This window comes from Aulostomus chinensis, chromosome 22 (assembly GCF_037954235.1).
Source record: "Aulostomus chinensis isolate RoL2024-O1b breed Wild chromosome 22, RoL_Achi_v1.0, whole genome shotgun sequence".
In the NCBI taxonomy this organism is placed as follows: domain Eukaryota; kingdom Metazoa; phylum Chordata; class Actinopteri; order Syngnathiformes; family Aulostomidae; genus Aulostomus; species Aulostomus chinensis.
Genome location: NC_141341.1, coordinates 5,909,647 through 6,032,500, shown reverse-complemented (window position 1 = coordinate 6,032,500; position 122,854 = coordinate 5,909,647). Strand labels below are relative to the sequence as shown.

Sequence of the window (122,854 nt, the reverse complement as noted above, 5' to 3'; positions counted from 1 at the left end):
GTGTGTGTGTGTGTGTGTTGTGTGTGTGTGTGTGTGTGTGTGTGTGTGTGTGTGTGTGTGTGTGTGTGTGTGTGTCACTGGCGACGGGTTTAATTCCATGCAAGAAAGCAATCTTATGGACCCCCCACCCCCGAGCCCCCAGCCAGAGTTTTAATAAGGACAGTCAATCACACAACATGCTTTAAAGTGATAAACTGACTCCAGCTCATAGGATGATACAGCGAAACACATGAAAACACAGACACAGACACAAACACACAAACACACAGACACACAAACACACACACACAAACACACACACACACACACACACACACAGAGCTACATAACCAGCAGGAGTTCTAATCCAGGGGTCGTAAACGCACTCTTAACATTTTCTCCACAATCACTTTCAAGCAGTAACACACCTCATGACTCATTTTCAGCTTTTCTCCACCGCACATTTTGGGGAGCAGCGTGTCTGAGTGCACACAGTCACCCGTCAGCTCCCTTTGATTGGTCACCATAACAACATCACCATGGTAATCAGCACGCATTGATTTTGATTCTATTCTGATGATGATGTCATCTGAAGTGAAATCTCACATTTGCGTGCAATGACAAACGCAGGGTGCAGGAGAAATGTAGACGATGACAAACTGTTGGATTCGGACTTGATGATGTCCGCGCAGATGCAGGAATGAGCACACACATATGGCGGGGCTCCCAAATTAACCCAGTGGTAACAAATCGCATATGCAGCTGCCACTGACAGGTGCAAGTTCAAGTGATTTAACAAATTCTTTTCAAAGACACATAAAATAAAACCATGTTATGTGTGTGTGTGTGTGTGTGTGTGTGTGTGGGGGGGGGGTACTCTGGCTTTCTGTAAAGTCACACAGAAATGGATAAATAGTCACTTGAGTTTTCAGGCTCAGTCTCTGTTATTCACACGCATAAACAAACAAACAAGCTGGCAGAAATAAAAGGACGCAGATGTATGCTCATCTCTGAAGCTGAAGTTGGTACAAATCAGGAAAACAGCGGGATGAAATGTTCAGGACAAGAAGAGATGGACAGAAAGAAACAGATTCCATAGGTACGGTTGTCAGAGAAGATTCACACCACGTGAGGTCAAAGGTCACCAGAGCAGAAAAGTCACAATAAAACCTGTACAGATCTGATCTCGCGGCTGTAAATTCTCCAGAGACAAGACAAAAAGCTGTGGGACGAGGACTAAATGGTGGATAAATAACTCTGTGTTGGGTTCAAAGGTGCCGTAACAACTCATCACTTTAGCGCACATAAGTCCTGCTTTTAGACAAAGTTTTAACAGCCTACACATGTCTAGTAGCATGTTAATAGCCACCACATGGCTCTGCTAAATCAGCCCTCTCCAGCCAGCTTTGCCTTTGATAGGAGGTCAGAGAGTGGAATTTACAAAAATCTTGTCAGAGAAAATGTGGCCGCTCGGTCTTCCGGTAATAACAAACATCGTATAATTTCTTAATTCAGTGATTTTTAACCCTTTCCTCTAGGCGCCGAGGACAGATTTATAGATTTCATGACTGGCCTTTTAACTTGTGCAGCCTGCGTGGATTATTACGCCAGATGCTTTTGCTCTGCCTATAAAATAGTTTAATTCAAAGGAAATAATTAAACATTTACAGGCAACCGTTGGGGACTGTCCCTATCAAATTATCATCAGAGGAATGCATTAAAAGCATTTGTAGGCATTTCACTGTGGCAAAAATAATCTCCAACAGCGAAATTTTGCTCAGGGGACAGTAAAGGTTCCATATGCACATCTGTGAGCCAGAGATAGAGCACAATCTGTCAGGAGAATGTCATTAACTACCACTGCAGTGGATTTATACTCTCTGTGTCGTACCATGAGAATGTCCAATTATATCTACAGTCTTAGGATGAGCTGTATAAAAACACACACACACACACACACACACACACGCACACGCACGCATGCACTGTGACATGAAGCCATAAAGTCCGTGAATGAATTTACTATTTTCAGGGGAAAAGGGTACATTAATTCTTTCCCTCAGAGAAATGTTCATTTGCTTGTCCTGAAGGCATCAGAGGTTGTTACCATGGCGACACCGCTGCAGTGCCACATGAGCTTAATATGATCATTAATGGCAAGAAAAGCCAGCAGTGTGAAACATTCTTGAGTTATTAGAGAAATGAGAGAGGAAATAAATGCTCTACACACCAGCACTGACGCCACAAATTAGACTTTCAGCTGCAGCGCTGCCATCTACAGGCTGACAGGAGACCCAACGTTTCTGATTCATCACAGACTCTCAACAGCTCTGAGTATTGTGAAGGAATGTCCACAAACAATCCCCAAACATTGCATGTTTATTAGAGTTTTGGTCCACCCCCCCCCCCCCTTTGACATCAAAATCATTTTTTAGAAGGCAAATGAGGTAAAAATTGTATATTTCACAAGAACAAAAACAAACCAAAAACATAATACTGTGCACAGGAATTGTAGTTTTTTTTATCTCCTCCTCCCTCATGGTCCTTGTGACTTGAGTGTTTTCATTTCAAGCTTCCTTACACTTCAACTTCACTACATTTAAAATGCGAAATGGTAATTTTGACAGCTGAAGTTAAAGCATGGGTCCAAAATTTAGATCAGAACCAGCGTAGCTGTTAGTGACAGTTCCTCCAATCCAGTCCGGAAACACTGCTTATAGAGCATCAATAATGAAAGTTATAACGCCGTTGCTGAGTCAGGCTTTAGGAAGTTAAAATATTCTATAGGGACATTTTGCTCAATATGTTTTGTTGTCTGTTTTGTTTCTTGGTTTGGGCTGGCAGTCAACATGCCGACTCTGATCGTACTGCTTAGAACGTGATGTGTTATCTTGGTAGTTGTCCAGTTGGCGCTGATGAAAAGTTTGAAACATTCATGACAGGGATGTTCCTTTTCTTGAAATTGGCTGCTGTGAGAGTTGTTTCTCAAAAAAAGCACAAGAAAACCATTGAAAGTCCCCGTTTCAAAAGTCCTGAGCATCTCTCAATGAATTAATGCTTCAAACAAATACAGAAAAATACAGATGTGTCTGTGATAGGTCAATAAATTGATCTGACTCCGCTGAATTATATATTCATAATGAAATATCAAAGGGAATAATCTGAATTAGGAGCAGTTTTTACAACTAAAGTAAATTCCTCCGATAATACGACCCTGCATTTGCTTGAGTTTTGGAATTTCCAACAGGATATTCATCATCTAGTTTAGATAATCTGTCTGAATCAGACAAAATAATCCATGTCTTCCTGCTAATTACACAGAAACAGACTCATATAAATAGTTTATTTCAAGTTAAACCCAGTGCATTCCTTTTCATAAGCTATGATTTTACATTTCAGATTTAAAAACAAGATTAGAAAAAAAAAAGCAAAACTATTTTTTGATAGAAAACCCATTGGTCACCTAAACAAGAAGCATGAGAGAGATGGATTGCATCAATAATTGTCCTCCATCTTAAAGCAACATAACGCAAGAGATTTGATTTTTAAGAAGCAGAAAGGTTCCTCATTCATTCCTCCTCAGAGCTCTGTGCGCCTGTTTCTGCATCATGTGACTCGAGCTGACCGGGCGCACAACTCGGTAAGCTAGCTCAGAATTCTCAGGACAGAAATGATTTCAGGGGCAAAAAGAAGAGGAGGCAGATGTTTATGGAATAAGTTTAGAAGGGAAAATGAGACCCTTACTGCTGGTAGTCATTACGTCAGTGTAAGTGAATGAGTGTTAGCACCTGTGTTTCATCAGACGACTGCTGTGGGCCCAGACCGATGGTTGTGGAAATGAGATCAAACATGAGCATGACGGACGTCACAGTAGAACCAAAAATCGTATTATAGCATTTTAAATCATGTTTCCTTTCCTTGTCTCCTCCGGTCCTGTCAAAAAATGTCGTTTCCCTGCAATTCACAATGGTGCGGTACAAAATAAGAGATCACACCAGCGTCCATGGCATCAGCGAAGACTGCTGCTGCTCTGCAAGACTACGAAATGCTGGTTTATATTTGAGTTACATACTTTACAGCTTTTACACTTAAAGCGGTCCGAACATTTACTGCACAGGTGTCAAACCGCTAGCTCGCTCTTCAACTTGAGAGAGAACGAGTGACACCAGGTGAGATGGTGGCTCCGGGCCGAGCTGGACAGAGCCGATCTTGAAGAGGCAGCAGTCTCTTATGAGCTCTTGCAGCAGCTCCTGCGCTCTTCCTGCTTGTCAGCGGTGGGTCCGATTTGAGGGGTGAGGGTCACGGCACTGATGGAGCCCCGGGTCACCTCCCTGCTGGCCACCTTTCTATGAATCGCTGGAGGTAGCGGAGACAACAGTTTGCATCAGTTTTTCAGAGCTGAGGTGTGCGTGTGTTTGACGGCAGTGAGTAAAGTCTTGTACCTGTCAGAACTTCATTGAAAGCTTCCTCGACATTGGTGGAGTCAAATGCTGACGTCTCCATAAACATAAGACCCTTCTTGTCTGAATCAGCGAGAGGGAGGAGAAACATTTGAGGTAACTGAATCCAGAGGCACTACTACTACTACTACTACTACTACTACTACTACTACTACCACAGACCTGCGAAGTCCCTGGCTTCGTCTGTGGGCACAGTCCTGAGGCTCTCCAGGTCGCTCTTGTTTCCAACCAGCATGACCACAATGTGAGGGTCTGCATGGTCGTACAGCTCTTTCAACCATCGCTCCGCACTCTCGTAGGTGAGGTGCTTGCTAATGTCGTAGACCAGGAGGGCTCCCACGGCTCCCCTGTAATAGCTGAGACGCCAAGCAGACACCAATTAGCATGGCAACTTGGAAGCTGATAGTATAAAATGTGTAAATTAAGTGAGGCATTTAATTACATGTTCTGCATGTGTTAGTGAAACCGATATGAGCGTGAGAGTTTGTGATAATTCTCACCTTTTAATGGGGTGTCTGTGATTGTGTTGAATGTGTGTGTGTGTGTGTGTGTATACCCACGCTGAGGTAATGGCCCTGTAGCGCTCCAGTCCGGCTGTGTCCCAGATTTGAGCTTTGATGGTGAAGTTATCCAGCTGAATTGTCCGTGTGCTGAACTCAACCCCGATGGTGGTGCGACTGTCGTGGTTGAACTCATTCTTGGTGAAACGAGTCAAAAGGTTGCTCTTTCCAACACCGGACTCTCCTATTAGAACCACTGAGCACGAGAAGAATCCAAATTTAATAGCTATGAGTGACACATTAGTACTTTCTGAAATTTTATAATACTATCTCTTTGGGATATGAGTCACCAGACACGGTGACATCATAAAAATGCGGAGGACTTGCTCTGGAATGAAAAGAGTCCACAAGCAGTTTATTTTGATCAAGAAAATGAATATACTACCTTAACAAGTAAGCAGAGAAGCGGAAGCGAGGCTTTGATATCTATAGAATTAATACATAGTCGAGGTTTCAAATCTTCAATCACAGTCAGTAAACATGACTCACCTTTAAAGACAAAGTTGTACGACTCATCAGACCCCATGTTGCAGCTGTGAAGGATACTTGTCTCACTCCTACTCTTCTAAATTAGATCCCCAAAAGAGAAAAGCCACAAAAAAAAGATACGAGAACATTCCTCTTTCTCTCCAGTGCAGAGAGAGAGGGAGAGAGAGGAAAAAGGTGAAAATAAAAGAGAAAAAGAAAACAGGTTCAACTGCACCCATCCACTTCCTTCTTTATCAGCGTGAACGGGGGTAGCTCCTGGTAGAGGACGTACGGAGGGAAGGCAGGCAGGCAGCAGCGCTGTGGTCTGCCGATCCCTCCTCAGCTGACACCTGAGGGAGGGTTGATGGGGGAGGAGAGCAGGTGGAACAGGTATAACCACTCACAGGTGGAGCTCAGGAGCCAACTCCACCCTCATTGTATGACAGTAAGCCTCACCTAACAAGTGCATCAGTGCCCGACAACTACGTCGACATTTTGCCACTTGGCTTATGTATCCAGGACGTTGGGATTTCCCATGCATGTACTGATTTTAATGCTTAATAAGACTGAGTTTATAATGTAATGCTACCAGACAACTGAGGACAGCCTCACATGGCAGCAGTTGAGGTCCTCAGTTGCTCATATTGAGTCACGGTTAACATGTTCTCTCACTTTAACTTGATTTATGCTGTATTATGGAGGTTTACAATTCTTTAAAAAAAAAAAAAAATACTGGTCAATTGACAGATGTTTGTTAGAAATGTAAAACTTCGAATTTGTTTCATGTCCATGTCTGACTCTCTAGGTTACACTGGAAAATGACATGTTCGCTCTGGTTGATCCGTGCTCTTTTTTCTGAAAATAAGGGTTTTTGTGGGTGGAAATTGTTGTTTGAGTGAGTGTAAGAGATGTACATTCAGTGCAATGATTTGAATGATTTGTTTACATTTTTAATATTCAACAATATTTTTAAACAACGACATCAGAGCATAATTATCTTCAAGGCTTCTTAGTCGTTCCTTAGCTCCTCAAGAGGCAACAGCGACCAACTGTGGCGAGGGAACCTTGGGGAACCAGAGGTCTTCACCTGGTGGTACTGAGAGTTACTGAGGGACAGAAAAGAAGCACAGCCGTACCAGACGGCTGCTACGTTCATGCTACAGACATGTGACCCAAATCTGACTCCTTTTTTCCTCTCCTCAGACCTGTTTTTTATATGACAAGTGTGAACAGCTCAAATCACATGGAATCTGATCCCTCCCAATCAAATGTGGACCGCTTTCATATGTGGTCTCAAATCAGATGCAGAACTGATTTTTTTTAATTTTTTTTTTTACTTAACACTCAAATCAGAATTCATGCGATTGTGGCGTCACTGGATGAAAACAAAGCATGGAAGACAGCTACTATGAAGGAATTCAGCGGAGGGACAGTGAGGCGTTGGACTTCCTCTGTAGTTGGAGTAATACTTCAGTACGGGTAAAACTCGGGGGCTCATATCCCAACAGTTGGGATGAGACGTCTGCAAGACAGCGTGACTTCACTGTTACTGTTGGCCTGTGCGTGCGGGTCGGTTGACACAACCACCCATAAACAACCACCTGGCCATTACGAGCGTATGTTGCTGTGTGAGGATGCAGAGCGTCCAGACCTGCCACCCCCAGAGGAAACTCATCTCAGCAAACTCCTAATCTAAACCAGCGATTCTTTAATTACACCACAAAAGCTTGTGACCACCTGTGAATGTTGGAAATATAACGGCTATAAAATTGAAGTTCCACTTGTGCAAACGCTTCCTTCCCTCCATCTTTACACACAAGACTCTGCCCCCTGTTGGTTTGCAGTAGGAGGCACGAGCTTGTTCAGACGACCTACACATTTTCCCTTCAATGGATCTTCTTGCACCATCTCAACTTTACCATTACAAGCCTACAGTATAATCAACTGGCACATAGACAGTTTTTGACCATGTTTTATTTTTTTTTTAGTACAGTACTGTTAAAGTTAGTTCCAACATGTTCAATTGGGAGATGGATTTATTTTTCAGCTGAGGTCAACAGACAAAGCAAAGCTATAGAAGCAGTTGCCAAGGTTACCACAACTACAATGCTGAGATTTCCAAAGGGGGAAAAAAAATAATAAGACAACCTAGATCTAGATGGGAAAAACGTATGGTGCCACCATACCAGAATTATTTGTAAAGCCTTTCCATTTTTTTAAACTTATTGATTTCGATGTTTATTTCAATGCGAGACAAATCATAAGTCATCTCTAGGTACTAAATGCACCTCAAAAAATGAAGAAAAAAAAAAGAAAAGAAGAAAATGAAGAAAGAATCAGATAAAAATGAACGTAAAGTTTGTTTCATTCATATTCATACCGACAGCTCCCTCTGATTGGGAGCTGCTCCAAAGTGAGAGCTGATGATGGGTGAAGACTGAGATGTTGACATGTAGAATTTATTCCGGACCCCCTAATGGAGGTCTCTATAATTTGCTGACAATGCTGTTTGAGGGCAGGAGAGGACAGAAGGCACAGCAGTGGTGCCTCAGAATAAAAAGACACTGTGCACCCGAGAGTGGGTGCTTTTACCTGGAATGGCAAATTACAAGTTCAGGGAAGTGTGGAAGGTGTCATTTCATAAGCACTTGCAATCATTAGTGAAAGAAAGTTGTTGGGCAAAGAGAACTATAAATGTGGAATCTAGAGAATGGGGAAAGAGGGAGGAATGAGGTTGAGGTCGGCCATCTTTATGAGCAAAATCCCTCCCTGCTCCTGTCCTGCATTGACACCTGTAAGCAGATTTCTGCCCATCAGCTTGCTTGGATAAATACTAACAAATCACCTCCTGATGGGCACCTACGGAAGAGAGCCAACAGCCAATCACATCACATGGGTTTTAATCTGTTTTATGTATGCCTGTCTGCAACACTCAACTCCAGTTGTATACGAAGAACACAATAAATGAAGAAATGGTCAGGGATCCTTTTTCAGGAGAGGTTTTTGCTCCATCACTCTGCACCAGAATACCCCTCAAGATAAGAGTGGTTCAGTCCGGCTCTACAGCAGCACTCTGGGACAGAGATCTGGGTGGATGATGCCAAAAAGAGAAAGTAAGGGGACTAGGGAATGATCTGAGAACAAATGCAGAATGAAGGTCTTACAGATCCTGCCCAAGTTTCTTCTGTAGAGTTTTGGGACAATACACTTAGATTTCTCTTGGTTCTCTGTAGATGCTGGGTGTGTTTATGAATTATGTATGAATGCACATGACTGTGTGTCAGTATGTACTGTATGTCTTTACGAGGGCTGTGAGCCCAGCAGTCTCTCTATAGCGGCATTGATGTCTCCTCCAGTAGCGATGAGGGCCTGCAGGTTGGCCTCACGGTTGATGAAGCCCATGGCGTTCAGCTGGTCCAGCTGGGACTGGAACCGAACCTCTGGGGTCTGGCTCTACAATGACAAAAGGAATTCACCCTTTAAAAGGTAATCCAACAAGTGTGAAGGATGTTAATCCTTTGCATGTGAGTATGTGTGTACCGTTGCACTTCCTCCTCCACCTCCTCCAGCAAACATCTGGAGCATCTGTTGCATCAGCTGTTGCTGGGTGGAGCTTGCCGGTGTTCCCGCACTACTGGGCGAGGCAGCAGGATTCTCTGCTGTCACGCCCCCTCCTGTAGGGATGCCAGGAATACCACCTGACATCAAACTAGGTCAAAGAAAAAAACATGACATTAAAAAGAGCCAAATGCATGAAAGTGCAACTTAAGAGCGTATTTGTCTGTACCTGGGCATGAGGCCTGGCGCTTCTGTCTGCAGTGTCTGTAGGCCCTGTTGGATCTGCATTAGGGCTTGCATTGCCCGGGGGTTAGTCATCACTGACAGGGCCTCTGGGTTCTGCATCTGCAAACAGTCAGGGGAGCCATAAATTTACCAGCTGAACAATAAGCAGCCCAGCTAATGTTGCATAAACAGTGAATGGCGCAACACAGGCCCATCTGAGCTGCCGATAAACACTCATCTTTTTTATTATCGGTTATCGATTTGTTCTTTATTAGGTAAAAACACACAAATCTAGAGTTAATTTTAAAAAATGGGAGTAGGTGCGGTACCTGCTGAAGAAAGATGGGAAGTTGAGCTCTAAACTGTTCCTGCAGCTGTGGGTTTCCAGCAAACAAGGGGTTATTCATCATAACCTGGTGAAGAGAAAAAGAAACATATGTAAAATGCAAAGAAGGAATAAGGTCGTTTATTACTATTGTCCATATCGTAGCGTTTTTAGACCCCCATACATTCTAAACAACTACATTGTCATTAGACAGTGTGACTCGACCACCACCTACACCTGGGAGTAAGTCGTTGTGCTCAAGGTAAATAGATGAGCAGCACAGGCAGGAATTAAGACAGAGCCCCAAAGATGCTATCAGGAGAAGCAATGGACCACGAGCTCCGCTGCTAGGTTTGAACTGGGTGGTGTGCATGCAGTGGCACAGAGGAGGAGGGGGAGGGTAAAGATGGGCCCATCAGACACAAGTGGCTCAGTTGGTTGGGTTCTAAGCAGACATTTTATATACTAATCACAGCGTCATACTGCTCATCGCTAATGCACTACAAGTTGATTTGGTTTCAGTGGAACAGGTTGATGAAATGTGCTACTTCTTAATTTCCCAGGTTGTGTCATAAAAAATGCTGGTTCAGCCAGTTGGCATAAAATTAGCCCAGTTTAAACTTGGGTAGAACACAGTAGGAAAACTGCAAACTGACCAGATTTTATATTCCATAAGATTTCATATGAATAACTTGAATATTTTGTCACTGATCTTTCACCTCGTTTTCAGTGCACACTGCTGTAATTCCCTCTGGGATTAATACAGTGTCAGCTTTTTAAACTTGGGTATTAAAGAACATAGTAAAAATATTAAAACACAAATTTAAAAAAAAATGGAACTCGTAATCATTCATATCAAGTCTTGTGAATGCTTCCTGTACAGTCAGCACTGTTTGTCAAAACTAAACAAGCCAGAGCTGAGTTGTTTATTCTTTCTTGCAATCTGCAGCAAATTCATGAGAGCTTAGCCTCTTTGTTGAGTGTGCACTAAATAACTGGGCTTACTGGACTAATGCAAAACAGGCCTGGCTAGATTCCACTATTTACAATTCATTACAAGCAGGGGCTTGTAATGAATTGTAAATACATTCAATAGAATCAATCAATTCCATATGTGGTGCAGCATCAGAATAAGGGAGCTCTTGAGAAGTCCTGGTGTGGAATGTTTGGTTTTTTGCATTCTAATATGACTGAGTGTGTGTACTCTGTATGGTGATGTGTTTGTATAGATCTTTCTGTAACATACCTGAGAGGCCAACTCTGGGTTTTGAGCCAAAGACTGCATCATGCTGCGCATGTAGGGAGCAGACAGCATGTTCTGCATCAGCTGAGGGTTTTCAGAGATCTGTTGCAGTAGACTCTGCATGCCTGGACTGTTGAACATACCTGTAAAACAAAGACAAAGAGAGTTCACTCATAGGCAGAGATACAGGGTATGCACACATGTCACTTGGACTCAGTTGGAGAGAGTGGCACAACATGTTGAAATATGAGTGCCTTTAGTAGGGTGAACTACTAAGAGAGCAAACGACTACCTGCTTCAACAAGAGCAGCCAAAAACTGCAAACCTCCACCAAGACACACAAGATGTTCCATCAAGCTGAAAATCTAATTTTGTCCTCAAAAAACTGATTTTAGATCAGTGTTCATTTGAGGTTTGACTAATGCTCCTTTAATTATGTCTCATCTCACTGCACTCTCTTCTTCTGCAGTGGGAGACCAGAGAATTAACACGCACCTCCCGTTCATCTCCACAAACCAACTCCTCATAACTGCATAACAGTAGTGGGTGGAAATGCATATTTGTTTCTTCTTTTTCTTTTGCCAAATAATATAAAATTTGGTTAAAACTTGTATCACACTTGAATGTAAACCTAACAGCCAAACTAACACATCAAACCAATCACATGAACATCCTTGCTTATCTGCTTAATGTTGATAATTTAGTTATCAGATTTGGTCCAGAACACATTTACAGTCTGAAGAGCGTTTTGGTTTTTTGTCAGTTTGTTTGATTGGGGGGGGGGGGGGGTGTCAGCTTCAGCAGCATTTAAGCTAAATGCAAACATTACCTCTCAATAAGTTCCTACTGTGTGGTGCCATAACCTGATTTGTCTTACCATTTCCCAGACTGCTAGGATTGATGCCCAGAGGGTTGGACACACTGGGGTTGGTGCCCCCGGTGGTGCTACTGCTTCCTGCTGTACCCCCTCCACTCTCAGAGGGATTCGAAGAATTTGGAGGCCCCCATGGGTTAGGGAGGGGCTCTCGGTTCTCTGTCCGTGACGGCTGGGCGCCGCTATCAGAGCCACCACCTAGAGCTGAGAATGGGTTGCTACCAAACTAGAAGGAAAGAGATTGGCCAGATTTGAATACACCAACAAAAACACCCTATCAGTTCGTGAGACATTTCACATTAAAGCCCCTTAAGAATGGAATAAGTGCCCATTAATGTGATTTAGACAAATACAGATATATATAATAATTATACACAAATACAGACAAACATGGATTTGATCAGTAAATATCCTTCCCAGCTACCTGTTCCCTGGCAGCACTGAACATGGGTTCCTGGATGTCTGTGTACATCCTACGCAAGGCATTATAACCTCCGGGGATGCTCTCCAAATTGCTCAGAGCTCGGTCCTGGTTCCGCATCATTTCTTGCATCATTGCTGGGTTCCTGGCTAGCTCCATGGTCTGCAAAGTGTGAAAAGGGGAGATAAGACAAGTCAGGTAACGTTTATTCTACACAAATGTGGTAAAATTCTGAATACCACAATGTTGTTGAAGCCTTCGCTAGTCATGCCTGTGCTAATTACTGGTGCTTTACCTGTCTCATGAGCTCAGGGTTGTTTAGCATGTGCGAGATCTCAGGGTTGCGTTCCATCAGCTGTTGCATCTGAGGGTTAGCCATAATCATCTGCCTCATCAGGTCTGGGTTGGACATCATGTTCTGCACCAGCGGGTTCTCCATAATCTGAGAAAGCATTTCTGGGTTCGACATCAGTTGCCTCTGCATCTGCTGCTGCAGTTCCATGAAGTTTGCTGAGCCCATGCCAAGGCCAGCCAAACTGGACAGGTCACCAAAGCCAGCTGAAAGGGGGCAGAGATGTGGTGAGAGGTTACATATGCTTGCCATGCGGTTAGCAATTGAGACTGCATGAATGTCAAAAGGTACACATAGTGAACTCACTCAAGATGTTGGGCGTCTGTGTGGGAGGTGGGGCAGAACCGGTAGACCCTGCTGTGGGTGCAGGATTGGTGCTCGGACCAGAGGTGGAGGTACTGCCTGCTTGAGTGGAGGATGAGCTTGGGGTTGAGGTGCTTGCGCCATCTCCTGCCCTACTCAGAAGAAGTAAGCAATTCAGTGGAAAAAGTCATGGTGATTCTTAAAAGAAAAAAAAAAAGTTCTGGCAGAAAATGCCCTGTGAATACTGTGGGCTGAGAGTTGAAGCAACGCAAAAAATGGCTGGAAAAAAACAAACAGCTAAATTCAGAAATTCACTGAAAAGGTGAAGAAAGCAGACAACTTTATACAAACACAACTGCCTTGAAAAATTCTCCTTCAAATTAAACCGTAAGATATAATCTGAAGTTCAAAGGTAGATATTAAAAAAGGTATAATTCGGAAAAATACACCCATTATTTTTCTTAAGGAGCTTAACCCTTTAATACTCCGTTAGTTTCTGCAGCTTTAAGTATGAATGAGCTGAAAGCTTGCAAAATCCAACAGAAGAAAAAGTATCATTAAAAATTAGGGTACCATAACTATTCACATGAGTTGTGTGTGAAATTAAATGTGCAAAGGTATTTTAAAACAAAGAAAAAAGAATTAGCGAATGTAACTTGTAGACAAAACAGAGAGAAACGATCATTTTTTTTGAATAATTATGCGGCCTTACTTGTGTGCTGTCTTTATGACTAGGTGAACTGTCAGGCCATCCTTGATGCCATGTTGGCTGAGGCTGTCCCCATCCTTCAGGATCTTCCCTGCAAAAATCAGAACCAACTGGTCCTGTTTGGCTTTGAACCTCCGAGAAATTTCTTCTTTAAACTACAAGAGAATAAAAATGAGGTGCGAGATTAAAAAAAAAAAAATAGCGTAATGACACACAAATGAAACAGGGAAGCAACAGTAAAAGCTTGGGAATGGGATGGTTCTAGCTCACTAGTGTTGGTCCAACTCATTTTCAAAAGGTTCTGTTGCAACCCTCAGGTGTTAAACAATCAAATTTCCAAGAAAGTGTTCTGCTTATCCTATTAGCAATGCTCTAAACTCTCTAAATCTTACAAATCACTGCTACTATTACACTGAACATTACCCACACAAAGAAGACGGTCATCCTAAAGTGACCTTTAGTATGGGGCCAGCTGTCATTATTACATAATTAGGGGCCTACACCCTAACCCTGAACTCCATCCAGCTCCCTGAGGTGCAATTTTCTCTACCAATTTGCCTGCAATTGTGAGGATATGGATTTACAGAACAAGAGCAATGCATACTGAGTTAATGAGTAACACTGTGTTGTGTAAATCTACGGGTCAACTAATAGAGCCACTCAAATTAACTATTTTTTTCTTATCTATGCTTGATTTTTCCCTCCTTGTTCTATACGTACTGAGTGGATAACTGAAATATTGCTGTGGATCGCAACAAGGCGCGTTTTTTATGGTCATGAGCTTAAGTATGACAACACTTTGTAGAGAAGCTTACAAGTCAAAGATGGCATGTGCTCCCATTCATTTTTTTCCAAATGCAAAGCTGTGTGAGGATAAATACTTATGATTCGGGGTTAAAGACCCTATTCCAGAGTAAAAACATGATTATAACCAAAAAACAAACCAATGTGTATTCATACCAACTATTAAACTGACCTATGTGTGTACAGGGGTTCACCGAAAAGAAACAAAAATTCACCCTGATGTCATTCTTGCAACATGATGGCACTGCAACACGTCGCCAAGCCAACAGGAGCACAGAGAATACTATATATTCCCCTGAAAGCTGAATGACTCAGTGATAACAGTTAGAATGTTCTAGACTGAAAGCCACCGCTAGCATTTTAAAAAGCTGTTAAACTCCAAAGAGAAATGGAGCCGATCCGCCTTAGTCCATCCACAGCCACCTCAATATGTCTATCAGACTATGAAAGCTTGTAGCAATCGGTATAGTAATAGCGCAACCGTCAGCTGACACTTGTTTGGCTAGTATAGCAAGCTAAGGTTAGCTTTGCTCGCAGACTGAGTTGCTAACTAGCTAACTATAACCATTAGCTGGCTAACGGTGTAGCCATTTCATATATAAACGTGATAATATCTATCCATTTGACGTGAACAATGTTAATAAAGCCAAATAAATGTTAGCACAGATGGAAATACTTTGACTACACGCAGCCTTTTAATTTTCACGGACTCTCAGTTAGCCGGTAAGAGTGACGACAAATGCTAACACAGCTAGCTAGCTTCCTACGTGAAGTTGTGGGCAGGGGCATGACGTTAGAGCACGGCGGCACCAGCTAGCTCCCCACCTGCCAAACCAACAAACCTGAGTGACGGATGAATCTTCTGCGATGGCGATTTCTTCTTTGTCTTTAGGGGTTTTTACTGTGACCTTAATAATGGTTCCCTCCGAGGCGTCAGCTGTATTATTGTTATTATTACCAGGACCAGGATCTGCGGCGCCTTGGTCAGCCATCTTTACTCCACCGATGGAACAGCTCGGTCGGGTCCAACGTCAGCTTCCGGGTCATGAGGGGTCAAACCTCTTTCCAGAACGTATCTCAGGAGATCCCATTCAGTATAGATGGGACTTGAGTTATCTGATGAATATAATAAAGTTAATAAAAAGATAATATATTCATGTTAATTACAAAGCTTTTTTTTAAAGTAGAGCATTGAGCATTTAAACTTTCAACTACTTTCAAATGTTTCCAATTTATTTCATCAAGTTAGATGGATTAAAGTCTTTGTTTTGGCGGATCGATGGAAAAAAGTTAAAGAATATAAGTTCCTGGGAATGTGGCATAATGAAAGATGCATGGAAGATACAAGTTTAAAAAAAAGGATCAACAAAATATTAAAAAGTAATCTGATAAGAGAGAGATCAGGATTCATCTGAGAAGCTTGTTTGTTGACACCAACAGATGTGAGGAGTGGTGGAGGAAGAACACGGTTACCTTCACCAAATTAAAATGGAAAATACCAAGAGGAAATACGCAGCACGGTGGTGCAGTGGTTATCACAGTCACCTGACAGCAAGAAGGTTCTGGGTTCGAGCCCTGGCTCCATCACAGGATCTTTCTGTGTGGAATCTGCATGTTCTCCCTGTTCCTGCGTGGGTTCTCTCTGGTACTCCAGCTTCCTCCCACAGTCCAAAGACATCAAGAGGGGACGAGGCTGATTGATACTCTAAATTGACCGTTGGTGCGGCTGTGAGTGTGAATGGTTGTCTGTCTGTATGTGTTGACCCTGCGATGGACTGGTGACCCGTCCAGGGTGAACCCCGCCTCTCACCTGCAGCTGGGATAGGCTCCACCCTCCCTGTGATTCTTAACAGGATAAGCGGAAGAAACAGGACAGATGGATGGACCAAGATAAAATAGTACAACCAAAAGTCTCCATTATCAAAATTTATTTAAATTAAGGCTGCAGCTAATTAAGCAGTCTAGTAATTTTATTTGAGTGCGATCTGGCTGCTGCCCTGTTAACAAAACATCCATAAGCAAACAATCATCTCATCAGTGCCTTATACACAGTGGTCGGCATCATCATTACTTGATAATTGCAGTGTTGAGGAATCTGTACTTTATCAGAGTTTTTGCATTTCAGGTTTCTTTGTACATTTTACTTCATAACATTTCAAAGTAAATATACTTTATCCTCCACTGTATTTATCTGAACCCATAAGTCACATGAAGAAGAAGAAGAAGAAGAAGAAGAAGAAGAAGAAGAAGAAGAAGAAGAAGAAGTAGCTTTTTCATAGAACATGGTAAAGTCTGATGATGATGTATTTTCAAATCAGAAGCCAAGAAGGCAGAATCAGAGCAGCACATCCTTGAATACATATCACTTTAACATGACATTCAGAGGTCAGCGGATCTTTAATGGAACCTTCCCGAGCACTGGCATCCACAGAAGGTGCAATTTTACTTTTGGGTCATGAAATTAACCCAATACCAAATACTTTTCTTCTTTAAGGTTGGCGCAATGAGGTCAGTTTCAAGTGATGTCGTACTGGTATAATCGGGAGAGATCCCGCCAGAGTTCAGAGGGGACAAACCTGCATTAGCTTGCTGGATTCATTTAGAGATGAAAGGAAAACACCACCAAAAGCGGGACTGATGAACATTTGGAGTATACGGATTTAAATGAAATGGAAGATAGAAGAGAAATAAGTCCGATGCGCGTGACATTCGAGGAACAAGGTTAAAATCCCCTTCTCCAATAAGTGATGTTCCAATGTTGCTGTTTCCTTAGACTGAGTTCCTATTTTGTATCATGGAGCTGAATAAAGATTGACTGGAAAATGAGACGGGACGCTGTGCAAATCATTGTATAAAGAATCGTTTCGTAATCATGGGATGACAGATGAATCATTTTCTGAACAATTATTTCAAACTGGGAGTTGAGGACGGAAATACCTTCCCACCTCCCACCTACGCTGATGCATTTTCCCAACTACCTGCAGAGTCATGATCCCTGCCTTGTCTCCTGTTGTATTTTGAAGTCAGTGTCCTGTCTTCCTGTGGTCCTCCCTGTGATTCCCTCACCTGTCTGGTTTCACCACCTGTGTCTGGTTTGCCCAGTGTACTTAACCTCCGTGTTTCCCTTTGTCCGGGTTGGGTCGTTGTCAGGTGTCAGGTGTAAGTTGTCGCATGTCACACGTCTTGACCATTCAGTTTTGACCATTCAGTTTTGACCATTCAGTCTTGCCGTCGCCTCCAGTCACCCGTAAAATGGTAAATGGTAAATGGACTCAGTTTTATATAGCGCTTTTCTACCTTAGCGGTACTCAAAGCGCTTTACGGTGTCATCTCATTCACCCGTTCACACACACATTCACACACTGATGGTGGAGGCTGCCACGCAAGGCACCAACCTACTCATCAGGAGCAATTATGGGTTCAGTATCTTGCTCAAGGACACTTTGACATGGTCACCGGGGTGGGGGATCGAACCAGCGACCCTTTGGTTGCTAGACGGCCACTCTACCCCTGAGCCATGCCGCCCCCCGTCTCAAGCCCCCAGTCACTCATCTCAAGCTCCCAGTCACCCGTCTCAAGCCCCCAGTCACCCGCCTCAATCCCTCAGTCACCCGTCTCAAGCCCCAGTCACTCATCTCAAGCCCCCAGTCACCCGTCTCAAGCCCCCAGTCACCCGCCTCAAGCCCCCAGTGACCCGTCTAAAGCCTCAAGCCCCCAGTCACTCATCTCAAGCCCCCAGTCACCCGCCTCAAGCCCCCAGTCACCCGCCTCAAGCCCCCAGTCACCCGTCTAAAGCCTCAAGCCCCCAGTCATTCGTCTCAAGCCCCCAGTCACCCGCCTCAAGCCCCCAGTCACCCGTCTAAAGCCTCAAGCCCCCAGTCATTCGTCTCAAGCCCCCAGTCACCCGCCTCAGGCCCCAGTCACCCGTCTAAAGCCTCAAGCCCCCAGTCACCCGACTCAAGCCCCCAGTCACCCAACTCAAGCCCCCAGTCACTCATCTCAAGCCCCCAGTCACCCGTCTAAAGCCTCAAGCCCCCAGTCACCCGCCTCAAGCCCCCAGTCACTCGTCTCAAGCCCTCAGTCACCCGTCTCAAGCCCCCAATCACTCATCTCAAGCCCCCAGTCACTCATCTCAAGCCCTCAGTCACCCGTCTCAAGCCCCCAGTCACTCGTCTCAAGCCCCCAGTTCATTCGTCTCCTGTTTCCCCCTCCTGTACCTGTGTAAACGTTGCTAATAAATACCCCTTTTTGTCAACCCTCCTTGTCCCCATGTGCATCTGAGTCAATTCCTCGCTTCCACATGGAGACATACAGTAGGACAGGACAGCCCACTCATCCAACCTGACTTCTGTGTTTTTTGGATGTGTATGACTCAGATAGTCTTACATTGTTTTATGCATTTCGTTTCGTGGTGTCTTAGTATGTAGCCTGACGGACATTAATGCGTGTTTTATCTTTTAAAAAAGCAGTTGCTCTTTGCAGTTTTCTCACGCATTTTTTTGCAGTTACTTTTTCAGGTAATGAGTGAATGAGTTTGCATTGTCTCCAGTTCCTCGTATCTGATATTATTTTCAATTCTTCATGTTGATCTTCAAAAATCTTCAGGAATGAAAAGAAAGCACAGATAACATTTGATAGTCCAGACGATGCTTTAGTCGAGAGCGTCTCTCCGGAGTGCTCCCTCTATATGTGTCACTCCATGCCACCACAGTGAGATAGCGCTCAAAGAAAAACGTCTGTTTCAGCATGTTGCATTGACACAGACAGTCCTGCATACCGATGCATATCCCCAGTTCTAGAGCAGGCCATTTACAAACAAACAAAACCCCAAAAAGAAATTTGGATCACAGCCCCTTTAGGAAGGCCCCACAAACCCTACACAGACACGCACTCGAATGTACAGGGTCACATGCATCGTGGCCCCTGCGATGTCTCATTCTGGTGCATGTCCCATACAGGGATTTTGCTTTCATCAACAGAAAAAAAAAGGGGGGACAAGTTTGTGGTTGTAGTATTGTGTGCGACTCTGTCTCTCGCCCCCCCCCCCCCTCTCTCGCTCCCAACAGCTCTCTCTCTTTTCCCCTCCACCTGTCTCTATCTTTACCTCACAGAGGTGGGCAGCAGAGAGGGCGCATTTCCAGAAACAAGGTAAGGGATCGAATTTCAGTGGCTTTTTGTGTGCGCGCGTGTGTGTGTGCGCACGTGTGTGTGTGTGTGTGTGTGTGTGTGCGTGCGTGCACGTGTGACGGTGCATCCCAGAGCAATACAGTAACCGTTATGACGACTGTGACTGGGAAGAGGGAAATAAAACCTCACAGCTGAGGAAGCGCTGGTGTGACGTGGATTGGGAAGGGAAAACTGCAACTACATGATAGAGATTTACACTCAGTACAGTGATGTACCCACTAAAAAAGAGGTAACTTCGGGAAAAATGCTTTATTTTTATATATTAGTTACAAATAAATTGATTTAAAAGAGGGACATGATCACGGAAAGACCTGATGTCCAGCACAGATCAGTACTGTTTTCTCTCTTTTTGTGTAGGTTGGCTTCAGACTGGCTTGTATCGTATGTTTTTCAAACAGATGTCTAATTTCAAGATTAGGATTTTTGGGATTAGATTTGACTTCCACAGCTCAGCAGAATGTGTGTGATCCTCCTGTAAGTGCATTTATTGTGCCCATTTAAGTGCGCGATGTTCTGTTGTACCCGGGTGGGAGCTCGAGCTGCAACTGGCGATTTATTTTCACCGTCGATTAATCGGTCCTTTATTTATACAATTAATCGATGAAACGTGAGGAAATTTCTTGACCATTTGCAAAATGCTCATCCTCGTTCCCCAGAGCCTTGAGTAATGCGTTGAAATTTCTGTTTGTCCATCCAAAAAAATTCAAGGATGCTAAATTTGATGTCGTTAGTGACAAAACAGCAACAAATATTCATATTGAAGAGTCTGGAACCTGTGAGTGTACGACTTTTTTCTTGAAAACATCTGAAACAATCAACCAATGATTAAAAACAGCAGGTGATTAATTTTCTTCAGATCAGTTAATCATCAGCTTCATCAGGTTGCGATTAGTTTTAGCAGGAGGAACAAATTTGAATTCACCCATTTATTCGATTTGGTAGTTTACAAGCCTCTTTATCTGCTACTCTTGAACGTTCATGCTTCTGCAGCCGCTTGATCACTTAACACGTTTTTTTTCTCCTGAAATCAGTTCTCCCACTGACTTGTCCTTGCTGTAGTTGCTCCGCAGTGGCCCCGTTATCTCAGCTCAAGATGTACAGTTTCATGGGAGGGGGCCTGTTCTGCGCGATCGTGGGTAATATCCTGTTGGTGGTCTCTACTGCAACTGACTACTGGATGCAGTACCGTCTCTCCGGAAACTATGCTCATCAGGGTCTGTGGAGGTACTGCATGTCCAACAAGTGCTACATGCAGACTGACAGCATAGGTAAGGACGTCGTCTTGCATTCTGCCTGTGACACTGTCGCTGGGTGGAGAGTAAGCACGAAGAATTTGACCCCCCGACGAAACCATTTTCTTTTTACTTCTTGGAAACTTGATTTGAGCTTTTCCTGATAGTCAATCCTCCTGAGACTGTCAAGGACGATGAAGAACTTCATCTTTAATTGTCTGCACATGTTTACTGTTTACTCCCAGCTTACTGGAATGCAACCAGGGCCTTCATGATCCTTTCAGGGATGTCGTGCTTCGCAGGCATCATCGCCGGGATCATGTCCTTTGCGCACTTCTCCTCCTTTGAAAGGTTCAACCGTTCCTTCGCTGCAGGAATCATGTTTTTTGTTTCCAGTGAGTCTTGACTCTCCAGGTCTAACATATACCTCCACCTGCCACACTGAGAAGTGACATGTGCCTTCTTCTCCCTCTCTCAGCTTTCTTTGTTCTGCTGGGTATGGCCATCTATACTGGTGTGACAGTCAATTTCCTGGGAAGGCGCTTTGGGGACTGGCGCTTCTCCTGGTCCTACATCCTGGGCTGGGTTGCCATGCTCATGACCTTTTTTGCAGGTGAGTCAGGACCACAGACCAGTTTGGGTTCCAAACATGTCCAATGACACTCAAACTTTTCAGAAAAGCCATCACTGCAGGAGTCAGTGTCAAAAACTCAGGGCAATAACCTCAAAATCACATTTCACATGAGATACTACAACTGAGAAAGCGTGAATCTCTGCTGTGAAACCAACTCATAAAACAAAGTTAATTACTGATATCAAACCGTTATTTTTTGCATTACCGACTTTTTGACACCGAACTTTCCTCATGCGTACAATGATTATCCAATCAAATGTGCATAAGTCAAGTTGTTGACGTGCATCAGAGTCAAGTGGAGGAGGGTTTTAAAGGTATTTTCAATCAAGTTTAAATTCCACAAAGGGACTGTATCAGAAAAGCTTATGATCCCATCGATCATGGATATGTATCGTTTTCAAAAGCTTTTCATATTGCAATGAATTATCCCTTTATGACTGGACGAGGGCGTTAAAAAAGTCAGCATGAATACGGCCTTTCCCGGCTTCTGTACAATTAAAGACCCCCATTGTGTTGTTTAACATCACAAATCTTTTGCCTTGTTTTTAGAATAATGATATAATAACAAATTACATATATCTACGTTATAAAATATTAGTATTATCTGTTTGATGGGGTGTGTCTGTCTGTGTCTTTGGTTTAACTATGAGGACAGTCCTAACTAAACTTGATGGGGGGTTTCCAGTGCCGGCCAAAAACACAGAAATTTGGGGCAGATTAGTCATTCTGCTGAGCACTAACAAACACCAAAGTCTACAGCTCAGACTCTCTTTCAAAAGTGTCCCCCCCCCTCTTTATTTAGACTGTACACAGGACACGGTGTAACACAACACCAGCACTCCTTCCCCGTATTTGATAAAATGCTCTTTTCAACTGAGGTGTGGTCAGGTTGCAGTGAGGGTAGCTCCACCTCCCAGGCCTGCCTATGTGAGAGATGATACCATGTGTATTCATTTCATATGTGTTTTAAAACAGAGCAGAAAACTAGTCCTCTCCTCTGGAAGAAAATCCATCCATTTTCTACACATGGGGGGGGGGGGGTGTGCTGGTGCCCATCCCAGCTGACATTGGCGAAGGGTGGGGTTCACCCTGGACGGGTCACCAGTCCATTGCAGGGCCATCAGGAGCAATTAGGGGTTCCGTATCTTGCTCATGGAGACTTGGACCCGGTCACCAGGGGAAGTGAGGATTGAACCAGCGATCTTTCGGGTTCCGGACAGCCATTCCACCTCTGAGCCTTGCCGCCCCCCTCTGGAAGAAAATATAGAATAAAAATAACTCAAAAACTGATGAGTGCATGACAATGCTGTTGTTTCCCCAAGAAGATATCCTCTACAGTGATTGTCACGATGGGATCCTAAGTTATCCCAATCATTTATTACACCCTACAAAAGACAAAAAAAAAAAAAACTCTGTCCTTGTCTGTTGCAGGTATTTTCTACATATGTGCCTACAGAATGTGTGAGTGCCGGAGAGGAACAGGCCCACGCTAGAGGGACACAGACAGCTTGTTTGGAGACGAAAGCACTCTTTGAAGAGAGGACGAGCGGGGAGCATCAACGTAGCCGTGACTGATCTGCAGCAGAGACGGCGTCTGATGCTGCCACCGGAGGCTTATCAGGGTCTGCTTCACATAAATATGTCGTATTGAAGTCATGCTATTGCAATGTGGATTTTTCTAGGAACATAAATGATGATAAAGAAATAATAAAACTTTTATTGTGATACCCAGTCTTTGCAATGCTATATCATTTGAATTCCTTTATAGGAGAACAACAGGGAAAATGTCCATCCATCCATCCATTTTCTACCACTTATCCTGTTAGGGGTCGTGGGGCGGAGCCTATCCCAGCAGCCTTCAGGCGAGAGGCACGTCACCAGTCCATCACAGGGCCATCACATAGAGACAGACAACCATTCACACTCACAGTCACACCTACAGTCAATTTAGAGTATCAATCAGCCTCGTCCCCTCTTGATGTCTTTGGACTGTGGGAGGAAGCTGGAGTACCAGAGAGAACCCACGCAGGAACAGGGAGAACATGGAGACTCCACACAGAAAGACCCCATGCTGGAGCCGAGGCTTGAACCCGGAACCTTCTTGCTGTGAGGTGACAGTGCTGCACCACCGTGCGGCCCAGGGAAAATATTATGTACTGTATATTCGGTTGTCAAACCTGGTGTGATTGGTTTCTACTGAAGGCTGCCAGGAGATGGCAGCACTTGACAAACTGTGCTTGTCCGGCGAGACCTGATAAGACAGGTTGGCATAAATGACTTCGGCCAGGGGCTCAGATACCTGCAGACACTACAAAGCATTCATCTACACATGTTTGCAGCAAATTCAGTCATATACAACATTGTTTCCCTCAGGAAAGGCTTTACAATATGAAATGCATTGTAGGAATGTATGTAATGTGCAAATATTACAGTGGGGATACATCAAAGGTCAACAGTACATGTGTTCATCTCAGGATTCCCCCTCCAGCTATTTGAACTGGCCCTGCTTCAGTTCTTCTACGGAAGATTCCCCCCAAACCAAAAGTGAAATGTGTTCTCTCCATTGTGTTGTAGTTTGTGAGAAAGAGCTGCACCCCCGGCACCTGGCATTATCTAACACAACATGTTTGTTGACATCCCGGGAGAACACTCAAATAAGGGCAGCACATGGAAAAGTGGTGGGAGGCTGTTTGTGTTTGCTTGTGGAAAAGGACACAAAGTGGAACGGAGAAGACGATCATGTTCCTGGAGCGGGGGGATCTGGGTGGGGTCTCCAGCTACTGATTGTTCCACTGCCTCTGTCTTTAATAACAGCTTCCTCCATTTTTATATGTGTGTTGCGCACCATCAGCTGGGAGGAAAGGAGCAGTTGCTGCAGAGGTAATGAATGCTTTGGCTACTTGGCGACGCAGAAACAATGAGAGAAATGTAAACAGCCACTGGACAGATCTCTTGATCCAAGTTTCCATACTTGGGCCCAGAGGCTGCTGCGAAGAGATAAGCTGTGGAATATGATGTGTTTTCCCCCCAGATTTTTATCATAACCCCCTAAAGCTTTCACTGCGCACAGAGTCTCTAGCGGATAACTGCAATTTCTCACATTTCGTCCAACATCTCATTTAAAAGATCCATATTACACTGGGATATTTTATACCAGAGCATGGGAAATAATCCGTCCGCTCACAAACCCATTAATTAAATCGTGTTCATCTTTGTCGAGGACGATAGCAAACTATAGAAAAATAGCAATTTCCTGGGCGGTGTCCTGGGACTTTAATCAGCTCAGAAAAACACCGAGCAAAAAAATACCCTGAAAAATACAGGATTTAATATTGTAAGAAAATATTATTTCACCAGAAAAAAAAAAACGAAACAAAATCCGAATGGGGAATGAATGCGGTATATGAAGTATGACGTGCTTTATATTTAAAAAAAAAACAACAACAACAAAACTTTCTTGATATATCAAAGTAAAGCAGGAAATATCATATTATGTGTGATTTTTAAGGCACAACATTTTAAATGGAATGAACTTAAATTAACTCCTCGGCCTTCTTTCAAAAGTTCAAAGGACTGCAGAACTTAAATGATCCTGTTCCAGTGGTTCCACCACAAAAATACATTCGTTAACTCAGCTTCACGAAGCCAAAGTCATTTTATTGATTTGAGTTTTCAGAGGTTTTTGTTTTTTGTTTTTTTTTGGCAAAGTACAAATTAAAGAAAAGAGCACAACATCAGAGATGTGTTCTTCTACCGGCTCATGTTTGGAGGAGAAACCCAGCAGAGCAAATGTGTACTTTAAGTTGAAATTTAACCAAAATGGGGAAAACGCCCTTATTTCTCATTAAGGAGTTTCACAGGCGAGTGATCCTTTAACCGTCATTGTGGTGCAGGAATGCACGGTTAAGGTCATTCCTGTGAGGCATCCGTGCTGGACGCCGCAGGTCTGCTTGTCCTCCTGCTGCACAAGTGTTTGTGTGACTGTCTGTCAGCGAGGGAACCTGGTAGTTTTCTCTGACGGTCTGCTGATATATGAGACTATCCTCTAAATACGGCTAATTTGACAGACCTGCAATTTCTCTGTCTTCAAACGGGAGGGTGTCCTCTCTCCAGGTTAGAGGACTGTCCCTCTCTGGGGCAGCTGTTCGCCCAGATGTTTAGGGGAAACGTGGAAAAAGAAAATGTAAAGCTGCGTTAACATGGCGCAAGAGAAATGGAGGAAAATTCCAGTCTTTTTTCCTGTGTGTTTGGGTCAAAATGGCCAGAGAGGGGACCAGTTGAGCCATGCACAAAAGTCCATCCACTAAAAGTGTTGGATGTCTCCATTGACAGGTTGGGCGAGAGGCAGGGTTCCCCCTGGACGGGTCTCCAGTCTGTCACAGGGCCAGCAGGAGCAATTGGGGGCTCAGTGCCATGGTCACCGGGGGAAGTGAGGATTGAACCAGCGACTCTTGGGCTGCACGACGGCCACTCTACCTCCAAGCCACGCCGCCCAGTTCAGAGTATCAGTTTCAATATCTGACAAGATAATTTAAAAAAATCCTTCATTTACGTTTAACCTTCTGTGCTCTTGTTGTCTGTTTTGACAGAAGACATTCTTTCATGTAGCCAAAATAAACCGGAAGAGACGACCAAGACCAGAGGGACACATGGGAAACTCCAATGAGAGAGGATGGGAGATTTCAGAGAGACTGTCCAAGATACATCTCTCAGGATCTTTTCAATGGCCGTATCCAACACTGGTAACACCAATCTGAGCCAAAAAATGAGCTCTTTCAGGGGACAGACTTTCAAATGGATGGCTATGTACGCTAGTGGCATCCAGATGTGGATCATCTTGCTCAGCATTGGGATAACTTAATTCATTTAGGTCCCTATCAATCATTTTAACCCAAGATTGAAAGATACCGGGCGGCACGGTGGTGCAGTGGTCAGCACCGTCTCCTCACAGCAAGAAGGTTTCGGGTCTTTCTGTGTGGAGTCTCCATGTTCTCCCTGTGCCTGCGTGGGTTCTCTCTGGTACTGTCTATACGTGTTGGCCCTGTGATGGACTGGTGACCCGTCCACGGTGAACCCCGCCTCTCGTCCGAAGGCTGCTGGGATCAGCTCCACCCCCCCCCCCCACGTGACCCTTAACAGGATAAGCAGTAGAAAATGGATGGATGGATGAAAGATACCAGAATAATGAGGAGAAATTTGTGTGAAACTGTTTTTTTTTTTTGTCTGTTGAGACTCTCAGAGTCCAGGTCATTTCCCCTCCACCCCGACGGTGAGGAGATGGTTCCTAGAAGTGATTCAGAGACTCAGACCTGAAGAGGCCTCTTCTATGGGAGGTGAAACTTCTTCAAGACCCTCAGGCAAGTTTAGCTATTTTTGTAAAGCACTAACTAACTAACTAACTAACTAACACTTGTGCTAAGACCGGTCATTTCTGGGTTTTTCAAAGTCTGGGACAGTAGGCCTCCTCTAAAACAACACTGGACAGATTCTGAATGCACGCGGGATTAACTAATTTATCCTGATAGGCACCCGAATATCCAGCCGAAGGCCCTTTAATATATCCTTTCATATCACGATATGACAACTTCTGTCTTGAAGCATTTATTAGGTTTTGACCCTTTGAAAGTTGGGGGAATCAGTCAGGTTCCTTAAATCTACTGCACCTATGAATTAACCAAACTGGAGAACTCCTATAATGTCCTTTCACTTCCATTCGTTGAAGCTCCCCCTGAAACTTTTTGGAGACCAACCTCCCATTTTGTAAAGCCGTCGTAGAGAAGCTAATAATTTAACACTGGTGTGTGCTCTTTGGACTGGACTCCTCATCAGTGATGGAAAGAACGCTGACACAGCAGGACCTTCTAAAAACTGTCCTCATCCTTCCCGGCCACGTTCCACGCCGCATCACACATTTCTCGTCACATATCGCACACACATGTAGCAAACCTCAATAACAGAAATGCGATATGGAAGTGGACGCAGCGAGACGGCTCGGTTTTTGGAAAGACTTTATTGTGCCGCACAAGTGAACACTAATGTGATTTTACATTTAGTGTGCACCATACAATAGACAGAGAGATAATAAAACATTGCACAGGAAATAAAGAGTAATAAAGTATATAATTTACACATCTTGTCATAAATAATGTCTACACGTGAGTGAATATGGAGTGGTTCACTTTACATAAAATACACAACTTCTGAGTGGATTTCTGCTGCGGCCCCAGGGGAGTTGGTTGGCTGAAAGAGTTTGATTATGTTTCTCGAGTAGATTTGTTAAATGTGACCAATATAGAACAATAATTATACATCTAATAAGCTTCATACTGGTTCATGAGAGAACTCCTTGAGAGTCGCTTTTGTGTTTTGCATACGCAAGGTTGTCAGTGCCATTCTGGCCAAGTGAGCAGTGGAGTTCATGAACGTGTGAATCAAACAGGTGAAAAGGAACTTAAATGAGGATAAAAGGCCTGCAAGAAAAAAAAGACTAGGTTCCAGCTTTGGTCCGTCACTTCCTCCATGGTAAAACTCACATCTGTTACATTAAACTCCCATTCCCACTGGCCAAACAAGCGCGCCAACATCGCTAACATCTGGATTGTGTGTCGAATGAGAAATCATTCCTGCAGAAGACACAGGTATTTACCAGCTCCTGCTCCTGTCTGCACTAATGTAGAGCAAAACAAAAAACAAAAAGAACCCATTCCACCCAGATACGATGAGCGGTTGTGGCTCCACTATCGCTAATCTACACCATGGATGTGATAAAAGCCTGTTCACTGGTGACTACTGTGAATTTCTCATCTTTAATTCAACCTGTTCGACAGCGCGAAAAAAAAATAAAATCATTCACTCAGCATGGAGTAAAAAAAAAGAAAAAGGAGGAAGATCATGTTTAGTAACCAAAGAAACATTGCCACCGTCCTCCATGTTTCTTTCTACTTGATTATCATGTGCTACCCTTTTCTAAGGGGCGTTTGTGATGTTGACCCTGACGCAGCAGAAAAAAAAAAGAGAAACAAATGCAACTTGTCTACTGGCAGCGGGACCGATCAGCTGAATTTAGCAGGTTTACCTGGGTTTTAACACCCTCACATACTTGGGTATGTGCAGCGAGAGGGCTTATTACTTATATCCTTTGTAGGAGGGGTTTTCCTTTTGCCTGGTAAAGCAAACATAATCTCGGCTAATCATACACTTGCAGTGGGACTATGATCATTTTATGGAATGAGTACAGAACTTGTGCATGTCATGTAATACGTCAAATTAATGTATATGGATACATTACATTGAAACGAGTGAAGATAATTTACAGCCTGACGTCCACCGATAAAACGAGAAGTGAAGCATCTCTTTCTACCCAGAGAAGATTGGGCATCATCTCTTCTTGTTTCGGACACGAAGCTCAGTTTGTATATCTCATGCCGTCTGGTTGCTCTTGATCATTCACTACACTTGCTCATGAAGCGAAGATTCAGCACATGAGAAGCAACAACAGCTTATTTATCTTTAGCTCCTTCACCACATTGCACATTGCCAGTCCATCCGCACATTTCTCTTTTATGTCTGTCTGCCTGTGCGAGCCCCAAGAAGACGACAGAAGGACTTTTAAGATCATGAGACAAGACGATATAGAAACTGAAAGGTCTTTTGAAGTTACAGTTGAAGCACACCAGGATGTAATTTAAGGTAAGTGGTAATAATACCGTTCTTTAATTTTCAAGTGAGGTTGAAAAACATCTGAAAAAAATCCCTCAATCCGCCTGCAATCAGCTGAAATGAAGACAACATGAAGCAAAGCGAGGCTGATCATTTGGAACATGTGAAGTTTTCAAGGAGAACACAGTGAAAATCTAAATGAGAACATTTCATGCAGCTCTTCTACAACCTGGATGACTTGAGCTGGTGTTGACTGAGCCCACAGAGGAGGTTTTCACTCCCGCCTGGCAGCAGGACCATGAAAAAAAACGACCAGGATTTCATGACATTTGATGGAAGGGTGAAATGTGGATTCATTTACATCTCTCAGGAAATATTAGCCTGCGTGGACTTTTTAAGTCACATATGAAATGCATCAAGACTGTAGCACAATCTGAACTTTAGCAGCAGTAGCTCATCCTCCTCACGACGGCGGTCCAACTATGTAGAAGTACAAGCACAAAAAAAAACAAAACAAAAAAAAGCACCGCGTGTTGAGTGTGTTATGAAAATTAACTACATACAGTACGTCTTAAAACAAGTAGTAAAATAAAACTTTGAAATACAATGGCAACAAAAAATACCAACTTTATCTCAGACTGTAACAGTGTACATGGATATTAAGACTACTTTACACAAACGCTATCTTTTGCAGTGATCCGCACAGCTGTTGCTTTAAGGCATTTACAATCGTTTTAGTCCCAAAATGCATCAGCGTGTCATTTTCAAATGATGTCATGGGGTAATTTGTCCTCAACAATGTCATGCAGGAAAAGTTAAAACTAAGAACAAATGATATGTTTCACCGGTAAGGCTCCATAATATCAAATCTAATTTTCTCTCCTCTGTATATACACGTATTTCAAGGGCCAACATTTAATACGTTTCACTTTTTTACAAAAATTTAATTAGATTAAAGAGGTTTTTTTGTTTTTTGTTTTTTTTTAATTATCCAGATTCAAATTTTGTGTGCGTGGACGTGCTGCTCTCTTAAGCTGAGCTGTGCAATGCTGACAGGTACATGTCAATAAGGTCAACTATGGTGTATCATCAAGTTCCACTGTTGGTTCTGGGTGTGTCTTTGTGAAAGCCAAATGTCCCTGTCTCCTGTCTGATAATCCGGCTCTCAGATTTCATCTTTTTCCAAGCTGTCCCTCAGAAACTGGGTGAGTCTGGATTACATTTAGAGCTAGAAAAAGACTAAAGGTTGACAAGGAAGCACAAAGAGAATGAAAAGCTTTTCTTTCATTATCACCCAAGTTGACAGAATCACCAGATGAGGACTCTGGGAATTGTGGTCTTTGGAAACATAGGTACCTGAGGTGGCTTCTTAGTGCCAGGCAAGGCAACATAAAAGAGCTTTAGCTAAGTTGAGGTTTTTTTTTCTTTTTTTTTTTGGTGGCGTAGACTGTGAGTTACACTGGAAGTCGGGAGAGTTGTTCTAAGATGTAAAATGAGGGTTCTGTCCCAGCCAGCTTGGTGTACGAGGGAATGAAGTTCTGAAATTCCTGGTGAGGTTCCCTTCTGGGATAACAACCAACTCTAGGTGGGATCAAACAAATATCTTGGTGATTTTTTGACAACCGAAGCATCTCTAAATGTGTCGGCGACGATGGTGGTGATGGTGGTTGTGCATGTCCTCCATTGTGATGCGGCCCCACACACCAATCACAAATGTTTCAATCTCACACTCGTTACCCCCACGAGCAATACGGAAGTAACCGTTCTCTCCCCAGTTCTTTCCCCAGGAGTTGGCAGCAATCTGGAAAGGCACATTACACAGATTAGGGCTTAAATAAACAGAGGGTTTTTTTAAAAGAAGTTTTGCAGGGATGTCGGTGTGTTGAGATCTTACCCAATATTTTCTTGATGTTCCATCAAAGTTTCTCTCCTCTCCCCACCTGGAGCAGAAAGCAGAGAAGATGGTTAAGCATCGTCCATCACAGCGAGCAGCATGTCAAAGGCCATCCCATCATAATCAGCATTGGAGCTGCAAAGCTGCTTTTAAAATGTGGACAACTTCCAAAAGACATGTCTGACGTCAACGCTTGTTTACCTATGACACACTGGAGATTATTGACAGAGAAAAGCAGGAAGCAGTTGAAGTAGCATTCAAGTGGGCTAAAAAATGTTCATCTTGTTAACAACATCCTGAAAACAGAGTATTTATGGCTGGGCACCACCTAGTTGTACTCCTACATCATTCCAAGCAAAAAGAACACGGAATTCCCCTCTTCCTGTGCCGTTTCGGAGCTCCAGATATGAAACAGGAAGTGGAGGGTTGGGTATGAGGAAGTCAACGCCACCTTGATCTCGTCAGTGCACAGCAAGCGACAACTCTGAGAGCGAAACATTTCTAAAAACACACAAAAAACACATGAGCAACTCTGAACTTCACCCTTCTTCCTTGCCATGGCTTTGTTCTCAGGCAAGCTTGGCAACCGCCCATAAATTCCCATCATGTCTTGCACTTTTCTTTTAGCATCGCAGCTGCCAACTCTTTGACGTTTCTGCTCGTCGTGATCAAAACCTTCCCCCAAAGCCCATTCCCATCCTGTTTTTGCTCTTCAGCTTTTCGTTTCCCAAGAGACTCTCGGTGCCCAATCGGGTGTTATCTTTTATAAGGGAAAGGAATGCTGGGAAATAGAGAGGCTGGTTTCAGAGTCAACCAACTCAGGAGCCTGTCGCCACAACACTGGCAGATAGTGCCAGCCTCCTATCAGCAAGCGACTTTATTAGCTCAGTGTTTCATTGACTGGAGTCAGACATCACACTGACGAGGAGCAGACACGTCAAAAACAGCTGAATAAAAAAGAGATGACAACTACAATCTGAAACAGACCAGAGAGCTTGACTCGAAGGGGATTGGGATACTGTGTGTGTGTGTGTGTGTGTGTGTGTGTGTGTGTGTGTGTGTGTGTGTGTGTGTGTGTGTGCGCGTGTAATGGCACGTACACACCTGTACGTGTGCTTGTGTGCACACATATGCATGCCTGCCTGCCTGCATATTTATTGGTATAGACAGAGCCAGACAGAATCGGACCACTGCTGATCTCTTATCTGGCCTCCAATCAGTTCGCCTGCTCTCTCCGGGACAATGACAGGCATACCGCCTTGACCATGTGCCCCGCCCTTTCCCAACGCCCCTCAACACACCCCTGACCTTTTCTCCGGGGGACTGATCCCCCTCTCTCTGTCCGGTGCAGTCAGGATCAGCAACCCAGACAATGCCCTTTCCACCACAGTGGACCTCAATACTCTTTCCACAAACTTTCCCAGGCACTGGGCTTAAAGGAACGCACAGCTATGGGATTTGGTCTATGTAAACACACTGATGCCTGTGGCTGGCAGGTTGGTGCTCCAAACACGATGTTCCCCACCTCCCCCTTTCGCCTCATTCGTCCCTAAACCCGTGTCTCTGGTACATCCACTCGCCCAGAGCACTGAAGAACCATAAGGTCAGGAGAAGGAGCCAAAGAGGAATTCAGGCCTTTTTTGTACCCATGAAACCCAGGGCCAGCTTGGGACACCACAAATGCCTCCGTTTATACGTTCCTGAGAACAAGGTCTGTTTGTGTGCAGCCAATCAGGGTTTACGGTTTCAAACAATTTCTCCTGCATCCACACTCTAGATTTCATGAGTCACAGAGCAGAGCAGTCAGAACCATGTGGTCAAATCTGATGACTAATATGTTGGAGCAATTCAAACAGTAGCCTGCTGATTAGACAGCTTGCCTGATGACTGGGATGTTTGTGGGTTTAGATAATATCAATCAGATAAACGCATCTTCCACTGGGTGCTGAGTAATGCAGGAGTAGCCTGGTCTGAATCCTCCAGCATCTCTAATGACACGGTTGAGCTGACTGAAGCCAGATGAGGGCTACGAGTCCTGGTCGCTGCAGCAGCACCACCGCTGGTCAGTCGGGAGGGCCTGGTCAGGTTGAGGAGGTGTCAGCTGAAGAGAAGCAGCTGTTAACGTAATGAGGGAAGCATCTGGTAGTCCACGGCCCTCCTCAGATCACCTGAGAGGGTGGAGCAACGGCCAGGGAAGCTCGGGAATAGGACGACAGACCATTCCAGAAAAAGAACAAAAATTAAATAACAAGGTGCCATTGTGTGTAGGGCACAGACCCTCCATACAGACCATTTGATTACGTCATTGAGGGCTCCCCATGGATCATCACGGGCGCCCTCCACACTCATGGACACAAAACACACTAACTTCAGGAAAGTTGGGAATCATCTTTCTCCTCCTCAGCATATCTCCTTGTTTTATTAAACTCTAGCATTCCAGTCTGCAGTGTGAACCTGACACACATCATAAACACATTCAGTTTCTCTTGAACAGTGTGTGTTTCTGAAGCATGTGATTTAAACAAAGTGCAAGTTGGAGGGCTGGAGTGTTTACCATGCACATGCCTGCATATGCTGATGTCATAAAAAAGAAGAAGAAGAACACACACTTGACACACACACACTGGCCACGAAAAGCTACAGATTCTTTGCAAAATGAGCTGTTTTCTTGTCATATCCCCTACCTGGAGTTTTCTGAATTATAATTTATTGTTCAAGTCAGAGACAAGCTGAAATGCTGCGGTACAAAGATACAGCCAAGCGCTTGCAAAAACACATTCCTCTGCCCCCATTATGAGGTAGCTGCTTATTTGTCTAATTTTGAAAGTGAGACCAGCAACATATCATTGTCACGCTTTAAAAAAACAGATGGATGGGTCACACATAAGGCTGCTGTCGAATATTTACAAGTCAAAAAAAGGTTGTTTATGACTTTTTTGACTGACCCTGGCCTCTCATTGCCCTCCAAACAACACCTAATAAAACAGTGGCCAACACCTACCTGTCTGTCTGGGGAGAGTCTAAAAGATAAAAACAAAAAGTATTTTGGCTGGAGAAGGAGAAATAAAAGGGGAACTACGGTCAGCGGTAGGTAGCCGAGGAGTGATGCTGGAGAAACCACAGAGATGTGGCATTGAAGGCAGGCGATCAGGTAATCCAGGTGTGTTTGCCCTCCGCCTGCATATTTGTGGTCGCCAAAGTTACTAGATAGAGGAGGAAGGGGGAGGGAGACCTTGTCTGGGGCAGACGGGGGAGTGGAGCCAAGGTGTGTCTTCAAGAGACTGGGAGGGAATCTTATTCATGCATACACTCTCCGCTGCAGGTGAGGCTTTGATGAATTCATCGCTGATACGGGACAATTAAAGCCTGATTCATCCTCCACAAACACTGAAAAGGAGCCTGAAACAGGAGCTCAGGGAGGGCAGATGTGTATATCCATCCACTTAGCAGGCAAATGTAAAGTGCGTGATATCCTCAAAATGAAGAGAAGCTTTAATTATCCAGCGCAAAGGTGTAATCTGAAAGTCTAGCTTAGTGTTTGTGTTGAGTGAAGGACAAAACGCTACTCTCTGTGAATGATAGGCTGATGTTTTCACACAACAAGGCTCCATATTAAACAGACTGTGGTGTGAACTTACCCAGTGATCCTGACTGAGTGGGTGCCATGTTTGCGGTATTGTGGAGGTTTGGTAAAGCTGACATCCGTGTGTTTGTAGATCCCACTCTTGTAGACAAAGAAGTCCTCGTGGACCTCCATAATAGCTGCAAGAACAAACAAGCAGAAAGGATTTACTAAGCGGATATAACGCTCTCACACACACACACACACACACACACACACACACACACACACACACACACACACACACACACACACTCACATATGCTGCTGAAGCTGCTAATTTTCTAATTTCACCAAATTCTAATTTCCCCCTGAGTCACATCCACCGAGGCAGGCAAGCAGCTGTGTGTCCATGTGTGCATACCAGGCATTCCTATGTTGTGGGGACATAAATCTGTTTATACAGGGACCCTTATGGGGACAAAAAGCAAGTCCTCATAATGTAAATTCCGTGTGCGTGCATGTGTGCGTGCGTGTGTGTGTGTGTGTTAGTGTGTTTCATTCAGGACATCAGCTGCATCAAAACAAGCACTTAAACTCTCTCCTTTAGCAACATGTTACTCAACCATGGATGCGATGAATAACATCAATACAGACGGTTTTTAACTCATTTCCACATTTGGACACCTAGAGTCCAAAGTCTGCCAATATACTAAGAGCTCCTGCTCCTATTATTTTTTTGTTTAAGTATTTGCACAAAGTACATCTCTGGAGATTTTTGAATGGACTGAGGACGGTGGTAGTAAAGGTCTCTGAGGTGCTGTGCATGGATATCCCCCTCATCTAGTGGTCAAATAACCTTTTAAAGAATGTTGCCTCTCATGCCTCCAGGCCACCAGAAGACGTTTTCATCACCTTGAGGAGGAGAATTAAAAGTTTCTTCCAAATTACCTGTGTGTGTGTGTGTGTGCGCACGCGTGTGTGTGTGTATGTGCGTGCACCTGCGTGTATGCGTGACAGGGTGAAATGAACTGTGATTTTCTAATTCCAGGTAAAAGGGAATAATTCTCCAGATGTACAGTTTATAGACCTCTTGAGAAGGTCTTTCCTGGAACAGTAGTTGGACCTCCCATCTTATCATACTAACATATCACAGTGGTACACAATGTGTGATTACACACACACACACACACACACACACACATAGATATGTCTTTGTGTTAGAGAGAAATTCAAAGGTAAAAAGGAAACTTGACATGAAGCCAATAACTCTTCCTGCACTGTGAAACAATAAATGAGAGGCTGGAGCAGATTCATAGAGGACCCCCCCCCCCCCCCGCCACATAAACACACACACACACACACACACACACACACACACACACACACGCATGTGACGCCTCTATTCAAGTGTACTTGACAATGGTCCAGATGGGCACTAGACAGTGAGGCGGTCTAGTCAAGGAAGGTCAGCTGAATTCCTCTGACATGAAGCCCCATCATTTTTGACCAAACTGAGGTGAAAGTTGAAACCCGGGACAAAACCATCAGTGAGGTCAAACGTGACATCATGGGAGGTCAGAGACCCAGGGGGGCCTTCATGGCTTCAATGTGCACATGTTTGGAATAACTGGAGTGTTTTGCTGTGTGTCCCCCAGGAGTGCAGTGCTCTTCGGAATAAAAAGAAACACTCACTCGGGAGAAAATGTTGACAATGACAGATCAGCCACAAGAGTATTTAAGGCAGTCATCATTTTACCTTGCACAGGGCCATTATCCATAATCTCCTTCATAATCTCCTTTTCCTACGAGAGAATACAAATGGTATGATTTAGAGAGACGAACAGAAAGATCACTACATGAAACGGAGAGGATGAAAAACAACACCACCCCCCACCCCCCGAATGTTGAAAGTCACTTAAGAAGATTGAGTCCAGCAGGGCCCTCTGGTGTTATTGCCTGGCCTATTGACTCCGCAGGCCATCAGGAGAGCCGAACAACACGCCACAACGACTCTGAGAGGCATCAGAGAGAGCCGTCGTTTCGCTCTTGATGGATGCTGTCTGATCATCCACATGTTGGCTACAGCTCAGCGGGTGAGGAGTTATGAGAGGTAGCTGAACCCTGGAGCTGCCAAGTTTTTTTTTTGGGGGGGGGGGGGGGTTGAGGTCAAAGGACATAATGTTTTCCTTCAATCTCATTATTTTGCGGCCAAAAGGCATAACTTGTTCAAAAATGTTTGATGACTTTTGAGGGAACAAGTCATACCTCGTGGCCCTATGACGACACCTCAAAATAAAGAGTGTAGAGGTGGCAGCGGGACATGAGGGGGAGGTGACAGAAAGATTTTTCTCAAACATGGAAGTTGCCAAACATGCAGCGAAAAAAACCAACCCAAAAAACAACAACTTCTTTATGGCATGTGTGGGGCTGCTGTCCAGTGTTAAATCCTGCACATTCCCATGTTCATTCACAAGCAAGCATGTGCAAAAACACACACTGCAACAAGCACGTGAGAGAGATTACGGCCGACTGTAGCACGAGGAAGTCAGAAAAATGTCCAGTCACGCCATAAAAGCTCTGTGTTTACTGGAACCTACTGGCCAGTTGGGTGTTGAGGGTGTTGCTGTACTGTGTGAGACAAGTGTGTGTATTTATCTTCAATCTCGTTGTGTGTATTTCTTACATTGGACGAGAGCCTGTAGGGCGGCGTGGACTGGTAGATGTCGTTGTGGTAGTTGTGTGTGTTGGGGCAGCGCTGCGTAGCCTGCCTCTTCCCTCGACCTATGGAGCGACTCTGCATCATACAGCGGCCCACCTCCGCTGGTGCTTGCTGGGGGGGCTGGTATGGATAACAAGCTTCTGTCACCACACTGAGAGAGGAGATACAGGACCACACTTTTAGAGGGTGTTACCCACGCTTTTTAGTTTCTCTCTAGTGGATGTAAAGGAGAAGTCTTTACCCTCTGCGCCGCAGGTACCACCAGGCTCCATCGACACGTCCTCCAGCACAACCCCCCTGGTTTCGTGTGTCACAGGAAATGAGGTTCTGTGGGGACAGCTGAGGAGTCATATGACCCATTGACTGGATGGAGATTCGGTCTGATGCCACAGCTGGTGAAAACACAAATACACAATATTAAAAACAATTTATGGGTGGTTTGCTCAGTTATGTGAAAACCGATGTCATTCATCTGGAGGTAAACATTCTTTGAAGAGGCTGGTTGAAAAATGTACAATTTTTTCATACCGAATGAGCGCAACTATGCTTTAGCAAAACAAACCTGAAGACCACAACCCTCTCAAACCTATGGTATCTCTAGCCTACGTCTCTGACCGCCTACAACCTCCCACTCAGAGCTGCTGACCACTTGCTCGTGGTCGTGGTTTTGCAGAAGAGGCCAACAAGAACAAGTTCCCTCTGTATCCAATCATAAATAAATGTTACTTTGACTTGACTTTGTTGTTTTTGTCCTGTATTTCTCTCCATTTTTTATTTTTTTTGGTGCATTGTCTCAGTGCAGGCAGTTTAAGGACCTACCTGCAGTTGAGAAAGCCCAGGAGGCTGCACAGTTGCCCTGGTCCAGAGGTTCATGAATCTTCCCGGGCCACTTCTCCGCTGAGTTGAAATAGGAGGGCAAACGCTCACTCTGAGGGTCCATGTTCATCTATAAGAACAAGGGACAAACGGAGACAAATTTAGAGAAACGGCTTATGCTGCCCTGCTTCAGTGTCATGTATCATGTTTATTTGCATCATCCGTAATTCCATTTCGACAAGAAAATTAGTTGTCATGGCTTTGACTTCCTAACATACATGTCGTAGATGGCAGGGAAACTGGATCCAACCAAACTCCTCACAGACAGGACCTCCGACAGCAGGGGATCAAACCCTTCTTACTCTGAGACAACAACGCTAAACCCCCAGTCTTTTCAGCACCATCAGTATGAAAACTATTATATTTCTCTATTGAGAATAATCACAAGCAACAGCCTGAAATCTAAAACAGATGTAGGCTCAAGAGCAGTTAATTCCGTGTCAGGCAGTTCTGCCCGCTTGTTTATATATAAAATAACTAATTAACAACTGCAATTAAAATACTTGTGGAGGGCTTTGTATGACAAGTTTGGATCACTGGCATATTACATAAGTTTGCTAATCAAGCCTTTCGGGAGAAGGGACTTATTCAGAGATGATTAGGACCATTTGGCCCGGCGTCAATCTCTGACGCTGTAGAATAGATGGAAACCTTTGATCCTGGTCGTCTTCAAGTAACCATGAACCCGGTCGGTTACGTCAGTGAAAAATCTACTGCGTCATTCGGGCAGTCTGAGTCGTCAGGGATGCATCCATGTAGAATATCACAGTCACTGTGACAATGAAGTGCGAATACGGTCGAGGGAGTGCACTCACAGGTACTTCTCACGTGCAATGTTATCCAGGGGCCTCCTAAACTCTCCGTCATGTGTGATAATAGAGCACATGCCAAATGACAACCCCCCCCCCCGTAGCAAAACGCCTGGCTGCCTGCTCTGCATTCCTGTCATTAATAGTGATGAATTCAGAACACATATGACCACCTGATACATAACTAAGGAATGTGCTGCTGCTCACAGATTTGTGGCGGTGGAAGGTCAAAGTCCAAACACACCAACACCTTTGACAACTGATGGAAAAAAAAAAGTCCAATAAATGTTGGAGAAACGGCTGCAAGTGCGACAGAATTCATTCATTAATTCACAATTTTCCATCCCTTACACAGCAGTCTGTGGACAGACAGGAGAGGAGGGAGGGAGATTTATGAATGGGCTCAGATCTGGTTCCCGGTACAGGTAGAGACACGCTGCAGCGAAAAAAGAGGGGGGGTGTGTTTGAGCGGAAGAAGTCGTGGAATGCTGCGAGAGGAACGCAAGGGGGGGGTGTACGGATGGAGGAAGTGATGGATAGAGGGTGTAGACGGAGGAGGAGGTTGCTTTTTTTATCCTTCAGGCAGCCACCTTCCCCTCCATCTCGACTGTCTGATGTTTGGTTCCGTCTTATGTAATCTGTCTGGGGAAAATGGAAACAAAGATGTCGCAGACCAGAGTGGGCTGCAGATCCAGATGGAGACGCCGTCACATACTGACGAGCCACCACAATTAGGCGAAAAACGGTTTGACCAGCGTTCCCTTGTTGTAATACCTTTGGAACCTGCTTATCGCAAAATCTCAAGCTATAGAGCGGGAGGAAATGAAAACAAGCAACTGTAGCGAATTACATTCTCACACGCAGGTGTTTCTCAGGTAAGAGTAAGAGATTGGCCCAAAACATTTGTCGAGGCAACATGATGTCATCAGAGCCTGTTCAGGATCAACTCTAAAATCCAACCGCTTATTCCTTAACCGAACTTCTTTTATCTCTCCAAATCTCGTCAAAAACTGCCAACAGCTTTTGGAGTTCGACCCCATCATCGGGTGATCACATGACCTCCTTGGCAGACGTAAACAAACTGAGTGTAAACAGGATTCAAGCACTCTTTGGGTGGTGTAAGATCATTGGTCATCAACCTTTTCAAAATCTTCACCAACGATGTCAACAGAGTGCTGGAACATCTCAAGTAGCCTAAAAAACTGGAGCTACATCATGGGAAACTGATCGAATCCAAACTCCACTCCGGAAAGACGCAGCCTAAAAGCTGTTTGCTGGAAAGACGCGAAAGATGTGAAGACAAAACCTTAACTTGTGCTTTGGTATCACGATGCAGTTTGTTCAGCCTTATTTGGTCCAGTTTAAATTGATTTATTTTAACTTCCGCTGGGTGAAGAAGACGGGAGTATTTAGTTGATCTTTGAACACCTGGGAAACTGATTGCATAAATGAAGGTCATTTTTTTTTCTTTTACATTTTTTAACTTTTTATTTTGTGAGAGAGTTATTATACATTGCTTACTTTCAGACGAAATACAGTGGTACCTTTACCACTCGCAATTTAGGTTTTTATTTACAAAATTACAAACAAAATACAGAAAGTCAAGTGAAATATATTTGAGAACTTTGAACGAACTGGGAAAGATAGACATATATAAAAAAGCAAATAAAAAAGATCTACCAGGGAGTATTGAAATAAAATATAATACAAAAAACATACAAGGGTCTTCGCCTGAAGTACCTTCTGGCTCAGGCCCTAATTACTAATTAGGCCAAATGAAACAATCTACAGGGTCATATTTTCGAAAATGTTTTTTTTTTAATCAACTTGTTAAATTTCCACCTGCGCACTGAGGAATAGACTCATTTCTGCAGATCATTGTTGATGACATAAAGAAACAGAAACAATCATGTGTCCTCTATCTCTTCTTATCTATTCAGAATGATGGGGAGATCAACAGGCTGCTTAGTTGATCAGTGGCAAAATGGGTTTCCATTGAAGCTCAACATGTAAACAACATCCACTGATACGTTTCCTCTCCACTTCAAAAGAGGTGAAACTCCTAGTACAACCTCTGTCTGGTCCGCTCTTTGTGCGAACAGAACTTTGTTGCATTTCCATTTCTCGCTATCGACGCGCACAAAATCATGGCTGTTTGAGCGTCCGGCTGCTGACACAAGAAACATCTCAGGCTTGCAGCCGGAGCAAAATATTAAACACAGCAGAAACACTGACTGTTTGTGATGATCTTGGCATGCTTTTCTACTCTCCATGTTTCGAGAGCTTACACACACACACACACACACACACACACACACACACACACACACACACACACACGCACACAAGTAATGTGATATCACAGCAACCCTTGTAAGGATTTCTTCTCCCTCGCCCCCTTTTAAAACACGGCTGGAGGTCAGAGGTCATGTATAAAACAGTAGGAGCTGGCAAGAGTGCTTGAGCAACTCTGGTTTATTCCTTCTGTAATTTGACCGTTAAGCCACTAAAACTGTGTTTCCCTTTCAACTGGTATTTTTTTGTTCCCCTCATAATAATTCCTTTTTTTAATGAACATACCTGGATCTCATTCATGTTCATGATAGTCCTGGAGGGTCTCTGGGTGCCCAGGCGGTAGCGGATGCCCTCGTCCAGAGTCATGCCATAGAGCTGACTGTAGTTAGCTGCCTTCCACCTGAGAGCACAAAACAGGAGAAAACGCAGGAATAAGACATGAATAAGGAAGATCTAATTGAAAATGATCAAATGTGTGGTCACACGTCCAGCTTTGTACCCATAGTTTCCTCTGTTGATGGCCTGGATCACGTAGTTCTCCATCAGACAGGCGTTCTGCTCACACTCCCAGCGTCCAGTGGTCCCACACGTGCTGCAGGGCGGAGAAACAAATTAAATGCACATTACTCTTACAGCTCAGCTAACTTCTCGCCATGTTTATTATACCGTCAGTGAAATCACAGGTCATCTCTAGAGAGCAACTATGTGAAAGCTCTGTGGAATTCCCACATAAGAAATTAAATGAGACAAAACAGACCGTGGGAGGGTTAAAAGGAGCATAAGCCTTTTAAGGCTGCAGAATGTCGATCCTTTTTTAGTCCGAAGAAATCAGAGAGACGGAGGAAGCGAAGACGTCAAAGAGATGACAGAGCAGATAAGAGAGCAGGATATTAATGATGACGTTCAGATGTTTACTGGGAGGGGGTGATCAAAAATAGAAAACACTGGGTTGTCTTTGATGACTCGCTCAGAAGGATTGTGCGTATGTGTGTGTGCGTATGTGTGTGTGTGTGTGTCTATGCATGTTTAGCCTGCCCACAAATCTCATGAGCTTGCTAAACCTTTCACCATTTTCTTAATTTATCTTCCCTTAAATCAAATACTGTAAAACTCCAAACTAAACTAATGCCTTGTATGCTTATTAAGACACTTTGTCTCAACCAGAAAAACCATTCAGAGCTCAACTTGGTCTCAGAGAACTGCCATATTGCTCCGGTCGGATGCGTTTTGTTGCTGACATTGGAGGATAATCAGTTTTCAATATTCATCCTAAAGACGAAGAAAGCTTTGAAACAATCTCTCCCACAGTTTTGTGACTAAAATAGTCTCACTAACTTCAGTCATAAATCATCAATTAGAATTTTAGGGCTGGTTTTGGGATGATATGATGAGTCTTTTCAAGGAAATGCAAACAGGTCTCAGGAGAGATGAATTCATTCCCCTTTGGAGAGTTAAAGCTTTACTGAGGTTGATAAAATATTTTCTTGTTTACGTAAAATTCATGTTTACGCTCTAAGTTGACGATAAAAAGCCACCATAGACCACTGAGATTCGGAGGACAGAATGAATGTGATATACAATTCTGGATGATGTCACATGCTGGTGTCACTTCCTGCCAATCTGAGCCTTGTTGCCATTGTTTTCAAACTTTAACATAGTGAGATTTCCCCTTCGCATCAGGACGTGTCTACATCAACATGCTTGGCACTGCTACTTGGCGTGCTATGCCCTCTACAGAGTGCAGCACTCTGTTGAATGAGCTCAGACAAGAGGATGCTACATCAACAGAAGCATCCTGGCCGATAAAGACAGATGCTGTTTCTGCTCGCGGATTCATGACAGCGAGGATTGACCTGCAACATCTTAGACGCCGCCCAGCACTGGAGATCTCTATTACTGCCTGCCCAGCTTCACTGTTAACACTGCTGATGCCATCAGACCCAGCAGACTGAGACACAGACCAAACGTGACCCGTTTACCCATAACACGCACCAGTGTAGACCCAAATCCACACTTTCGCCTGAAAAAGGCAACGAATCCAAGGACAGAACTATATTCTCTTAGAGTCAGCCCACGCATTTCCCTCCTCTCTCTCTCTCTCTCTCACACACACACACACACACACACACACACAAAATCCTCCATGTGTGCCTTTGGTGTGTGAGTGCTCCGCTCCACGAGCTGGACTAAGGCTGCCTCAGATCATTTTGCAAACCTGCTCAGGCCCTGCGACAGGCAAAGGGGAAGCACTCTGTATTCATCTACTGCATCCTAAAGCAAACTTCACATATTTCCTGAGTGGGGACTAAATGAGGACTTGAATGAAACTGAAACGTTCACCAATGTTCTTCTTGCTTTAGACGTTACCATTTCATTATCAACAAATCTGAACTTTGGGACAAAAATGTCATTGTGTATTGTACATGAGAATTTGTGTTTACAGTGAACCGGACCAAGAGGGTCATAAAACAAACACACAATAATGAGGAGGCCAGATTCTCTCTGTCTCTTTTTTTCTAGTTAAAATGAAACTTACAGCTGTTGTATCACTCTTTAAAACTAAAAAACAAACAGAGAAAACATTCCAAAAAGGCTACGTGGACGACGAATAAGACTAAAATTTTGTAATTTTCTTCCCAGCCACAAAAATATGTCTTCCTGATAACCAGAGCACACCTCCAGGAGTTTACAGCTGTAATCGCTGAGTAAATTATGTCGCCTCAATGAATTTCATCAGATATCTGCCAATGTAGCAGAGATTCACAGATTCAGAATGTGATCTAGATGGTTTCTAGATGTCCAGGAAATATTGCTGATACTGTTGCCACATCCAGCCAACGGCCTGGAAGAGTCTTCAGCATCTATGATTAGACCCAGGTTGCCTCCACAACTCTATCACTCCTTCCTTGTAATTATATAATCACATTTTCAACAAAAATAAACTAAATCTGAGATTTTCTGATAATAAGTAAACAAACATGACGGCGGTAGTAACCCTTGTAATATCTAACACACGCTAGAAGAGTTGAGACGTCAGTCCAGTGTCCCACAGAGGAGTGCATGATTGGAGGACACACACACACACACACACACACACACACACACACACACACACACACACACACACACACACACACACACTGACCTGCCTCCTCTTCCTCAGTTAGCAGAAGCCTCTGAAAAAACAATAAATTCATAAAGCTACACAGTAACGTCAGCAACGCACAGGCTCAGAGATCAGAGTGCAACCGAATGAAATATGCTAGGCTATGTTTCACATTCTCTATCACAAACCCTATTGGAGACATACACACTCATACACACACAAGTTGTATTGTCTTGTCATATCTTGCCCCTGCTACTGCCCGTGGGAACACACTCGGCAGCACGAGCAGCCTGAGTTGAACTACAGCCAAAGCAAAGGGGTGATAGTTGCCGCTTTGGGCCGCAAGCGAGGCGAGCAGGAGGCGCCACGTTGCCGATCATTCAGAACAGATAAAGACTTATCAGGATGCCAACAGTTCAGGGTGGAAGAGGCCTCGGCTGGGGATCCCATTAACTCAACAAAAGGCTGCCCCACACTTCATCTTCACAAATATGTACACACACAATAATAAACATTACAGTTGTTTTAATACTTCATGCTCACATTTGCACGTGTTTGTCTACAGGAGTTACACAATCTGTTATTGCAAGCTGTAGTTCCAGATAACGTTTATCCTGATTGTGACACCGGAGACTTTTATGGGATGAAGCTGTGATATTTGGCTGTTTGACAAGGCTTCCCCTTTTGATTTCTGCCTCCGTGAATGATCAGTCAAGACATGGAGGAGAGTCCAGATAACTAACTGCTCAGCGGGAGAGCTGCCTGTCATCTTAGGCTCACCCTCTCCTCCACCCTGCCGAGGAAGTGGAGAGGATGCACATTTGGGAAAGAGTGGGAGTAAGAAAAGGGTGTGTTTGTGAGTGTGTGTGTGTGTCCCTGTGCGGCAAAGTTGTGGTGCAATTTTTAAAGTGTCCATGTGTATTGCATTAACACGCACGTGTGAGAGCGTACGTGTACAAGACTCTTTTGTTTGACGGCGAGAGGGGGAGTTAGCACATGAATGCTGCTGTTTTCTGGCAACTTGGTACACTGTGTGCTATTTTTACCACATAACTTGAATTTGCTCAACGCCCGTAACTCTTTCCTCATGAAGAACCTTCCACCTTAACATTCATCAGCGAGATTCTAGCCTGTCTGTGCACCCGTTAGAGATTAAATTGGCACAGAAGGAAATACAGATTTCAGCGGGGTCAGTGTAGTTTGGTTGAGTGAGATCTCTTCCTGTTGTATTAAAATAAATATAAACGTACAAATGGATGTTAAATCAACATTTGCTAACATGTTAGCATAAGAGCATGCTCAGGGACCTTGAGGAATGACACAGTTGTGAGAAACCACGGTGGCGAGCAGGTGAGGAATTCTTCTTCCTGCTCTGACTCATCTGACCTCCTCCCACGAAGGACTCCTGAACTGTTCAACATCAAACTTGACTGCTGTTCGTATTAAACAGAGAAATTACAACATTGCGTGGCACGCAGGCTGCAGCAGACAGTCGTGGAGACAAAAAACACTTAAGAGCTCATCTAAAATACTGTTTTTAGTAACTCTTAACGCCATGTCAGGGTCAGGAGGAGGGGAGCTTTACTAACTACTCTGACTGGAGTCAAAACAAGCAAACTCGAGCATCATTTTACAATTTCCAGGTTTTATCTATGTGTCGTTTGATTACAGGGGAACATTATGCTCATTTCCAGCTCTAAGAATTTAATCTTTGACAAGACTAGCTTTGTAAAACATGGTCATCTTGCGCTGGGATATCACGCATTGTGTGGACAGGCACCTTCCTGCTCTGGACTGGAAATTCATTCCACAACATGAACAAGGGACACACTGGCAGCGAGGCTAAATCGCCATATGCACACACCTGTAAATGCATCTGGGAGCGATGTTTTCTCTGAACTGCACGCTTCCAGCTCATCTCCTGTCTGAAACAATGCCTTTTACCCTAGGAGTCCACTATCTTGTGATTGGCCAACTTCTACAAGTCCACGAGGGGAAACCCGGAGCATCTCTTATTAGCTGATTCCAACGTGACGCAAGACCAGGACAAACTGTTGGACACTAAGTGTTCAGAGCAGTCTGAGCCTGATCTTCTTGCTCTCTGGGATTACTTTTATATGAACTTACCAAATTATATGAAACTTTGACAACATGTGAAAAGAACAAAAATTGTAACACATGACTCAAATCAAAGATGGGGGGAAAAAAATTTAGCTTTACGATTCGATTCTGGCAATGATTCTTGTAACTGTTTCATTCATTCCTTGCTTATTGAGATAAATGTGTTATTTCTGTGGCTGGTTGTGTCTTTTCTAGGGTTTTTTTTTTTTGGTGAATGTTGCGAGTCTCCAGATCTGGTGAAAAGGAGATCGTAATCTCAGCGATGAAGACGACACTATGAAGCTCTCCATCCCGATACCGAGACACGCCACCAAGTTTGTTCCTCACTCTGTCATGACGATGATTGTTCTAGAATAATTTACAGCCGTTATCAAGCAAAGCAATTCAAGAGCTTCAGTAAGTTCTTTGCAGCTCTGTTTCAAATATATAGACACAAAAACTTCTTGGACAAACTTTCACAGAGCAAACACCTTATCAGCTAATGCCCTCAAGGGTTCTATGGGCAGTTCTATCAAACACATTGTGACCTTTCAGTCCCTACATAAAGCCTGATGTTGTTTTTTTGTAGATGGAAAACATCAACGTTTCAGGTCAGATGCAAAATGATAAAAGCTGAATGAAGATGATTCCATGATTCCTTACAAATAGTTGTTGCACAGACAAACTAAACCCTCTGAACCCTATTTTAAATTCTATTGAAGGTTATTAAGGTTTAAACATCAGCATACGGTACAATTTGGAAACATATGATGCCCAAGTAAAATGCTTGTGTGTGTGTGTGTGTGTGTGTGTGTGTGTGTGTGTGTGTGTGTGTGTGTGTGAGAGAGACATGCTGCATCATGTGCTTGAGTATTTCATGTAATGACTTCAGTGGCATGTTCGTACATAAACAGAAGGATGAAACAGTCGTAGTGATGGGGAAATCTTTTTTGTTTCAACTGTTATGGAGACAGTACAGATTTTCAAGGTTTAAAAAAAAAAAAAGAGGATTTTTACATACCACAAATTGCAATTTTCTTTGTATGTTTGGCCCGAAAAGAATCTGTTTCCATTTCTCTCACAGGTGCCTGAAGGGAGACAAACAGACGCAACTTAACATACATGGATTTAAACATGAATACCTGCAATCTCAGAGGAAGCCATGACAGAGACAACCCCAACAACAACAAAACGTTAACAGTATCACATACAACATTGTGTATGCAGGTTGTGTGGTTCTGTGTTTGAGCGTACACACAGAATATGGGAGGTTTAAGGAGCTCTGAGCTTCAGTAATCCAGCGTAGGAATGTGGCGTTAGCTTCTTTCCTGCCTTCCCAGGCTGCCAGGACCCTTGTCATGATTAAACCAGATTAAACTCCAGTTCGCCACCTCCGGTCAGATCGAGGGAGTGAGCCACACAAGCAGCAGGTCTAAGTATATATTAACGTTTATTAGTAGAGGGGGAAATTTCACAACATCCTCACTGATTAATCTCATTTATTTTGTTCATGACAAATACTCAAACAAATGTTTTGGCCCGTTAGTTTTCATCACATCTGAAACAGCACGATTATCTTACATGGATAAAACACACTTCCTTGTCTGTCCTGAGGATCTGCGAGTGCTACTGGTTTACTTTTGGATTTAAATTTGAAGTTAATAGCTGGTTTAGCACCACAAACTGTTACTGAGGAGGTGCATCCTCTTTAATATTCAGGTTCCTTCATAGTCATGAACAGGTTTCAGTACTGGTATTACAGATAACCATAATACTGAAAAATAGAAATGTATATTATGTTCTACTCAAAAAATAGCGTACATAAAGTATCCAGTCGGAGGAAGTAGTGGTGTAACTTTCCTTTTTATCCACTTTTATTTTTGTATATGTACAGACTCGTCACCTCACTATATTCTTGAATTTCTTCGCCCAGAGAGACAAATTACACAATAAACAAATTCAGAAAAGATTTTATTTTGTTCAGGTTTTCCAGAGGTGATGCGATCACATCCTCATGGCCATAACACCAGCACGGTGAAAATTTCAACACTGTTCAAATAATCTGGTGGCATCACAGTCGCCATCTTCCCTTTGAACGCCTCCACCTGATTGCACTTGCAGCTTGAGAACAGACTGTATTGACTCGGTGACTGACGGGCCATGATGTTTATCTATGACTTGACAGAAAAGCGCAGTAACTTCTAAAGGAATTCAGTGCCGCCGGAGAGTTTCACACCGGCCTCTGTTGTGAGAACAGATCGTGTGATTTATGACCAGAGATTACGCAGCGTCCCCTCGGAGCTGCCTGACGGCCCATTTCTGCAGTGTGTGACAAGATACACACTGATGAGGAGTTTTATAGAGAGGGAGTTGACGGTATGTGATTCTACATAATGAGTGACTGAGGCCCGATACAGACAAGGACTGATTGTGAGTGAATATGAAAAAACTTTGACATGGAGAGCAAAGTCCAGACAAATAATGCACTGGCACTCAGTGATAAGAGAGAGGCGCGATTGTAAAAGTCTGTCACCATCATGTGTTAGAAGCGCCACATTTCCCTCCAGCCTGTGTGACTGTGTCATCAAATACGTGCAAACATTGTGACATCGTGAGTGAGCAGGCATGGCCACACCTTGTCACCGAGGGAACACAATGCCTGCGCGGACCTCCTCTAGCTCCTGTCTGTCTCTCCTTCCTTCCACATAGCCCACATTCTTTCTCCTGACCTCCATTCATCCCTCCATCCACCCCTCCACCCCCCTTACCCTCTGTCTGGGTTAATAAGTAGCCTTCTGTTCTGCTCTGCTCTCAGGTAGGCTTCTGCTGTGGCTCGCACATTTTAAAGACCTCCTCAAAGAGAGTGGGATTAAAGCTGTGTGAGGAGGCCAAACACAGTCAAGGAGAGAGTTAGAGAGTTGTAGAAAGTGAGATAAATCTTAACTTATCCACTCAGGGATCGAATGAAAATGATATGACGGAGTATGAGAGGAAGAGGAAAGAAAAAAGGGAAGTCCTTTTTAGCTTCACTGATGGGAGTATAATCTTTTTTTTTCCCTTTTTTTGGAGAACAGGAGGTTGGCTTCTGTTATTTATTTTTCTCTCACCAAATATTCATAGCTTATTTTGGCCTTCCCTCTGAGAAGAGCAGTAGCTGCGTTTTGAGAGACATAATACACGCAGAGCTTATCATTTACCGGCTAGGGTTCCATTCAAATATATTGCCAATTTCAACAGAATGTTAAGAAATTCTGCTGAAGAAAATGGGAATTTATGCACATTAGTGTTACAGAATGGGAATAAAAAGGATTGATCCTCAGAACAGCCGCAAGTTATCATTTTCATGCACATCCTTAAACAAGTTATTGGCCTCATATCCAAAGATAAAAAGCATAAACCCTCAGCTCAGAATAAAATCTTTGCATGTCCTTCTTGCACATTATTAATCATTTACAATTTTATATATATATTATTACTCATAGTAATATTTAAATGCTCACTACATTCTCCCCACATATTTTTATGACTAAGCAAAGTCAAAGAGAGGCATTTGGTAAACTAGTGTTTCCATCAACCTTTTCTAATGCGATATTTAAAAAAATGTGCACACAAATATATTAACAGGACGTGGCCTCTGAGTGTCCCCAGACATATCATGTTACTGCATCTTAACAAAAAACGTCATTTATTAAAAAATCAGTTACTGACTGAACCATTCAACACTTTGCTATAAAGCCGTATGGATATTATTTGGAGATTTTGGGGATCAGGTGTACGTATTTTTAGATGAATAAACTGAACAATTGTCAGACACTCCCTTATTCTTTCTTCCTGACAAGTCCAAAAAAAAAAAAAACAACAAAAAAAAAAACAGGTGAGTGAGTGGGATTCATTTTCAGGTCTCCTGCTGCTTTACATTGTGGTCCAGCACAGCACTTGTCAGTAGGACTCTGACCGAGCTGATCCTGACTTAAACGAACCATGACAGGGCCCACACACACACAGACACACAGACACACACACTCCTCCAAAACTCAGTGCTGCACCACTACATACCAATGAAAGGTGGCTCCACACCCAGACAATGACTCCAGAAGTCTGGGCAGCAGTCAGAGATGGTGCGGTTGCAGAACAGATCACAGTAGCAGATTGTGTCCAGGTATGGCACCGTGCACAGATCGTCTCTGCCAGGGCAGCAGCCTCCTCTCCTCTGGCAGTAGGAGCCAAACGGGTCCCTGATTCCACCTACATGGAGGGGACTCGCAAGCTCCCTCTTGGTCCTTCTTGACAGGATTCTGTCAGCAGTTCCTTCTGCAACCACTAGGAGCAGCACCGCCACAGTCAACAGGAAGAGCTTCATGATATAGCTGTGAAGGAAAAGGAAGAGGGGTGTAAAATGTCTACACAAATGTAAATTCTATTTCATATCAGCACACTTATCCCTTAATAAAACAAAAAAGGTAAAATTTTAAAATGTTAAAGACTGAATTTCACAAGCAGAGACACTCCAAATACTTCACACTCGACAGGAAGAGAGGTGAAAAGGTTACACAGTGAGCAGCATAATTGGGGTATGACGGCTGCCAACACACCATCCGCCTCCTGCTGTTTAACTCTCTCTCTTTCACACACACACACACACACACACACACACACACACACACACACACACACACACACACACACACACACACACACACACACACACACACGGTAAGTTTAAACAGTTGGCAGCGAATGGTCCAACCCACATGATCCTCAGAGATCATCTGCTTAGTTTGTCCAACTTTCCTCTCAAGCCGCCAAGACAAACAGCAGCTAAATAAGAAAACACACTCAACAAGAAAGTGATGGAAAACAAGTGCTTAATGATAGAAACGCGGTTCTTTAAATGTTGAATGATGCATGATGGGGTCATTTCAGGTCTGAGAGCAGAGGGTTGGTTCCCAGGGTCTGCAACATACTCTAATTTGGCATTGCTTTGACAGTCATGCAGCGCTCGTTGCATTGCTGTGACAGGTAGATCCTTAGATCCAGGTGTACCATGTCTGGATGACCTCACTAGTACTGTATGAGTGACATTATCATCTAAGTTCAGGATGCTATCACAAGTGCGGAAATAAAGTCATGTCCTGCTGTCAAATCTAATCAGTTGAGGAATTTTACCCTGCAAATGGAGACAAAACACAGCCGGTTTTAAAGGTACAAGTTGTAAGAATCCTAACAGGCGAGTGATAGTGATGCTGCCACCCTGTAATACCAATTTGTACCTCTAGAGACAATAGTGAGTCACTGTAACTCGAAGGAGCCAAGACTGCACATCAATCTCGAGGGCAGTGTTAGGAGGCGGTTCCACTGGGATTCAGATAATGAGGAAAAATAACTGTAGGTCCTTGTAATGGAATGATGGAGGTGAGTCAGCAAAGAAAGAGAAGATAAAAGCAAACAGAGAAAGGCAGGACAGGCTATGTACGATTTGAGCTAAAAACAATAACACTACCTTGAACTAGCATGGACGAGTGTGAACCAGATGTGTTATTGTCTGTTTTTACCACAAATGAAAGTGCTTGTAGATGTCAAACATACTCCTGGATATAGACGACGTGGATTATACCATCCGCCCATCTGCTCTTTGACTTTTTTTGGACAGTTTCCTGACTTCTGGAGCCACAAAGAGGAAATGCAGGAGGGTGAAATATAGCTTAAATGCTACACTATGAAGTGAGGATTTTTCTTTCTTTCTGCAGGACAGGATAAGACACAAAATTAATGGAATGCTCTCATTGTGCGAGCATGAAAGGTGATGTTGCTGGCGGGTGGGAGCAGTATTAATAAAGCAGCTGTACCCCTACCACCCTCTGAATGATCTGCTGCTAGAACTTGAAGAAACAGCAGCCTCGCCACCTTCTGAGGACACTCACTGTCATAGCTTATCCAGATGACTACAACCTGTAAAGACTCATACAATTGCGAATATTCACTCATCGCTGATAAATCAGACGTATAAACTCATTAATTCAATTCAATAGAGGAGTTTTGCACCTGAATTCCACCTTATCAAGATCATAATTGTTGCGTTTTTGTTGACACTGTCAGAGAAGAAATAATTGTACTTTACATTGACAGCTGAGGTGGTTGTGAGCGGTGGCGTTGTGCTAGAGGGCATCATATTGAAATATGTTTCTCATATTCTACCCTGGTCATGTACAGTAAATGGGATGGACAAAATATCAGAGCAACCATTCTTACTGAAATGTGACTGTCAATAAAAACTAAAAATCAGTGTAATATAAATCAAAATTTTTGGCAGAGCTCTTGGATCACATAACATTCCACAGGTGGAGCGAATGGATTAGCGTGAGTTTATGTCCATTAATAAGAAACTGAAGTGCATGAATGTCAAAGATATTCTTTGGAACAATGTCACCTTTCTATAGTCTGTCAGCGAGACAGTGGTGTTTATTTTCCTCATGTAAAACGCCTCGTGCCTCAAAATTCCTACATTGTTTATAGTGTCAGGTTACTGAATGGTGGCGTCTCTGCAGGAGCAGACAAAAATGAGAGGTTGGCCTGCTGCTTACATACGTAACATCATTAATTAGCCAATCAGATCTCAGAACACAATGGACACCCTGCACATAAAGGAGAGCTCCGGAAAAGATCTTTGCTGTGCTGTTTTCTGCATGACTGTGCCTTTAGTTGGCGCGCGCGCACACACACGCACGCGCACGCACACACACACGCACACACACACACACACACACACACACACACACACACACACACACACACAAATGGCAGGGGTGGGATGGGCCGGTCTCCTCTTTTACACAAATGTTTTGTTGTGGCAGACTCAGAGCAGCAGTGCAATAAAACACCCACCAGTCTTCTGAACTGCTGAGGCCTTAAGGTCAAACTGTCAGCCAGGAAAAATTCCACCAAGTATTTATCATAATGGCTGCTGAAGGGACAGTATCAGTATCTTCCTTATGCAGGATCTGTTGAGCATAATGCACCAAAAAAAAAAATAAATAAATAAAATCACAGCTTTCCAGATAGCTGTCAGGTTAAATATCCAATATTTTAATGTATAACTAATTTTTCCAAGACTATCTAACCCATAATTCCTAACATTTCAAGGAGATCACATGAGTCAAGTGAATAAGACACAACATTTGATGCTGAGCGACAAATGTCAAACCCTCCAGAGCATAATGAGGGTTAGTGAGTGTCACAGGAGCTGCCATATGGCCCATCATTGCTCCAGACAGCTGCAGCCAGCCTATTAACCCCCCACTGCAGACACAGGACAGTTACCTCTCTCTCTCTCTCTCTCTGTCTCACACACACACACACACACACACACACACACACACACACACACACACACAAATACAGTCATGAGGAAATAGTGTACACATCGCACAAGGAGCATTTGCTTCTCAGCCTCAGGACCAAGTTCAACACCTCCACTGGAGCGTCTCTCAATGCGAAGGAAGACTGATCCGACCAAACTCTGTAATCAACATTAAAATAAATGTCATCATTTCTCTCCGTCAGTGTAGTTTGTTACATTTATTTCAGGTAAACTCTTTGACATTCACCTAAAATGCAGCACTTCTCTCCAAAAAACAACAAAAAAAACAACAACAACAACAACCCTGTGTTCCAGCTAATCTGGACAAACCATCAATCATGGTGTGTGCAAACTACTCGCAAGGAAATACAAGATGTTGCTATTCTTAAAGACTTAAAGGCATCTGGTATTAAAATGAATCCACCTGCGTTCTAGTTAGGCCGACCCTTCAACACAATGAATGGACTGGTATGACGGCTCATCCTGATGTTTCTTGTATTCCCTCATTTCAAAGAAATCAAGTTACCTCCAGGGTTTTTTTTCTTCCCCTCTCATCATAATTAAGGGTTAGGGTTAATCCCGGGAGAGCACAGACACACTCCTGATGTTACTAGAGATGTGTGAAAACCTTGTGCCCTTTGACCCCACACTTCATGTTCCGTCTCACAGGTGAACTTTGAAATATCACAGCACCTCAGGCCTCCTGGCTCAGTATATTATTCAGGCGGGTGGGGAGTCCCTTAAAAGTGGGAGTCGAGGGTTTGGAGAACATTAATCTGAGGAATGGGTGTCTAATGAGGTCTGATGCCTAACAGGTGAGTGAAGGGGATTACCGCTTTTGGTGTGTGATCAGTTTTGTTGTTAGGTACAAAGAGAAGCAACCACACACCCACTGGACTCCGTAACCCTTTGAAAAAATAATCCTGACTCCCACTCTGTCTTAAATCTATTAATAACATTCTGATAATTGTGCGCTACAAGCCCACACCTTGAAAGTCAATAACACATTACTTCACTTTTCTCTACCTGACAGCAGAGGCGGAGGACTGGTTGTACAGGACAACCAGCAAACACACAAAATCAAAAGTTTCACTAAATCTGAGAGAGATTTAGAGAAAAGCCGGGCTGTGAGGTTCAGCCTGCACCTGCCGGGGATCTGGCACCGGAGGCTAGAAATAATGAAAACAAGTCTCTTTACCTTAAATTGATGGAAAAATCCAAGCGTTTTAATCCGACAGAAAACCGGAGAGATGTGTGGACGTGCTCCTCAGGAAGCCCTTCACAGGTAGACTGGGTTTGAGTTTTTAAAAAGTCCCTTTTCTCAGCTCTTCACTCTCTCTCACAGAATCTGCTCTGTCAGACTCTATATACAGGCAGGGATAACCACTCCCCCCCACGACCCCCCTTTGCTCAGCCCTGTCCCCTGCTTCACTGCCTCCAGTTTGCTCTCTCCCTCTCCCTATCTCTCTCTCATTCACTCACACACTCTTTCTTCCTTCCTTGACTCCCACAGGTTGGCTTTGCTCTCTTACAAAGGAACCTCTGGTCTTGAAGGTTTGCCCTCACACACGTCTTCTGGTGTTTTCTTTCCACTGTCACTTTCACTAACAGCAGCACCCCCCCCCCCCCCTTGTATGATCTCACTGCAGGGTCACTTCTTGTCCCCTCCGGTGGACTGATACCGCTGACCTCTTGTCTACCCCCTAGCGGCCGTGAGTTAAATTGCAGCTCCATTGGAAGACCGCCCAGACCCACCATGTTTTGGCAGGTGTTTTTTTTTTTTTTTCAATGGAACTCTGAATGTACAAAATATGCAGCTCCTCCTTTCCAGCCTGAAAGAATCCATTTACAGCACTGAAAAAAGCGATTTTTGTTATTTTTAATGGATTTACTACACTTTGAGAACAGCAAATGTCAAATACTGCTATTTTTAGCATATTAATCATTAATTTTTTATGTGTGTGTGTGTGTGTGTGTGTGTATCATCCATCAATGCTATGTATGTGGTGCCTGCCCATATGTGAGCCAGTCTAGGGAGCTTTCTTCTTTTTGGCTTGATCAGCAACCATTTGGTTTATACTCGATGGAGTTTATACGATTTATTATGATCACCTTTAAGTTGAATTTGCTGCAGGCCTTTTGGGGGCAGTAAAGGGTAAAACCTGGACAGGTCCTGCAGCCAGTCCATCACAAATAGAGATGTTTTCACCTACGGGGAATTTACAGTCACCAGTTAAACCAACTTACATGTTTTAGGTCTGCAGGAGGAAGCTGGTGAACCCGCAGAGAACCACAGAGAACCCACACGGGGGAGCAAGCAAACCCAGGGGTTTTTGAGACAGCTACCCAGACCAGTCGACAGTATGGGTGGAGAAGACACCTGGTGATGGTAATGTTCATGGTGATTATATCATTAGCATGAAATAACATAACTGAATAAATGTTAATACATTTTAGGTGAATAAATACTTACTACACTGCCTAATCCGTGCCCAGGTTTCTGCCTCAGTTCCTCATACTGATGACTGTGGTTGAGAACAACATCTCCCATGATCCCATGTTACTTCACATCAATCAGCCTTTTTTTAATTGCTTTAATGAAGATACTTTTAGAAGCAAAGGTTACAAAACTGTACATTTATCTTTCAGGTTAAGAATGCTGGATGGGTATCCAGCAGACTGACATGGTGGTCCCAGAAGACACAGCTGCTGCAGAGACCCCCTGCCCCACCCACCCTGCCCCTCTTAGGCTCATCAATATGCTGAAGGCTCAATCAATGATTGTGGCACAGCAGGGTGCCAGACAAATGTATGTGGGGGAGGGTCCCCCGAAAAAAATCCTGTTGAAACAAAAGAAAACAAAGAATTGTACAACAGGAGCGTCCTGACTTGGTTGCCCAGTAACATTGAGATAAAGAGCGAGAGCTTGAGTATTAGTTATGTTCTCTTTAAATATGTCGGCCAAGACCATGCACTGTCATCGGTCATCATGTTTTTATGATGTCTGAGGGTATAACGAAGAAACATTTCCTCTTTAGTGAACAAAAGCTACATCGTATACATAATCTGTTTGAGGTCATCGAAAAGCAACTGCAGCATCATCGCCTTTAGAGAAGAAAAAGGTCTGACGTGTTGAAGGTGGTTGTGTTGGAAAGCTACAGAAGAGTGTAAGGGCTGAACATGAGGAAAGAAAATGACAGGAGGTAGGGTTTTTTTCATCGTGCACTTTGAGAAAAAAGTCGAAATGTCGAGAAAAAAGTTGAAATACAATGTCGAGAATAAAGTCGACCTTTTGAAACTATAACAACCAACGCATCTGACTGCGTCTTCAAAAATGGCGTGCAGGCAGCTAGATGAACTGGTGAAACTAAACTTTGGACTCGGCTTAGTAACAGAGAAATACTTTCTCTTTTAGCTCCCAAACACACTGTAGTTATCAGCATTCGGACTCTGAAGAGACTGTGCTGTAAACTGTGACTGCTCAGAGGGAAGGAAGGAAGTGTTCCAAAGGAACATATGTCGACTTTACTCTTGATATTGCATGTCAGTGTTTTTTCTCAACATTTTGACTTTTTTCTCAAAGTGCATGATGAAAAAAATCTACCCCTCTCACTTTTATTCTTATGGGTGGCCCGAACACTCCTCCGTAAAAAGCAGAGGAGTTGACCTACACTGATTTTTTTTTTCCTCTCAGAAGTGAAAAACGTTTAAAATTCTGGAAATAGGAATTTAACATGAACTAACACTGTACTTTTACCAAGTTTGTTGTCCAAGAGCTTTAGCTGTACATTTGTAATTAGTCCCCTGCCTCGTTCTGTTAAAGCGTTTGCCTTGTTGGTGCAGTTTGTTTTTGGCGATCGCACTCGAATTTGCACTGAAGCAATCTGTTGAAAAGGAAGTCTTGATCCAGCCACTGGAGCAGTAAAAACACACTCTGATGAATTTATGGTGCGAATCTGATCTCGTTCTGCTCCTGTAACCAGGTGTGCTTTGCATTTTTGAATGCTGCGAAACACCCCAACTGTAATATTCTATATTTAAGAAAGAAGTACTAGACATATGCAAATAAGAAATATGTTGCAGGATGAAGGACCTCTTTCCCTCCTAGACACGTCTGCCCAGTTAATGATTGTGGTTTATGGTGATGCATTTTAGATTTTTCAGTGTGAAAACCAACCAAACCCAGTGCGAACAACAGGTGAGAAAAACAAAAAGTTCCACCCTTAGAAGACGAATAACGCCTCAAACCTACCTGACAGAAATAGAAAGATGTCAGACAGGGTCTGTTTGTACGTGATGATGAGTTTGGTCTGGGTCACTTTTCATCAGGCAACACTATAATTATGGTTTCACAACTCTTACGCAACCTCCCGCTTCCAAATGAAAGGTGCATGTTCTAAGTTTTATTGTTACCACAGTCTGGGTCATTATCACTGTAGGTTGTTTACCTTCCTGTGACTTCAGTTGTACTAACATGTAAAGAATGCGAGTTTGCACATCTACCGGCGGCGAATGTGTCACGTTCAGCGGAGTATGACTGTGACGCTTTGCTGACGGTAAATGCACAGCAGCTTGATTGTTGTCATCTGGATGAGGAGTGCCTGGGAGGACCCCCAGATTGACAGACCCCTTCCTCAGAAACGGAGATCACCAGATGAGAGAGAGTGTGATTCATTCACAATTCACCAGTGAATCACCCTTGATGGGTGTGTTTCACAATATCTGTAGGCGGCGTGTGTTGTAACATTCATGTATGGGTGTACATTCGATATAGGCTGACACCAGCCAGCAGTGACTCAGGCTTAAGGCCTCCAGATGTTTGACTGTGACACTCAATTCTTCAGGGAAGCAGGAAAAAAAGGAACCAGATATCAGATCACCAGTGCTTCTGTTTGTGAGCTCATTTCCCCGAAAATAGACTGAACTGTGGAGGCTGAGGACACATGGTAACAATAGAGCCCATACATACACGGGCTGTGCTGTCAGAGGGTGTGCTGCAAGGAAATGCACGCACACACACACACACACACACACACACATGCACGCACATTGACATGCACAGAAATTGTGTGCACATACAGATGCATGTATCCGAAACGACTTTACATGAGTTATATGGAAACTAGAAAGGGCATTGTGTGGGGACACAAACACACACACGCATGCGCACACACACAGTCAATCTGAGGAACAATTCTCTCATTCTCCCATTTGGTGCACACACAATCCTCCCATGATGCTCTGCAGCATGACTGGGAATCCCAGCTGCACTGTGTCAGGATAGAGGCCCTCTCTCTTGACCTGGTGGAGGAGTGGATACGTATTCCCCTCCATCTTTCTGGTGTAGTCGCTCACACAGGGCACGCTGGAGGAGTGCAGCAGGTCGTGAACAACAACGAGCATACTGACGGCCTGCACGTGAACAATCTTTCAAGATGTTTCCATGGCAGTGAGCAGCAGGTGTACAGAAAAACACCCACATCTTACCATTGATGACAAGTACAGACATTAGGGAGGTTATTGGAATTTTACTTTTTTACAGTTTGTTCCTGTTTTGCTGCAGCTGTAGTTATATGACACTACCGTTTTGTTTTGCAAGCACTGGATGTACTTCTGGTTAGCGGCTCCATGTTTCACACAAACAAATCTGTGAAGTGAAATTAAAGACACCTCTACACTGGTCTCTCTATAATCTCCTTGTTCAGACCCAGGTCAGGCTCAAATGTCTTCTTGCATGCAGTAAAACACAACCCATGGCAGTTTCTTTTGTTGTGCTTATCTCCCAGACAAAACACCTGCCCCACAGCTAGTCGGCAGGGAAAGACGGGGATGGGAGGAAGGAAGAGCGCTTTTCACAGTGACTCCAATAATGTGAAAAGCTCACGATGCAGACGTCTGAAAGTGTAGTACAAGAATTTTCCTGAAAATTTAAGCCAACGGTTACGTGCAAAATCCATATCTGTTTCTCTTTACTTGAAAAAAGGCATGAATGTAAGTTATTGTGTGAATTATGAATTTGTATGTATGCATGACCAAATTCATTTTCTGCAGTTGCCATAAATTACATAACATTTCCACCCACATGACAGGAAAGAAAGGTCTTCCCAAGGTGCTCGTGCTAGTGGCTTTGGGGTCTGTTCATGGCTCACGTCCAGACGTGGACTTTGTCTAATGTGGTTCACTGTCACTCGCTTCAGCTTCACTTCTTTGCTTATATTTGGGGTTTGAGTTCACGTGTGTTTTCATTGTCAAAAGTTCACAATGGCCATCATCATTTTCAAACTTGTGGAAAAGGAGCTGAAGCTGTTGCCAGTCAGCACTGCTTCATACAAATACACACAACTAGCTTTTGCCTCCACGTGTTTATTTGTCACTGTACTACTGTTATACCATGATACTGTTGAAGTACATCTACGCTTTGAGTCCTTTATGCTAATATCAACAGTATGGTAACATTAGCATCCTGATATTAAGCCTCTACAGTGACAGAATGTTGGCTTATCAATATCAATCAGCAACAAAACATGAATGACAGCTGAAGCTGATGGAAATATGTTGGACTGACCCCTGAATCTGGCATATAGTCTGAGTTTGATATTCTCATTGTTCCCAAATTTAAAGAGTCATTACTCCTTACCTTAGCTAGAAAGTATAATGTATTTTGTGAGAAGTTTTTAATTTCACTCTAGAATGTTCTCCCTAAACGTAGAACAACAATCCCTGAAATATTTTAAAAATGCTACTAGAGGCAACACAGTTTTGGTAAAAAAATCAAAAACTTGCTCAAAATATTGTTAAAGTTTAAATAACTTAGTAAACAGTGGACTTCATAAAAAACATTTGGAAAAATTTAACATCCCTAAATGTTCTTTAAATATTTCAGTAGAACATTTTTCTTGACATCATTAGAACTTGTGGCTAATGTTAGCTATTGCTGGGTAACACCTTTAGTAAAGCTGAGATCAGAAGTCAACACACAGTTGTCAATGTGGAAGTGTTACACTGTTTTGTCCGGTTCCTGCAGTTTCAGGACTTCGCAGGCCAGCATATTTTCAGTAATAGTCGCAAGTTTCAACTTGTCTCATCATGAATCTTTGGCCTTTACACACCAAGAGGTTGGAGGTCACAAAAGCGAGTAGAATTCCTCTATTCTTCATGTCTGTACAAGATCCATCTAAAGTGGCAGATAAAGCGGAGCAACAGACTGTTGAACTGAGTGATGGACCCCCAAAAAAATCATCTTAAACAGACAGCCTAGCTCAGCACGACCTCTGAGTCAAAGGTCAGTGGCGCCGTCTGTCACCTCTGCCTCCCTCACGTCCGTAACCTTTGATTCATATTGATGGTGAAACCACCAACTGACAGAATAATTGTTGCTGACTGAGAAGTGATTCATTCACTTAGACACTGAAAAAAAAAAACCTTGAATTGCAAATTGCATCTATGAGCAATCATGTCAGCAAAGTCAAATATACCTTGTGCTTGATAAGGATGATCGATGATGACCGGTTGTTGCAGTCAAAAACACGAACCACAGTGGAACATCAGCAACACAGGAACAAGTCAGCATCTCAACACGCTGGCGTTTCCTTTATGCATCACATGTTCAGTTATTTGGCATTTCAGTTACTCCTAAACAAAAAAGTAAGGAGAAAAAAGCAAATGCAAAACAGTTATGAATTGATAAAGAAAAAATTATGATTAATTGATATTTCACCTCGGGCACGGGATCTTTCTGTGTGGAGTCTGCATGTTCTCCCTGTTCCTGTGTGGGTTCTCTCTGGTACTCCAGCTTCCTCCCACCATCCAAAGACATGCACTTGGGGACGAGGCTGATTGATACTCTACATTGACCATCGGAGTGACTGTGAGTGTGAATGGTTGTCTGTCTCTATGTGTTGGCCCTGCGATGGACTGGTGACCTGTCCAGCGTGGGATAGGCTCCAGCACCCCCGCGACCCTTAATGTAGGAATAAGTGGAAGACAATGGATGGATGGATGGATGATATTTCACCATCATGTCACAACATAGAACTATTAAGTCAAAATTCTTATTGGAGTGAGACTTTGCTCTAAAGGTGCATTTGGCCTTTCAAGTGCTCACAAAATGGCACCACATAGCAACTAACCAACTCTTAGATGATAAAAATCCAATTTTTTTTCTATATCCTGCCATATGTTCAACAATCTACAAACATTTTTATTTGAACTAAAAACAATCTGCAACGTTTCCGGTTGGTCACTGACCCACCGTAGCGGCAAGTGTGACCAGTTGGTACATTCCGTTGAGCCAACTTGCACACGCTCATTTACAGTTGGTTTTTAGCTCAAATCAAAGTGTTGATGGATTACTGAGCATACGGCTGGATAAACGAGATGCGGATTATACCGGACGGCGTGATTGAGGGTTTGTTAGCGGATAATTTGGGACAGTTATGCTGTTGTTTGCAATTCGTGGAAGTTACAAGGAAGAAATGGGGGGGGGGGGGGGCCTCAAGGAGGATCTATTTGTGAGTACATTCAAAGCTAAAAGTACACTTTTTGACCGTATTTTTATTAAATTTTCCACTTTAAAACAAAATCAGCATGTCGTGAAACCAACACACAGCAAAAAAAGCTGAAGACTGAAAGCTTCCTCTGATCTAAAACTTTCTTCTTTATCTCCAGGCAGGTCTGACATCAAATACAGTCACAATAAACCTGTTCAAAAAGATCCTTGTTGATGTTTTATGAAATAATAATTATTAGTATCATCATCATCATGGTGTACTTAAATCAGCACATCTCTGCACTAGATGACGAGATGAAGCGAGTCAGCCATGGACGCGTCTAACAAGGCAAAGTCTGTTGAGTAATACTGTGAGTAGCATGGTGGGTCTGGTAGCTTTGTTTCTCCTGTATTTAGCAGCTGCACTAACACATCTCAGGCGTGCCGGACCAGTTCACAAGAAATTATGCTTTTCCAATCAGGTCCCGTGCAATAGTAACAACAACAACAACTAAAAAAAAAAAAAGATAGTTTCACAAACAGGTTGTGCAACTGCTTAAGGATGAAAATGAAGGAAACACATGTAGAAAGACAGGGGTGCCCGCTGGGAGAAGCGAGGAAAGGCACGCCATAGATTATCTCTCATACATGATGTCATCTCTACCCTTCAAAGTAAAAGACCAGAGGAGGCCTCAGGTGGTGCTTCATGACCCCCTGCTCCCCCATCGCAGACCCTTCATCCATTTCTGCATTCCCAGAGGAACCAACACACCGTGGTGGTCTTAATACCCTTGCTCAATACCTGTCACCCACTCCTGCACTTATCCAATCATCAACGGAGCAGAACAGATCCCCCATATTGGTTCTATTGACCTCTGTAACACCCGCTGTGAAGTCTGTGGGAAAAAAAATCTATAGATGATACAAACATGTCTTTGGAAGGAATTGTCCTGTTGGCGGGTGGCACGGTGGTGCAGTGGTTAGCACTGTTGCCTCCCAGCAAGCAGGTTCTGGGGTTTGAACGCCTGGAGCACAGGGTCTTCCTGTGTGGTATCTGCTTGCTCTCCCTGTGCCTGTGTGGGTTCTCTTCGGAACTCCAGCTTCCTCCCACAGTCCAAAGACATCAAGAGGGGATGAGGCTGATTGATACTCTAAATTGACTGTAGGTGTGACTGTGAGTGTGAATGGTTGTCTGCCTATATGGACTCAATTTTTTTTTGGACTCAATTTTTATATGTGTTGGTCCTGCCATGGACTGGCAACCCATCCAGGGTGAACCCTGCCTCTCACCCGAGCGATAGAAAATGGATGGATGGATGTCCTGTTAGCAACCAAGCTAATGAGTTTGCTAACTTTAGTCCTACCGACTGAATCAAATATCACTCTCCCTTCCCCTTAAATACGCCGCAAACTGAAGTGAGAGGAAATTCCCTTAGTTTGAAGTGATGACTCACTAGTCGCTGCATCACCTCAAAGTATCTTACCACAAATAAATGGATGGATGTTTGGCCCAACGGAAGAATATTATTTTATTTGGAGAAGCATGGAGTTCGGGGGGGGGGGGGGGGACTGAGTCAGCATGTTTATCACTTGTTTATTCTGTCTGAGTATCACAACTGTTGTACAAGAGATCCACTGATCTCTTCAGGGAGGCAAGACTGAGGACACGTCTCCGCATTTGGAATGATTTGGTTACAGTGTTTGTGTGTGTAAATCTAGATTTGTAAAGAACTTGGTAAAGGGATGTAAATTCAGGGGAATATTAGACTCTTGAAATTTGATCACTGTCCTCTCTAGAATCTACAATCATCCTCTTAGTGATTTGCTTCAACATTACACAGTTGTCAGACTTGCTGTTTATGAGCACCAACCCCCCCCCCCCCCAAAAAAGCATGTGTTTCAGAACACGCTGATGTCATCCATGCACAAATGTTAAAGCCAAAACAAAATGGCAGTTCTTGAAGTGACCACCTGAGGTTGACTCCAGCAGAAACGACATGTTTACAGCCTGATTCTGAAAGTTGGGTTGAATTCTTTCCTCTTAACGTGTGACAACTGTGGGAGATCATTTTTTTATAACACTTACTGTTCGGATTATAGTTAAGTCAAATACGAGCACAATTATCTTCTAGATTTTCCAGTAATCTGAGTTATATTGTGTGGGGCACTGATATAGATCACGTGAGAAAAATCTGTAACTCTCCCAAAAAAAAGGCCCAGCAGTAGTAGAAGAAGATGCTAGCAGCTGCTATGTTCTCCCAGTCTCCTCACTGATAGCTGGGCCGTGGAGATGTGACTCCACTGAGAAAAAGAGAAAAAACAATCTTCAATGTTCATTAAAAAAAAAAAAAGACCAAGCAAAACGACAACAAAACACATTACATGGTCACAAAATAGAACTGAATATTCTTTGGACGTTGAAAGATCAGGTAGTTTTATCAGTTTTTAGCACAGTTGGGTCTGCTAGACTCCACCATCTCCAAATATGGTCACCTCAGGACGCAAAAAAGTCAAGATGGTGACGGCAGGCAGGGAGTCTCTCAGTAACTTTCTCTGTTGCCAGTCAGTGAGACAGGACCAAAAGCGTCTCTGTCAGAGGCAACGAGAAACTGGCAACGACTGTGAGATTACATTCCTGGATGCTTGTGGAACATCCAGCATCATGTTCCATGCCATGTAGATGTACACAGACTGTTTCCATGGAGACGGAGATGGAAACGAGGCAAGCAGATGACCAGAAGCGCACGTTGAAAAGAGAAACAAATGTCAAAGGGCAGAGAGCTGCAAGACATGAACAAGTTCAGTCATCAGAATCAAAATGATATCAATGGAAAGTCTTAGTAATAATATAACACACACACACACACACACACACACACAATATCCAAGGAAGGCCTTTAGAGAGGTCTTTAAATATGCTGCGTCGGTTCACTTGCATTTAAGGATGACATGATTAACTCTTGGTGGTCAAAGGTCAAAGGTTGGTAGGGTTTTTGCCAGCTCACATGCTAAGAATTATGACAGAATTTCACACAAATGCCTAATGGCACAAATTATGAAGTGCTGACACCCAAAAGGCTAAAGGTCAAATTTAATGTCATCAAAAAAATAAAAAAGCTAACAAAGAAAAAAAATACTTTTTTGGCCATATTCACCATTATCTCAGTGACAAGTTGAGTCTGCTCTTCCTGTAGCGTACAGGGCGGATGTAAATGCAAATGGGCTTTTTGGCCAAAACAACAGCCTTGACAACCTTCTTACTCTTTTCTAATTCTTATTTTTCAGATTTTTTTAAAATGTGAAATCACCCCCAAAAATTGAATATGTACACACATACATGTTTTGTTTTTTTTAATTGTAGATTCTTAAAATACTTGTCAAACATTAAAAAAGAAATCTCAAAATGTACCCTGGAAATATTGCATTTGATCCAAAGTTTTGTTACTGACTCCAAACAGTAGAGAGTAAATGACTGAAAAAGCCATCTATTATTTCTACATGTAGCTTTATCCTTGGGGGGGGGCTAATCACACTTGAGGAGGGGCGGCGTTAACATGGAGCAGGTCATCTGTCAATCACACACATCCACACTAACACCTACAAGCAATTTAGAGGAGACAGTTCACCTTCACCTCCAGGTTTTTGGTCAGTGGAGGGACCCTGTGCTGCCCCAGGGTGAGCATGCTAACACCACACTTCCCACTGAGCACAGCTCTAAATGACTCATTTTATATCCTATGACTGGCCTCTTGCCTTCAGTTCCCTCAGCAACACACAACTAAAACTGGGAGGTTGACCAGTTTGCATTTAGCCTGTTGTCCTCCATCTTTGTACTCTCCTCACCTCTCTACACCACCTGCCCTAGAAGAGCATAAATACCCTCTAAATGATAACACACCTGTTCACGACATGCAGTAGCGCAAAGCCATGCGTCAACCAGCACATGTTGTTCTGACCTCTGACCTTTGCAGCGGTCAGAAACCTGATGAAAGCACCTGTCCTCCATCCTTACATCTGGGCTAACTGCTCCCAGCAGCAGAGGCAAGGTACAGGAGGAGGAGACACAGTGCAGACCCCCCCCCCCCATGTCATCAAACACACATTAAAGCCTCACCACATCAGTGAGTCTTATCTTGCAGAGACTACCCCACACACACACACACACACACACACACACACACACACACACACACACACACACACACCCTTGTGGCTCCTTCCACCTCCATCTCTGTACCCCTCAAGCTCATCTGCCCCTCCTCCATCTCTGCGTGCCCCTGCAAGGTTCCTGTAGAATTCCCAGAATATCTTAGATACACTATCACACAGTGGAGGGAGAATGAATAAACAAGGCTAAATAAATGAGGAGTGTGTGCTTGCAGGAAGACATAACAAAGTAACCTTGGTTCCCGTCTGAAGAAGACACGTAAAACTGTCAAGAGGAAAACACACCGCAGCAATACAAACACAGCTTTTCTTCAGCTTCGAGTTTAGGTGGCAATTACGTCTAATTTAAGGGTTCACATTATTAATCCTTTATTTATTTATTTATTTATTTATTTTTGTTCTTTTGTTTTGGGCATTTTTTTTTTGCATTAAAGACGAAGTTCCACGGATGGGGGTGCAACGGGGGGAGATGCCCATTGTTGCTGTGTACAGCTGCAGCGGAAAAACAGAGGAGATTTCATGCCTCATCTGCGTAAACGCCAACCTACATCCTGTGGTGCATCGTCTTCTCTGTAAAGTTAGAAAAAGTCTACATGAATTTAAACTTCCAAAATCTTCAGATCGTAGTCCCGGATGAATATGACACTGACACTAAACTGGGAGAAATTACACTGATATGTTTCAGGTCACAGATTATAGTGTAAACATCATCTAAGAATGCATAATTTGTGTTTCGTACAGTAGATTCATCAGGAAAATATGCTGGAATGCACACAGAACTAGAAAAAGAGCACAAAGAAAACTAGAGGTGTTCTCTTTAGTGACGGAGGACCGACGAATGTTTAATATTTGCAACTATCACGACCCCTACCTACACAACACGCCAACAGACTGACAAAGATGAAAGTAAAGCTAAAAAAACAAAACAAAAGATGAAAAGAAATATCAACTTTTCAGAGACACTTTTTCAAGGCTTCCAAGGAATTAAAAAAAAACAACAACACACATTTGACATGTAAATATGAAAAAAGGGTATTTTTAGTTTCTGCTAAAGCAAATATTATGACTGTAAGTCGTTTTAATTCACAGGATGAATGTGTTTGTGTTGGATCTTGACGTGAACCAGACGGCAGCTCTGCAACATCGCAGTAAACCATAAAAACACAGGAGCTGATTGACTGAGAATAACCACACTCCCTTTAGCACTCTAAATAGGATGAGAGGAGCTCGCTGTGACATCACTGGAAAAAGCTTCAGATTGGGATTCATCCATTATCAAAATGCTACTGCAGGACTTTCCCATTGTTCCTCCAAGTCACGATTCTTTCACTCGCTTCCTGCTGCTATTCTATATTTAAGTCAAACAAACGTATCGTACATGTAACATTGTTCCATCACCTCCTTTATCTTAACTGATACTCAAACAGAAACAGGATAAATGGTGTCGTTTTAGTTCCTCGACGAAAGGAAGCAGACTCTCAACCTTTCAGGAAAATCGAGATGTTCTCATATCTTCGAGTTATGAAGACAAATGTCTACAGACCGACCCGATGAAGACGACAGTGGAAGCAATCTAATTTGAGCTTTCTTAAACGCTCCTCCTGCAGGCCTCTCTGGGCGGAGACGCTGCACGCTGGAGCCGCGTTAAGCCTCTTAATTGTTTGAGTGACATTTGGGAAGAGAGCTCAGGTCAGATAATGTCATTGAGCTTGTAACCTGATCAGTTCAGTGGCACTTAACGTCAGCGACACCAGCGTTCTCCCTCGGCCCAGGACCTGTTTGCCCTAAACGCAGTTATCGCCAGAGGAGTCTCTACTTCCCTCTCCCTCCCTCCGGTCCCGCTCTCGGTGGATGTGCTCCAGTCCAGTTACTCACTAAAAACAATTTATCGAACATAAAACAAACCTTAGGATGGACTGTGGTACTTTTGCTGATGCAGTAATAACCCTCATTCTCACTGCATCTCTGCTTTAATTATATTCTTGTTTTGACTTTGTTTGGTTTCATGTTTTATGTGATTCTATGACCTGAGAGTTTGCTTTGACAGAGATGTTAATCAAAATGAGGCGCTATCAGGAATCTAAAGATGTCAAAATAACAAACAAAAGGACGAACGTGAAAACAGACACTACCCAAACTGACTTTACCAAATCTATTTTCTTTCTTTTTTATTTCCTATTGTTTTTCCTCTCATTCAACCATGAGACAATTTTTTCCCCCTAAAGAATGCAAACAAAAACACGTCCATGTCCTCCGTTGTAGCAACGGCCTTGCACACACACATTTTCCATGGTGAGTGTTTGAACAGAGGAGGCTGCTCTCCGGTGCCACCGTCATGCTATTGTCATCACACATGATTACGTATGTAACATTCCTGCTATTGAAAGTGTGTGACTGGCCTGGAATGATACGATCACCTCGTGCCAGCATTCCTCAGCTGTGACATCCTCACACCTGCCTCGCCGACGCTGCGCCAGCTTGCACTTTTGATCTAGATAGAATCAGATGCAATTAGCATGTAGCAATCGACAATGACAACAGCTTTAATAACCTGACGGAATCATGTCCAGCTGTAACGTGGCAAAACACAAATGCAAACTCAATTCTCTCATCTTCTAGGTGTGTTTTCACAGCTGGCCTTCGCCCCGTTATACACCTACTAGACTCACAAAATGGCCCCGCGCTGCATGACGGCGTATTTAAATGGACAGTACAATCAATACTCCAGTTATCATGTGTAGTTTCAGAGAGGTTCAGCGGTTAGCTCATGGGGTTATGGGTATTTTTGTTAGATCATGACAGATTTGGTTATTATTATTTGGAGGCGGAGCAGATGAAACCATGACCGTTGCTGCTGCCAGTTTAAATAACAGCAACAATCCTGTCCTTTATTATACAATCAAACTGGATCTTTAGACATAACAAGTCCAAAAATGACTAGAATTTGCAGAGCTCATTTCAACAACTAAATTTTTTTTTTTTTAAATCAACAATAATGACTTTTCTATAAGAAAAATACAATCCCCACATATGGCAGTGGAAGGGAATGTGCTCATATGTGTGCATATATATGGGTTTCTATTCATGCTTCCTGGTCAACTGCACACATCCTTCCTAAGGGGGATATCTGGGTCTGGTATGTACATCAAGGAAATCTCACATCCAGGATCATCCTGGAATGTTGGGAATGAGGGGAATTAAATCAGTGTTTGAGCCTGAATGAACACACTTATTTGTAGGGTTGTGGAGCAAATGGAAGTTCTATATAAGTTATAATTGTAAGACTAATGGATCAAGTGTTTCTGTCAGTTTGCAAGACAAGACGAGCTCAGTCGACACTGAGGCACTGTGGAATTGCGTCGCATGTTGATTGTCTTCAGCAGGAAAAGACAAAAACATTAACATTTAGTGAAGTTAAGTATGCAAATAAGCACAAGTATTAATAAACAAATCCAGACATTAAACTTTATCTCAATAAATACACATTCTGGTCATGAAAAAAAGGCCATCTGCTTTTCTTTTTAAAGCATTTTCTATTTTCTTGTATGCATTGGACACAATTTTTTTGTTTTGTTTTGTTGTTGCTGTCTTTATGGGGTTCGGTTTTGTCTCTGTTGGTATGGTTCCAGGTTTTTTTTGTTTCTGCCGTCCTCTCTTATCAGCTTGCCTGATACAAAGCACTTTGAATTGAATTAATTGCAAAAAATGTTAAATGGGTTGAATTTTGTCATCTATTTCTTTATAAATTTTTACATTTACTTATATCTGTAATTCTATTGGTTATCTATATATTTATTTATTTACTGACTTATTTATGTGTTTGTACCTTTTTGTTTTTGTTCTCAAAGCAGGACAATGTCGCCCCCTGGTGGCAAAAAAAAAACTGTTCCGTAAGAAACGAGGACCTTTTTAGCTTCATTCTGCTTCATTAGTGACATTTCTGAAATCACGAAAAAGCTTTTTCACGTCAATAAAGACCAAGTCAGATAAATTAATTATGTTTTGGTTTGTTTTTGTTGTTGTTCTTGTTGTTTTAGCTTTCTGAGACATAGAATGCTCGAGTGTCGAAGCTGCCGCATCCGTTGTCAAAGCAACGCGACGCTGAGACGGGTAGAGAAGGCTTGACTGCTCGTGTCTTCGGCCTGAGACACAAACCTGATAGAGAAAGAGTAACACCTGCTGCTGTCCGACACGGTCAACATGGCGGGAGAGAAAGCCGAGTTCGAGACAAGTTTTTCCTTCGGTCCGCTTCCGTCCAGGAAATTCTCGTTCCTCCGGGAGAAAGACACTGTACAACTGCTGATGAAATGGTGAGTTCAATCTCGACTCACGCGAGAGTCTTCCTCCGTGGAGACGTCGAGGGATGTTCACGACGACTGTGTGTGTGTGTGTGTGTGTGTGTGTGTGTGTGTGTGTGTGTGTGTGTGTTTTCCAGGTCCATGCTCGGGAGGATGTCAGCTCATTCTTTCAGCTTCGACCGGAAGTTTCACTCCTACCTCAGTGAGAGTTTCGCACAGGTGAGAGCCGCCATTATAAAGGTGGTTGCTTAAGTTATATATTTATATATTGTAGTCTACATTGGTAGTTAGTATCACTCAGCATTGGCAGAAATAAGACAATGTATTAAAAATAGTCTTAAAACATGGTAGTAAAATTAAGCTTGTTTCATATTTGGTGTAAAATAATAGTGTTAATGTGGAGTCTATAAGTCACGTGACATGGTAGCTATTGAAATGTATACATCAATAATCAACTAAAGTAATCTTATTTCCAGTCTGACTAATATCAGATACTGATTCAAAGTCTCCAGGTGCAGTTTTACTGATTAAATTTGACAAGTAACATGGAAGAATTTATCTTTAACCCTCTCTCCGTGTAGTGTTTCTTCAGAGACGCCAGCGTGGTTGCCAGTCTGACAAAGATGGACCCTGGAGCCTGGGGGTCTCTTGGTATGGATACCCCACCAATACCACCACCCTGAAATCCTTAGCCTCCGTATTCAGTGAAATGTTGATTATTTCTGCGTAGACAACGCGGCGGTGTGCGTCGACGTGGAGGAGGTCCCGTGCACCAAGGTCTCCATGGACTTGTTTGACCCCATCTACTCCTGCGGCATCGTGACACCCTCTGGTCGTGTGGTTAAATGCTACCATGACGTTCATCCTGACTACGATCAGCTCAGACAGGTGAATGTCTCTTTCTAGCTCACCTGCCCTCCTGCCTGAGTTTTTGACTGCTTCCTCCGTCTCTCCAGATGCTGCAGGAGGAGGACTCTGAGAACTACTGTGTGGTCGGGAGAGCTGAGAGAGAGGAGTTTCTGTTCCGTCTCTTCAAGCACCTGGTTCTGGGAGGAGAGCTTTGTCAGTACGAAGACACCATAGAGCCATATATCAGAACCACCAGGCAGATCTACAAAGATCTGATCGGGTGAGTGCGCTCCACTTTGTGGAGGAACTTCAAGTCTGCATAAATCATGATCTAATGACGTGCGTCTATTTACGGTTTCAGAGTTCAGAAAGATCCGGAGACCAAGGGGATCAGTGTCTTCTCCACCGTGCTGAAAGTCTCTGTCCATGTGAGTTCCTGTCCAAAGTTAACAGTCCGACTGAATTAGCTTTTTAATTCAGACCTTTCCATGTAGATCAGGTCTACGTCTGACTGAGACCCACCACTCTGCAGCAGGAGACTCTAGTCACTGTTATAAGCCAATGTTGTAATGCATGGTTCCCCTCTTCACTGCAGGACGAGTCGGGCAGGCGTTACCCCGGGAGACGGCAGGCGGAGCAAAGTTTTGCCTACCTGATAGTCGACCCCTTCAAACAACATGTGACTCTCTTCTACCACTGTTACGGTGTTGGGATCTTCTCGTTGTTGATGGACTCCATGTAGTACTTTTCCCAAGGACTTCACCACAACAGTCTCACACACACACAAAGACAGGTGATGGAGGTGGCCACTGAAGGCACCAACCAGCTCGATGATTTCTCCCCCTGAACTGTGATGACGAAACATTCTGAGGAAGCTTCTCGTGATGTAACATTCGCAGCCTTCCTCAAGTGAACGTTGGTCCCTTAACCCTTTAGCGAATGATGTGTCGACCTCGGGCAGCTTAACAACGGTGAATAAAAACGTGCCTCAGGAATGTTTCAAAGAGGTTTGTGGAGAACAAATGACACCAAAGACTTGATACAGTTCAAAGAGCTTTATTGAAACAAATAAATTAATAAGTTAGTCAAGTGAGCTACTTCTAGTCTCGGCTGACACACGTCTGTGCGTCTCTCAAGGATCACCGGTGTGGATTACATTAGAAAATAAGAACTCTGATGAGCGCCATCTTTCATCAACCAGTAGCTACATCAGTTGGAATTGGAAGACTTTGTTAGCATTATCGCTTATTGCTTTGATCAGTTTGTGTGTCATTCTAACAACAATTCCGACGCCTAAGAGAGCAGTTAAAGGGCAACGAGCTGGAATGTTAAATGGAGGCAAGTCAGTGAATGATTGGATGGTGGGATGACACGAAGAAGAGTGGGGTGGGGGAGAGAACGTGCAGATTGAGTCATGCAAAAGCATTCAGTTAGACAATCAACTACGGTTTCTCCTACTTGGTTTCCTAGTCTAGCGCCCCCTAGTGGCCTCAGAGGTAGTTGTGTGGAAGCCTGATCGAGGTGACATGCTTAAGAACGCTCACATGCCTGCAGAGTTTCCAGTGACCATACAGATGTCCATGCCTCCATCCTCAAGATGTGACAGAATAGAAAGTGCTGAGTGGGTTTTTGTTTGTGTGTGTGTGTGTGTGTGTGTGTGGGGGGGGGGGGGGGGGGTCCTGATGGAGATAGGGTACTTAACATACATCGAATGCTGGGATGAAACCCTAAGGATGTGTTGAACCTTTCCACCTGTTCCATTGCTGCCTGTTGATTTGTCTGTTAGCAGGATCACACAGGAAGTACCAGATTTCAAGGTGTGTGTGTGTGTGTGTGTGGGGGGGGGGGCAACAAGTTAGGTAAGTAGAAACCATTAGTTTCTTGGCAAATGCAGGCTTTTTAAGGGTATTTTATAACAATTTCATTAATTTCTCAGGTATATTTATTTTTTAAAAATCGAGCATATTTACAATGATACTATAGTAGTATGTTCTTTTTTTATAGAGGGGGGTTGCATATAATAGAGTGGGCTATTGTGCATTCAAGTACCTCTCTACTTTCTAGTGATACTTCACCCAAAGAAGTATTTTGCCTTTCAAGTAAACGCCAATCGATGTCTCGAGTTCACAAAGGCATCTTTTCCCTCCTAAATCACTTCTTCGTGACTCTAGAATGCAGAAAGAGCCAGCCATGCATAGTTAGCTTGAAGCTAATAGTGCTTGACAGCTAACAAAAAAGAAAAAAGAAAAACAAAAAGCCCCAAATGTCTGTTAACAAACTTTCAGACACATTATCCACGTGTTTGTGGGTAGTTTTGTTGTTACGTCTGTCTCCATGAGCGTCACGCTAAATATACATAGCCGGCTCTTACAGCATTGTGGAATAACAAAGACATGCTGTAGGAGGGCAAAGACATCTTTGTGAGACACCTACTTGTGAGTACTTCAAAGGTAAAATACTTCTTTGGGTGCTTTAATACTATCATGTAATGCAGTTGCATCGTTACAGAACAAGGACATAGAAGGCACAGTTCATCTCCTCATGTCGTGACGTCCTAACGTTTCTAATAATCAGACCAACACTTAAAACATGCAATACAGCCTTCTCACATACATGACCTCAACGTTCTAGGTGTCAACGTTCCGTCTAATCATGCCTCTTAACAAGTAGGCATGTAAAGATTAATTTCGGGCCAAAGAATAAAGTTACCTGGCATTTCTCCGTAAAATGAATGCGATGCCAAATAGATGTACTGTCGACGGACGAGACCAGAGCAATGAAGTACATTCACTGTCAAATACTGTAAATAAAAGTCTCGTTCAGGGAGAGCGCAAATGTTTTTCTCTGCTCAGATACAGTTTGGTGAATCATCTTCGACTGATGACGTTAAAAAAATATACCTATGAGCTCTGCAAGGTGTGTGTGTGTGTGTGTGAGAACCTGACTAGCTGTTTTGTGTCATCCACAATTCAAAAAAATGCTACATTTATTTAAAGATCATATCAAACTAAATATTTAATCCTACATTCAGTTGAACAAATCATGGGGGGAAAAAAACGTAAAAATTTGCCACTATGTTAAACTGAATCGAGTGCATGTATTACAGTAAAGACATCAATTGATTCAATTCTACATGACAAAAAAAAAATGCATTATTTATATCAAGTGCCAACATGTTTAAGTTAAGATTTCCTCTCCGTGTGTGTGTGTGTGTGTGTGTGTGTGTGTGTGTGTGTGTGTGCATGCTCTCCAGTTAAGTCCACTAGCACAGAGCTTCTCCTGTGCATGAAACGTCTCCGAGACAGAATCGGAAGAGAGAAGAACATCAGTGAAGACGACATCTTTAGGTGGTGGAGCCATTTCCTAAGATGCATGCAGTTTAAGAAGATAATGGCCTGAAATTCATGCACCTGTTGAAAAACTGGCCGAAGAGGTTTTTAGAGCATCTCCATAGCTGCTGCCTGTAGTAGAACTTCCTGTGAGGAAGATTGTGAAGTTAGGACTGACTGCCTGAACCCGATAAACCTGACCTGAGGGTAGATGTGAGTTATGAGCAGAAGAAAATAGCATAATCTGACTGGGGATCGGAGAGCTTTTTCTCTGCAGAACTTGTCTGAGGAACATGCACATCTGAAAAGTAGGCAGCAAGACAGAGAGGTTTAAATGACGTTAACGTAGCCTTTGAAACACTGAAAAAGAAGGATTTTTAACTCTTTTGGCTTTAATAAACCTTCCATAAAAAGGAATATTTGTTAATTAAATGCCAGCCAAACTGGGAATAATGTCCTTTTTTCCTTTTTTTTTTTTTTTGCAAGTGGGCTTGTTGGAGACTGAACTTTTCAGAGAAGGAATGATGATCAAAACATCCAGCCAGCTCTTTTTTCACGACAGGGCAACTAACTTTGTACCCCGGAGGTTGGGTGCTTTTTCAAGGTAGGCGTCCAGGTGCAAAGGAGCTGATTATTTCTGTGCCGACGGCTCCTTTATTTAACCACAAACTGCGGGTGGCACCTTACATTCATCACCTCATCAGAATTGTGATGCCACATCAGTGAACAAACAACATGGCGCGGCACTTACAGCGCTGTCTGTCAACTGAGTCAGGAAACTGTCAGTTGATTCAAGCAGCTGAGAAGAAAGACGTGAGGCTGAGGGGAGATTTCTCTGATTTCTTCCAAATACAGACAACGTACAGTTTAAGATTAACATTAGCAGGAGGTGGTGACAGTGGTTCTGTAGTCAAGTAATTTGTGCTCCTCTCTTTATCTAAGTGGCGTGTTGGTGAGCAGCTTTGGCTCCTTGCCAGGTGGCGCCATCCTGTGGCCTCTGGCTGAATCAGCTCCAGAGAGGCCAGGATGCAGACGGGAGATCTGGAGGTGGGTGCACAAGTCGTCTCAGACAGAAATGAAATGTAGCTGAAGAGAGGAAACTTAAGAGTTTAGACTGGGCTGGAGGGTGTTGTGTAAAGGGACATGTCTGTGTTTGAACAGTTCACTGTCATTCCAAATTACCACTCTCAGACTGGTTGAGTGTGTTCGCAGAGGGGAAGAGGTCTCTTTGGTCCGTGGGGCTGTGGTAGTCAGATGTCAGGTCTGGGTCCAGGAGGGAGGACAGGGTGAAGTGGGATGAGCCTTTCTTGAGGCACTGGGAGTAGAAGTTGAGTAGAAGGTCCAGCTTGTTCTCTATAGACTGAACCTACACACACACACACACACATACACACACAGGCACACGCATGCATGCACGCACACACACAAACAAACACGCACAAACACACACATCAAGCCAAAAATGCTCCCATATCTCTCCAGCTTGTATTTACTTTCATTTGTATTCCTGACACAGTGGAAAAGAAGAGCCTTTGTTCACAATTAAAGGCCAAACGGTAAATTTAAAAAAAAAATTGTTAGCTTATCATCGTGTGTAATGAAGTGCTGGAGCACACACTCATAGTTTGTCTAGTTATACCATGAAATAAGCAAATAACCTGAACATGAAAAGAATTTATTGATCATATCATCGAAAGTGAATATCAGGAGCAGGAGTAAATACTCTAAACTTAATTGTCACTCCTGTAACAGTGAGTGGTGTGGTTTTAACTTGGATCAACCACAGGCCATTAGCAGTTACAGTACAAGTTAAAAGTTAAAAAACTACAGTTCCAGTAAACCCTTCACTCACATTGTTACTGAAATGTCAAACAAACTCCACGTCTGTTACCTGCTTTTCCACCTTGACTACCCGTCCCATCATGCTCAGCTCATCTAGTGGGTCCAGTTCTGGCGGCGTCTTCTCTCCCTTTTCAGGGCGCGCCTTCTTATCGGGCTGAACGGCCCCTCGCCCAATTATCTGATCCACCCTGTCATGATTCAGACAACAAATTACAATAAAAATAGGACATGAAAAAGCACAGCAGCGAATGAAGCCCATGTGTCAGAGAAGCAAAATCAAAGGAATCTGCAACATATCCTGTCACATATAGATTATAGAATTGATCCTGTCTGTATGTGTGTGAGTGTGAGTGTGTGTGTGTGTGTGTGTGTGTGTGTGTGTGTGAGAGAGAGAGAGAGAGAGAGAGAGCTACCGCATCTGCAGGCTCTTGATGCGGCCCAACATGTCCAGGTGTCCAGCAGAGTACTGCTCTATGACGTCCTTCACATCATACGGACGTAACGTCTCTTTAAACTTCCTCTTGGCCACCAGGAACTTCAGGATCCTGCAAACGCACACACACCACATCCACCTTTAAAAAGCCTCACGCTGCACATCTTCATATACAGTAAACCTTTGGAGAACTGCAGGGGCAAGACAGCTATCATAGAACACAGGCAACCCCAAGAATCATAAGATTAATTACAGTCACAGTGACCTTATCGTTCACAAACAGCCCCATTAAAAACCCTCAACCAAACCATGCGGATATATTATGATGATGACAACATCTCCCCGAGACATTTGCTTATCGGTGTGTGCTGCCTCAGCAATTAATAATCTGGAGATAGAAATGGGCAAGACGCCTCTATCAGTGCGTCCACCTGTTTTTGCTCTTTTCACAGTATGACAGCCATGTTGGACCCCAGCTGCTCCCACTCACCCACCCACAACCCACCCATGGAATGTTGACCCAGCACCACTGTGTCTGGCAGACACGTCGCTGACAGAGCCACTCCGGTTGGGGGTCACGCTTGAGGATCCCGGAGGATGTGGAAGAGATAATGGGAGGCAAGAAAGTGTGTGTGTGTGTGTGTGTGTGTGTGTGTGTGTGTGTGTGTGTGTGTGTGTGTGTGTGTGTGTGTTGGGTTGGTTATTCATTCCGTTCTTATCATCTATAAGCGATAGGCAGCCCGGAGATGCTTGCTCCACTGGAAAAATAGAAAATAAAAAAAACACCTAAAAAAATGCAGGGGGAAACACCAGCGGTCATCTCTCCCTGTGATGGATTGCATTAGAAGTCAGGTTGGGGGAGATGGAGGAGTGAGCAAGGCAGGAAATCCTATCTCTCACACCCAGATGACTAAGTCCACAATAAACACTCCCACTTTACAGGATGGAGAAAAGAAATCACATCAAAGGTCTGAGGAGCGGAAGATCAGAAATGCTCAGCTGTTCCGGGAAAACACCATACACACTAATACACATGCAGTGGCTGCAAATATAATGCCACATTCATGTACACTCACACACACTCACACACACACACACACACTCACACACACACACACACACACACACACACACACACACACACACACACATACGGTTAAATAATGTGCACTCATATGAGTGCACACATGGGCTAAAATGGGGCCGGTGATATCTGAACTAGTGAGAGCGATCTTCTTTCAACCTGCATCACTTGTGTTTACAGTCAAACACACACAAACACACACACACAAACACACACACACACACACACACACACACACACAATCTGCACATTTGTGTGAGGTCAAGTGCAACAAAGAAGAGGAGTGAAAGAGGAGGGAGGCGTGTTGGTCCACAGCTGGTGCTGTAGCAGGCATCAGCGCACTCTTCCCCCTCACGCAGCACTCTGGTTCTTGATGACGCTTGCATTCAGGGTATTTTTTCAGGCGATCTTTTCTTATTTTGCAGGTAGCCGCAGATTTTTTTGTGAGGGTGGGTCTCAGGTGAGCGTAAAATAAAAGGTTGGGAAAACAGGAGAGGGAGGGATATGAATCCTCTGAGGGTTTCTTCAAAATGCTGACTCTCTTTCTCGGTCGAAGAAATGGCTTTAATAATCCGTGGTCAGGTTTGAGTGTGGCCCCCCTCTCGGCCCAGAAAACTTCCACCAGCGGTGCAAAACACGCTGAAAGATATGATAGCCTTCCTGATGTTGGGAAGTTGAAATGTAAAAACACAGCAAAGACGGGAGGGACAGGAAGAGTCATGCATAGTTAGCGTAAATAATTTTGCAATTCAGCAAAGGTTGATTCCTGATACTCTCCAATGGCAAGGATTTATCTTTGGTTTCAAACTGAACGTAATGCTGACACAAATCCTAGGTGGGCTGAGTAGCGTGGGCCACTGCAGAGGCAAGACTGATTCTCCACCAGATAGGAGCACCTACCTGCTTCAAAACCTAAGCTAGAACTGTGCTTAAGAAAAATAAACTGAACAGACGTGAGTTTAAGACAATCGCTGCTGCAGAAACTGATGACAACGTCAAACAAATCTGTCCATATGTAAGTGGCTTCCGGTGCTGCTGGCTGGACGCAGGTTACCCAGGTGACGTGTGACATCTAAGATGCAGAACTCGATGTGCAGCATTATGTCTTTGCAGATTAAGCTTCATTTTGTGCTGCAAACAAGCAGATTTTGTTGTCTTTTGTGCAGCGTTGTGTTTGTACACGAGTGTCAGAGTAGCACAGAGAGACATCAGGCCTTGTTTCTTCCCTCTGTACACTCAACACTGCATGTATTTCTTTAGGCACTGATAAACTACAGGCTTCTCTCAAAAACGTAGTCTCAGCATTAAACCCCAGTGCAAAATTCAGTGTTTCAGAGACATCAATCATGAATACACACATGCTAAAACAATGCATATGAGTCTGTGTGCGTGCGTGTGTGTGCACACGCTGGTGCACCTGGTGTTTACACACCTGCTTTATCTACAGGAACTCACTCTAAACCTATTGTGTGCAGTACAAAGCGGCTGAGGTCAGAATGATCCACTGGCCAAAACTAGTGCGTGAGAATATTGTTCTTCATAGACAGAATATTCTCATGTTGCAATAATCAGATCTGATCTGATATGTTGACATCATCAGCACCATATTGATGCCCCCAGAAAAGATGCATACACTTCTGCAGCATTCAAGATTGAAATGACTATTAAATATTAAATGGATAAAAGGGGCAACAGTTTTGAAATGAAAAATATGATGTACATCAAACTAAACATTAAATAAAAACAACAACAACTTAAAACCTATTTTGACAGTTCCGACTATGTCTATCACACGCACGTACCCGCTGCTCACCGCTGCATACTTGGACACAACGTGCATATACAACTGCACAAGCAGCATCATGACAAATGTTGTTCATGAACAGTGCTGGCACACAGCGCCAGAAATAACGTTGGTTTAATCTGCACTCATCAAACTCCCCCTAGAGACCAGCATGATCACCACCAGATGTTTGCTGGCAAATGTCTTTTTGTATTTCTGCTACCATCAGAGGAAAACTGTATGTGTGGTGGGGGATGTCGCCTGCACAAAAGGTTGTGTACGGTTCCGTTGTGCTCGTTAGGATTAATTGCTTATTATCATAACTATGGTTTAAATTTCTCAATAGAACATTTCCTTACAAAGCTGGTCAGTGTCTTCAGATCAAGGGCGTCAGTGTGTGACGTTCTTGTTATCAGCACTCTTGCCTGTAAGCTGAAGAACCCTGAGCCTGATTATTTAAAGGGATCATTTGTAGGCACCTGACAAAGCCAGCAGCAGTCCAGCTCGTCTCTGAATTCCATCTCCCCAAACACTCTTCTGATTGACTGCTCAAGGTCGAGCCACCAACCTTCCACACATCTTCAGTTTGCCACTGTCACTAACCGGATGAGAGTGCATTCTGGCGCAGGGGCCAGGGGCCTCAACCTCCTGACCAGGGGCCACGACCTGCTGACCAGGGGCCTTGGCCTGCTGGCCAGGGGCCTCAACCTATCTCATGAGACTGAGTAGGAATATTATCTCCAGATTGGGTGCAGAACTGTAGTTACATCCGGGTAACTAACATTTTTTACTATTTATTTCAGCTGAGGTATCGAATACAACTGTATTTTCAATTTTCAAGGAGTGTAACAAAATAAGTGGACAGTTATATAACCAGTCAAAACAATGAAATGCGTTACAAATCTTTCTTATCAACAAAGCCTTTAATTATTTAAGAGCCATCCAGTCTGATTCCGTATGTGAATACTGACCGTTTCACATCAGCAGGCACCTCAGGCGTTTATCGGCTCAGGTCAGATGTAAATCTGACCGTAAATGACATGAGCTGGTTTCCAGGTGAAAGTGTTTCTATGAATGACTGGTAGATGTTGATGGCAGGACTCACCTGACAGCCCGGATAAGAGTCTTCACGGCTGGGATCACTTCCTCCATGGCTACATCACAATAGGGTTTGTCTTCCACACTCTCCTCCCCAACGCCCTCCACTGATCCAGCGAGAGGAAAGATATTTACAGTCACTTTTGAGTGGAAATGGTGAGCTTTTATTCTGGGTGTTGCTGCTACTTACCGTCTGCAGGAGGCCTGGGTTTGAGGCGAAGGGAGGTGCGGAAGCGTGTGCGATCATTAAAGCTCCAGCTCTTCTGGACCTTTCCTGGGCTGGTGGCCTCAGGAACGTTCTCCTGGCTGGGAGATTGCCTGACATTGGAGCCGGGGGGCAGGGGTGAAGGCTTGTTCCGAATGTTTTGAGATGATCTGGAATTGTTCATCCTGATGCGATCCCGGAAACCTATTTTACTGCTGAAAGTGAAGATAAAATAGTCAAACATCTGTGGGTGCTGTATTTGCACTCATGATGTGTTTTTCTTCAGTGATCACATGTCCATGCCATTGACCTTAATGGAAAACTAAGCTTCGTTAACCTGGGAGCAGCAGAGCGACAGCCTGAGCGTGTTAAAAAAGATCGTTAGTAGTGTGTGAAGTCACACAAAACACATGACCTCCGGCATCACAAAGATGCACCATCAAACAGACAAAACAGGGACAAAACACACATTCACAATGGTCAGAGACTAGCTGACTTATCATGGATTAAGTTTCACCACTCAATAATGCTAAAAACTGATTCTGCCCTGAGGATTAATTTAATGCGCCTATCATAGCACCTGATTCAGCAAAACCAGAGTGAAACCTGATTCGAGACTTAAAGCAGTGCTGGGAGAGCGGAAAATGTTCCCGCTACTATCAGAATAAAGACACGCTCTCTTAATCCCGTCAACAGAGTGAATAAACATCAGGATATCGGCTTCAAAGTGTAGCGGCACAAAAGGTCATTAGGCAGTTTTCACCTCTCACAACAACACCAGGCCGGCCAGAATGCGAAGTCCTGTATTTACAGGAGGAAAGCTATTTCTCCTCACGCTGCTCGTCTAGCACGCTCTCAAGACCACTCCGTCTCTGAGGCCACTTACACGTTACACACTGTCACGGATCCATAAAGCAATGCAAACATCATGCACGACAGGGCTACTCCGGCATTTTTACGATGATATACTCTGCTGTGTGTGTGTTATAGCTGGCCATTTAAATTAAAATTTAAATAGTTTAGGATGGTAGCGGTAGCATTTCATGTGAGCTGAAATGCCTCAGGTAGCTTGAGGGAAGTGGGGAAGAAAGAGTGTTTCCAAGGTGCTGTAAAATGAAGCCAATGATTTTGGATGTATTCAGGAGGATGACTTTCACTGAATCTTTCCAAAACATTGGAAGAAAATGACATGCATTTTAGCTCTTAGAATCACATAAAATGAAATACCGAAAGCATTCTCATTCAGATCAAAGGGCCCATGTTTAGCATCTCAACCAGGAAAGCATGCGGAATCATGTATAACCTCTCTCCTAGAAGAGACAACCAAATAAATACATGTGAAATGTGAAGCAGGTCGGGAGTCAGATCCTGACTTAAACAGTTCAGAATCCAATTTGACAAGAGTATATAACTTTTATATAACCTGTCACATAATAAACCACCGAGGACTTTTGTCCTGTTGTCAACACAGGGTTTATCGTGAGCTTAAGCTGAAATTCACACATCCTTCAACTTGGGTCAAACTGTCCTGCGTTTGGGCTCAAAAGGTTGATATTTCACAAGAGTCTCATTATTATAAAAGAGCTGCAACATGAAGCTGTAATAGCGAGCAATTTTCCACATCACAAGCGCACTCGGGCTGCTTGTTTTTTGCCTCTGGCCGGTTCCGATGATCGTCTCCAGTGTCTGACAACGTCAGTGAAATGGTCCCAGTCACTTGCTGTATGTTGGTGTCACAGGTTGCTTTGACAGGTTTGCAGGGGAAGTCGCACTGAAACTTATCAAAGCAGAGCTGCAGAGGGTTGAGGGAGGTCAAGGAGGAATATTCCAACGATTTCAATGTGGAGGAGGAATTAGAATGTGAAGGCCGTGTACTTATTTAACTAAACAAGGGAGATCAGGAGGTGTTAATGTGGAGGCGGTGATCCGCTGCCCACAGAGTGGATTTGAACTTCCAATCCACATCAGAGGACTTAGAACTTTCTTTCATGAGGCCCAGATAAACTGGTCAGAGTGTCCATCTCTGTGAGACCCTTTCAATGATGCTGTCAGACAATGACAATAACAACCTGAACCTGACAGTGGCAACTACAAGCTCCCAGAGTGGACACACGTCCCCATTTGCTAGTTACAGCCATTTTGCAGTTGTCTGTCACAAGTTATTGCACCAGTTTTGGAAAATTCCTACAAAATCATCAACCATTTTGACCCAAACACACCGGAAAATCAGAACCAAGTTGAAGAACACCAGAATTTCATTTTAAATCCAAAGCAAGCAGAATCGGTCCTTTTCTCTCTGGGCCGCTGGACCTTCCTCTATGTACAATCAGCAAAGCATTCTTCTCATTAAAGGATTCACTCAAGCATTTGTGGACCATAGTTACAACCATAGGTCCTGGTTGAAACTAAGGGAAATAACAGGCCATTTCTGTTTGCAAACTTGCACAACGTGAGAAGTTTGAGACACCTTAAACATTTAAGAAGCTGCTAGATCAGTCCACAAATCTTTGAGTGTGACAGGCAAGGTGAGCCACGTTAGAGGAGTTAAGAGCGATGTCATTATTGGTGATGTTCTAGCGTGCCCCGTGCACAAGCTTGCCGCCGTGGATACCTCTGCTTGCGGCCGGCATGAATCCGGAAGAGACCTCGCTTTTTAGAGAGGAGTTGACTGGGGAGAGACACAAGGCAGAGGGAGAAGGGGTGAAGGGGAGACAGAAGTGGGGGGAGGGGGAGAGGAGTGAAGGAGGATAAGAAGTTGTGGGGCACAACGTGGGTGAACAATGTGAAGGGAAAACCAGGGACAGACGGTGAGCTGCAGCTGTGGCATCTGAATAGTCCAAATAGCTTTTTGTTTTCAAGCTTTTCCTACATTTGGAGAGATGTAGGTGGTGTTTTTGGATTATGAAGACACTCGGTGAGGTGAGGGGTTGGGTTTGGACCGTTAGGTGGGGAAGGATCATGCAAAGGAAGTAGGCTGTGTTTCACCTGAGTATATTCATCAAGAGAGCCCGTGATTCATCTTGGTGTGACAGAAGCATGAACGTTCTACCAGAAAACCTGCACTAGACACACTGATGTTCTTCTCTTGTCTCATCTCTCATCTTATCTCTGATCTAAATCATGCAATAGTCAAATTCATACCATCGACTTTATAAGCTTCTCTTCGGCTCCTGATTAAAGTTTATCCTACAAAGGGAACAGAATCTAACATAGCAAGTCCATCCTAACGATGAACTTCCCTCGAACGACAAACACAGCTCATGACTTGAAGAACAAACCTGCATGGACCTTCTGTCTTCCTGAGAACAGATGGAGGATGAAGAATGGATGGCATGGAAACGACACGATGGGAATAAACAGGTAGAAAGACAGAAGAGTAAAGCAGTGAGTAAACACTGGGAAGTGGTGGAGATGGCAAGAGTATGAGCTAAGCAGACAAAGATGTAGAGAAGCAGCGGGGCCTGCAACACAGTGGTCTCAAATCAACATCGGTTAAAGATTGTTAGAAACACAGCAAAGTCATGCAGAAAGCTCCGGAAGCGAGGGTTGATTTTTCTGTACATTTGTTGTATGTTTTGACCTGTTCTGACTGTGCTTCGGCTTCTGTGACTGAAGCAGGTAGAAGTTTGGCCACCTGTCTGAGTGTACTGTGAGGCTGTGAGAGATGGCAAGGTGCGTACCTGTCCCCCGACAGGTAGGGGGAGCTGTAGGGCCGCAGCCCAGACAGCAGCATGTGGTAGGAGTTGTGGAGAACCTTCTTGGTGTTACGCTGTCGCTGGAGGTGACTGAACAGTAGCGTCAGTTCTCTGACACCCACGTGCACAAATAAACAAAACATACATGACAAACGAACAAAAAACAAGTAATGAAAAACTCACAAAAAGGCCAAATCAATGGTCCAAACACTCAAAAGAAGAGGGATACTTGAGACAAATAAGGTGTGCAGGATGTAAGTGAAAACTCAAATATATTTTGATTTGATATTAAATGAGGCACAAGTTTCTATTCACTTTTCTCATGTTCCTCTCCTTTTAAGCAAATCAAAATTAGTCAAATTAATACATAAATGCAAAATGTAAGAAACCACTGCGTGGAACAAAAGTCATGAAAATGTAATTGAATGGTGGTGGCAGGAACATTTGAATAAAATAGGGATTAAAGAGAAAATTATTATGATTAAAACCACCATTGCACAAATTCAACTGAAAGGAGTTCTTCTCGGATCAAAGGTAGCAGGTGTGTGTTGTTCCCTCACAATAATATGAAAATACGGGGGCTGACTACCATACACTTGGTCACTATTGCCTCTCTCTACAGATCTCTGTCTGCATTTATCACAACACTTTGCACTCGTTACAAATGGCAAACACAAACTTGTAGTGACTGAATCCACTCAGAGCTTCAAACATACCTGAAAGAAGGCAACATGCTGTCATAAAAGTACCATGTAGCTGTGAGATAAGAGTGTTTGGCATCTGTAGAGTACAGCCGCCATGCAGCCTGAAGAAAGACACAGAAAACAAGTTTGCATCAGGCCTGATTCATCCAACAAGATATTCAAACGACCTAACGAGTCCCAAAACGGCCATTACCTGTATCAGGTTAGCAGCAGGCATCCTCCTCTTCTCAAAGTGCTTCTGCCGGTGCTGTTCCTGAACCTTCAGGGCAAAGCCTGAGCCCAGAATTCCCTGCGGGTCACAGGCTGTATGAGTGCATCTCAAGCTAGGTGGAGAGGAGTTACGAACTGGGTTGCTTGAAATTGGAAGAAACTCACAGCTGGCAGGGCAAAGAAGGAGACTCCCAGAAGGGCAAAGCCTGCAGCTAGAAGCCGTCCCTGCCAGGTATGAGGGGTCTTGTCACCGTAACCGATAGTGGTCAAAGTAATCTAAAGACAATCATACGATAGCACTTCAAAAATGTAAAAACACAACTACTGGCAGACCACATTGTAGTTGTTTCTGCAGGCCAGCCTCAGACATTTTGATTTGTCCCAGCAGGAACAGCAATGAGCCACCGTGACAACAAAGCTGCCAAATGGAATTCATCCATTACTCATTTCATGATTTATACCAGTGCTTCTCCTGCTGGGAGACACGCTGTATAAAAACATCTGTAATCTCCAAGAATCTATACTTCCAATCAGTAGTTGGCATCTCCAGGACTATTTCTACATCCCAACCAAAAAAACTGCCTTAAACTAGAGCCCACTTACAACTGGCATCTTTGCTACCATCCCTCCACAGACACTCAACAGGGAAGCACTTTCAAGGGAAACTCAAAGAAGGTATTTTGTACACAAAATTTAGGAATGGATATCTAATTAATAATTCCTGGGCTCCAAGTAAATGGTTCATTGCATATTCAAACACAGGAAAGACTATGAATTTCGTCCTCCACACGCAGTGAAGCTTGCGCTAAAAAGGGTCATCAGAATGGTTGTGATAAAGAGGAGGAAGCAAAGCCCTGCCTGGTGTTCATGTGAGCACCTGATTCACGTGTCCAGGATTCTCTGGTCAATGACAGAGAGGAGCCTTGAGAGCCCGTTGTGTCTTGATGGTTGGAGGGAATGCTTTGGTGTAAATGAAGGGAACATCGGCATGGATGAGGAGGAGGTAGAGCCAGCCGGACACACCGGCCATATCCAGAAAAACTGACACCAATGCTTTTGGGAACAAGGGATGTGCCTGAATCTCTAACTGCACGGGTTAAGCTGTTCTACTTACTATAAAGTTGCTGCTGATAAGGTCTTAATGGATTTTTTTGGATAAAAGAAAAAAAACAACCCCACTTTCCACACCTACAGAGGTCCTGTGTATCCACAACGCAGTACTTACAGTTCCCCACCAGAGGGAGTCTGCATAGGTGGTGAAATCTGTGTTGACATCTTTCTCTGCCAGGTAGACGAGGAAGGAGGCAAAGATCAGGACCAGGAACCCAATGTACCAGGCTGTAATCAGCTCCTGAGATGGAGGGAGAGAGGGAGAGAAGGAGAGAGAGAGAGAGAGAGAGAGAGAGAGAGAGAGAGAGAGACGGAGAGAGAGAGACAGAGAGAGAGAGACAGACAGAGAGAGAGAGAGAGGGAGAGAGAGAGAAGGATCCAACACAAATATCAGCTACAGCAACAGCATCTCATTCATTGCAATCCCTGCTGTCATTACTGTATCACAATCATCATTATTGGCTAAAATCCTGTCATCATCACATTTGGCTCCACTTTGACTCAGCTAATGCACCAGTTCATCATCATCACCTCGTGTCTAACTGACCAGGGGGTGTCAAGTGTTTAAGTCAGCACAACAACTAATTGCTAAAATTGAGCAGCTAAAGGGGAGTTTGGTGTTGTGAATGTAATCAAGGAACAGCTGGTCATCAGTAGACTCTCTGCCCATTAGTAACCATTATGAGCATAAACTTCCCGGCCCTCGCCCTCCTTAATGGTCAAATAAAACTCCATAATACTACAAGTGACTGTTCGATTTCTGTGTCCTTATTACTTTAAAAATCTCTACAAATATAAATCCTGCTCATCAGACAAGGGATGCTTTTATATCGTGGAGCTGGCTGGCTCACCTTGCTGTGAGCATAAACCACAGAGCCCAGTAGTTTCCAGGTGCCTCCTCGTCGGTCCATACGGACCATGCGTAAGATCTGCAGGAAGCGCATGCTGCGCAGGGCTGAGGTGGCAAAGATGTTGCCCTGCGTTCCTGCCGCGATCACTGCCAGCGACGCCACAAATACTATGAAGTCTAAAAAGAGCATAGAGACAGAGTAAGAGGTGAAAACGAGGAGTTATGCAATGACAAAATTTCACAACCTTCTCCCAGAGACGCAGCATAGACCTGCATGTGCTTATATACTATTCATACGCACCAATGACACAGAAAGGTTTCCTGGCAAATCTCAGCCGCCCCTGCCATCCACGGTATCTGCAGCAACAGCCGGCAGCCCAGATCCTGATGAAGTACTCCAACCCAAACACCACAATCATCACAAACTCCTACAAATCACACATACACACATACACACACACACAAATACACAAAGAGGTTGTAAACAGAGTGAGCATGTACTGTAGTGTCATCCAAATCTGAGCACCCTTAACTCTTTAGAGTCAATAGTAAAATAATTGTCTGGCCACTTTACAGGCATTCTTCTGCAAATTGATAATAAAAGTTGTATTCCAGTCGCTTGTTAACATGCCTCTGGATACACCACCCCTTTCTTTCTCGTCTCTGTGCTGAACCAGTTTATCATTAAAGCAAATGTTGCTGTTAAGTCCACTAATGGCTGATAGGCTGCTAATGGCCATGTGAACGATGGAACAAGTGAAGAGTGGGAACGTGAAAGAAGTCAAAAGGCCAACCATAAAATAACACGTCAAGAGAGCGGCAGGTGGGAAGAGGAGGGGTGACTAAGGTTAAGAAGGAGAAAGCGAGAGTCCATTACCTGCCACTAAAGAGGAAGAGGGGAGATCATGGGATGGCTATTAGGATTAGTGGATCACGGCTGTGATTTCCTGCGCAGTCAACAACACCTTAAGGCCCCCCTTTACTTGGCAGTCTTTGTTTCCGGTGGTAATGAAAACAACGCATGTGCAAGCACATATGCTGCATGCGTATGTGTGTGTGTGGACGTGTTATCGAGGGGTCTTACCAGGATGAAGAGGCCTTGGTTGGCCATCTTCTGGTGGGTAGGGATGGTGGAGAACACAGACAACACCAAGCAGCTGAACACCATCAGAAAACTGAAAAACACACACATCCCGCGCAGGTAAGACAACAATTATCAACACACACACATATACACACACACAGAAGTTAGGACAGTCTTTAGATAACCTTCAAAGTGATAATAATACCCCAGAGGATAAAAAACAACAACTTTTAAATAAAATTTGACCCACAAACACAGAATGGAGAGTAATATATGCAGGACTCAAATTGTAGCTATCAATAAAAAGCATAAAGTAACAGTTCTGAAATTTACTGCTGGAAGTGAAAGTGTCATATGATAGGTCTGGAGATTATATTTTTCACAAGGAGACATAAACCAACAATGAAATGCAGCCCTGAGTTGTCTTTTTGCAGCCAAAGCTGGAGAAAACTTTTCCTCCGGACCAAAAAAAAAAAATGCAATAATGTCCAAAAAACACATGGTCCTGATAATTGATGCATTTGTACTCACATTATCACCCTCGGTCATTTAATTAAAAACGACAAAGATTAATCTTAAGTAAAAAAAAAAAAAAGTCTAACGAAAAAGAACCATCAGACTCCTTTGAGCTACAGAACGGGCCGCCGCCGGCCTGCTGGAACAGACACGACTCTCCTGCAGAAGTAATAGCCACTTCAGTTTGAGAATGACTCCAGAATAATACACAACATAAATTCTGGAAAAATTGTTTCATATACTCACGGTGCTCTCATGGTAGTGTAAACACTGAACCTTCTCGAGAGAAGTGAAAAGACAATTAATTTTTGGTTCAAGACGACAGCGTCATGAGTGGGATTTTCTGAAAACGTCTCGTTCTCATTACAGACTGCTGATACTCCGAAGAGCAGTTCTCAGAGCCATGATGAGAATGATGCAGAGAGGAGATGAAAGGTCTTTCCCTCTTAAAATTCTTTTTGGGAGGGGAAGATGATGAACTCATGCTCCTGAGAAGAAAAATGTTGGCACTTATTAGGGAACCGCCACAGTCTGTCCCACTGAACCCATGGAAAGTTATTGTTCGATGTTGTTTCAGTGGAACTGTCATCAGAGAGATTAAAAAGAACTTAAGCCAGACAGAAGAGTCAAGAGTTTAGAACTCAGAATAATGAATTGTGTTATTTCTTTATAATTGGACAATGGTTTGTGTGGTTGTGTTACTGTGGCTACCCAACCTGAACTTTGAGGGACCTTTTGGGCTCAGACAAAAAGTTAAACTCGGAAAAAATGTTCTTCACATGGTGTTTTCACATCTCTTCCAATATCAATCAATCAATTGATGTCGATGCTGCTCTGCCCATTTGCACAAGATACATTTTCACTGTCAACAAAACACAAGTTGAGTCTCGGCTGTTCAAGTGTAAACGGGTCAGTCGGGAGCAGCAGCCTCTCGCTCTGGCGAGCGTGAGTTTGCAGACCCCCTTTGTGCGCACGGAGCAGAAACATTCCATCTTCTGTGCACTCGTATCAAGTCCAGGTGTGATCCTGTGTGCCTCCTCCCAGAGTGGTCAGTTGTACATGGGAGAGAATAAATCCTTACAAAAAGCAAAGGAGAGATTACGGACGGTTGCGTGATGGCAAATGTTTTTAAACTTCCAGAATCATTCCAGCCTTTGCCAGTGTCACTGAACTCTTTATTTGTTTTACTGTATTTTACTGTAAAATACGTGAGCAGCAGACATAATGAGGACTTTGATGCTTGTGCTGGCTGCTTGACAGATTCCAGATCTCTCTCTCTCTCTCTCTCTCTCTCTCTCTCTCTCTCACACTCTCTCTCTCTCTGTCTCTGCTTTGAAAGAAAACAAAATGAAAGTTGCCAGAGACATAAGAGAGTGTTTCAAACCACTGCCTGCCAGAGCAGCAAGGCAGGATTAGCCAGGTGGCAGCGGCTGTGCCAGCTGCTCTACATGCCAGAGCTGCCATAGAATGCATGTAGGGATGGACGACACAAGATCTCCGCAGAAGTTGAACCAAAACATCTTGATTTTGGCTGTAGGTCATACATCTCACCCACAACTTCAACTAATTTCATGTCAACAAAAAAAAACAAGAAAAAAAAACAACAACTATTTCCAGCACCTTGATGTATCCGCCACAAACATGTAAGACAGTTCTGGCTCCAACATCGCACGAGCTGGGGGTACCTAATAAAGTAGCCCAGGATCGTGTAATTCAATTGACATTTTTTGTATGAATTTCCTCTTTTCTCCATCTTAATCTCATCAAGACTGCGAGGAATCACTCAGTCTTCAGCTGTTTTTTTTTTTGTTTTTTTTTCCTGTCTGCCAGCCCGGCCACATTTTCCAGATGGTGAGAAACTACAAACAGAGAGACAAAGTAGATCTTAGGCGGCGTGAAAGACACTGGATACCAAGTTTGAATAAACAGACACCTCCAAATGACTGTGAATCAGCCTGGCGATGCCCCACTACGGCTGATGACTCTCCGCTAAAAATGCATCCTTGTTGTTCATCAACATTGTAATGTGCTGACTAAACTGTCTTTCTCCCTTCAATTAACTCAAAGAGCTGTTCGTACTTCCACAAGGACGAAGATTAGTTGAGGCACAATCTCAGGCGGTTTCTTTCATTGACTTGCGCTTTTTGACAGGAAACAAGTAACACACTGCCCCATCGACGGCTCAGCTTTTACAAACTGCGGTCACAACATTCCCGTAGCAAGGAGTTATTAAAGGAACTTTACATTTACCCGAATATCCAGTAACCCTACCTCTTACATACAGTAACTCCAAAACCCTGTTTCTGCCAACACGACTCATCACCAATTAGACCAATTTGTGCATTAGATGAAACCAAAAAACTAAAACATCATCTCACTCAGGCAAGAAGCCACGGACGCACCACAAATCACAACACAAACCCACATAAACTCACAAAATACCATCTCTTGCAGGATCAACTTGCCCAGCCAACCTCGACTGCTTAAATTTCAACTGCAGTCATAGTTTCATAAATGAGCAATAAATTGGTTTGGTTTCTTTCACGAGAGACAACAAGGCTCTGACGATTATCAGATGTTGAGTCCGTCAACCACGCTGGTCCAGACAAATAATCTCTCCACAAGATGAGTGTCAGTTCTCCAACGAGCACTGGACATTCATTATGTTGGATTATACGTCAACATAATTCTGATTATTTAATTATTCATTATTCTCACGTGATTTGTGTTTCCACGTGACTTCCCCTCCAGCAGGAGCAGCTCACTCACTTGACAAGCTGGTTTTGAGAAAACATTTTCGGGGACTACTTGTTGGATAGACCTCAAAGTTGATGCAGATATTTGTGATGTCTTCAATCCCCACTGGATTTATTTTAACAGTTTTATAGGATGCATCCACCAGTAATGCCTAGAAACATCTTTTGGCAGACTATCATGACGTCAGAGTGACCCTTACCCTTTCACCACAGTGAAGCGAGCACCTGATGTATCACAAGTGATGTTAATGTGTAACTCAGACGTCATGATAAAATTACATTTTTAATGAAATTCAGCCACTTCAGTAGTTCACTATAAGGTCACTTGCAGAAGTCATTGCTCCAGAACTTTTAAGGAGAACAATGCTCTGCTCTACAAAGATTATCCGACTTTTCCCCGAAAGCTGACTGGGTGTAATTTGTCTCATGGACACTGTGGAGAATCGAGATGCACAATAAGACAAAGAAAGAGAGAACACACAACTCTGCATGTTCATCGAAACAATTCTTATTCATTCACATCTGAGGTACCCCAAATCTAACTGCTGATCACACACACACACACACACACACACACACACACACACACACACACACACACACACACACACACACACTCTGTATATATAAAGTGCATATAATTTGGCTGTGAGCCTACAAAGCTCCAGAGGGCCATCGGGCTGCTTGTGCGGCAGACAACAAATGAACGCAGAGCAGGCTGCAAGGCAACCAGATTGCTTTTAATGGAAGCTAAGCAGAGGGCTTTTACTGCTGTTTTCCTGTAAGCATACCCAACTGAACAGGGGGAGATCTCATATTACGTTGACTGGCCTGTGAAAATATTTAAGTGAGATGAATAGGTATTACCAGTCCTAATAAACATATATGACAAAGCGTGTGGCAGCATTACACTTTTTGTGTGTGTGTGTGTTTCTGTAAGTGTTTGTGAGATTAGCGCACTCCACCCGTCAATGTGCTTGGCAGAGAGAAGCGGATCTGGGCTGCGGCGCAATGCACCTTTGATTCAATCAACGCTGATGATAAAGCAGCTATCGGTTACACAGGATAGAGGAGGCGGAGGTAGAGGATGGGAGCGGGGAGATGAGGAGGACTGAGACATGTGGAGGAAGAATTTCAACTTTGGAACTAAGATGTGGAGAAAGATGGTGGGTTTGAGGGAAAAGAAAGAGCACATGGAGAGATGCTTGGCAAAGGGGAAACAGATAGCATGGGGTGGAGGTAAGTGAAGGTGCCCTGGGGTCTCGTCACGACATGGACACACTTGTGCATACCTGTGCTTCTATGGCACAAGTGCGCGCTTGTGTGTGTGTGTGTGTGTGTGTGTGTGTGTGTGTGTGTGTGTGTGTGTGTGTGTGTGTGTGTGTGTGTGTGTGTGGCGCCAATCCTAATCGATGAGGCTCTGGCCGTGGCTTTTAAGAATTGACTCACAAACTGTTCAGGCGCTGCACATGCACAAACATGCAAACAGAAAAAGTCGTGCAGCATGCAATTATTATTGAACACACCCTCCACAAGGACACACACACACACACACACACACACACACACACACACACAGGTAAACATATAGACCTGCTAAAGTATTGGTAACAGTGGACATGTATGTTAACAGATGTCACCTTGGACATTTGTTAGCAAACACCTTTACCGTGTCTACATAACAGCAACACACACAGACACAGACAACGCTAACAGCAGCTAAATGCTAATGAACAAGCAAAATAAAGAGTCTAGAGAGAAGTAAAAGAAAAAAGATTTCTTATTGGTAAGTGAGAAGGAGGAGTGTCGTCAGCAGAGAAAGAGAAGGGAGGGAGAGGAGAAAGGTGGAAACAGGAGAAAGATATTATTAGCGTTTCTCTCTCCTTAAATAGCGACTGCAGGCAAAAAAAAAAAGTGCTCAGGTAGGCTGCAGAGAACAGCGGGCCAGTCTCCGGGCATGTTAGTTACCCCTCCCTCATCTGGGACAACAAACTTTTCAAGGCAGGAACAAAAAAAAAAACACACAAAAAAAAAACCAACACACAAACAAATAAAGAGATGTAAAGTGCTTTTTCACGAGAAAAAAAAAGCTTACTGAGCGATTCAGTGGCTCAAGTAGACAGAAAGGAAAGTGGGGGTGGAAGGTACCTGACATAAAAACACAAGGTGTGTATTTGTTTTCCTCTGAATCACACAAGCTTCAGAAATACAGTGTGACGAGATCAATTATTTACATAACGGAGAGCGTTGTGTAATGAGTGTGGGTCACACACTTAACAAAAGTGCAAGCTTGTCATTTCGCATCACGAGTGGCGCTGGCGGACACAGACAATTTGCTTTATTTCACATGCAAAATTAGCAGACACCCTCCATCACAGACACACACCTGTTTGGCAAGACAAAAATCAATCAATGCGCGTGCCCGCGCGCACACACACACACACACACAGTGACTGCCACACTGTTCCGTGGTCCGTCTACGGATGATGCCTTTCAAACAAAGAGACAAATAGATTAATTCATTTTCCTTGCTGGAGAATGTCTCTCTCACACACACACACACACATACACACACACACTCACACACACACACACACACACACACACACACACACACTCACACACACACACACACACACACACACACACACACACACACTGCCTGAACTTTTGTTCAGCCAATCTTACATCACATCATAATTGAGTCCTTTGTCCGCTACTCTTGATTCATTGAAACCTCTACTTCAGTTGAATCAGCTAAACGGGAGACCTTTCACTGAATGCCTGTTTGCAGCTCTCACTCACACAGGAGTCACCAGGCCCTGTTCACTGTTTTATGAAAGTATAACACAGAGTGAACGAAAACCTTGGCCAGTTTATACATCTGTGCCATTTCCAGCGTGACCTGAAGTCCACCACTCTTGAAATGAAACTGCATGTTTCCTCCAACACATTTTCACCGCCTCTCTTTCAAGCGTTGCACTTATTTCAGCTGGTGCAGTTTGTTTCAACATTCATCGGCTCAAGCTCTGTTTTGGCCGGCATCGTAGGAAGCACACGGAGAAGCTCTATGACCGCCACATCAGTGCAGAACCATACATAACAACAGCACAGATCATAATGAGCACCGGTCTGAATGCAAGGGATAGCTAGGTAAATATATGATGCACTGTATCTTTGAATATTTCAATTATTTCTTTTGGATGTGTTTTTTTAACTTGTAACTTAAATTTATTTATTCATTTATTTTACAATACTCTCTGAGAAGAACGACAATCAAGAAGGATTCAGATCATTGATATACATTTTGATTAAAAAAAATAATCTACTGAATAAATCAGGTGGACTGCACTCCGGGTTGCTAAAATCTAAAAATCCCTCAATGAAAACCAGAGTGGACATGACCTTGGCGTCCTCAGTGTTTGACTTTCACATGTAAGAATCTTCTTGAAATATGAAACATTTATCTTGGAATGCAGCTTGTCAGGCCACAAGTACCCGCATGTATCAAGCCAGTAATGCAAGAACAGTTGATATGCTTTGAAAGCGAGATAATCTATTTCTCACTTGTTTCTAGATAATCCCCCCCAAAAAAAAAAAAACTCAGAAGAACAAAACTCAACCTCCTCCTGTGTTTGCTATTAATCAGGTTCCTCATTTTTAAGACACAACCCAGCTCAAAATGTGGAATAACTGGTTGCCAGTAGTTACACACCGAAATCCTCATCCCAGGGTCTTTTCATCTCGCTATAACTGAGGAATATACACAGAAACAGACACCTCCAATGTATATTAAACCATATTAACTAAGTACATCCATTATGGTGAGTACAGCACTTGACACAGGTGGTTAGCAGCTTAACAAATATGGCCAGTGTGGTCACATATCTGACCAACAAACAAAGTCAAATCAAAGTATAACCAGAGAGGATGGATGAATTCATGACGTGAGAAAGGTTTTATGAGGTCTGCACAAGTCTGTGTGTGTGTGTGTGTGTGTGTGTGTGTGTGTGTGTGTGTGTGTGTGTGTGTGTGTGTGTGTGTGTGTGTGCGCGAGCCAGTAAATCCCGTTGAGAACAGGATTAATAGTGATTGGTGGTGCTTTGAGCTGGGGGGGCCGGGGTTTACGACTTCAGGACAATTCAGTGTGAAATTGTTCACATAAATTACAGAAAAGGTCTGGCATTGCAGAAAACCAATCCCAAACCATGTGTGATTTGCTCACAATATTGACATCAGTTGTCCTCAATGCTAAAAAAAAAAAGAAAGAAAGAAGAAAAAAAGACATCATAAAGACCTGGATGAGCTTATAATTAGACATAAAGGCTCAAACTCCCAGTGTGCCCCCCCCCAACACACACACACACACACACACACACACACACACACACACACACACACACACACACACACACACACACACATCCCTCCAGCAATGAGCTCCAGTATCTGTGATACTCTGATCTGGGCCCTTTGCTGATTATGGACTGTATGATACAGAACTCAGGGATGTGAAGAGGCTTGAGTCGAAGTGCTGAGAGAGCCCTGACATTTAGCTGTGGTATTGTTCGCCTCAGCTAGCCAATTAGCACAGAGCCTACAAACCCTTTATTGGGTGAACAGGCTGCCGCTTCACACACCAGCATGCTTGTCTAACACTGACCATTAACCGCTGAGGCACAAGCTCAAGGAGGCTCAAGTGCAGAGAAACACTCCGGGACAAAAGTCGAAGCTTCAGAGTGCAAGTGCTTTACCTAAAATTCAGGCGGTCACAAGGCAGTGTTGTAAGAAATTTTGCAGGAAAAACAATTGCAGTAGCGAAGCATGGTTGTTGAGCTATGTTTTGAAGAACAGTCTGGCTGACCGCTACTTAGCTTAGCACAATGACTGTCAGTGAATTGGCAGGTTAGCGTGCAGTACTTCTGCTTAACGTTCAGTTTTCTCTGCCCTCTTCCTGACAGTCAGGTGGTAGAGCCCTGAAGCTCCGCCCCACACCTGAACGGACAGCTTTATTAGAGCTTCTGCAGGTCATATCAGAAGCTTTGGTGAGTTGATGATCCACGAACAATCAATATTGTAATTTTGATCAAATGTAGAGAAGTTGTTCACCCTTAGCAAGAAACCCTCCACCATGTGACTTCACCAAGGGTTATTAGATATGAGACCTCCATCACCAACATACCCCCCACCCAAACACACACCTTGATGGGGGCTGCGACTGAATTTCAGGCGAATCATCATTACTCTTTGACAGGTCTAATCCCGTTACCATGGCAGCAGGGATCTGCAGTGATGGATCACAGAGGGTCAGGGCAGCTCTCCAGGATTAAGAAACAACAAAAAGAAAGCGACGGCTGTAACATTTGAGGACGGAGGAATGGGATTGGCCCAGCCATTGAGGAGAGCGGTGTGAGAAGGTGAGCAAGGGTCACGCATAACCCCGGTGGTCAGCGGATCTCGAGACGCTGTAACGCTAAGACCACCCCTTGCTAATACAAAGGTTTGAGGTCATTCAAAGCTCTGTGTGAAAATAATCCAGGATCCCATCTGAACGGAGCGGTGCAGCCAATTATGAAACACGTGTTTGAGGTCATTCTCAAAAGCCAGTGGCAGAAATCGAGTCACAGGATCAAACAAGGGGCAACGTAAAAAAATTATGTTTTGATGTGGTTTTGATTTAATGAGGATGACATTTTATTTATCTTTTTTTTTTGCATCTTGATCGTTAACTTTTATTGAAACGTATCCCTGTGTAACACGTAAGATGTCTTGTTCTCTTGGGTCCAGCGCCGCTGGTTCCGTGTGTTTAGTTTTGACGAAATGATTCAAACAGCGAGTCAACAGTGGTGGTTCTCAACCTCTGCGTTACTGACCTGCTGCTGCTACAATCGTCAATAGTGTTTTACAAGCAGACAATAGAGGTTGGCCCGTGATTAATTATTGAGGCAGGTAGCAACATTGATAGTTGAGTTAAAAACTTTTTTGGCACTCCACATTACTGCATTATCTCTCGATGCTGCAATGTTTTGTTCATTTTGTAAATGTATTTGTGGCCTTTTTACCTTTGATCAACAGTATGCAAACAATCTGACATCTGGCATGTGCTGGCATTGACCTAGTTTATGTATCCAAGCGTCTAATTGATGATTGACCATCTTTTATTGACATGGACAATCGTTTCACTGCACCTAACAAAGCACTTGAAAGTAAGGATATACATTTATCGAGTACTGTACTTAAATCCAGTTCATGTTACTTTATACTTCCACTCCAACACACTTCAGAGGAAAATGTTGTACTTTCTACCTCACTATGTTTCATAAGTTTAGTTGGTGTGGCTCACGTTTAACAGCTGTTAACAGCTCCACCAAATAAAAGTCTCATTCAGTTTCATTTCCAACAGATTTGTTTATTTTCGTCTTCTCCTATTCATCATCTCAGGACCCCTCAGATTTATCTGGGTCTATAAAACTGTAAAAAGTAATTTAGTCGAGCTCCACATGCAGCAGCTACAGCAGCTGCTGACACACTGATAGCTCAGTATAAATGATCTCATCATGCCATATATGATACATCATTCAGAGGGACCAATCCAGTACCTGTACTTTAACTAAGTTTAGTTTCTAAGACTTTTTTTACTCTCATATGCTGATGTGAAGAGGATAGCCAGATTGCTGCTGCATCAAGAGTAGTGTGGCTGCTGCAAAGGTCGACTGTGATTTAAAAAAAAAAAAAAAAGAGTCAGAGGGCATGCCCTGACTTAACCTGTCAATTTATGCTTCAACTCTTACCAAAGAGCACAAGCAGTGTCGTTGTCGTCGTCGTCCTCCGCTTTATCCGGTGGGTCCGGGTCGCGTGGGCAGCAGATTCAGCGAGGAAGCCCAGACTGTCCTCTCCCCAGCCACTTCCACCAGCTCTTCCGGGGGAATCCCGAGGCGTTCCCAGGCCAGCCGAGAGATATGATCCCTCCAGCGTGTCCTGGGTCGGCCTCGAGGCCTCCTCCCGGTTGGACATGCCTGGAACACCTCCCAAGGGAGGCGTCCAGGAGGCATCCTCACCAGATGCCCAAACCACCTCAACTGACTCCTCTCAACATGGAGGAGCAGCAGCTCTACTCTGAGCCCCTCCCGAATGACTGAGCTTCTCACCCTGTCTCTAAGGGAGAGACCAGCCACCCTGCGGAGGAAACTCATTTCGGCCGCTTGTATTCGCAATCTCATTCTTTCGGTCTTTACCCAGAGCTCATGACCACAGGTGAGGGTTGGAACGTAGATTGACCAGTAAATTGAGAACCTCGCCTTCTGGCTAAGCCTCTTCACCACAACAGACTACTGACGCTGCCCCAATCCGCCTGTCAATCTCCCGCTCCATCCTACCCTCACTCGTGAACAAGACCCCCAGATACTTAACAAGCAGTGTATAATGACTAAACTAAAAGAATGAGACGCAAGTGATCGAAACGAGAAATGAGTTTCCTCCAATGCGGCTCAGCTTTAGAGGTTGAGAAGCTCAGACATGCGGCGGGAGCTCTGAGCAGAACAGCTGCTGCTCCACATCGAGCAGAGTCAGCTGAGGTGATTTCTGTCTGATAGGATGCCTTCAGGGTACCTCCCACTAGAGGTGTTCCGGGCATTCCAACTGGTCAGATGCCTCGTGGTAGACCCAGAACACACAGGATGGATTATATATCTCATCTGGTGTGGGAATCCCCCATGAGTGACAGGAGGGTTGCTGGGAAGAGGGTTAGGTTACCTTCCTCAGTCTGCTGTTGCCTCGACCCGTTTATAGACGAGCAGTTGGAGATGGATGGATGGTTACTCATATAACTCAATTTCAGTACGATTTTTTATGGAGGACTTTTTAGTTTTGATTAAGTGTTTTACATTTCTGTATCGGTACTGAATTACTTAGAGGTCTGAATAGACAGACATGAACCATTAATACATAAACAGCCTGACCTAGTAAAAACAGATTTACCTCCACACAGGGGGTTCCAGGGTTGTTTGCTTATGTGTTTGTTTGCCTTGAGATGGAAGAATCGATTAAATCATGGGTGTATCCAGATCATGGAGCAGATCCAGGAGCTTTCATTACAAGATATTACAGGACATAAGATAGTTGTGTGTAATGGGCCCTTTTCCTTCTTTTGTTGGGAAATGCACTGACATTTCTGGATAATTTCTGGCTGCTGCGAGTGGGCTGCTTTTGCGTAGGTCTGCCCTCTCCAAGTGCCTGATAAGTTTTAGAAAGTTTGGGGACCAAATGTAAATAAACAGATGGATTCTTAATTTTTTCCTGTGTTGCAGTGAGTTTTCCAGGCATGTGTGTATTTATTTGTGCAGTACAGCGAGAGAAACAGAGTGAGGGCCACCTCCCAAAGGCCACCATCAACTGAAGACATGACATCCCACCAGGCACCAATACATCTCACATGTTCTTTACCGTGCAACTTGTTAAAACACAGACCTCTGGAAATAGCAAACTGTCTCCACAGCACCCTTGCTCTGTTGTCGGTTGGTTACCAAGGCCATGACCTCGTGACCCCAACGCTGGAGTTCCTTCTTTGATGGCGATTCCTCTGCTGCATGGGACAGATATGCAATTGCTGTCAGGGAGTTCTACGGTGAAGAGCTACAATCTGTCTGCTGACGTTATCTCTGCTGTCATTGGAGTGAAACACTGGGTCACATGGGGGGCTGAGCGGTAGCGTGTCAATGCTGCTCTCCCTAAATGTTTGTGTGTCTGTCTCTGCAAGTCTTTGTGTAGTTTTCAGCGTCTTTATGTTGAGTGTGACTTCAAGACAGAATCCAGAACCAGTTACATCACCATCCAATGAAGCCCTGAAAACACCACCACCTTCCACACAAGCGTACCGCACACTCACATTGCTTTTGCCACCACAACCACTTCCTGAGCTCCTCCTTTAAGCCCAAGCTAAACAAGCTAGCCACTACTGAGCATTTAAGAGCTTGTTAGGTTTTGTTAGTCCTTACACCTTGAGTAACATCAGAATCTGGGCAAAAGAACTCGGCTAACGTGATGTTTTCTCTTATGGGATAAAGGGTATTATGCCCCCACGTGCTGTTACATCCGCTTGTGGTCAAAACATGATGACATTTTCAGTTAAGTATTACAACTCCATCAAAAACTATTGACCCTTGTTCTCTTAATGACTTCACCACAGGAAGTCTGTTGTCAACGCCTGGACTTCTCCTGAATTTCAGCTCAAAAGTATCTCATCCATGTAGTGTGCGGTGGTGTTTTTTTTTTTTCCTCCTGACACACAACCCCTGGAGGACTAACAAAAACATGAAGCAGGATAAAGAGCATTCATGGAGTTTAAACGTTCTGTCCACATCCCAAGTCCCTCCTTCACGTTACCGCACCATAACTCTCACAGGAGACTTCAGGCGTCACCGTTTGGTCTCAAGGCCAGACTGATGTGGGATTTGTTGTGACTCAATTACATCAAATCAAGTCTACTTGAATCCTCCTTGCTTTCTGACCTGCTTCCTTTCTTCTTCTTCTACTTCTTCTTCAGCGCCTCCTCCTCCTCACTTTAGTGCATCTGAATCTGAGCCAGCACCAGAGTGGGGCCACTTGTGGGTCTCTCAGCCACACCTGCTCCCCTCTTTAACTCATTACAACCAATTAGGTGACCAGGCCAGGCAGTGGAAAGGCAGACGAGAGTGGGGAGATAATACTCCTCTTAATTATTCATTACTCAACTGAATCTCATCCCAGCTCCACCGTGCTACTGCCCAAACCACTCAGTTCTTCTTCTGGTTGCTCTTCTCAATCCCTCTCCTGTCATGTTTCTTTTCCAGATTGTGCAACCAGTGCCACTGGTGGGTGCTGATACTGTCAACCGTAGCTAAAAATATGTCCAACATTTGCCCTGCATGACAAGAACGGTTGAAATTTGGTGTTTTTCTTTGTAGATTACGTTTGAATGTGTACAATAAAGGAAAAAGTAATTGTCAGGGATTTATAGTGTTTGGTTGTCTGATCAGCCAACAAAAATTCACGTCTTTTCCTTCCTGGATTGTCATCATCATCTCCCTGATTTCTGAACCAACACACCCCTTCCGACATGGGGTTGTTTTTAGCCAGCTAAGCCAGCTCAGTTTAAAAACGCCCTGCCTCTTCATGTCAGTTTTTCTTTTTTTTAACACTCTCTTGAGTGGATCACACAGAAAGCACTGGCTTTATAGTTTAGCATGGATCACAAAAACTGAGCGGCCGATAAGAGCAATGTGCTGTTTAAATCAGGATGCTAACTTTGTTATGTCTGACCCTAAATGTCAGTTACAGTAAAGGTCATCGTAGGGAACCTTTTTGACCTGTCAGATACACTCTGTCTATCATGATAGAACTGTTGTTCCCATGATCGTTCTTGATATTTCATTTCTTTAACCAGTAATTCAGCCACAACTTTCTGCTCATTCAAAAAAAACATGCAAGTGAAATGAAGCAGAGCGTGGATTTGTGAGTGTCATAGTACAGCGCGTGACCACAGAGAGTCTAGGAGACCAACCAAAGCAACACTTGTAGCCAAATGTTGCTGATTGACAGAACAAGGAGAGAAGTACAAAAACACGTGTTGTCCTCAGCTTCAGACGACTTAATGTAGACATGTCTGATTGCACAACAATAAGTACCTCGACTACGGCCTTGGGACATTGCTTCCACATCACGTGTCATGGCAGGGGAGACCAAAATGAGAATGAGAGACAGGACAGCGAAAGAGAGAGATAGTGAGAAAATGTAGTGGCTGAGGAGCAGAAAGAGGGGACTGAATAATAGATCGGACCAACGAGGGGACGGCCAGAGGAGGAGAACCAGAATGGAAAAAGCAGAGAGAGAGAGATGGGGTATCGTCTGTGAGGTCTCATCACACACTTGCTGACATTGCTTTAATCTCGAGGCCAAGAGAAGACCAGAGGGCCTGCTAACACACACACACACACACACACACACACTTGCAGAGTGCGAATGGTCACCGACATGTAGGGACAGGCTCACTGTTTTGTGTTTTGGCATCCATGTTTGTTGCTGATTTTTGCAAGGTGAGGAAAATAGAAAAAATAAAAAAGGGACCCCAGGATGACATCATTGTAGAAAAAGTCTACATGTTTGGATTTCACACTGAGCCGTAATACACTCTTGTGCTTTCTGCACCAAAAGATGTTTTGACATCAACTTAAACCTTTTCATCAGCAATACTCCTTCATTTCATTGCATCTCTGCCCTGAATTAGCGTGACATGACACAGGAGCAGCAACAGAAGCAGCAGCGGGGGTGGTAACTTTCGGACTCACTCCCTTCACTCCCTCCTCGGCCTCCTCCTTCTCCCACTGTAGTGAAGTAGCTTGATAGGAATCACAACGAGCGGTGACAGAGAAGATGATGATGAATCACTGGTGCGGTCGTTAACATTTAATTATTGTTTATGTTCTGCCCACAATGCAAATGACCGAGGATTTACAACAACACGCACACATTCACACACAATGTCCATAAACCTACACTTTCATTTAATGTGCACACGTCAATCAAGGCCCTTCCCTGACAGTCAGCACGCTCAGCCACACGAGCAAATGACACACAGGCACACTGCAAAGTCCTTTGTGCAGGCGAGGCAGACCTTATAAATACTGTCCCACATTGTGATTTTGTTTGAGCTCCGTCTCCATGGTGCTGCTTCCTCACATGTTTATAGTGGCTGCCGTTATAAATTAAAATGATCTTAACAACACTTAAGCTAGGCCGTGCATGTGGGTGCAACCAAGCAGGGACGACAGAAGAAAGATGCTGGGGTTTACCAGGAAATGGACAGACGAGAGACAGAGAGAAAGAGAGTGGAAGAAGACAGAGGGAAAGAAAACAAGTTTTGCTTTAAAAGGCCAGTAAGATGTACAACAGCTCTTGATTAAAGTGTACTCTAAAGACTCCTTATCCTGACATATGTACCCATGACACCCAATAATACCTGAAGTCTATGTGCCTGACAAAGGGTTAAACATAATATCAGACAAATAATCAGACCTAAACGCATGGATGGGACACAAGAATCGGCATTTAGGGTTTACAGATTTAACAGCTAACAATTTACAGCTGTTTAAATATGCACATCTACTTTTATTCACAAGTAAATAAGATGGGTGTGTTTGTATGTTTGCCTCCAGGAGGTCAAATTCCGACAAACAACAGTTTTGATAACCCAACATGGCATTTTTTTGTGCAATATTAGATTGCTGAGTATTCCTATTATTACAGTCATTATTATTAGAAACAGTAGTAGTACTAGTAGTAGTAGTCGTCGTATATACTCAGTCCTGAATGGGACTTCTCAAAAATATGAATCCGTGATTTGTCAGCTATTTACTTTGTAGCTTAACCAAAAACAACTACACTTTGGAATATATTTTCAGGCAGCTCAGGATAGAAAAACACATACAATCACAAACAAACGAAAAAAGAAATAGAAAGTCCCTTCTTCATTGGTAATATCACTGCACGCTGTGTGTCCACGGTGTCCCCGAGAGCTCAACACGCGAGCAAGTTCAGAAACCGTCTTCATCAATTTGGCAACATGCGAAGAAGTCCACCAGCACTGCAAATTCCATTACAAAACAACGCAAGACTTTCAAGAAGTCGCTTAAAAGAGATAAAAATGTCTGGATACAACAACAAACATGTATATAATGATAGAGTGTTTTATCTATATGACCCGACCCTTGCAACAATAAATAATGTGTTACATTACTTAAGCCTTTAAGTAGTCTCTTGAGCACTCTTTAAAGGAGTTCCTGCAGCCTTTGACAAGATTTAGATTTATATGGTGAGGAACAGCTGTCATGGGAGGGGTTACAACTCATGGGGATCCAAATAAACTAATGCAAGCTCAACCTCACAACAATAAAATAAATAAATGAGTGGTGCACTGTGACTAACTTTTCTATCTTTCTCAGCATGCCCTCCGGCTGTTCAATGAGAAAAGCAAGATTTCTCACTTTTGTAAAAACAAGCCACATCAGTTAATTCAGCATCAGCTGATAATCAGTGACGTGTAGGTGCCCTGCTGGGAGATCTTGGCAGGCCTGAAGCCACTGATTTATTTACAGTGTACTTTATGGTCCTTGCAACTGCTGGTGACACAGACCCTCAGAGGATGTCCCCAACACTCCAGACTCACATTGAAAACCTCTACTATTGCAATAAGGGCAGCAAGTGGGTGCAGTGGTCAGCGCTGTCGCCTCACAGCAAGAAGGTTTGAGCCCCGGCTGGAGCAGGGGATCTTTCTGTGTGGAGTCTGCTTGTTCTCCCTGTTCCTGTGTGGGTTCTCTCTGGTACTCCAGCTTCCTCCCACAGTCCAAAGACATCAAGAGGGGACGAGGCTGATTGATTCTCTAAATTGACTGTAGGTTTGACTGTGAGTGTGAATGGTTGTCTGTCTTCTGTGGCAACCCAGAAAATGGATGGATGGATGGATGGACTATCGCAATCAGGGAATTTTCTTTGTGGACAGACAACAGAGGAGAGACTGATTGTGACTTATAAGCATGCAGGACGACCTTTGCACACGACTGCAGGCGATTGTTATTGTGCAGGAGACTTCTCCGCTCTGTATACAAACAGGACTTAATGGTGCCACATTCAATAGTGCATATTTACGCAGGGTGACGTCGCAGAGCCGCTTTCTAAAGGTTTGTGACATAATACATTTCCAGTCAAAAGAGAGTTGGCCTTTACTGGTACCAACAGCTCTCACTGCCAAACATACTTTACCTGACTGTTGGGTTGCTGGGTTTTGACAGTCCAGTGTAACTGATTTAAAGCAGTGAAGTGAGAGAGAGAGAGAGAGAGAGAGAGAGAGAGAGAGAGAGAGAGAGAGAGAGAGAGAGAGAGAGAGAGAGTGAGCATATCCCAGACAGCCAGACGAAAAAGGTGTCTGGTGACGTTTTGCAGTGAGATAGCAGGAAGGTAATGTTGATCAAATCAGGATTGTGCATGAGCAGTAAAATTGTTATAAAGCGCTGTTCCACCGGTCCGGCTGAATCGTTCACCGCCGTGACTCGGCGGCACTCTCTCTGTCTCTTTCACTTGAACTGTGGAGGTGCAACTTTAACATGCTGTGTACAATGCCACGGAACCTCAGAGTTTAGGAGCAATCAGCATCCTTGGAGGAGATGGGTGTGCGTTTATGTGTAAAGAGTATACGTTCAAAACAACGTCAAGGGTGGTTCCCGAGAGCGTGAGCTAAATGCTGCTATAGCATCAGTTTTACTGGAAGTAGAGTGTATTTCTTCTTTGAATGAATCCCAAAGCACAGCACTGGAGGCCTTTCTCCCGAGAAAGAATTGCTCATCTGTTGACTGGCTTCAGCCTCTATACGAGTTTGTTGATCAGACCGTTTGAATATAGCCAGACATAGAGATGGTTCATCCAATAACCCGGCCATGTTCGATGGTTTTGTGAAACAAACAACCTGACTCAGATAAGGGGAATGTGACTGTAACTAAAAGGAATTGGTAGTTTGGACGAGAGCATTTCAATCTCCTTTGAGCACAGCAGATACGCTGCAAAACAACATTCCAGAAAGTTAACGGAATCTCTCACCTACGGCATTTTTGTTAAAGGAATGACTGCTGTGAAAAACTGGCACTAACACTGGTCAGTATCGGCATCTCAACTCGGCAGAAATGATGTAATACAGTATCATGCAGGGAGAGATGAAATCATAAGATAGAAGGGAGCTGGGAGACTGCCTCTGGATTTTCGTGGAGTGTTAGGAGCTACTGACTAATCAAAATAAACTCTTGGCATTTCCCTTCAACCCTGCCGACCAAATGCCACAGTATTCCTGGCCTTCTCCAGCAACAATAACATTATATAAACATAGATTACTGCAGATTAGGGGGTGTCAGGACCCCTAACTGATCACCGACCTGCAGGGGAATGATAAAGCATGATAATCTGTGGCTCAAGGTCTCAAGGCTGAGAGTGTGTTTGTGTGTGTGTGTTTGTGTGTGTGTGTGTGTGTGTGTGTTTGCTTGTATACTGAATTTCACCTTCAGCCTTTTACAGATTCTGCAGTCAAGTAAATAAACAACCACAGTTTGCTATCCCCCCTGATGATGATGATGATGGTGTGTGCGTGTGTGTGTGTGTGTGTGTGTGTGTGTGTGTGTGTGCACGCGCGCGTGTGTGCGTGTGTGTGTGTGTGTGTGTGTGTGTGTGTGTGTGTGTGTGTGTGCGTGTGTGTGCGCAAGTGTGTGTTTGGACTTGGCTTTTGTTATATTTTGGAGACCTTTTCTGATATAAACACGAACCTTATCAGGACCCCTAGTCCTAATGGCCGACCAAACACCAGTCCTAATATGGCAGAATGTAATTTCTGAGTTCCTGGTTTAAAGTTAGAGTTAAGGTCTGAATGGAGGTTAGCTTAAGGTAAGAGTTGGGCATCAATTGGTTAGCATTAGTATTAGGGTTTGGTTTAGGTCCACTATGAATGGAAGTAAATACAATGTCCTAATAAAGATAGCTGTGCAAGCCTGTAAGTGTGTGTGTGTGTGTGTGTGTGTGTGTGTGTGTGTGTGTGTGTGTGTGTGTGTGTGTGTGTGTGTGTGTGTTTGTGTGTGGTTGCGTTAGTGCGTTCTGGAGCACACAGAGCGGAGCTGGATATCAGGAGAAACTTGATTCCTAGTTGGCCATCCCAGGACAGACAGTTCCCTCCCAAGGGAGACACATTTTGCCCCGAAAGGAGAAATTAATACAGCGACTCACCTCGCCTCTCGTCTCTGGACTCACTCCTACTCTCCTACCCTGCCTCTTCCTTCATACACAGATCACTCATCTTTGACATACCTTTCCTCTGAAGGACGATCAGGTTATGACCTCAAATGTAGGTTGTTTTCATTGCGCTTTAATTTACTGTTTACACTTTTCCAACACAACGCCCCACCACCTCCCCCTGATGATTGAGAGACCTTTTAAAGTGAGCCAGCAGTAACAAGAATCTGCTCTGCTGAAGTGTCCTTGAGCAAGACACCATATCTCTGTTAGTTCTGGGGCAGCTGTTGTCGAAGGGCACAAGCGGAAAGTGAATTTCCCTACGTGGATCGATAGAGTATCAAAATATCATCATTATTATTAATTCAATCTACTCCTTCCTCCTCCCTCTGCTTGTCCTCTGTGTCACACCACGGTGTCAGCAAGCACCGAGACAATACATCAAGCCAGCGAGGAGGGTAACTTAGTTGAAGAGTGGGACAGACATCAAGACACATGACTTGTCCTCAGTTGTTTTATGTTCTGTGATTCTGCTGATCTGTGTGTCTCGTGGTGAGAGGGATCCCTTCTATGTCCAGGTTTCTGCCTTTTATACGCGTCTTTTTGGGAAGTTTTTCCCTCTCCCTTTTCTCAGCTTTTTTGGGGGGGATAGAGGGGACAGGAGGCTGCACATGCCTTGTACGGATTGTAGGCAAATTCAGATTTATGACTTTGAACTTTATTAATAAAGTGTAATTGAATGATTGATTTAGCTTGAGATGGACAGTGACACACACACACACACACACACACACACACACACACACACACACAGGATGAGAGAGAATGACAAGACAGCATGATGATGTAAAGGAAATTATGGACTGCAATTTGGTAAATGAAGTCCATCCATCCATCCATTTTCTACCTCTTATCCTGTTAAGGATTGCGGGGGGGAGGAGCCTATCCCAGCGTCAACGGGCGAGAGGCGGGGGTCAGCCTGGACGGGTCACCAGTCCATCAGAGGGCCGACACATAGAGACAGACAACCATTCACACTCACAGTCACACCTACAGTCAATTTAGAGACTCAATCAGCCTCGTCCCCTCTTGATGTCTTTGGACTGTGAGAGGAAGCTGGAGTACCAGAGAGAACCCACGCAGGAACAGGGAGAACATGGAGACTCCACACAGAAAGATCCCGTGCCGGAGCCGGGACTTGAATCCGGAACCTTCTTGCTGTGAGGCCACAGTGCTGACCACTGCACCACCGTGCCGCTGCTAAATGAAGTAAAAAATTCCAATTGAAGATTGATAAACTAGTTCCCTTAAATAGTTTGTTCCTTCCCTCTCCGAAGTCTTTTTAATTTCTTGCTTTAAAAATGAAACGCAAACTTGGATGTATGTTTTATGATGGATGTCCCCACACTCAACTTTGACTTTGTGCTTCTTTCCACGACTCTGTCTCTTCAATCTCAAGAACACAAGTCAGCCCGAGTCTTGTGAAATCGTATTCCAACCCAATCCAGTTACTATGGTCTTAATCTCATTAGCAGCTCGACTGGATGTTCGCTGCTCCGTCACTCAAATCAAAGGAAATGCCACAAACACTCCATCACAGGAGCATTACTGGAGCCGCGGTGTGGGTTTTCCCTATTTAAAGAAGTTATTCAGCGTTTCAGGGACCAATTCATTGCACCTCAGTGTTTGTCGACAATTTACGGACGTCAAAATATGTCACGTTGTTTATGGCAGATATACAATTTTGCATATTTTCCTGAAAAGCATTCGACACACATATCTATGAGGGCCTCTCCTGTTTTCAAGCAAGAGCTATGCAACTAGTTAATGAGTTGAATGATCATCTACGAAGCAAAAATGAAAAACATTTATTTCCAGGTACTCAAATGTGACCATCTGCAATTTTCTCAGCTTTTTTGGGGGGGATAGAAATGTATTATCTTTACAAAAGTGTGTCAAAGATTTTAAAACCTACTTCTCCAAACCGATGCTCAAAGTCCTTTAAAGAGAGTGTCTTTGAGACAAGAGTGTCCAGCTAATCAGACCTAAGAGGAGGAGGATGGGAGGGAGGGGAAGTCAATTACAGGGAGCAGCACAGCAAATGAGAGCTTGAGGAGGGAATGATGGAGGAGGGAGAGAGAGAGAGAGAGAGAGAGAAAAAGTGAAGGAAGAGAAAAGGCATTTGGGTCATAAAGGATTCTTAATGGAGCAGAATTTACACAACCTGCTGACGTGAACAGATAAAAAAAAAAAAAAAAAACAGCAGCGGAAAATGAACAACAAGCATCCAATCTGCAGTCCAGAGCAGGTTCAAACCCCACACAAAGTGCCGAGTGGCTTTCTCCCTTCGCCATTTTATGGTGCCACTCTCCCACCCTCTATTACTTAGTCATCAATAAAAACACATTCATGCGCTGACTAAAAGAGGCAAACATCGAAACAAAAAGCTATTTTCTGACGCTACTCAGACAACGCAACCTTAACAATTTTGAACACGTCAGTGGATTCTGGAGGATGCGAGGGGGTCCGTTTTTGCGTCACGTGGTTGAAAACCTGGAGAAGCAAACCAGACTATTTCCATTACCTGGCTGAGAGAGTAGATAAGTTGTCTCGAACTGGGCTCAGATGGACAGAAAAACTCAGAGAATCGACAGATAGAGGGAACCAATCAACAAGCAGTCTGGGCTAAATGAGTTTAATAATGTCAAAGAGGCAATTCACTTTTAATGAAGGGCTCACGAGTGTCGTCACGTCGAGATGCCTGAGTATTTCTAAAGCGCTCTTTGACCAAACTATCACAATCAAGGAGAGCATTAGGCCTTTTGTGAGTATCTCCCTCCACATCTATAAATAATGTGGCTTTAGGCTCAGGCTTTCATAAACACACACCATCGCTGCTGCCTGCGCCATAAAAGGTGAAAGTGAATATATTCCAACACGCAATAAAGGCTGGAGGGTTTATCTGAAAGGATGCGACCGACATTTGGATGGTTTCAAATCAGGGAGACGCACGCAAGAAAGACAAAAACCAACAACAACAAAAAAGACGAGATATTTCATCCTATTTCAAGAAATCTTATGAGAATTTTTCATTTGTGTCGTGCAGATTTTTTTTTTTTTTAACAGCAAAAAAAAAAACCCAACAACAACACCCTGTTCAAGTTCAGCGACGTGCTACTACTATTGAGATATGTTTTAGTTAACATACACAGACATTAGACTTGGAGCTTTGCAGTTGTCTTCAAAACCACAAGCACTATACTTTTATTTTGACAGGCAGTGTGGGACTTGACATGAAAGGGATTTGGATGCATGAAAGTCATCAAGCTCTTATTTAACAAAGCAGGCCAATATTACGGATAATGAGACGGATAAAAGAACTAGCTTCATTGTCAATGAGCCCATCAGGGGGGAGAAGTCCTCGATGTGGAAACACGTCTCCCTATTGATCCCGATACAACTGTACTCTCATTTTTAAATTTTGCTCCAAATCTCTGCTCCTCCTTAGCGTGACATCAATAATTCACTGCTGGTATATTTTCACCCTCCATAGAAGTGAATCAATCACTCTGGCTGGTCAGTACATGTCCTGACTGCTGCTCCCGTCCATCCAGCAACACTAGCAGGGCTGCTCCATCATGGAAAAATGGCACAATCCAGATTATTTTGGTCAGTATTGGAATCGTGACTATTTACCACTGACTTCAGAAATATGCTTTGAAGGACAAAATTATGATTGAAAATATAATTTCATCGCATCGCCATCTCTACAGCTATTGTTGTACATTCCAACCCGGGTCCAGATGAATTTCATACCAAGCTGTGGAGCCTAAAAAAGAGCGAAAGCCGATATCAAGACATGACATTGCTTCTTGGATTTTAACTGCAACGGTAGCGTGACCCAATCATAGACTGCAGCCTGATTTTAGACTGGACCCCAAAGGACCCCTTCTGGGATGAATTGCTCTGGACCCAACAGGCGGCCCCATGTGATGGTCTATATGCGGCACCGCCAATGGTGGAAATGGGTGAGGGGTCAAAGGTGAGGGGAAACACTGTAACTGATCCCAGCACAGCGCGTAAGGCAAGTGTATACACATACTCACTCACACACACACACACATACACACACACACACACACAGAAAGGAGAGGCAGAAAGAGAGCTGAGATGATCAGAGTGAAGAAAATTAATCTTTAACAATACTGATAATTGATCGCTCACTGTAGTCACATCTGTCAAATAGAAGACCAAGGGGGGAAACTCCAGCGCAACCGCCATTTTGGACTGAATACATCAATGGAAACGACACAGACTACACTCTCTACAGGGTGAGAGTCAAGATGACCAAGAGGAAAGTGTGGAGTCAAAAGTGGGGTCTTCAAGTTCCTTGATCATAGTTACCACATATTCACCCCCTTGTCTACTGAGTTTCTTGAATCCCAAATGACAGAGAACGGTGACACGTTGATGACGCAGAGGAGCGACCGAGTTCACTCAAGGTCTTTGTTACGTTCTTGAGATCCGTGCAAATCCAAAAAAACAAACAAACAAACACATAATCCTCCCCCTGACCATCATCAAATACTAAGTAATGACGAAAGGGTTGACAAAAAAAAAAAAAAAAAAAAAAAAACTCAAAAAATATTCCCAAACAGGAAGGTTTCATAATCGGACTCACGGATAAACACTGAATTTTACCCCCCAAAAAACCCCCTCTTCTGTGACAGCGTTAAAAAAAACAACTATTGTAGCAAAATGTGAGTAATTATATGAAATAATTGTAATCACGAGGAGGCTCTCGACTGATGGCAATACAGGAAGTGCCATACAGGAAGCTTTTCATGAGACAAATGCTTCGACTATGCAGTTTCTTAGAAACCTCCTCATCCTCTGTGAGCCCACACTTGCTGCACTTTCTGCAAAGCTCAATCATCAGGCCTCAACCAGCTCAGACAAACAGATGACCCCCCCACCCCACAAACATCGTAGGTTTACTGGCAGTGAAAATTCAAAGGTGGTAAAGCAGTCCACAGCATTTTAATGCGGGTGAACGGACCATAACAAGAAAAGAGGCTCTTAACTTTTCAAAAGCTCCACACGTCATTTAAAACCAGAGCCTTGACAAACCCAGTGACGTCTACAAGAACATTTGTGTGTCTCTTTTACTGAGTCTGAGAGGAAAGGAGAGGAGAGGAGAGGAGAGGGGAGGTAGGAAGCTTCTCATTCACAGAAAATAAACTGCAGGTGTGAAAAAAGTTTGCACTCCTGTAATCTGAAGTGTTAAGAAGGCAGGCGGTAGCCTGTCATTCGCAGGGAGGTGCATATAATGCATCCTCAGTGCAGATGTCACAACAACAAAAACAGTCTTTTGGGACCTCAAAGAAGAATTAAAAAAATTTATATGTAAAAAAACTACTAGGTATATCACTTTTTCACAGTTTTAATGTCGAGGAAAATGTTTCCAGCAATGTTCAAAGCCAGAGGAATCTGTAATTTATGTACATTTACGTACAGTGTTGGGTCAGCGGTCAAGGTGCTGACTTTATGGAAGAGGGAAACATCTTTTGCATGTAACTTTACAAGACAAATATTCACCGATCGTATCCACTGAATCCCACTTTTTTAAGCGATAGGTTTTTGGTGCTGTAACAACCGCCCGCTGCTTGATGCAAAACAATCATGTGAAAGTTGTTTTTGGTTGTTTTTTTTTATTTCAACATGCTGCAAACTGGACGCTTATCATTCGCGTTTGCTGTTGCTAACCTACTGGATTACTGATTTGTATCATTTTTAACGAGCCTTTCATCAAGAGCCACAGCTGGTCTCTGTGGTTCTGAGCTTCCTCGCACACATGCAGATGAGAGACGAGTATCTACCATCCAGTGCAGTTCTGGCAGGGAGCAAATAAACACATTTCGCAAAAAGTTGGCATGTTAGTTGAAAATCTCTTGCGTGCCTTGGTGGATTGTGCGGTTGAGTGATGAGAGCATGACGCCGCTACATAACTTCTTTTTTTGGGTTTTTTTTTTTGCTAGGGCAAAAAACTGTGTTCAAAGAAACGACTGATAAAGCGATGACTTTAAAAAAAGTTCTTGAAAACTCACACTTTAAAGCACAAGTCAGGGTTCTGATGAATTGATGTTTCAGTACGAGTTTTGCTTGGAGGAGAGACAAAGACAAACTCAGTTCTTGAACTACGTATAAATTTATATTTTCTTTTGCCAATTTAAAAAAAAAAAAAAGGGGTGTCATATATTTGAAAGAAAATTTGAGAAATGGTGGGTGTTTTACAGTTGTCATGACACGCTCATGCAGTTCTTCTTATTGCCCTTTTTGGACAACCCTGCCTGTGAGTGTGCTCTCAAGGAGACAGTAGCATCACCCCACTTCTGTACGCACCACGCGCCTGCACACAGAGGCACTCTAGAAGCATCTGCTCCAGCGTCCAGCGTCACGGCGCAGGCTTAATTACAGGATCAAGGGAAGTTAGCACAGCACCCGACACAGCAGAGCTGTGGGCTCAATTAAATTACAATAGATCAACGCTGCCTTAAGTGAGCTTCATGACTTTTCCTTGCACATGGTACAATTCCCAGCGTGCTAAGAGCCTTGCATGTTATTAATCAAAACAAATGCACAGCTCAGCGTGAAAAAATATCATGAGAATGATGCACTCAGCCAGACATACGTGCACCCAACATATTTCATACGCAAGGATTTTTGAAAAGCTATCTTTGAAGAGTAAAGCAGGAGCAAGTTCATGCTGTGGTATCTGAAACTTGATCCGGGCACCTCTGAGCGTTTGCCCTGCCTCTCTGACAGAGGAATAACAACAATGGCAAAGCCGCCAACCGCCCCAGCACTGAGTGATGCCAGGGAGAAGTCCCCAGCAACTACCCTGCAAAGGCCAATTGACAGTGTGTGTGTGTGTGTGTGTGTGTGTGTGTGTGTGTGTGTGTGTGTGTGTGTGTGTGTGTGTGTGTGTGTGTGTGTGTGTGTGTGTGTGTGTACAGGAACAGAAGTAGTTGTGGGTGACTTGAAAATGAAGATGAGAGTTTGCTGGCTTTTCTGACGAGACCACGTATGCACACTGCAGCTCTGCAGAGGGATTTCCCTCTGATATAAACACATGATGGCATTGGCAGAGAGACAGCTGCACTTGTCTAAACGACACAGAGAGCCTGGCCCGGTCCAAGCAGCCTCCACAGATAATGCTCCGTCCAGTACGTGCCAGACACACACACAGCTGGAGGACGGCAGCAGGTGCACAACTGTCCTGGGCTTCACTCAAAATAGCCCCGAATACACTGACACACTTCCAAGCACTGAGTGAACTTTGACTTTCAATTGGACGTATAGGGGCCTCTGTAACGGCAGAATTTGAATCCCAATCAAGTTGTGTAGAGATTCTGCTTTCATGTCCTGGTAAGACGACGAGCGTCGCCTGTTTCCTTAGCAGACGCCGCTGCTCGTGAGCTCATACTTTTCCAGTGTTTACATGTTGTATACATTACGGAGCAAATGGCTGAGAGGTGCTTTCTCTCTGAAAACTTTCTATGCTTGTTTTAGGTTTAGCTGCGTTCACGCAGGGGTCACGATTCCTACGTGTGTTCTGTCTGATGAAAAAGCTGACAACTGCTTCGTCCCCCGTCCCCCCCTTTTTATTACATTTCAACAAATCCAGACAGAAGTTCATTTCATGTGTCATCAGTTTCACTTTCTGCCATGACTGAGGACTTAAACTGATGCATACATCCTCCAACGCCTCTCCTTTCATCGCGTTAGTCAAGAGCTTCAACTTGAAGAGAAACCAAGAGGCACTCAGTGGACTGCCAGCAGGCACCTCCTGCTTGCAAGCAGGCTTTGATTTAAAATCTAAAATGCCAATTACCCCCTTCGGATTGGAGAAATTAGATGTAAAACCCAAAGTAGTCCTTGTGATTGAATAAGACAGAGACAAGTGGTAATTGAACAGTAGGCCCCATGTTGGGATGATGTATGGCACACAGTGGAGATAATTGCAGCACAAGCAACTCTGGTGGTTAATTGGAAAATAAATCAGATGACTGCTGACGTGTGCTGATCAGCGCACATGATTGGAAATGAGTAGCATGTGGCTCTGTTGCTGAGAACGGAAGTAAAACCTGACTAAAAAAGTTATTAGAAGACAAACAGTTGTGCGTGATTGCAACTGATAAAAACACGGATGAACTCACATGAACGCGTGGTAGATGAATGCCCATCCTCTTGGTCGCTCCAGCACATTATACAGACAGTTTTGCAACCTCCTGAAGCGTTTGCTCGAAGCGGAGGAGTTGGCCCGGGGTCCCGGTGGTCCTGGCAGCGGGGTGCCCAGCAGACCTGTTCGGTGAGACGGGTGTCCGCGCTCCGGGGTGGACGGCTCGCTTCTCTCCGTGTGGACAGCGGTGAGAGCCACGAACTCTACGCGCCTGTCGTCGCTCGGAGCCGGTGGCACCAGCATTCTGATGCCGCCGTTGTTTGACGGACTCCCTAGCATCCTCTAGTTACCTACGCACGATTGAAAACTTTTCACTGGAGCGCAGAGGAAAAAAAGTTGAAACCAAGTCATAGCCCGCTTTGTCAGGGCGATGAAGCGGACCAGTCAGCTGCTAAAACACGCGAGAAAACATCATCCCTGCCGTTTTTGTTAGTTATTATTTCGTTCTATTTAGATGTTACAGTTATCTGTAAATCAAACCTCGGTCGCAAAAGAAACGATGCGCAAAACTTGGACAAGTGTGTCGCGCCGTACCGTGACCTTCAGCTACCATCGTTACGCGTCAGATATGCGTGTTATTAAGCTGCACACACACAAAAAAGTCCTCACACAAGCACTACCTCGAAGAACACAAACGCTGCTAGCGTTTCGCCATCACTTAAAAAAAAACAACACATAAGCTGACCATTATACACACTGGAGTGGATGTCCGTTATCCAAATCAAACACCTCGCTCCGTAATAACCGGCACTGTCTCATCGAGCTGTTTCTAGAGTTTTAATTGGCAGACCGTGGTTCGCCACAGCCGCTGAACATCAGCTCGCTCTCCCTCCTTGTGCGCCTCTCCTCCGCTCCGGCAGGCGGGGTGGAGCGCGCAGAAGTGAAGATCAGCAGAATCATGTCAAGAACGGCACAGCGGACACATTCACAAACTCTACAGAAAAAAAAACAACAACAACAAAAAAAAAACCCAAGAAACACCGGTGCACTTGTTTTGTAAACGCGTGCACCAGTACGAAAACCCATCTAAGGCGAGAGGCTGAAGACGCGGTGCAGCGTGTGTGTGTGTGTGTGTGTGTGTGTGTGTGTGTGTGTGTGTGTGTGTGTGTTTGTGTGGAGGTGCGCGCAATGAGGGTGAAGGAGACCGGACAAAGATTTTTTTTTTTATTGTTTATTGAAGCTTTCCCGGAAGAAATGAGAGCTCTCCGGTGTTAAGTGCTAACTTTAATAGAAGCTGATGATGCAAAGTATCAAATCAAGTGTTAAAGAAAGTATCAAACAGCAGCAGATACCATGAGTGAGCGATGATGGAGTCATAAAGCAGGCTGATCACAATATTTAGAGCCTGAAATAAACAGTGGCATCCACGGGAACTGGCCTGGATCAAGTGAGAGGAGAAAAAAAACGAAATAAAGCCCTCATCTGCTCGTTTACATAATTATAATATGCTACTATTGATCAAAAAACACGCATGGTTCAGCCAGCAGCAGGTCCCCATCCAACTACTGTTGTGTATTTTTTGTGTACTCTTAAGATAGAGTTAACACACACAGTAGAAGAGGCCATGAGTCCAAAAAAAACGCTGACAAAGAAGATGAGTATGGTGGAGTTAAATAAGATGGTACTTGTTTTACTTTTTTACTTTGTCAGGGGAGACAAAGCTCCAAGTCATCAAAAAAAACAAACAACAACAAAAAAAACCCCAGCTTCATTCATGTGTTTTTTTCATGGGTAGATACTTAAAAACATAAATAGGGCTTGTACATGTTTTAATGGAGCTGGGTAACAAATTAAAGAACTTTCTAAAAACAAAAACAAAAAAAAAAACTGCATACTTCTGACTTTCATCAGGACATCAAGATGTCCTCATTATGTCCTGTAAACTGAAAGCAGAGAAAAGTTTGTTTCGATGCATGATTTTCCTTTTTAATTTAGTGAAGCCTCTGCATCTCACCAGTCTTTTGGTGGAACACAGTGGGCCTCATTCATAAAATGCTCTTATGCTCAAATTTGCTCTCACACACTTTAGTTGCTTATTAAACCCTCGATTTAGTCTTGTGGACAGGAAGGAAAGCTCGATGGATACTCTAGTCTGTACCTCTTAAAGTCATTGCCAGCCTGGGTTATTGCTCGTCACAAGAGGTAGACAATAGATGCCAGGAGCAAAGAATTACAACCTGCCCTCAGGAGTTGGTCCCTGTCTGTAAGACTAAATTGAGGGCTAAATAAGTCTGATACTGTGTAAGCACAAATTTGTTCGCAAGAGCATTTCATGAATGAGGTCCAGTGTCTTACAGAAAGATGGATGGTCGCCTCACATCTCATATCCATTTCATTGCTGATTAAAGGTTTTTTCAACCCCCCCCCCCCGCCCCCCGCCCTCAATCTCCTTAAGATCTTATAAACGCCTCTGGCTTGCAAAAACAAAGCCTCGATCCAGTGGACTTGCAGAAAGAGACACAGAGGGGAGAGGACACTGCCTTCAGGATGTGAGTGAGCATGAGATGTGCTCAGTGACGGGGTGAGGGAGACCAGACAGTGATTTTCTTGTTTGTGAACATTTTCCGGAAAAATGAGAGGTCTCTCAGGAGCTGCTGATGGTGCGTGAGCCCAGTTGCTGTACGATGACTCTAAACTCAAATATCCAACTGCACCTTCTCCGAGCTCTTTACAGAGCCGTAAAACATGGTTCTCAAGCTCTCTTTACCTTTGCTGTGATGAGAATGCCACTTGTGTTTGCCGTGGGAGGGTGTGAATCCATGGCTACAGAGTTTAGGGCAGCAGAGACAGGTGCTGGGAACACAGCAACACAGACCACAGAGTCCTCATTGGACAGGACTTTATAAATGTATGACTGTGACACACACAAGCCTTTGGTTGTGACACAAGTGGCAGGGTTATGGAGCGCATTGCCCTGCACAGAGATCACCTGTCAAAGAGCCTCTGGGGAATGCATTGTGAGGTGGTCCCCCAGCTTCCACTGGCCTCTGTTTATCATCTGACCACCGAAAATTACATCAGCAAATGCCAAGCTTGCTCTCTATGTTCTATATCTTTTAAATGATGCAGAAGCACCAGGTCATCTGTTAACTTGGAGGTCCTGGAAGTTAAAGGCCTCGGGAGGGGGGGGGGTTCTACAAAACAAAGAAGAATAAATCTGCTCTGCCTCTAAGACCTCATCATTCAACTCTGCTTGCTACTGAAGTGGATCGTTCATCACCACACGACTCTTCTGCGAGTGTTAAGTGGAATATATAATTGTTACTCTTGACTAAAACATTTAGCGCTGACTATACCAAGTAGAGAGCCTGACCGCGGACCACAGACATGCGTTTGGCACCCGTGCTCCCGTGCGTTGTGGCAGCCGTAGTTTATGGAACATGCAGGTCTGGTGGGACTGACATGTGGGAACGTAACTGGAATCTCTCACAAGTCACAGATCTAGACAATACTCCCAGGCTACACTCTTATTGCATAACCGCATCACTAAACCTCAACTCTCCACACACTCACACACTCACACACACACACACACACACACACACACACACACACACACACACACACTGCGTTGGCTATAAAAAGGATTCAACCGTTGACAGCTGTACTTTTAACAGCAAAGTGTTAATTGGTTATCACTGCTTTGTTTGTAGGGTTTGGGTTTTTTTGTGCTGTTGTTGGTTAAACAGGTTTATATGTTGAATTACAGTCAGTTGCTGAACACATAAAATTGGAGTGAATTCTTGTTTCACAATCGGAACAACAACTCAAGCGTAGTTGGATGACATTGTGTTGCCGTGTGGGATGATGGGAAATACGTCTTTGTTCTTCACAGCCGCCATTTCGAATGATTCCGAAATCAGGTCATGTGTTAAAGTTTTATTGATGTTGTGTTTGTTCAGATTAAAAAAAAAAAAAAAAAAATCTAAATCAACCAAACTAATGTTAGCCAACACAACATTAACTTCTTATGAGTTCACCACCCATGAAGCTGCTGTAGCTAACATCACGTGGTGAATTCAAACATGGGAGAGCCCAGTGCTGTTCCCTGTTGTAAAATGTTATAAATACACGTCATTGTAAATTTGCATACGCAGTTTATGTATAAATTATTTACATATTTATAAACACTATCTTTTCTTGTTTTCACTAAAGACTTAAAATGATTGTTCTTTGATACTTAGTTTCAGTGAATTATGACAAGAATTCGATCCGTCCATGGGAAATTATTCTGTCATAATATACACAATGAAATAATAAATAATAATAAATAATACTGCTTACCGTTGCAGTGCATTGCAAAATGATGTGAAAGTAATGAATATTGTTGCATTGCTGGAAAAAAAAATGCTTTATAACAGTAATTCAGGTGTGAAGGGGACATAACAGCGTTGACAGATGGATTTTCCTGGGTTTGAACGTTGTTTGAAATATTTGGGATCATGTACGTGCCCAAATTAAGACGATATATTTAGAGTTTTCATTTGTCTTAGTGTAGAGATGCTTTTAAATTTTCAGGGAATTTAGCTACAGCCTTTATGGTTGGAATACTAAGTGTTCATGGCCCTGGCTGACGTATACAGCATGTATCCAATGGGTGTTTGCAAGGGTGTAAGATCGTTCTGCCCTCTTTAAATAGCAATATAGATGTCAATGATAGAAAGGTAAAGCACAAGGGGATCTAATTTGGGAAGGAGGTCATCTAGTCTCCTAACAGTGGAGGCTTGTAGATTCTAACCTCCTCACAGTGAAAGGAGAGGAGGGGTTACTGTCTAAACATGGACACAACCATATCCTGGACTGGGAATCTCCCACTACAACCCTCTCTCTGTTTGCCAGGTTTCCTTCCCTCCTCTCCATCTTGGCCCGAGTGAAGAAGGTGTCGACGGACAGGCTAGCCCTGCTCGTACCATCAGGGATTTACGTCAAAGTTTCACGAGGCAGGGAGCTGTGCACCCCCCACTCTGTACTACAGTACCGGCCGTGCTGCAGTGTTACTTTCATCCAGTGATCAACACTTGGAGCAGAGACTCCGATGTCGCCCCGTGACAACACACAACAGCTGAGCAAGGTCAGGCTGTAAAAATGTGAATGTGGAATGGATGGTTGAATGCACAACCTCTCATAAGCAGATTGTTTAAGAGAGGCTCAGTTGCAGTGCGCAGCTTGCACTTACACGCATACAAATATTTAATCACATTCATCAACAACTCTTATTGGAATCGGGGATGACCCGCAGTGGAACACAGGGGGCCAGTGTTAGGAGGCGGCTGTTGTGTTCCCCTCACCTCTCCCCTCTGTTGTTTTTCCACTGCGGTCCTCACTCCAAGCATTCACTCACGCCCCACAGAGCCCGCTGAGCTCTGGGAGTCGACAGCCACTCAGAGAATCTATGGGAACTTAAAAATACTCGCATCAGCAATAGTGCACTACACATATTGTAGTGCAAATGTGCTCTGTCCGACCCCCACCAACATTTTATTTCCGCTGTGCACTTGAACGTTTACTTACACCACTTAATGGCTTTCCCAGACCGTACTCTTGTTTACCTTTATTCAAGATCCTTCCTCCTCCCCCTTTATCCGTGTTATCTTCCTTAAAATATTGGTTCTTTTGCAGAAAAAAAATCAAAAGGAGCATGGAGAAATGAGGAGCTGTTGATTCAGAGTCTGTTGAGTTTGGGTTTTTTTGAGGGGGTGGGGGGGTCTGATCTTTAGAGAGGTCAAACAAGCAAGCAATAAACTCCAACCATCTTTTAGATGCTGCAAAAATAGCCGTTGACATGAGGCAGCACTCCCGTGTTAATCACCCTGACAATCTGCCATTTCACAACATGGATACAAAAAGTGTCAATAACAAAAACCAGAGACTGAGACAGGAAATTACAGAAGTTACGATCACTCACTGGCCCATTCATGACTGGTCAAAAGGTCCTTTGTACCTTACTACCACTGGTCCTTTTACAGTGGTGACTGGGCAGGCTCCTCCTAGCAGTAGCTCTGCACATGGGTCACTAACAACCTTTTGGAGCGGTGGAGCAGACTGCAGTGTAGACACTACCTCACCTTGCAAAAACACCGCTGTCCCATACAACTGCTCTGTGACTAGATCCAATAAGGCAGGCCTTTTCATAACATGATGAAATCAAACATACCTGCCTTTTGGCAGCCGTCAAGACTAAAAAAAGACCTGTCTCTGGTCTAACGAGAGGGACTAGAATAGTGACCATGCTAACAGGGACATGAGCGGGCTGTTATTTCTTAGGGTTCTACTTATGAATGTCAACTTCTATCTCTCTGAATGAGCTCAGAGTGAGATGAACGCTAAGTTGCTGCAGTTTAAGTGTTAATAAAAGTCGCAGTGAGGACGGTTTCTCAACTGTTCTCAACGTGGCAAAACAGCAGTGAATCAAAACACCGCCACTCAGCTGTGGGACTCACGTTTGAGGCTTAGTGTCAGCGACGTTATCAGTTCATGATGGATTCCTTCCTCATGAATGTAAGTAGCTTTTATGAAGAGTGTGGTGCATGCCAGTATTTGTGCAATAAATGCTACATTTTGGGGCATTTTTCATTTTCACTCCCTCCGAGGCTTCTTTACAC

General features: G+C 43.7%; 6 protein-coding genes across 12 annotated transcripts; 2 read left to right on the top strand and 4 right to left on the bottom strand.

Annotated features, from left to right (window-relative positions):
- Window positions 1–3,308: 3,308 nt before the first annotated feature.
- Window positions 3,309–5,802, bottom strand: LOC147240494 (ras-related protein Rab-25-like). The gene is made up of 5 exons (XM_086192523.1): window positions 5,489–5,802; window positions 5,000–5,195; window positions 4,602–4,795; window positions 4,422–4,502; window positions 3,309–4,335 (listed from the first exon to the last, which is right to left on the bottom strand). The coding sequence occupies exons 1-5, from the start codon at window positions 5,523–5,525 to the stop codon at window positions 4,208–4,210; spliced, it is 636 nt and encodes a 211-aa protein (XP_086048649.1). The 5' UTR covers window positions 5,526–5,802; the 3' UTR covers window positions 3,309–4,207.
- Window positions 5,803–7,422: 1,620 nt separating this feature from the next.
- On the bottom strand, window positions 7,423–15,327 carry ubqln4 (ubiquilin 4). The gene is made up of 11 exons (XM_086192522.1): window positions 15,124–15,327; window positions 13,481–13,632; window positions 12,772–12,920; window positions 12,409–12,671; window positions 12,117–12,275; window positions 11,696–11,918; window positions 10,822–10,961; window positions 9,580–9,663; window positions 9,255–9,370; window positions 9,008–9,176; window positions 7,423–8,920 (listed from the first exon to the last, which is right to left on the bottom strand). The coding sequence occupies exons 1-11, from the start codon at window positions 15,271–15,273 to the stop codon at window positions 8,768–8,770; spliced, it is 1,758 nt and encodes a 585-aa protein (XP_086048648.1). The 5' UTR covers window positions 15,274–15,327; the 3' UTR covers window positions 7,423–8,767.
- Window positions 15,328–19,404: 4,077 nt separating this feature from the next.
- LOC147240492 (lens fiber membrane intrinsic protein-like) lies at window positions 19,405–23,000 on the top strand. Its single transcript, XM_086193124.1, has 5 exons — window positions 19,405–19,429; window positions 20,528–20,736; window positions 20,946–21,095; window positions 21,179–21,313; window positions 22,766–23,000. The coding sequence occupies exons 2-5, from the start codon at window positions 20,562–20,564 to the stop codon at window positions 22,825–22,827; spliced, it is 522 nt and encodes a 173-aa protein (XP_086049250.1). The 5' UTR covers window positions 19,405–19,429; window positions 20,528–20,561; the 3' UTR covers window positions 22,828–23,000.
- Window positions 23,001–28,059: 5,059 nt separating this feature from the next.
- Window positions 28,060–70,771, bottom strand: tinagl1 (tubulointerstitial nephritis antigen-like 1). Of its 3 annotated transcripts, XM_086194402.1 has the most exons (13): window positions 70,525–70,771; window positions 68,787–68,860; window positions 50,414–50,724; window positions 47,379–47,445; window positions 41,651–41,743; window positions 41,437–41,551; window positions 37,991–38,117; window positions 37,413–37,563; window positions 37,136–37,322; window positions 36,209–36,254; window positions 34,526–34,649; window positions 30,888–30,933; window positions 28,060–30,794 (listed from the first exon to the last, which is right to left on the bottom strand). In XM_086194402.1, the coding sequence occupies exons 2-13, from the start codon at window positions 68,813–68,815 to the stop codon at window positions 30,627–30,629; spliced, it is 1,464 nt and encodes a 487-aa protein (XP_086050528.1). In that variant the 5' UTR covers window positions 68,816–68,860; window positions 70,525–70,771; the 3' UTR covers window positions 28,060–30,626. The 3 variants fall into 3 exon arrangements, with proteins under 3 accessions (XP_086050528.1, XP_086050527.1, XP_086050530.1); XM_086194401.1 differs by lacking the exons at window positions 68,787–68,860; window positions 70,525–70,771 and adding an exon at window positions 61,190–61,324; XM_086194404.1 differs by lacking the exons at window positions 68,787–68,860; window positions 70,525–70,771 and adding an exon at window positions 54,913–55,064.
- On the top strand, window positions 70,373–75,587 carry cfap300 (cilia and flagella associated protein 300). 3 transcript variants are annotated; one of them, XR_015111390.1, is made up of 8 exons: window positions 70,373–70,679; window positions 70,805–70,886; window positions 71,249–71,318; window positions 71,398–71,555; window positions 71,624–71,796; window positions 71,878–71,944; window positions 72,112–72,309; window positions 74,770–75,587. XR_015111390.1 is itself a non-coding variant. In XM_086194405.1 (7 exons), the coding sequence occupies exons 1-7, from the start codon at window positions 70,570–70,572 to the stop codon at window positions 72,256–72,258; spliced, it is 807 nt and encodes a 268-aa protein (XP_086050531.1). In that variant the 5' UTR covers window positions 70,375–70,569; the 3' UTR covers window positions 72,259–72,616. The 3 variants fall into 3 exon arrangements, 1 of the variants encoding a protein (XP_086050531.1); XR_015111389.1 differs by having other exon boundaries at window positions 70,375–70,679; window positions 72,112–72,523; window positions 74,770–75,586; XM_086194405.1 differs by lacking the exon at window positions 74,770–75,587 and having other exon boundaries at window positions 70,375–70,679; window positions 72,112–72,616.
- Window positions 72,586–117,230, bottom strand: kcnq4 (potassium voltage-gated channel, KQT-like subfamily, member 4). Of its 3 annotated transcripts, XM_086194398.1 has the most exons (15): window positions 116,230–117,230; window positions 88,944–89,034; window positions 88,161–88,287; window positions 87,861–88,036; window positions 87,125–87,250; window positions 86,065–86,175; window positions 85,883–85,978; window positions 85,702–85,790; window positions 84,971–85,096; window positions 83,902–83,958; window positions 81,276–81,505; window positions 81,093–81,192; window positions 77,101–77,232; window positions 76,737–76,875; window positions 72,586–76,211 (listed from the first exon to the last, which is right to left on the bottom strand). In XM_086194398.1, the coding sequence occupies exons 1-15, from the start codon at window positions 116,529–116,531 to the stop codon at window positions 76,014–76,016; spliced, it is 2,100 nt and encodes a 699-aa protein (XP_086050524.1). In that variant the 5' UTR covers window positions 116,532–117,230; the 3' UTR covers window positions 72,586–76,013. The 3 variants fall into 3 exon arrangements, with proteins under 3 accessions (XP_086050524.1, XP_086050525.1, XP_086050526.1); XM_086194399.1 differs by lacking the exon at window positions 83,902–83,958; XM_086194400.1 differs by lacking the exon at window positions 83,902–83,958 and having other exon boundaries at window positions 81,276–81,502.
- Window positions 117,231–122,854: the final 5,624 nt, after the last annotated feature.

Bases quoted from the DNA above. Each gene is read 5' to 3' on its own strand.
- kcnq4 (XM_086194398.1), bottom strand. From the start codon at position 116,531: ATGCTAGGGAGTCCGTCAAACAACGGCGGCATCAGAATGCTGGTGCCA. The intron at 89,035-116,229 runs GTGAGTTCATCC...TGTGTTTTTCAG, and splicing joins TTCATCTACCACGCGTTCAT to TTTTCTGATGGTGTTCAGCT. The intron at 88,037-88,160 runs GTGCGTATGAAT...TGCTCTTTTTAG, and splicing joins GAAACCTTTCTGTGTCATTG to ACTTCATAGTATTTGTGGCG.
- tinagl1 (XM_086194401.1), bottom strand. From the start codon at position 61,284: ATGCTGACTTGTTCCTGTGTTGCTGATGTTCCACTGTGGTTCGTGTTT. The intron at 50,725-61,189 runs GTATATTTGACT...TTTCCTTCACAG, and splicing joins TCATCCTTATCAAGCACAAG to CTATATCATGAAGCTCTTCC. The intron at 30,934-34,525 runs GTAAGTTCACAC...TTTCTGCTCCAG, and splicing joins CACTCAGTCAGGATCACTGG to GTGGGGAGAGGAGAGAAACT.
- LOC147240492 (XM_086193124.1), top strand. From the start codon at position 20,562: ATGTACAGTTTCATGGGAGGGGGCCTGTTCTGCGCGATCGTGGGTAAT. The intron at 20,737-20,945 runs GTAAGGACGTCG...GTTTACTCCCAG, and splicing joins CATGCAGACTGACAGCATAG to CTTACTGGAATGCAACCAGG. The intron at 21,096-21,178 runs GTGAGTCTTGAC...TCCCTCTCTCAG, and splicing joins AATCATGTTTTTTGTTTCCA to CTTTCTTTGTTCTGCTGGGT.
- ubqln4 (XM_086192522.1), bottom strand. From the start codon at position 15,273: ATGGCTGACCAAGGCGCCGCAGATCCTGGTCCTGGTAATAATAACAAT. The intron at 13,633-15,123 runs GTTTGTTGGTTT...ATTCTCTTGTAG, and splicing joins AAGATTCATCCGTCACTCAG to TTTAAAGAAGAAATTTCTCG. The intron at 12,276-12,408 runs GTAAAGCACCAG...CACACTTTGCAG, and splicing joins ACCCTGAGCTCATGAGACAG to ACCATGGAGCTAGCCAGGAA.
- LOC147240494 (XM_086192523.1), bottom strand. From the start codon at position 5,525: ATGGGGTCTGATGAGTCGTACAACTTTGTCTTTAAAG. The intron at 5,196-5,488 runs GTGAGTCATGTT...TCTCGTGCTCAG, and splicing joins GTACAACTTTGTCTTTAAAG to TGGTTCTAATAGGAGAGTCC. The intron at 4,796-4,999 runs GTGGGTATACAC...TTGGCGTCTCAG, and splicing joins TACAGGGCCATTACCTCAGC to CTATTACAGGGGAGCCGTGG.
- cfap300 (XM_086194405.1), top strand. From the start codon at position 70,570: ATGGCGGGAGAGAAAGCCGAGTTCGAGACAAGTTTTTCCTTCGGTCCG. The intron at 70,887-71,248 runs GTGAGAGCCGCC...CTCTCCGTGTAG, and splicing joins TCAGTGAGAGTTTCGCACAG to TGTTTCTTCAGAGACGCCAG. The intron at 71,945-72,111 runs GTGAGTTCCTGT...TCTTCACTGCAG, and splicing joins TGCTGAAAGTCTCTGTCCAT to GACGAGTCGGGCAGGCGTTA.